This window comes from Magallana gigas, chromosome 1, assembly GCF_963853765.1.
Source record: "Magallana gigas chromosome 1, xbMagGiga1.1, whole genome shotgun sequence".
In the NCBI taxonomy this organism is placed as follows: domain Eukaryota; kingdom Metazoa; phylum Mollusca; class Bivalvia; order Ostreida; family Ostreidae; genus Magallana; species Magallana gigas.
In genome coordinates this window covers 38,302,412-38,435,293 of record NC_088853.1, presented here as the reverse complement: position 1 = coordinate 38,435,293, position 132,882 = coordinate 38,302,412, and the positions used below count along the sequence as shown (strand labels likewise).

The 132,882-nt window shown below is 32.5% G+C and overlaps 3 protein-coding genes across 3 annotated transcripts; all 3 read left to right on the top strand.

Annotated features, from left to right (window-relative positions):
* Positions 1-2,653: 2,653 nt before the first annotated feature.
* LOC105345737 (multiple epidermal growth factor-like domains protein 11) lies at positions 2,654-29,832 on the top strand. The gene is made up of 12 exons (XM_066086178.1): positions 2,654-2,690; positions 3,077-3,145; positions 3,788-4,015; positions 6,005-6,265; positions 8,637-8,771; positions 9,210-9,347; positions 9,558-9,695; positions 10,332-10,469; positions 11,611-11,748; positions 11,958-12,095; positions 25,579-25,710; positions 27,891-29,832. Exons 1-12 carry the CDS (start codon positions 2,654-2,656, stop codon positions 28,172-28,174), a joined length of 1,836 nt encoding a protein of 611 aa, XP_065942250.1. The 3' UTR covers positions 28,175-29,832.
* Positions 29,833-45,971: 16,139 nt separating this feature from the next.
* LOC136269747 (multiple epidermal growth factor-like domains protein 6) lies at positions 45,972-112,458 on the top strand. Its single transcript, XM_066066812.1, has 8 exons — positions 45,972-46,130; positions 46,604-46,831; positions 49,180-49,440; positions 108,427-108,561; positions 108,995-109,132; positions 109,341-109,478; positions 110,140-110,277; positions 110,488-112,458. The coding sequence occupies exons 1-8, from the start codon at positions 46,061-46,063 to the stop codon at positions 110,496-110,498; spliced, it is 1,119 nt and encodes a 372-aa protein (XP_065922884.1). The 5' UTR covers positions 45,972-46,060; the 3' UTR covers positions 110,499-112,458.
* On the top strand, positions 63,290-71,792 carry LOC136270150 (plancitoxin-1-like). Its single transcript, XM_066066820.1, has 7 exons — positions 63,290-63,367; positions 64,049-64,136; positions 65,429-65,590; positions 65,693-65,845; positions 65,937-66,022; positions 66,697-66,819; positions 71,299-71,792. Exons 2-7 carry the CDS (start codon positions 64,073-64,075, stop codon positions 71,455-71,457), a joined length of 747 nt encoding a protein of 248 aa, XP_065922892.1. The 5' UTR covers positions 63,290-63,367; positions 64,049-64,072; the 3' UTR covers positions 71,458-71,792.
* Positions 112,459-132,882: the final 20,424 nt, after the last annotated feature.

Here is a 132,882-nt window from a genome sequence, read left to right as displayed (position 1 = left end):
CAACTGTAGCATACAACTGTTTTTTTTGTTTTTGTTTTTTTTTGTTATTATACATGGCAGCATACCAGATCATAGCCAAATGTTCTTTCAAACAAGACAACAGGCCCTTCTGTATCTCTAATCTGTCTCTTTATTTTGCTCATCAAATTTATATTAGTTTGGATCAAATGAGTAAAACGGGCATAGCAAACTCTTTGTTCATCCCTTCCGATATGTAAAAGGATAAATACTTTCATTTTAATACGTTTTGGTTCGCACTAGCAGTATGTTTTGCAAAATAAAAGAAAACAACATTTATGGTTGGTTGTTTTGCTTCTTTTTTTTTTTAATTCCTTGTATCAAAATATCCATCGATATCAGTGTTGAAATTAGATATCATAAATTGTGCAAACGGTACTGTAACAGAATGGTACATCATAATACATGTGTTTATATCTTCTCTTGTTTTTTTTTTTTTCAATTAACGTCCCTGTATTAGCGCGATCCTGGTAGGGCTTCGTTATTTTTTTTTATTCAATCTACAATTGAAATAGGTATTTGCATTAGTTTAGGCATGATCTAATTGTACATAGAAATAATGTTTACGATACACCGAGTCTCATTTTCGTTTACTGTGTTTCTAAAATATTCTTACATATCGTGGAAATGGGTTTACGTTTCATCATATTTCTAGACTCTAGAATGTTTTTAAATAGCATTCAGTCATACGATCTTCTTGACCTGTAACGAAACAGCGGCTGATCCTTTGCACATCACACATTGAGAAATTTTTACCAGGCTTGTTCCGGACAATACCTTGCATTTGCAATAAAACAATTGCTGATACTTGCTTTCTAGCCTCAACGAAATTTTTCCTGAGAGCTTCCTTCAAGCCGATCGGTGTCATAACCAGACATCCACCCTTGTTGTGGTCTTGATAAAACATGACTGAAAAGTAGCCGGGTTGTTCTTTTGGATGCGAGCTTTCTCCTTTTCTATGGAAAACCTATGCATGAATGGCTTGATTTAAATAAAAAAGAGCCCTAAGATGTCCTTTTTAGTAACCAGAATACAGAAGACAGTGATACTAGAAGCCTGTCCAAAATGTCAATACTACTTAGCTGTCGCACAACTGTAGAGCTAGTATACCATTTTTATCATCAATAGTTTTCATAATCAAGGAATGATTTGAGATTTCTGCGATGTTTGACAACTTAAAGTAATACACTTGTCCGACAATATAGTTTTTAAAGATAAGTTAGTATCAAAAAGTTATAATTAAGAAAGGGGTCCTCTGGTTATCAAACATACTTCTTATAATAGGAAATTCATAAAATGATGACACAGTCAAACAGATCATATTACCAACTGCTTTTATCAGTTTAATCAGATTTGACCTTTAAAGAATAAAATAAACAATATTGATATCGAATTATTTATTAGAGATATTTCTAGTTTTAAAAATCATATTGCAGGTTGTAAGAGTAGAGTACTGTGGAATCAATAGATTTTTGCGGTGGCACAATTTTCGTGGAATTCGTGGCTAATTCTCATTTACAAATATACACCCCCACAGAATAATAAACTAGGGCTATTAAGTCATGATACCTTTGTATGTATGCGAAAATACACGAAATAACGTCCCCTCGAACCTGTAAAATTTAAGCAATCCAAGAAAATTGGCCCCAACGAATTTCAATGATTCCAATGTATCTGTCAGCTTTTTTTCATTCAGTACGATTAACTAGCTACTGCAAATAATACCTATATGTTTAAGTCCAGATTACTTATAAAGTAACTATCAATATTCACAGACGTTACTCTCTCTCTCTCTCTCTCTCTCTCTCTCTCTCTCTCTCTCTCTCTCTCTCTCTCTCTCTCTCTCTAAGATGTATAATTATTTTTCATTAACGTTAAATATGTTCAATATTACTTTTCTTCTAGAATTCTGCGACGACAGACTTCTTTTTTATTTTTCACTATGTAGATGCGCATTTTTTATTAAGATATCTTCCAAATATTAGCTACTTTAAGTTCAAAATAAATATATTGGATTTCTATCAAAAAAATGTTAGTTTCTGTTTAGTGTTAATAAATTTGAAAGATATATTTAAGTTAATTTATTCCTGATAATATGTTTCGGTTCCATAGATGTCGTACTAACTTTTGTTTCCTGTTATTATTTCCTGCATTATAGTGAATATGACTCGTGGTCAGTTACTATATATTGTAGTTGAATTTCAATTTCACTCTATGTTTTCGCTTATAACTATGTTATTTGTGATTTTTTACATGGGACTTTTGGCGATTTCAAAGGCTTATGGTAAGATTACATTATCATGATGTCATCTTACTTTGCTATAGTATTGAACAATAGTTTTCATTAATTTCAATATTTTTATTAACGTACAGTGTATAGCATTCTTATCAAAACGGATATGTACATATACTGTTTATCAATAATTTATAAATAGTGCCTGTTTTAGAGGGTAACAATTGAAATCAACACCCCGAGAAAACCATTGTCAACCGACGCGTATCCTCCCCAACAGGCACTGTTTATTTTATTATACTAAAATAATTTGAAAGAAAAATTTACTGTTTTTCTATAGAAATGACTTGACTTCTACAACAAACAGTACGCTCATCATTTACGCGCATGTAATAATTCGTTATGTTACCTGTAGCCAAGTGTGTTGCTAACGCAGAGGGTAATAGAGTGGATTATCAACTGCATCTAAACCGATCAGATTTCTGTATTTAACATTAAAGTATATTAATATATTTTACAACCTTAATACATGTACACGCATTTACATGTGTAACACTCAATATGGATGAATGTATACTGTGTAAACAATTTAATTGTCACATGTTATTTATATAATCGCGATGTTTATGTGTATTAAGACTTTATATTTTTTTGTAAATTCTTTTACTAAAATGCATTTTATATAATCTAAAAAAGGACCAATACATAAATGAAACAATTTTGATTTCTCTGTTTGAGAAATACTATCAGAATTTAAATGTTTTTATACAACATCCGATAGTATTATATGTGTAATATATGGGCTGGATGTGTGTTTGTTGACAGTTAACATTGCCGTTAACAAACCAGCATACCAGCAGTACCCTCTGTCACCAGGTGACGACAGTTATGACGGTAACGCTGTTGAAGGACAGTGGTCAATGTTGGCCATAAATCATGTGCTAGGAACGATGAACCTTTTATTATTTTCATAGAAAGAAAGTAGATCAAAAGTAAAAAAAAAATTACATCGAAATAAGTTTTTAAGAGATTCTATGAACGTGTATCGCTAACAAGTACTATTTTCATATTAAAGGGTGCTTTTATATAGCGTTTGAGTTTAAGTCACCGGAGACCAGCGGTGAGTTGGCCAATCTCTTCAAACATTCATATTCCCTCGCCAATCCTTTTATAATGCTAATAAGATATTATCTGTAGTTTTTGTATCCGGTAATTGTTTTCATTAATGTCCGCATTTAAGAGTAGCTGTGAAATATATTAGGATAAAAATAACATAGTTAATTATGGTTCAGTATAGTTATTTATATAGAATAATGCTTTTGATACATTCAGGTTTTTATAAAAAAAATCATTTAGAAGATAACACTTTTTATAACATGAAATGACAACAACTGTTCGGGCAAATCAATCAAAATCCCACTTTAATTGTTTTTGCTTATAAAGACTGTTCATAAGTAAATGTTAGTTTAAATGAACCAACTCAATTTTGTAAATGTAAATAATGTTGTTAATATTGGGTTGTGTCTTTGTTGACAGTTAACGTCGCCCTCAATAAACCAGCATACCAGCAGTATCCATACATACCAGGTGACGACACATTTGACGCCAGTAACGCTGTGGACGGACGTAAATCTGACCTGAGATGGAACAGGGGTCAATGTGCTACATCGTATCCATACAGACAAACCGCCACCTGGTGGGTGAACCTGACCAGCGTCCACAACATCCATCACATCACTATATACTTCAGGACGAACAACTTAGGTATAGTCTCAGTCATTATGTATCTTGAAAATGATATATTCTGTAGTGTAAAGCAGCCATCACGCATATACGTTATTTTATTTACATGATACCATTTGGCTTTTATCAGATTACTAAATCGTCATATGATTATCCCTGTAATAAACACTGGAGAAAATTAAACTGTTTCAACAGCTGCAATGAACATGAATAGTACACGTAACTAAAAACAAAAGATCAAACACACTTACAATTTTTAAATCAAAATTTTAGGTATAAATAACACTTATAATAACCACATACAAAATGTAAATATTTGTTCACGAAATTATTTATATTTTCTTAACACGACAGTATAAACCTATGAACTTTGTCCTTCTGTAGTTATAAAACTCAACCGACAAAATCATTTAATGTTTATAACAGACTTAAGTATAGTGAACTGAATGGGATGTTAGCTTTAGTAAAATACCAAAAAACTTTATGCCAAAAATCTGACCTTAAGGTTCTGAATCTTATTTGACGATTTTGTCATTCCTCCATTTAAGAAAATACATCAAAGCATGACCTAAAATAAAATAGTAAAGGTATGAACGGCATGGGATTTTCATAAATAAAGATTGTGTAATAACGAAAATGTGCAATGCTCTCAAAATTATACGACAACAATTCGCGCAAAGTTGTAACAAAGCAGACTTGTCTCCCATCTAAAACCGCAATTTATCGAATCATAGCAGGTAGACAACATAGAAATCAAATGATAATCTTTGTGTTCACCTTTTTTTCCAGATTGTATTTAAGTATACTTTAACCCCCTAAATGCAGATTAACACAAACAATCTATGCATGACTAACATGGGGACCAGCTGCACTTACTGTATATAAAGAGGTTTCTTACAATCACGATATACTTCTTGACGTGTTTTAGAGTGACACTTGAATGGTCAGTTTGAGTTTAACCCTCTGTTAATAACATATTTTTTTTCGAATACTGAGCGACAATTAGGTACAGGTTATTCTTGAAAATGATCTGTATGACACAAATATCCTGGTGTTTATTAAAACAAACCAATGATTTTAAATATAAGATATTGTGTTAAAGTAGGAGTTAGCACGATAAAGAAAGCTTCGTATGTATAGCGCCTCTAAATCAAATGAAATTTTTTCCAGTGTCAGGTGTTAACAATATTTGGAATTTTATATTAACTTGAGAACTGTTTCATGTTATATACCCACCATGGATATCAATAATATTATCTTCACTGGTGTTCTTTAAGATTTCTTTTGGGTTTCAATGGATATTTTGATAAACAGGTAGGCGTTAGGTACCTTTTCACCTATTGTTTGCCTGTTCTTTACTGTTTGAAATAAAGGTGCTTGGGTTTTAAGAGAGCACTCTGACCGCCCTTTTCGCCACGTACTTTTTCATGCAATATATGACATTGAATTAATTCCAGTTTGTTAGCACGATCGTATTGCTATGACATAAAAACGTATATAGTTTAAAACAAGGAAATTTTAAATTTGTATTTTCCCCCTGACAATTCTTTCTAACGACAATCATAAACAATGGCTGCGGAACATTGTATATTACTCTTGATATTAAATCTCTGTCCAGTACTTAAAATTCACAAAGGCATACGACTAGTGTTTTTAGAAAAATACCATTAACATGTTCAAAATACGGTATCATAATTCTGTTTATATATAGAAATGGTTTGATAATACGTAACTATTTTTTTTTCAGAGAATTCTCAGAGTTTAGCCCCCACCATTGAATTTGATATTATAATATGGTTTTGTTATTTGAAACGACACATATATGAAACTTGCATATGTATTCCATGTAAGTGTACGTTAAACAATTAGCTATTTTAATTGATAGGTGCATGGAGAATGTGCAGTATGTTGCGCCTATAGTGCATTTGATATTTAGCAATGTTTTAGTTGATATTGTAAAAAAGAATCATATAAACTTGTTTTTCACTTGATCGATAACGTCTTGTACAGATTACGAGTTTCGGACGTACACAGCACGCCGTTTTCTTGGATTCTCCGTGTATGTCTCCAATACCACGGATAGATCACAGGGAACGCTGTGTTTCAAGGACAACAACTTCACAATAAACACAATACCTCCTGTCTTCACAACAATCTGCTTTGTTCATGGACAATATGTCATCTACTACAACGAGAGACTACCAGGAGTCGTCTATCCTGACGGTTATGCTAGTCTTGTATCGAATGACCTTTGTGAAGTAGAGGTGTATGGTTAGTGTTCTTGATAATTTCAATAACCTTTGAAGAATGTTTTTTATTCATATGTGTTCACATGTTTACCTTTTATTGTCTAAACATAAAACAATAAACTAGCGCGTAGACCCCGCATATTAAATCAGTAATGTGACAATGTCACATGTGTTGTCCATTTGAAAAAAAAACAAACAAAAAAAACCAAAAAAAAAGCTATCAAATATTGTTCAATCATTTAAGGTGAATTTTTTTTTCGGACCCCCCCCCCCCCAAAAAAAAAATAAAAATAAAAAAAATGTAAAAAATGGTACAGTTATAATTAGTGCCTGTTTGCGAGATTAACAGTTGAAATTTATACCCATGGAAAACCATTATCAACCGACGCTCCAAGGGATGTCAAACTCAACTGTTACCCCCCTAAACAGGCTCTATTTATTTTATTCTACCGAAGGTTTTAATTTATAGAAAAGTTTACTGCCTTTATATAGAAATGACGTGAATTCTACTACGAATCCTTTGCGCATTATTTACATGCATGTAACAATTCGATGTGTTACAATGAACCCGTTGCCAAATGTGATACTAACGTTGAGGGTAATAGAATGGATTATCCTCTGCGTCTAAACCAATCAAATTTCGTTATTTAACATGAAAGTATAGTAATAAAATTTGTTATTTTATGTTGTTGATTTTTTAAAAATATTTCCGTAGGTGGTACATGTAGGTTTGTTTTATTTGATTTGTGTATTCTATCTCTTAAACCATTTGTTTGTTACTTAAAATAAAAACAGGCAAATCAATGGTTTGTACAGTTTAATGTATGGTGGACGATAGTGTCTATATCATATTATAAACTTCATGACTCTGAGGTTAACGTTCTTCAGTATGAGAGAAGGAGTTTTATGTTAGTCATGTAGTGGATATGCACTGAATTTTCTAGCATCAATGCATTATATGAATGTCTGTACTTTGTGCCATGATTTTCAATTACCTAAAAACCCTTTTATGTTGATAACATATTCGCTAGGCAAAAGGTTTTCGGTCCACAATAGCTTGATGAGTTTAGAGCTCATATCTGGTCTATCACACACACGTCACCAGTGTGTCTTGTTTCTTTTTTAATCTGCTCTACTACTAGCTAGCCAAGAAAATGACAACAATTCAGAGATACGCAGCACAGTTAATGCTGTCAATAAATTCCGTTCAGACAAAAAGTACGGGGAATTACGCATTATAACATCACAGTTTTTATAATCTCTTTTAATTAAAAACAACAAATGCTATAACTTACAAATTCGATCTCCGTTATGCCATACATACTTTAAAATAAGCGATATTTGTTCTTGCTGTACTACAAAATATGACGCCATATGCTTCAAAAATGACCCAATAAGTCAAATCAATGAAGGCAATCATGCAGATTTTTAGGGAATACAAATAAATGTTATAAATGAATATGTTGCTCAACCTAATTATTAGTAGAAAACTACCTAGTCATTTTCAATTTGTTAAATTATGCATGGTATAATAATGCAACCTCAGTTTTGTATACAACATCCCAAATCTTAAAGACGGGTACATAAATGAATCATTCAATTGCAAAGGCAAACAGGTCACTTATCTGATCATGAAATACTTTCACATGTGAATTTGAAATATGCTTTGTCATTTAGAAATAATCTTACAAATTAATTTTTTTTTAATGAAATTGACACTGTGGTCTTCAAAATTGTTCAACAAATTTAATATAAATAATGGTTTCTAGTAACAGATATCATTATCTAAAAAAGTTTGCAACTTTTCAAAATCTACGATATAACATCAAGTTATTTTATAACTTAGCTAGTATATCTGCTTGAAACATGCGACTGCCATATCACGTGACCACTATGAACATAAAATATCGTATTGTTGTATATTTTTTTCCTCAAATATATTGCATTTGAGCGACCATTATTAATTTTAAAAAGGAAATGTCCGTTAAACTAAAGAATACGTGTTTTCAGCACAACAATTTTCCGATATTTTAATCGGCCGCCTTAATTGTACTGCGTATACTCCTATACTTTATGTTTGTTTAAATAAAATGCATGATATATAGTAAAGGTTTATGACCATTGCGAGAGATATTCTTTAACTCATTTACTATTTCTTTAAAGTCGTTCAGCAACAGGGATGTAGGTGTTTAACTGTTTTGCAATAAATGTTGCAATATTGCAATTTATGTATGTTTTTGATTGAATTGGAAAATGTTTGATGGACTTCCGTGCATACCACTATACAAAGTCCCGTAATTAAAGTAATCTTTCATCTTTTTTTTTCATCAAGAACATAATTGAATATGCTCAAAACAAAATCAAATATGTAATAAATAACATTTCATGTACAGGATGTCCAGTAACAGGATGTTACGGGTCAAACAATACCTTCCCCTGTCCAGACGTTAACTGTCAGTACTGTCACATAGAGACGGGCACCTGCAAGGGATGTAAACCTGGTTATCAAGGTCATCACTGTGAATTAGGTAAGAAATAGGTTCAATTAAACAGCATTATTAACTACATGACAAAGCTTTAATATAAACTTTTGGAATATGTGTTTTATTCTGAGGCAATCATACAAAACATATATACATGTAAGCATGTACTATTTTATTAATTGTATGTAATGGAAGTTCATATACATATGTGTACTTATGATTAAAATAAAAACCAAAAAACATTTAAATCCTTAATTTTAGAACCAATTCGACTCCAAATAAAAAAAAAAGCTGATTAGTTCCTGTATTGACGTCAAAAGTTACACAAATGTTTAAAAAAACATTGTTAGTGTTCAATTTGGTAAAATCTTCTACAACAAATGTGGGGTGTAACGTTCAACACACTGCTTTTCAAATATTTTTCTTTATAATTATGAATATGAGACATAGCACTGTAATGGACTTGTGATAAATATATTAAAGAATGTGACAGCGGGTCGTATGGTATTGGATGTAATGAAACATGTGGACACTGTCATGATGTAAGTCAATGTTCCCATATCAATGGGACATGCTTAACTGGATGTGAAGCTGGTTTTAAAAAGGACGTATGTAAATTAGGTAAGGACAAAATACAGGTACAGGCAAAGGAGCAAAATCCTTCTATTTTTTTTTTAATCACCTAGTTATTTGATTCTTATATATAAGAAAGGCATGACAACATGTAACTGTTGCAACGATATACAGAGAAGTGCATTAATTTTAAGGTAGCATTATATATCATTCTCAAAATATAAAGTTGGAGTCATTTCATATCATTTCATTTCAAAGATTGTGACAGTGGTTCATACGGCGTTGACTGCAACGAAATTTGTGGAAACTGTCTCAGTGAAAGTCAATGTTCTAAAATCAATGGAACATGCTTCACTGGATGCAATGCTGGCTACGAGGGGGACTTGTGTAAAACAGGTGAGTAGAAAGTTATCAGGACAACTAGTTAGATATGCAGCAGGTAGTTAGGAGAGTGATGATAACTTATTGAGAATACGGAGATGTATCACATGAATTACATTTGCCATAAGTATTATAACATATTTAGTAAGCTCTTTTTAAACCAAAATAAACAGAGAAGTAAATTTTCGTTCATATCTACAGGAATGATAATATGACAACATTCAAAGTGAACTGAGAAAAAAGTAATATGAAAAAAAATTAATCACTAACACATGACTTGTAAATAATCAAGTGCCAACAGAATAATCGTTTACATAAGATCTTGAGGAATCGGTTATTTTTTATCAAATTATATTGTTTCTAAATCAAACTGAGTGGCATTGTTTAAGGGTTTTTATAATTTGTTAAATGGAAAGCTATGATTTATTTTCACTCAAAAAAAAAAGAAACATAAAACAAGAAGAAACAAGCTGATGTCAACTTAATGTAAGAATTACATGTAGACTAAAAACGCATAATAGTGACTTTTTTGTTTTCTTTGGCTAATATATGTAGATAAAACATTCAACACACTGCTTACCAAGTATTTTTTTTCGTAATAATGAATATGAGATACAGCATTGTGATCGACACGGGTTAATTATATTAAAGAATGTGACAGAGGATCGTATGGTATTAGATGCAATGAAACATGTGGACACTGTCTTGATGTAAGCCAATGTTCCCATATCAATGGGACATGCTTAACTAGATGTGAAGCTGGTTTTAAAGGGGACAAATGTAATACAGGTAAGGAAAAACTACAGGTACAGGCAGAGGAACAAAATCCTTCTATTTTGTTCTAATTACCTAGTTATTTAATTATTACATGTAATAAAGGCATGACAACATGTAACTGTTGCAATGATATACAGAGAACTGCATTAATTTTAAGGTAGTATTATATATCATTCTCAATATATTAAGTTGGAGTCATTTCATATCATTTCATTAATAAAGATTGTGTTATAACGAAAATGTTCAATGCTATAAAAGGTATACGACAACAGTTCGCGCAACATCAAAACATAGCAGACTTGTCCCTCATCTAAAACCGCAATTTATCGAATCATAGCGGGTAGACAACAAAGAAATCAAACAATAGTCTTCGAGACTTTTTTTTCAGATTGTACTTAAGTATACTTTGCCCCCCTAAATGTAGATTAACACAAACAATCTCCAACATATATTCATGAATAACATAGCGACCAGATAAAATTACTGTATGAAAAAAAAATAATTCTTATAATTACGATATACTTCTTGGCTTGTTTTAGAGTGATACTTGAATGGTCAGATTTGAGTTTTTACCCTCTGTAAAAACCATGTTTTCGGGGTGTTTTTTTTTAAATTACGAGCGACAAATAGGTCAATGTTATTCTTGAAAATGATCTCTATGGCACTAACATCATGGTGTTTATTAAAACAAACCAATGCTTTCCAATGTGAAGGCCTGTCCCGAAACACATTTAGATTATTGTAAGTAAGCAGAGTGTAGTAAAATTAATAGCATTATAGGCAAAAAGCTTGATTATGTAAATGTCAACAATACGGTGTACATGTCGATGTATCTTTTTCGTAAATGTCCGATATCATATGCAATGTCAATCCGTGCACGCACGGGTCAAAGTCTAGTTGATTATAAAGAAAGAATAGATTAGACAGGCATCCTTATCCTTCATTGCTGCAATTACATAACTGTATATTTGTTTTTAGAAATTTAATATTGATATTTATATTTTTGTATTTAATACATGATTACAGAGTACCTCTTAAAACATAAATCTCAACAAACACGTGTGGACGTTTATCGATATGATATTGTTAAAGAAGCAAAATATAACTCATTACGTTTATAAAGAAATACCAAAATTTTACGTGATCATTCTAGAATGCGACAAAGGATCGTATGGTACTGAATGTAATGAAACATGCGGAAACTGTCGTGATGTAAACCGATGTTCTCAAATCAATGGGACATGCTTAACTGGATGTGAAGCTGGTTTTAAAGGGGACGTATGTAAAACAGGTAAGGAAAAACTACAGGTACAGGCAGAGGAACAAAATCATTCTATTTTTTTTCTAATCACCTAGTTATTTAATTGTTACATGTAATAAAGGCATGACAACATATAACTGTTGCAATGATATACAGAGAAGTGCATTCATTTTAAGGTAGCATTATATATTATTCTTAAAATATTAAGTTGGAGTCTTTCATATCTTTTCATTCAAAAGATTGTGACAGTGGTTCATACGGCGTTAACTGCAATGAAATTTGTGGAAATTGTGTGAATGAAAGTCAATGTTCTAAAATCAATGGAACATGCTTCACTGGTTGCAATGCTGGCTACGAGGGGGACTTGTGTAAAACAGGTGAGTAGAAAGTTATCAGGACAACTAATTAGATATGCAGCAGGTAGATAGGAAAGTAATGATAACTTATTGAAAATACGGAGATGTATAATATGAATTCTGTTTGCCATAAGTGTTATAAAGTATCCAGTAAGGTCCTTTAAATCGAAAATAAACAGAAAACTAGAGCAGAGCTCGTGGCAAAGCGACGAGTAGGTCTTCCGTTGTTGCTGCGAGTTGAAAATATATGATTATAATGGCTAAACTTTCAGTTCTAATTGTGTTACGAAACGTGTTGTGATTGAAAGCCTGTATACAAAACGTGTTTTGTAAAAGAAGAAAACTATTCAAACAATGAGATGTTAAATGGCGAGTTAAATTTTCAAAGGATAGCAAGCATTGTGATATTCGGTATGCACTCATAATTCATGTCAGGGATTGTATTTGAAAAAAAAACAAACAAAAAAATAAAGAAAAAAAAACGAACCCGCCTACAACGTAATTTTAAGATAACTTCTGTATTTAAATCTTACTAAATTTTTTCAAGACTATATGCAAGTTTGAAATTGTTGCGTGCTGTCAAAATATAGTAAATTGTCAAAATTGATGGTATCTGAACTTTTCTATATAGAAGTATGTGTCGTCTGATATTATTTAATCATACGAGTAGACTTGAACATTCAAAATACATGTAATAATAAGCTATCAAAAATCAGCGGTTGAATTTGTGCAAAAGCATTTAAATTTTTTACCAGATGGTGCTGTTTCATAGAGAATTACAGAAATGAATATTTCTTCTCTCGACGATTCAATAATATTCAAAATCCTTATTTTTATGTCAGTAGGTTGACTAATAAAATTGAATAAAACTTTAAATTGGAATTCCAGGAAAGAATTAGACAGTCCGTGTTAGAGAAATTCGAAGAAGTTATGAAACTGGTCAGTTTCTTGGTCAAACTGCGCATAGATGTATTGAAAGATTGTAATAGGTATCGTCTGTAGCCACGGTCCGGAATCCGTATATGCAGACATACAGTGTACAGTGTTTGCACATCGATACACATTTACCTCCTCACCTACAGCCATACAAATGAGGTTGCAACCTTCATGTACACATGCATAGTATTATAGTTCTGGAAAATATGTTATCTTGTATTTTAATATATTGGGTATTCACTGTTTATTTAAACTTGCATTACAATCTCATACTACACAACTTCAATAAAAAAATGTTTTTTTTTTATCAATTTTCATACAATTAGCAATAAATGCATCCCCCAATAACACACATGTACATGTATCTCACAGTGTAACATTTAGTTTTGGAAGGCATATATGTCGCTATATTATAGTCAGAAGTCTGTAGGTCAAGTGAACTATCATGATATTTCAAAGAAATAAAAAATCTTTCGACACCTGCAGTACTTTGATTTCTACGGCGATCGAAATGTAGTCGTATTTCATAACTTGTAATCCCAAGAACAAATTTCCTTTGAATTATGATATATCATAAATTATTATGTTCATAACTATAGAACTCTAGCGTGTTGAATTTGTTATTTTATTAGCCACATTGTCAGATAACAATCACACACCTTTAATGTGAAGATGATTGACTTCGAATAATAAATCCTATTGTTTAACAATTGAACACTGTAGTGAAAGCACCCTTCCAACTGTTACTCAATTACATTTGTTTCGAGCTGTGTGCGCTGAAGCGATACGAGATCATCATCTTCGGTCGCACGTGGCGACTGAATTAACATAGACTGACCGAATAAACAAACGTGTGGGAAAGTGAAACACGTTAAGGAGAAAATGGAGGTTTTTAAAGGTAAAACCCTTGTTTACGAGATATCTATACTTACCTGCATCAATTTTTTGCATTTTCCCCGAGCTGCCTACGATCATGCCTGAACTTTTAAGACCACCCCTGTGGTATCATCTAGTGTTTACCCATAATGCACCTGCATACTTCCGTTTCAGTTTTGTGAGGGCATTCGAGAAGAAAAGCCGCGTGTTTTTCTTCGATTAAAATTTCTTAAGCCTGCGGTCTTAAAATGTCTGATTCATTTAAAATTTGAGTAAAATGTAATAGAGAAATGACCGCTTCGGATGACCACGCAGAGTGCTATAGACACAGAGTTTGCAACGAATCATTTTCAGAGGAAAAACGGACGTTGATCAGAAAGATGATCGAGCGAAAGAAAACTGAAGCGGGGAGAAAGTCAGCTACATTGCCAAATCCAGAAGTTCCCTCTGCGGGGAATAGTGGCAATCGTTCTGCTAGTAAAGTTTCCTCTGCGGGAAACGTAGCTGCATCAGAAATTCTTTCTCCGACAGAAACGAGTCAAAATGGCGGCGACTTGACGCAGGGGTCAGTCCCTCCTCAAGTAGGTAATTTTCCGCCTTTCGTGTTGGGAAATTTCGAAGCTCAATGGCAGCAATATCAAGAGAATTGCATGAAAAGGTTGATTGACGCTAGAATTAAAGAGTTGGTCCAGGATTCGAATAAACAACCGACTATTGATATAATTACGTCTGACGTTCGTTCAGACAGGGCGTGTAACAGGTTCGATAGATTTCGACCGTCAGCTGATCAACGCTCCAGAGAATCGGATGACGATGATCTAGTAAGCCACAGAGGTGAAACTGATCAAGTCTTAAGCAATTCACTTGATGATGTTATCGATGTTCACGAGGACAATCGTTCAGAGTTTGATAACTCTGTCTTGGGTTCAGTACATACGCATGACACAGACTCTAATTGTTCATGTATAGTAGACTGGAAAATTTTTGTTAAAAAAGTGTCTACAGAACTGAACATCAACTCCGTTGATGCCTCTGAAACTCAGAGCCGAGATTCAAATCATACATGTCAAATCGTTTGATTGGGACAAAATCATCTACTCCACAATAGTCTTTGCCTATGGATGGGTGCATTTTGAACACATTAACAGATGTTGATGAAGAATTCCAGCGAAAAGGTGCAATTCGGACTTATAAAGCATCAGATGATGAAAAATACAGAATCACTTCCTCCGACTTTGACAAGTACTGCACAACGCTGCGCCTTGATGACAACATTGAGGACAGCAATTTTACAACAGGGAGAAAAGGAAACAAAAATTCTTACCGTTTCCGAAACCCTATGTTGCATTACCGCAACAATGAGTTATGGAAGATAGGATCTCGACTTCTTTTTAGAGAGTTGACATATGCCTCTCTAAAAATGTCTTACGTTGATAACGTTGTATATGATGAGGACAAAACAGAGGCCCTACAAGCACTCATGCAGGTGTTCAAGTCAATGGCTGATGTTACTTCCCGCATGTTAGTGGGTGCAGTTGCAGCCCGCAGAGCCATTCAAATTGAGGATTTGGCTTTTAAAAACAAAGCAACTGAAAACAAACTCCTTGTACAGACAATTCTGAATCCTAAGCTCTTTTGTGGGAAGTATTTTGATATTCTTCACACAGCACCTGATGGATTCAAAGCAGAGAGATGGTTCAGCCCTCAGTTCTGCAAGGAAAAGAAAGAGAGATGATTCAGTGGGCACCTCGGAACCGAAAGAACAGCAGTCATCCTTTGCAAAGAAAGGAAAGTTTGCTGCAGAAAAGAACCAAAAGACTACTATAGGAATAGGACGAAATTTTAATTCGAAAGGTTCCTTCAGAGGTCAAAGTCGTGGCTCTGCACAAGATCGGTTGGGGTTTTGCCCCCCAAAGTAATTTTGACGGATCAATTAGAGACTCGACTCGAGTTGCAGAAATCAGCCAAAGTAGGCTGTCGGATTTCGTACCACAGGGAGTGGATGAAAATTACATCCGATGATTGGATTTTAAAAATAGTCCAGGAAGGAGTCAAACTTGTGTTCATAAAACATCCTCCAAATACAGGAGTAAGAATAACAAATGTACAAGATGTCGTCCAAAGACAATGTATTTTAGAAGAAATAGAAAGTTTATTAGGAAAGCATGCCATAGCGATTGTTCCCAAGACCCAGGAAGGTCAGGGGTTTTACAGCACCTTTTTGTTGTTCCAAAACGAGACGGAGGTTACCGTCCGATTCTCAATTTGAAGCCGTTAAATATATTTCTCAAAAACCAACATTTCAAGATGGAATCTCTAAGGTCAATAATACAAGCTCTGAATGTCGGAGACTGGGTGGCATCAATAGATTTAAAGGATGCATATCTACATGTTCCAATTTATCCAGAAGACAGGAAATACCTCAGGTTTTGCATAAACAACATCCATTCTCAATTCAGGTCAATGCCCTTCGGTCTAGCAACAGCCCCAAGAGTGTTTACGAAATTAATGGGGGCAATAGGTGCACATCTATGAAGTCAACAGATTTCCATTTATATGTACCTGGACGATTGGCTTCTCAAAAATACAGATCGAATGACATTAGTTCATCAACTAAGGAGAACTTTGTTTCTGCTGATGGACTTGGGCCTGGTAATAAATCAATCCAAGTCAATTCTGCAATCAACGCAACAGATAACTTATCTTCGAGCACTATTCAACCTCCAACAGGGTAAATTGTCTACCCCAGTTTGGACCGTTTTCTCAGTCTGCGTGGGGCAATTTCTACCATGGTTATGGAATCTTTTGTCCCAGCACGTACATTCCTCAGAGTCCTTGGTTTAATGGCAGCCTGTATAGATTTGGTACCTCTTGCCAGATCGAGATGCGTCCCATTCAGTTCTGCCTTCTGTCCCAGTGGCGTCCACATGTGGACGAACTTGATCATATGATTCAAATCGACAGTTTCCTCATCCCACATCTTCTCTGGTGGATAGAGAGAGGGAACGTTCTGGCAGGGACGTCTATTCTGAGTTTCAGAGCAGACCTTACCTTGTGGACGGATGCATCAACTTACGGGTGGGGAGCCCACCTAGAGGATCGCAATATGTCGGGGAAATGGACGGTGATAGAACAGTCATCACATATATATCTGTTGGAACTCAGTACAGTGGAGAATGCACTTCATCACTTCCGGGACAATGTCAAACACCGGCAAGGCTTGCTGAGGACAGACAATTCAACAGTAGTGTCTTACATCAAAGTATAAACAGAAGTCACCCCCTAAAAATGATTTTTTACAAATGATAACTTTTCGCCTATTTAAAAAAACCTGCGCGAGCACTTGACAGCGGGGCTGCTGCAGGAGGGGGGGGGGGGGGGGGGGGCGCAGCAATGAACTCGGTTCCACAATGAAACGAACGTCTATGAAGAAAAAATATAGAAATTATTAATATGTGACCGATAGAATCTAATTTAAAGTTGTTTAAAAACTCGTGTGAATATTCTTTAAAATAAGCATTGAATGCCTCAACTCAGGACATTCTTTTATCGTGCTGGCAACTACCGCAAACATGTAACATGAAACTTTGATTATATTTTGATTTGATTTTTAAACTACCTTGTACGCTATCGTATTTTAATCGATGCTTGATAAACTGTACAAGTAAAATAAATTTATCTTCTTATCCTAAACTAGTATAATAGTTAAAAACATAATAAAATATAGTTGTGTCCGTGCAAAATATGAAACATGCACGCGTAATAAGGTACTAACCGACCGCGGATCACTTGACCAGTCGCGCCGGATCTACTCGGCCATGTGCGAGGGATGATCATCATTTAAAGGTTTAATATTTGTGGGGTTTTTTTTGGTTCTTTTGTTGTTTTTGTTGTTGTTGATTTAAAACATAATTTGTTCATTTGTTAATGTAGCCGGTGTTTTATAAAGGAAAACAAGTCTGGTTGTGGGTTATCTCACTTTATTGCCTGACCCCTGGACTATATTATATATGGGATCAGCCCTACAATAATCAACATAAATATTAATATACGATATGACAAACAATAATTTCATTTGCACGCTTACATGTATTTGTTATATAAGTAAAACACACAGTCCCACAGACTCTAACATTGGTAATAAAATAATTACGTTTATGTTATTGAACTTGATAATTTAAAATGGATATCAGCAACTATATACTCAGTTACTTGCTATAATTGGCTATAAAATAGTACTCTAGAATTACATATAATATAAATGTAATAATGTGCATATCTAAGGATATCGTACCGATTTATGGAATCGAGCTGAATCTAATCTAACTATATCTGGGCAATGTAGCTGTCACATATACCTGGAACAGTGCCGTATTTCAATTAAAAAGTACATGAAATATTAGAGGATAGAATACAGCGTTACAAGTAAACTTCAACATTACGTTTTCATTATTTATAAAGTAAAATTATCAGAATACTAAATTAATATATACGTCTGGCAGACTATAAAAATATTCATTCATTCACTCATTCAAAAGAGGAAATATTAGTAGGAGATAAACACTACTTACTGTGCGTTCTGTATGAAACTATTTATATGTACGTAGTGGCTAGAATATGCTCTGCCTACGCCCTGAGTCGTTGAAAAGATTCAAAGAAAAATATGTCTAAATGTTCACACCTTTTGGAATCCTTTTTTTTTTAACCCCTTATCTTTTCTTAAATAAACAAGAGGCCCATGGGCCACATCGCTCACCTGAGGAACAATAGGTATGATAAAATCAGCTTAATGGAGTCATAATTAAACAATCTGGACAATGTACAATAATACATGTAGATCCTGTATAAATAAAATCCATTTTTCCCCCTGGATATTCTTATGTTTATAATCATTAGTCCCTTTTCTAACAGGATGATTTTATAGTCATATCACATGTTGAGTATTGCAGTCCTCAAAAAGATCCCTTACAATTGTTTATATATGGGATATTAAGCTACATCAAACTCTGAACCTTCTTGTGAGGCCAAAGAATTGTCCTGGAGCCAAAGTCTTAACAATTATAAAGAATCATCTGGCTGATTAGTTTCTGAGAAGAAGATTTTAAAAGATTTACTCTACATATTCCTATGTAAAACTTCGATCCCCGATTGTGCCCCACCTTACCCCCAGGGATCATGATTTTCACAACTTTGAATCTACACTGCCTGAGGATGCTTCCACACGAGTTTCAGCTTTCCTGGCTGATTAGTTTCTGAGAAGAAGATTTTTAAATATTTACTCTACATATTCCTATGTAAAACTTCGATCCCCGATTGTGCCCCACCTTACCCCCAGGGATCATGATTTTCACAACTTTGAATCTACACTGCCTGAGGATGCTTCCACACGAGTTTCAGCTTTCCTGGCTGATTAGTTTCTGAGAAGAAGATTTTTAAAGATTTACTCTATATATTCCAAAGTAAGACTTTAACACCCCCCCCCCAATGTGGCCTCACCCTACCCCCAGGGGTCATGATTTTCACAACTTTGAATCTACACTGCCTGAGGATACTTCCACACAAGTTTCAGCTTTCCTGGCTGATTAGTTTCTGAGAAGAAGATTTTAAAGATTTACTCTAAATATATAAATTCCTATGTAAAACTTCGACCCCCCATTGTGGCCCCACCCTACCCCTGGGGGTCATGATATTTGCAATTTTAAATCTACACTACCTGAGGTTGCTTCCACACAAGTTTCAGCTTTCCTGGCTGATTAGTTTCTGAGAAAAAGATTTTTAAAGATTTACTCAATATATTCCTATGTAAAACTTCGACCACCCCATTGTAGCCCAACCCTACCCCCGGGGGTCATGATTTTCACAACTTTGAATCTACACTACCTGAGGATGCTTCCATACATGTTTCAGCTTTCCTGGCTGATTAGTTTATGAGAAGAAGATTTTTAAAGATTTGCTCTATATATTCCTATGTAAAACTTCGACCCCCCCCCCCATTGTGGCCCCACCCTACCCTCAAGGGTCATGATTTTCACAACTTTGAATTTACACTACCTGAGGATGCTTCCACACAAGTTTCAGCTTTCCTGGCTTTCTGGTTCTTGAGAAGAAGATTTTTGAAAATTTCTCGAACATTTTTAATTAATCTAATTATCTCCCCTTTGAAAATGAGTGTGGCCCTTAATGTTCACAACTTTAAATCCCCTTTGACTAAGGATGATTTGTGCCAAGTTTGGTTGAAATTGGCCCAGTAGTTCTTGAGAAGATGTTGAGAATGTGAAAAGTTTACGGACAGACTGACAGACAGACGGACAGACGAAGGACAGACAAAATGTGATCAGAATAGCTCACTTGAGCTTTCAGCTCAGGTGAAACTTGTGTGGAAGCATCCTCAGGTAGTGTAGATTCAAAGCTGTGAAAATCATGACCCCCGGGGGTAGGTTGGGGCCACAGTGGGGGGGGGGGGGGGGTGTCGAAGTTTTACATAGGAATATATAGAGTAAATCTTTAAAAATCTTCTTCTCAGAAACTAATCAGCCAGTAAAGCTGAAACTTGAGTGGAAGCATCCTCAGGTAATGTAGGTTCAAAGTTGTGAAAATCATGACCCCTGGATGTAGAATGGGGCCACAATGGGGGGGGGGGGGGTGGGTCGAAGTTTTACATAGGAATATATAGGGTAAATCTTTAAAAATCTTCGTCTTAGAAACTAATCAGCCAGGAAAGCTGAAACTTGTGTGGAAGCATCCTCAGGTAATGTAGATTTAAAGTTTTAAAATTCATGATCCCCGGGGGTAGGGTGGGGCCACAATGGAGGGTCGAAATTTTACATAAGAATATATAGAGTAAATCTTTAAAAATCTTCTTCTCAAAAACTAATGAGCCAGGAAAGCTGAAACTTGTGTGGAAGCATCCTCAGGTATGGTAGATTCAAAGTTGTGGATTCATGACCCCCGGGGGTAGGGTGGGGCCACAATGGGGGGGTCGAAATTTGACATAGGAATATATAGAGTAAATCTTTAAAAATCTTCTTCTCAGAAACTAATCAGCCAGGAAAGCTGAAACTTGATTGGAAGCATCCTCAGGTAATGTAGATTCAAAGTTGTGAAAATCATGACCCCTGTATGTAAAATGGGGCCAAAATGGGGGGGGGTCGAAGTTTTATATAGGAATATATTGAGTAAATCTTTAAAAATCTTCTTCTCAGAAACTAATCAGCCAGGAAAGCTGAAACTTGTTTGGAAGCATCCTCAGGTAGTGTAGATTTAAAGTTGTGAAATCCATGACCCCCGGGGGTAGGGTGGGGCCACAATGGGGGGGGTCGAAGTTTTACATTGGAATATATAGAGTAAATCTTTAAAAATCTTCGCAGAAATTAATCAGCCAGGGAAGCTGAAATGTGTGTGGAAGCATCCTCAGGTAGTGTAGATTCAAAGTTGTGAAAATCATGATCCCTGGAGGTAGGGTGAGGCCACAATGGGGGGGGGGGTGTTAAAGTTTTACATAGGAATATATAGAGTAAAAACTTTAACTTTAAAAAATCTTCTCAGAAACTAATCAGCCAGATGATTCTTTATAATTGTTAAGACTTTGGCGTCATGACATTTATTTGGCCTCACAAGAAGGTTCAGAGATTGATGTAGCTTTATATCCCATATTTTAACAATTGTTCAGGATCTTTTTGAGAAGTACAATACTAAACATGTGATATGTCTATAAAATCATTCTGTTAGAAAATGGACTAATGATTATAAACATGAAATTATCCAGAGGGAAAAATCGATTTTATTTATACAGGATCTACATGTATTATTGTACATTGTCCAGATTGTTTGTATTATGACTCCATTAAGCTGATTGTTCCTCAGGTGAGCGATGTGGCCCATGGGCCTCTTGTTTTCTACAGTACATATCACGCACGTTAATCGAAACTCGAATGCCCAAGCATTCAGAACTCTCTTAAAAATGAACGAATTGGTCTGGCAATAAGTACAGTAATCTAGAATGGTACTAGGTTGAAAATAAAGATTGAAAATGAAAGATCCAATATAATCAGGCCAGAAAAAAACTAAATGATCTTGTGAATAGGAAGGGAGGGGGGTGAGTCTAAATGTGACCATAAATCCATCATGTATATCATTGTGTAAATGGTCAAGTAAAATAAAAAAAAAAATAGGCATTACGCAGCACCGTTAAGGTTGCATATGCTTAAATTACCATGGAATCAAAAACGAACTACAAATGTGATGGTCCTATTAATCAAAACTCGCATACAACTTTTTCCAAGATACTATTATCTTAAATCTAGTATTCCATGTGTTACGACGCACATGTGCATTTAGAGTCACCACGTGCCTATCACGTGACATCGATATTTATAAACATTTTACTATGTCACACATAGTTTCCAATAACGCAAGGGCACATTTGTTTGTTTTGCATTTATAATTTAAAAGTGATCTCCTTCACCCAAAATCACTGCTGATTTATTGGAAACGTCTTAATTACAACGCCATATCCAAAAATACACTCAACAATCCATCATTTACTGGGGTATTACGTCAATTTTCATCAACAAATAAGACAAATCCGGAGAATAAAACAAAGCAGCAGCATTTTACAGTTACCTCAAAACCTTCTTAATCGCTCTGTGAAATATCAAAAGTATCCATGCCGGTTATGCCGTTGCGAAAGTTCGTTGAAGACGATAAACATGCATTTTTCTGAACTTAATCCCCTTTTCAAACGCAATGCCGAACTAGATTTCGGCTAAGGGAAATAACTCTGTAGATATATTGTTGCGGGAAATTTAAATTACATTACGAGCATTTTCCAAATTGTCCCTTGGTTGTAATGCGGAGGCAAAATTGTAACTTAAGAATAAATAAATATCATACATTTATAAATTTCAAGTGAAAGCAAGGGTCAGTAATTCATCAACAGAAAAAACAAATGGAGATAACTACGACATGCATTTCCTCTTTATATTCCATGCGCGGATCCAGAGAGTGTTTCCGGGGGGGGGGGGGGTGACAGTTATTTGAGTTTGCCAGAGGATGGGGGATGGGGTCCAACGTTTAATTTTGGTAATTTTGAAATTTAATTTAAAGAAATTTAGAAATTTGAATTGTGTATGTATTCAGCGACAATTTACAAGCCATGAATTTTTTTTATTGATGTTTTACCTGCTTTGCCATTTAATTAATAACTAGTGAATAAACTATTTTTAAAAACACATTCTTCCTCAAGATTGCTGTATATTTTTTTGGAGTATTCCATGACATTGCTGCTTATTTTCAAGAAAGAACAAGCACAACATTCTTACTCCCACCCCCTTCCTAAGGAACAAATACTCAAACAACAATACATGAACAATGTAAATTCCTAGGTTTGAGTGTTGATCACAACAACAAGTACACAGATTTTCAAACATTTATTTTTCATTTTTCAAGGAATTATTGAAGAAATAACTAATAGTTAAGAAACTGTTAATAAATGAATAATGGTTAAAATGAATAATATTTGCATATTAAGATTAATTTTGACTCTTTAAGTTTTAAATATCATTGTTTATAGTTAAAAAAAAAACCAAGAGTTGCAAAATCCTTAGCTCATATTCAACATAAATACTAAGATTAGGTTTGTATATCTATAAAGTTCCCAATACACTGAAGAAAATCAAGAGTTAACTTAATAATCCAAGATGACCTAGCTCTAAATGTTTACAATATCAAAAAGAACCCCCACCCCCTCCAATAAAAAAATCTTTATTATCAAGGGATAATGCTAAGTAATCAATGTATGTGATATAGTGTATACTCTCATCTCATAGCAAGTTTAATTACATTTCAGGCAAAATGAAAACACTCAAATACATGCATGGTAGTCTCCACCCACAGAATATATATGTAAGGCACTGTATTTTTAAATCTTACAAAAAACATGTTACACGCATTTGGATAAATTCAACTTAGGGGCTGAAGCAGTAGATTGTAATAAGTCACTGGAGCATACAGCATATGGAATCAAACACCATGCCATGGGTACCCCGAACCTTTCACTACTTCTACACAACACAAGTAGTATAGGAGTCTACAAATGAAGTACATATATAAGCTACGGTGTAAATAAAATCATCAAATTACCAGTTATTTAGACTTAAACTCAAATTTTATGCAGCAATACAAGTAATAGTTGATCAGTATGCAGTCTTTGAGGCTGGCGATCAGCTTATACAGGTGTGAAAGACAAAAAATAGCACCTCATATTTTGAAACCTCAAAGCTATCACTCTTTTTGTTTCTAGGTTATTTATTCCGGCCAATTTAAACAAAAAAAGTCAAAATTTTAAAGTGCAGTGCTACTTTAAAGCTGTGAATTGGCATAGCCGTGTTAACTCCAGATAAGATTCAACGAAATGTTTTGACTGACCCCTGTCATTGAAAGCAAGGTGTGTGCGGTATTTGCATGACGTGAGTTGAATGAAGGTGATGACAATCTAGTTGTAGCTATCAACAATGTAATGCTACTTAACAAGGATAACTGTATTGCTTTGAAAAATGTTTTAATTATCTGCAAGGACAGTCAATGCGCATGACAAATAATTTCATTTAAGAATCATTTAAGAATCGTTCTGTTAAATTAAACATGTTAAAAGACCTGATCATGTTGTTAGTTAAGACAGGTCAGAAAAACAGCACAATATTAGAGATTATGATTCTCACAGCAATTAACCTATATCTTTTTTATTCTGTACTATAATTTTAAATATACTAGTAATATAACTAATTATAACATACTGTTATATTGACATTAATTCTGAATAAATATTAAGGCTCCTTAATTTCAATGTAAACAAGCTTAGCAATGACATTTTTATTTGAAGTCACATGGATCAGCAGTGAGCAGTGATACTTTAGAGCAATTTATCAGAGTAAAAATGATTTCTTTTAATTAATTGGTACACATGCAAAAATCTAAATATTGATCATATACCAGTCCATGTAAATATACCAACACAGTCTAAAACAGTTGCACAACTTATCATCTACATTGATCCAAATTTGGTGTCGCTGATAAATAATCAATGTGGTACTGGAAGGTTGTACATTCAGGTAAAATCTAATGTCTGATGGGGAAAGGCTGATAAATCGCCATCAACATTTTTTTTGTCCAAGCGGTTTTCAACAAGTAGGATTTAAATACTCTTAAAATACTCTTTAAAATAATCAATTATATGCAAATAGAGTATTGATATATTATCCTTTGTGTAACAAAATGATAGTCTAGTGCGTTGATAAGTAACATGTTTACATCTATGCCTGCCATTTTGCTAGCAGCTAAAAATAGTCGACGCGTCAGGGCTACATACAGGCGTTGGAAAGGGGCGGATCGGAACCAAACGACAATTAATGTTTTCATTGAACAAATGTAAATGATAATCATTATTGCACAATGAGGGGCTTGGTATTTGATTTAACTCTCTTCAACAGGAAATTAAATCCAAAAAGTAATAAACTACCATTAATATATGTTATTTAGGTTAAATTACATATCTAATGAATATTCATGAATTCAAAGTTTATCAAAATAAGGCCCGTCTCCAAATTCCAGCCTTAATTGTTTTGCGTAATAGAACAAATGTAATGAATATGTTGTTATTTTGACAATTATATAGGTTTTTATTCGTTTTCCCCAGGTTGCCAACCTGGATTTTTTGGACAAGACTGTTTTGAGAAATGCATCGACACATGCAATGGATGTAATAACGTCAATGGACTGTGTGACTATGGTTGTATACCAGGCTGGATAGGATATTTCTGCAATAAAGGTATTGCTCAAAATAATACATGTCATAGGGCAGATTACTGAAAGAGGTGGTACATGTACCTGTAATCACAATAGGAATCGGGAAAAAAATCGACAAATCTTTTCACTTTTGACTTTTTGTTCGGTATACAGTTTATTGTTGTAATTCAAAATACATATCTGTCATGCATTATTTTTTTTAATAAATGTCAACAGTCAATCGCATATACATGCCAAACAATTTTAATTTTGAAACAGGGAGGGATATGCAATGTTTCGTTACTCTTATCTAAATTTAATATTTAAAACTGTCAAAATATGGTTTATATATGTAAAGATAAGTTAGGAGCCTCTACCGTGTTTCCCAAGCATTGTCTTCTGTTTATGTTTACGTTATATATTCAAATTGATTTTATATACACAGAATAGTTGACAAAGAAATCCGATCATGGTTCACAAATTAATATATAAAACTACGATTTGTCAGTGGTATAAAACTTTAAGAAAGCTAGAGTATGCATATTTTTCTATATTTTGGAACCAAATTTATACAAGCCGAATTACTTGCCAAATACCTGATGAAACCTAAGCCCTATACTCTCCGCCGTGATGTTATTTAGTAAATTCTTGGTTACCCCGTTATGGAAGATAAATTCAATCAAAACTAAAGTCGTGCATTAAAGAAACAAATTGGCATTATACATTTTAAAGTTTGTCAAATCGCCATTTATCGGTATACGCTAAACGAATCCATGCTTAATATATTAATCCTTTACGTTATTATACAACAACATTCCATTGGAAGTACAGTACCAATCAGACCCAACCTAACACCAGAGTAAACCCCAACTAAACCCCGGGTTTACTTTTTGGGTTTACTTGGGGTTTACTCTGGGTTTACTTTTTTTAAAATTTGGGTCCACTCTGGGTTTACTCGGGGTTTACTTTGAAATTGCTTTTGAGGTCAACTATATGCACTGAAGTGTGAAGCAGACCTGTATTTTATCTTAGCATCCTACTGCCTGTAATTCCTACCCTTTGTATATTCCGAATACACAGTTAGCGTCTGCTTTCAGGGGTATACTTCTGAGTGGGTTTACTCTCTGTGTCCACTCTGGGTTTACTTTGGGTTTACTCTGGGTTTACTCTGGGTCCATTCTAGTAAACCCGAAGTAAACCTAGAGTAAACCCGGAGTAAACTTTCCGTTAGGTTGGGTCTGATTGGTACTGTATACACTTTTGTTACAAACCCCTATTGACTTTGATTCACCAGAGCGTATACACCACCTTACTCGCATATTTGCTTGTTTTGCTGGATTATCAAAGTTTAAAGGTGTTTTAAAATAATGTTACAATCATCACTCATCAGTTATAATTCAGTCATAGATTTAAGACATCATATCACACGTGTGGAAATATCAAAGGTATCAGCAGTTACTCTAGTGCAGGCATTTTCCAATGTTTTTCCAATTACAGATAGTATGTTTATGATAAATGAACAGACATGTACTGGTAGATTTGGAAGACAATATTTGCATAAAATACATATTAAGAATCATTAACAACTTTTGTTTTTAATTATGGATTATTTGAAACAAAAATAGTTATTTGAATTGCAGATTAATGTTAATTTATTTTAATGATTTACTTGGAAATGTTCAAAACTTCTGTAAGCGAATATGTTTTTGGTAAACTGTGGTTACATATGATAGCGTATAGTGTAATTGAGCATTTAAGGACGACATAACCAATTCCATTTGCGTAAATATATTGCGCAGCTAAGGGGTGTTTTATTACGAATAATGAAATCTCGATATTACGTACCAATCGTTTAATTTGGATAGAAAATATATTGCTAAATCTCTTTAAAAATATTGTTTTCTCTCACAAGAACGCTTTTTCCTATTATGTTTAATTGAAAAGGAGAATTGTTATTTTTGATTAATTTGTATATATCTTAGTATCTCTTACTCATATAATTTTTTAATGAAAATCACTATTGTAGAAGTGAATTGGATCCGTCGTCCTTAATTTAATTCACCATCGCATGTCAGGATAATTTCATAGCAATGCATCAACATCACATTACACATAATTACCATTGCATGCATTACATAAAATTAAACCCAAAATACTGTTAGTGCACCACCATGCATTGTACAAACAATATTACTATTAATATCTTCTGTTTTACCGTTTAAGAGTGTGACAAAGGATCATATGGTAATGAATGTAATGAAACATGCGGACACTGTCGTGATGTAAACCAATGCTCCAATGTCAATGGCTCTTGCTTGACTGGTTGTGATGATGGTTATGAAGGGGACTTATGTAAAACACGTGAGTATACAAACACCAAGGTACACAAGAAACTAGCAACTTATTATTATCAAAATAATATCTTAATAAATCATACTGAAAAAAATATGGTAAAAACATTTTTTTTATTATGCGATGCGATTACAAATGTAGTAGTAATAATATAAACATATTTACGTTTTACTTGTGGTCAACATACATTGTAGTAGCGTAAGTCAGTACTTACGTATTAATTGAACATGCTAAACTGAATGTGATAAAAGGTTATCAAGGAAAATTGTGTAACATACGTGAGTACATAGACCATCTCTAAAGTTATGCATAGATAGATAAATTATTCATATGTTTTTACACCGCATTCTTAATACATTGTCAATACTTATGTAAATTTGAAATTGTCAATTAAAAAAGAAGAAAGTACAGAAAAATCAAGGTAAGTCCAATAGAACAGAAATTTACTAGATATGTATAGTGTTTGTTTTGAGTAATATACCTTTAGTAAGGTCACTAAAACAAAATAAAATCAAACAAAGTAAATTGCAAACAATTTGTTTTATCGTATTTTGATTTAAACGACTTATACTGTGTGTGTTTTTTAAAGTCAGATTTCCACAGTTTATCAATACTACTTGTATTGCAGGGTTTAGTGATTTGACTTATTAATATTCCATTTAATCTTTTTGAATTTTCTGTATGTTAAATAACGATGGAAAAAAACTGCTATTCGATCTAATCATGGTGTCTGCGCATGGAGTGTAGTTATCAAAACGTTACGCCAACAACATTTGATTTCTCTCGATTTTAATATAGGAAAACGCCTGGTGTAATTCAAGTTGCTAATTAAAATTCAAAGTTCGATTGCTCTTATTTGTTAAACATAAAAACATGAATCGATGACAAATACAGTTTTCTTCATAATAAAAAAAACTATATATTTTTTTACTATCCGGACAACAAAAAGTGTATGTCCCCTCGACAGCAATTATTTTTATCGACGTCGCCATTTGAAATTATAGTTTTTGTTTTGGGGACACATAAACTATTTATCGTCCTCAAAGCAGGTAAGTACGTATATACATGAAATATACATAAATGTTTACAATTTCTAATCCGATCTTACTATATATCGCTGATATACGAATCAATTTAACTTACGGTATTTAATATCTTAAGATTTTTTTGTTGCAAACCGTGATGTATATTTTGTGAACAATTAAAATGCAAAAAACAGAGAAGACCGCGAATGGTGCATGTAATGCGCAATGTAACAACTAACAACATATTAGCTGATATCATTGTAATGGTGGCAGTTTTGGGAAAGGCATGGTAAGTGATTTTTTTTTTCTTAGTACATGTATGATCAGATAAAAGTGATACTTGGGAAGCAATGGTATTGTAGTTTGATGATTAAGCAGGATTATGAAGGATGCACGTATGCACGCATAAAATATAATTTTGAGCACTGTACCATCTATGACTAAAACGTAGGTTGTAAAAAGTAACAAAACGAAACTAAAGTTGATACGTTTTGTACAAATTGAACAGTTAAGAAACTTAAAAAATATAACATATCAAATGTGAGTTGTTGATGGTTAACGATGTTATTGTTTGACGTTGATATTATTTTGTTTTGACCTAAGTCTACTTGTTTTACTTCCAATAGCTTAAATGGTATATCTCAATTTATATGAATAAAACGCCCTTGTCAAACAAGACACATGGGTACTAGGTACGCGGATAATTGATTTACTATACCTAAGTTTTGGGGTTTTTTGCCATACGCACGGGGGTACTTTTAGCGGATTTCAGCGTACTATTTTACTATAGACTTCAAATTATTGTTATATCTTCTTTTTTTTCAGATGACTTTGTTGACAATATTAGGTATTTGAACGATCTTATGTAACAGTAATAACGAATGTTCACTTTTATATGAATCATTTTCTTTTTTCCAAGTTCTGTCTTTTGTCTTGAAAATAAAAATGTAAATATGTACTCAAATAGTCTTGGTGACCTGAACATGAGAAAAATATATGCACTGATATAAGATCTGATATAAGAACATAGATCGTCTGAATCGGAGAAAATATTCTTGGATCCGGATGGTGATGGCTTTTTTTTTTTTTTTTACAAAAATGAAATCTTCTCATTTTATCATTAAAGGTAATATATTTTAAACAAGAATCATAATTTTAATCTAACCTAATTATAGGAACAGTGATCATTTCTTCTTTCTTATCTGACACATTTTGCAATTTGCTTACAGAGAGACCAGGTGTCCTATAAATGTGAAGATATGAGAACGATGTTTTAAGGGATGCTAAGAAGTAATAACCACATAAAGAATACCGAGTAAGTTACCAAGAATAATAGTGTTTCGAAAAAAAGAACATTATATAGAATTTATTTAGAAAAAAGGGCAATACCAATAAAAAAATCAAATGGAACTTTTACGGCGAAAGAAAAAAAAACAACAATTGAGATTCTTATAAATGAGGTAGTATATACCTATACTTATGTTTCTTTAAATTGTATGTGTCAGTATTTGTTTGCTTTTTGATAAGTGTACGTATGCCATGCAGGTATAACAATACCGATATATCTCTACTAAGGTCTAATGCAGATGAAAAGTCCAAGGTTATATTTCCTCAACAAAGCCCAAAGAAGACTAGTTCATAAACCCACAGAGCAGAAAGAATCATACTGACGTCATTCAAAAGTACCACGGTTGTTTAGGGACATCTAAAGAAACAAATGACATTCAATCTTATTTGATATTCAGCAAATTGTAATCTAGCAGGGTCAGAAGACTTTTAACGCTACAAATAATTATGAAACTGTTTCGTATGATCATAATAGCTATATGTTGATGAATCCTCTTAAATATTTTTTTTTCTGGAGCTTTTGCCGCAAAATAAAAGAGAAATGAAGATAATAATACATTTTGTAAGCATATATATGTATTGTTTCTTTTAAATGAATGTAAAGGTTAGTATTTGTATTTTAATTAGCGTACTTACGTTTTGCAGGCATGAGTCTACCAAATTGTCATTACAAATGCCCAAATCAGGCGGAAATTTAAGACCACTCAATGACATGTTTTCGTGATACATTATATTCAAAACTTGTCTAATTTGCTCGAGTGTCGTGTGCCCCCATTCAAGCCAACCCTTCCAATAAGAAACAACCATTTGTTTTAGCTGATGTTTACTTGTTTGTTAGAGATTTAAAGATATATTGAAACTATCATAATAGAGTAGTTTTGCAAAGTTTTTTTAAATTTTATTTTTTATTTATTGTATTTTAGAAGGAACCAAATTTAAGAGAATGTAGTTATTACTTTAGAAGATGTAGTTCTATATAGCTGAAATTTACTAGTACTTTTATATATAAATATGTAATTATGTAATATTATTTCAAATCAGACTAACTGATCTACCAAAAACAAATACATTTTCTTTAAAGGTACTTGTAATTAATGGTAAATGAATAATAAAAAAACTGTTTCTATGATAAAACTGTTTTGTGATTAAACATCAATTTTGTTTTCATATTACCTGTAATTTTTGTTTCGTTTCATGATACTGTGCGTTGTGAAAATGAAGGATCACGCTTTTTTAAAAGGGGAGATTATTAGAAATTATTGAAAACATTAGGAAATATTAAAAAACCTTTTTCTCAACAACTATTTTGTGAAGAAAGCTGAAACTTGTGTGAAAGCATCCTCCACTACTGTAGATTCAAAGTTTTGAAAATCATGACCCCCAGGGTAGAATGGGCCCACAATAGGGGGCGGGGCTTAAAGTCAACAGTTTACATAAAAATATAAAGTAAATATTTAAAAAAAAAAAATTCTCAGAAAATAATAAGCAAAAAAAGCTAAAATGTATGTGCAAGTTTTCTTAGGAAGTGAAGTGTAGATTCAAAGTTATGAACATTATGACCTCCGGGATAGGATGAATGGGGGGGGGGGGGTCGAAATTTTGCAAAAAAATATACAGAGTAATTTTTTAAAAATCTTCTTCTCAGATTCTTATCAGCAAGGAAAGTTGAAACTTGTGTGGAATCATCCTCAGGTATTGCATATTCAAAGTTCTCGGGTGAAAATTTTTCAAAGAAACATATAGAGTAAATCTTCTCAAAATCTAATCAGATAAGAAAGTTGAAACTTCTGTGGAAGCATTCTTAGATTCTCAGGTTGTGTAGATTCAAAGTTGTGAAAATGATGACCCCAAAGGGTAGGATGGGACCACAATTTGGAGGGGGATCGAAATTTTACATAGAAATATATGGAGTAAATCTTTAAAAAAAATTCTCGGAAACTAATACGCTAGGAAATATGAAACATTTGTCAAAGCATCTTCATTTTGTGTAGATTCAAAATTGTGAAAATCATGACCCCCGGGAGAAGGGTGGGGCCACAATGGGGGGATCGTTTTCATAGGAATATATAGTGTACATCTTTGAAAATATTCTTCTCTGAAACTTATAAGCAAGGAAATGTGAAACTTGTGTTGAAGGATCCTCATATACTGTTCAAAGTATTGATAATCACACTGGGGGTCGATTTTTTTTACATATTAATACAGTGTATTTTGAGTAAATCTTTCAAAAAATCTTTTCTGAAACTTATAAGCCAGGTGTTTCTGTTAGATTACTTAATTTTTTTTCTCATTACCCCAGTTATTCTAGTCATATCTATACAAAATTGTATTTAGATATTGACTATCAGTGTATTTTTATGCAATTATTTGTTGTGGTTCTTTTTTTAAATTTATAAAACTCTTACTAAACGCATATATTTAAAAAATGAAACATGTCCATTATATATCGTCAGTAAATTAAAAGTTGTTTTATTATTATGAAATAGATAAAATTGCTCAAAATATCACGATACTAGTAATGGTTAGATAATAGTGGTTACCACATTAGGAGACTTTAAAAACATAACTCAAAGAGAATGATAACCATTTGGCTCTTGAAATGAGTTAAACTATTTTTTAAGTTAACAAAATAGATTTTGAATTTTAAAAAATAACAAACTTCTACAAAATATGCATTACTAGGTTGGATTCAATCAAAGTATTATTAGGTTGAATTCGATCAAAGTTGATTAACGTTTTAGATGGTTTTGTTTTGAATTGTTTTGTTTTAGTTTGTGTTTTTTTATTGTTTTTTTTTTATACGTTAAAGACTTTAAATACCGTAGATGTACAATAAACACTTTTAAAAACTTTATACCAGGTTTATAACCGTTTGTTGTATTTTGCAAATATGGTATGCTATTTTGATTAGCATCCTAAAACCGGAATAGGTAATTAGATAATACGACTGTCTACATATATTCTTAAATTAAACACTTGACAATATCCACTCAACGTTGTTAAATATGTATTGAAGTTAAACTATATGACCTGAGACAAATTATAGCGGAATATATAAACGTCAATCGTAATATGAGTTGAGCATAAAAACATGAACCATGAAAAAGAAAACAAAAACAAAAAAACTTGTAATGTTGTATTTAGTAAAGTCATGTGCTTACATATCGTTTACTATTTTGTGTGCTATGCACTTTCCTCTGAAGATTAATATGCCAAACGACCTGCTATGGCTATGTATATGTATATTCATTTAACACACCAATCACGTAAACAATTGTAGATATTGGTGTTTAATGTTTTGAAGCTACAAACCATAATTAAGGCAACACCGTTTGGAACGGAAATTGCTAAATAAACATTACCAAGGTAATGATACATTGATAAAATGTTCTAACGTGATAGCATAACGCAGTCAAAGTTCTTATTAAAGCTATGACCAAAAAAAATGTTGTTGATAATGTGGTGATCAATTAAGAAAAGGTGAATCAACAATTTCTCGCTTGGTGAAAATTTTTAATTGTTATATCTAACAACCTGCAATGCATATTGAATCGGAGGTTATACCCCTGCCGTCTTTAAATGGAGAAAGTTCATTACAAAAATCCATAAAATATCACTTATCTGAGAAGACTTGACTGTCATGACACGTTTGCCAAATGCCTCATTATATGTCAAGTTCTCGATAAATGCTTATATTTCTGCTAATATATTCGTATCTATATTCGTATTTAATTTATGTTTAACAGTGGATATCTTTCCTACTTAACCACGGAATGCAATTGTAAATAAACACAAAAGGGGTACATTACAAACATTACAAACATACATTATTGTAACGCAGACCTAAATACAGTGTGTTTTTTTTTACAACAAAAGAACACACTTTAACAAAACACAAGTTAATAGGCGACAAAGTTACCGTTAATATGTACATACAATAGGAAACAAGAAAACGTGTACGGATAAACAAGTTGTACCTCTTAATGACAAGGTATTCAAAATACATAAAAGGAACGAAGACATATGAATCTCTCTCTCTCTCTCTCTATCTCTCTCTCTCTTTTTCTCTCCACGTTATGAAAAACTTGTGTCTATATATTTAGTGATAGGATTTATATAATAAAATGAAAGGAAAATGCAAATACTCTAAAAAAAATAAAAGGACAATGTAAAAAAATGTTCATCCTTTCAGATATTAAAAACTATAATTAAATCAACTCATTTCCGTTTGTTTTAGATGTTTGTTTGCATTGTAATGAAAATAAATATTTTCCTTTTTTTTTTACTTCCTTGTGTTTGTTGACTCCTTGTACAAATCATATTCAATTCTTATTTATATCAATGTTAAACATAAATATTTTTATTGGTAAAACGGTACTGTAACAATATGGTACATGTCAATATTTTTTTCTTTAATTTTGTTTATATTTTTCTAATAAATTTCAATGTATCAGATTGTTCCTTGTACAGCTTCATATATTCTTTTTTGATTTAACAACTAAAATAATTACTTGTTTCAAATTAGTTGTCTACATTTTGTTATTAGGGTTATTACATGTAAGGCTACATATTTTTGATTTAAAAAAATATAATCAGAATAACTAGCATTATTCATTCAACAAATCAGGTCTAACTGAATATTAAACTATTTTCTAAGAATACGAAAGTAGCATAAACAGATACAATTTTATAAGAAAGCAATTTGTTTGTTAAAATAGTAACTACATGTCTTAATCGCTTCTTACGTGTAAATAAATCAAACACACTAAAATCTTAATCTTTTGGGTTTTTTTTTCAATTACGTTTTAAATTATTATCCAAACCATTTAATAATATTTGATTTCCATGACATCGTAAGCACACAAGTACGCAAATGCATGTACGATAAATTTACTTTCAGGAAAAAGCAGTGTGTAGTTAAACTTAACTAATCCAAACAAGTATGAGGTAAGAAGAGGGAATTGTGTTTTTTTTTTAAAGTTAATGCCTCCAAATATTTATATACACTCATGCACATATACAGAACAAAAAGCACACTGCTTGACGTACATAAATTTGGAACATTTAACAATGAAATAAAAATACAATAGAGGTAAACAAAAAATCATTAAACTAAACAGTTTCAAAAATTGAGTGTGTGTCTACATCTTCTATAAAAAGATATATGATGATGTATAGTTGACAAACAAAATTAAAGTCTGATCTTATACAAATTGTGCGAGGAGTGATTAGTACCCAGACAAAAGATCTACCCTATATTTTATATTTTGCACAGAAATGATTCAAATCAACATTTCTTTTCCTTCTTTTTTTAGTTATAAATAACAAAAACAGAGCAGGTAATATGCACATCTCTGATAAATATTTAAATCATTTTAGAAAAAAAAAATTCCTAATTTGAAATCTCTGGAGGACCTATTCAGATGAGTGTGTATGATTTATGCAATATTTTGCAAAAAAAAAAAAAAAAACACAAATATTTTAATGTCAACATATTAAGTAAAGTTCAATCGTATAAGTTGCTACAACTTATACCAACCGTTTCTGAAGCAAAATTTTGACCTAGAGAAAGCGTTAACATAAATAAGATTACTCCTTTTAGGTTCTTCCTTCAAAATGGGCGCTCTACGGTTCACTTGCACTGATTAAAGGACGGACGTTTACAGACGCATTATTATTCCTCGATTGTTTGATCCAATAATATTTTTAAATTAAAAAAAAAAATTCAAAATTGTATCATAGCATACAGATTATATAAAAATTATGTACAAAATAAAATCATATGTCGCAATTACACTATCATACCGTATTTAAAGCAATATGAGCTGCATTTTTCATGTTGATTTTTTTTTTACCAAAATGTTCATTTCTACTAAAATGACAAAAGTGTCATGGTTTTTGAATTTCTGTTTGCCATATTTTTGTGGAAAAGGCCGTTAAGAAGCAAAAATTGAATTATTGCCATCCTGTACAGAAATTGATTCGCTATATATTTCATAGACGAGAAATATGTCCTTTGACAAAGGTTTATGATTTTGTCAAATCTTATTTATCATAAAAGTTTAAGTTATGTGCAGACTTATCATACTAGCAGGTTTTTCAGCAAAATAAAATTCTGAAAATCTCTTATTGTTTTAACCATAAGAGTCTTGTCTTTAAGCACCATTATCTCTTGCCCAGGGGCCGTGACATCCATTATTTGGGAAGAGTAAAGCTTTCTAGTCATAGCTTTGTACTTGATTTATTGGAATAAAACACTGGATCAGAGAAGATTTTCAAAGAATTACTGCGTTCATTTAGAGCCCCACTCAAACACTAGAACCCCTCACCAGGGAGCTATAAAATTTACAGTTTTGGAAGAGGCACTCTTTCTTATCAAAACCATTTGCTTATAGATCATTCGGTCAATACTCAGGAGCAGAGGAGATGATTTCCAAATACAATAGTGTATTTTCACTTTATATTAATTAGAGTTCAACCCTGACACAAGAACCCCTGACCTACAAAATCACAAGTTTGGATGATGCAATCTTTCTCATCATTATTTCTTTACTTAGATCATTAGCTAAATACCAAAGATCAGAGGAGAAGATTTCATGATATTTTCACAATATAATCATTAGATCCCGTAATATCACCGGAACCCAAGAAGACATGAATTTCACAATTTGGTAGGAAGTTCAATGCTTCTTACAAGCATGCCAGCAGGTTGACAGCTTGGTGTCAATTAAAATTGTTATAGCCCGACTCCTCAGGCCCCAAAGGGGGTGGGGGGGGGGGCAGGTGCAATGCATTTCACAACGTTGTTCCCTTTCCTTCACTCACAGATTATATATGCTTAATTTGGTTGAAATTGGTTACGCAGTTCCAAAGCAGAAGCTGGAATGCTCAAAAGTTTACGATCGATGAAGGACGATCGACAACGTACAAAAACAAATAGCAGAAGAAATTGTGAAAAACAAATTCATTATAAGCTTTTTGCAAGTTTTGATTTAATGCGATCTTCATCTATTGATATATCTTATTAGTAAAAAGTGGAAAAACACAGACATTTTTGTTTCTTATTTCCATCATATTTCATTGAAAATGACAGTTTGAAACATGATTTTATTTTACCATTAATAAATATCTAATAACACCTTATAGTTAATACAGAAACCAGAACAACAGGGCCAAAGTTAACTAAAATGTATATCATTTTATTGCTGCACTTTTGTTGTCAACGTTATTTCCATTATGCTGGGTAGCCATATGTTGTGCATTGGATTTTTTAAAATCTTTTTTCCGGTAAAATACAAAATATAAATTCTTCTCAATACGTTTAACAAAAAATGAATATGCATAGGGATTTTTTGTCATTCTATTTTTCTTTACTTTATCACAATGTATCATGAATCAAACGTCTGGACAGCCTGTCGTTCCTATATTGCTGATTTTAAATGGCTAATTAGACCTTACCCATGCCATCGTTATGACACGACATCACAGATGGTGATACTCCACCACGAAAGGACTTTGACGTCCGTATCGACACGGTGCTATCGGACTTAAGTACAAACCATCGGACTTTCGCCTGACCATTGAACTTCGGAGTCTTACACATATACATGTAGAGAACTAAAGGATATCCAACATAAGCGCAACTATTAACATTTGACATATCGACATAATGCAATGCCCAAAACAATGTTTAAATAATATTTTTCTATTTCAGTGGGGTTTTTTTTACAACAAAAGAACAAACTTTAACAAAGACACAAGTTTATGGGCGATAAAGTTACCGTTAATATGTACATATAATAGGAAACAAAAAAACGTGTACTGATAAACAAGTTGTACCTCTTAATGACAAAATATTTAAAATACATAAAGGCACGAAGAAAAATGAAAATCTCTCTCTCTCTCTCTCTCTCTCTCTCTCTCTCTCTCTCTCTCTCTCTCCACGTTATGAAACACTTGTGTCAATATATTTAGTGATATGATTTATATGATAAAATGAAAGGAAAATGCAAATACTCTAAAAAAATAAAAGGACATTGTAAATACATTGATCATCCTTTCAGATATCAAAAAAAATAATTTAATCAACTCATTTCCGTTCGTTCTTGATGTTTGTTTGCATTGTTATGAAAATAAATATTTTCCTTTCTTTAAACTTTTTTTTACTTCCTTGTGTTTGTGTACTCCTTGTACAAATCATATTAAAGTATTATTTATATCGATGTTAAACATAAATATTTTTAATGGTAAAACGGTACTGTAACAAAATGGTACACGTTTATATTTTGGCAATAAATTTCCCTGTATTAGATTGTTCCTTGTACAGCTTCATATATTTTTTTTGATTTAACAACTAAAATAATTACTTGTTTCAAATTAGTTGTCTACATTGTAGTATGTATTATTAGGGTCTTTACATGCATTTTAATAAGGCTACATCTTTTTGATTTTTTTTTAAAATTTATAATTAGTTTGACTAACGTTATTGATACAACAAATCAGTTCTAACTGAATCATAATATTTTCTAAGAATACGAAAGGAGCATAACAAAGATACAATTTTATAAAAAGGCAATAATGATTTGTTAAATTAGTAATTGCATATCTCATTCGCTTCTTAAATCAATCCCACTAAAATCTGAATTCTTTTTTATTCAATTACGTTTTGAATTATTATCCAAACCGTTTAATATTATTTGATTTCGATGACAGCGTTAGCACAGGAGTACACAAACGCATGTACGATAAATTTACTTTCAGGAAAAATCCTTGTGTAGTTAAACTTAACTTATCCAAACCAGTATGAGGTAATAAGAATGGGTTGTTTAAAAAAAAAAACCTTAATGCCTCAATATGATATAACACACTCATGAATATATACAGAACAAAGAACACACTGCTTGACGTACATAAATTTTGAACATTTAACAATGAAAAATAATACAAAAGAAGTACAAAAAAGCATAAACATAAACAGTGTCAAAAACTAAGTGTGTGTAGACAACTTCTGTATAAAGATATATGATGATGTACAATTGATGAACAAAATAAAAGTCTGATCTTATAAAAATTGTGCAAGTAGTGAGTAGTATCCAGACAAAATATGTTTCCATATATTATATGTTGCTTAGAAATGATTCCAATCAACATTTCGTTTTCTTGTATTTTACTTATAAATAACAAAAACGGAGCAAGCACTGTGCACATCTTTAATAAATATTTAATTCATTTAAAAAAAAAACAACTTCCTAAGTTTAAATCGTTGGAGGACCTATCCAGATGAGTGTGTATCATTTATGCAATATTTTGCAAAATTAAAAAAAACAAATAACTTAATGACAACATATTAAGTAAAATTCAATCATATAAGTTGCTACAACTTATACCAAACGTTTCTGATGCAAAATCTTGACCTAGAGAAAAGGGTTAACATAAATAAGATGAATACTTTCAGGTTCTTTCTGAAATCTTCCTTCAAAATGGGCACTCTACGGTGCACTTGCGTAAATGATGGAAAGACGGAAGTGTACAGACGCATTATTATTCCTCGATTGTTTGATCGATGAACTTTCTAAATTCTAAAAAAAAAAGATATTTAAAAATTGTAGCATAGCATACAGATTGAATAAATCTTATGTACCAAAAAAAAAAATAATGTGTTGCGATTACACTATCCTACCGAGTCTTGTCATTTAGCCCCATAACCTGTGGCCCAAGGGCCATGACATCCATCATTTTGGAAGAGTAAACCTTTCTCGTCATAACTTTGTACTTGATTTATCGGAATAATACACTGGATCAGAGAAGATTTTCAAAGAATTACTACGTTCATTTAGAGCCCCACTCAAGCACTAGAGCCCCTCACGAGGGAGCTATAGAATTTACAGTTTTGGAAGAGGCACTCCTTCTTATCAAAACCATATACTTATAGATCATTTGGTCAATACTCAGGAGCAGAGGAGATGATTTCCAAATACAATAGTGTATTTTCACTTTATATTAATTAGAGTTCAATCCTAAAACAAGAACCCCTGACCTAAACAATCAAAATTTTGGAAGAGGCAACCTTCCTTATCATTGTTTTGTACTTAGATCATGATCTAAATACCAAAGATCAGAGGACAAGATTTCATGATATTTTCACTATATAATCAGTAAATCCTGTAATATCGCCGGAACCCAAGAGGACATGAATTTCACAAGTTGATGTCCAGGATAAAAGACGTTTTTAATATTGCACTTATTTTGATGGTTATAGCCCCACTCCTCGGGCCCCAAAGGGGGAGGGGGGGGGGGGTAGGGGCCATGCATTTCACAACGTTGTTCTATTTCCTTCATCCACGGATAATATATGCTAAATTTGGTTGAAATTGGTTCCGCAGTTCCAGAGTGGTAGCTGAAATGTTCAAAGGTTTACGAAAGACGTAGTACGATCGACGACGAACAAAAACAGATAGCAGAAGAAAATGTAAAAAACAAATTCATTCAAATTCATTATAAGCTTTTTGCAAAATTTGATTTAAGGCCATTTTTATATATTGATATATCTTATTAGTTAAAAGTGGAGAAGCACAAACATTTGTTTCTTATTTCCATCATATTTCATTGAAAATGACAGGTTTAAACATGATCTTATTTTACCATTATATAAATAGTGCCTGTTTGGGAGGGTAACAGTTGAAATTGACACCCCGAGAAAACCATTGTCAACCGACGCGAAGCAAACAGGCACTATTTATTTTGTTATACTGAATGTCTTTTTTAAAATTTTTAAGAAAATTTTACTGCTTTTATATAGGAATAACGTGAATTCTACAGCGAACCGTACGCACATAATTTTCGCGCATGTAACATTTTCTAGTGTTACCCGTTGGCAAGTGCGTTGCTAACGCTGAGGGTAATAGTAAATATTATTAACTGCGTCTTAACCAATCAGATTTCAGTATTTAACATGAAAGTATAACAAACATGAATATCTAATAACGCCTTGTAGTTGATACAGAAACCAGAACAACAGGGCCAAAGTTAACTGAAATGTATATCATTTTATTGCTGCACTTTTGTTGTCAACATTATTTCCATTATGCTGGATAGCCAGATATTGTGCATTGGATTTTTTGGATCTCTCTCCGGTAGAATATCGAATATAAATTCTTCTAAATACTTTATCACAGTGTATCAAATCGTACGTCAAGACAGCCTGTCACTCCAATCTTGCTGATTTTGAATTGCTTATTCGACGTTACCCATGCCATGGTTACGAGATGACATCACAGACGGTGTTACTCCGCCACCAACGGACTCTGACGTCCGTATCGACGCGATACTATCGGACTTTAGTGCATACAATCGGCCTTTGATTGACAATCGGACTTTGGAGTCTTACATGTATAGAAAACTAGAGGATATCTAGCATAAGCGCAAATATTAACATTCAACACATTAACATGATACAATGCCTAGTATTTTTAAAAATCATTTTTGCAATTTCGGGTTTGTTTTTGTTCTTTTTTTAAAGTTAATTTTTAGCTACTTTGAAGATAATTACTTTTAAGTTAAAATTCAATTATAGCTTTCGGACAACATCTCATACAGTTTAAAATGCCAAAATATTATGCAGGTTTTAGTTTATTAACAAAACGTATGAGTAAACATAATAGCTTTCATCTGAATCCGTCAGTCTATCTGTCTGACCGTATGTGTGTCCTACCTCAGTTGTCCACACTTATTTTTTTATGCGTTTGAGGAATAGTACGAAACTTGCTGAACAGTTCAAAATCTCAAACTTCAGAACTCGTTTACACTTCTTTAGCGTTTGGTTGACATATTATTGAGAACATTATTTTATATTCCAATTTGTGTAAATGTTTGGGTTTGTAATAGGGTTCGGCATTGAATAAACGAGGCCAGTAGTAGTAAGTAATAGTATCGTTCGTGCCTTGTACCATTCCCTATATTATATCTAACAAAAACGTTTTGTAAAAAAGTGTCAAGCATCGTGTTGTAAAATTAATCAGCAGGTTTTTGGGGTGTATTACATGTTTTATAATCGGGTTGGTTATCGGGTTGGTCTGTTTAACTGTTTGGGGTTTTTTTCGGGGTACAGAAAATGGTAAGAAATAAATGATGATGTGCATAACAGTGCACATATTTCAACAGCGAATACTTAAAGGACTTAGCAAAATTACAGAAAATAAAATACAGCGTATTGTTTTACTCATTTCGTATTTAATTTCTGTATCAACTATAAAGTTTGAATTTTCTCTGTTCTTTGATGAAAGCAAAACATCATGTTTAAAATAGATTGAAATAGTTGTATGCTTCGAATCTTTCACAGAATAATACAAACCGGTAGGGGAAGTGTATTGCTTCTGCAATACTCTCAGAATGCCTGTTCATATTGCTTTAAGTTGGTCTATTATATAGCAATATTTGAACTTGATATTGCTTTCATGTGTTATTATATAAATAGTGCCTGTTTGGGAGGGTTCGCGTCGGTTGACAATGGTTTTCTCGGGGTGTCAATTTCAACTGTTATCCTCCCAAACAGGCACTATTTATTTTGTTATACTGAATGTCTTAATTTTTAAGAAAATTTTACTGCTTTTATATAGGAATAACGTTAATTCTACAGCGAACCGTACGCGCATAATGTTCGCGCATGTAACATTTTTTTAATGTTACCCGTTGCTAAGTGCGTTGCTCACGCTGAGGGTAATAGAAAGAATTATGAACTGCGTCTTAACTAATCAGATTTCAGTATTTAACATGAAAGTATAACAAATAGTATTGGCTACATTTAGGAGAACACCATTGGTTCGGTGTGAGAAGTATCATTTATAAGTAAAATTACTTTGCATTTGCAGAAAGTGAAAAAAATGACTCTCTTTATCAATTCATGGGAAAAGTTATTTCGATACCTTATTTACACAATGTAAAATGACACCATTTTAGCCTTGTTAATACCATTTTTGGAGAGACTGTAGACATTCTAAATATATTTCATGAGTCAAAAATGTACAAACCGCCAAAACAATTTACCTATCTGTTTATGTTTCATAGAAAATGACATTGCAAAACATAATTATTTAGTGTGTTTGCCACCAATGTATTTCCCAGTACACCACATTAAACAAAGCTACATTAAAAGAATTATATCATAAGTTTCATAATTTTATAGGCACCTTCTATTACATGTAACTAGATATTTACCTCTATAGTTGTGGTCTAGATAAAAACGGGTATTAAAAACGTATTCATCTTATAAAGTTATGAAGCAGCTCGGAATGTTTAATTTCAAACGAGTGATTGGCATTAGAGGCGGAGATAACAAATGATTTGTTTACACAGAAAGTGGCTGTCGTCATGTGTTCTGTAGATTACTTACAAAAGCATGATATACGTATCTACTTTTGTATTAATTAGACATTAACCCTTCACATGAATAACACCGTTGATGCAATAAGCATAACAATTTATTTTTAAAAAAACCTGAAACATAATATCAGAGTGCTTTTTCTTTCACACAAATCTACATTGAATCCACAATAAAAATATAATTTGTCCAATTCATGCCGAATAAATTGTCATTGAACCAATTGCATATGCAATATTTCCTTTTTTGGGGTTTATTAATGTATCTTTGTTATGTTTAATATCTAAAAACGAATACTATGGGTCAGCAATGTGTTAATCAAAAGCAAGGTATATGTTCTTCTATTGGTGTGAACTACTTTTGCTGTTCTGTGTACATTCAACTAGCCACAAAAGTCTGTGATGGACAAAGGACACAATCAATGTTGAAATTCTTCAATCGTCTCCCGAACCTGAACTATCACAAAGTCATTTAAATGTGGGTTGCCGCCTTCAGAACTTTGCAGTTAATCCATTTCTTGATTTTCACAACTTATTGTTTATTACAATTTCAACTCCATGTGTCTAACCTTAAACTTTTTTCCCACAACCTATTGTTATATATACTTCAAAGCTGAACAATTGGTAACTATTAACATATTTTGTTCACTTTCGTATTTAAATCAGTTTTATGACTTTAATATAAGAAAAACCTATGTTGTTCTCAAATTATCGCCCGTTTTGCATAAAACAACGTCTGATATACGTTAAATCTATATTTTTACTAAAAACATATTACCTGTTTTCATCTTCGCGTACTCTTGATTTAAAACGTTTTTACAACTCGTAGAATGACGCGATATTCAGAAATTATGACTTAATACACATAAACTTAGAGGATTCCACTTATACAAGTTAAAATGCTTAGCATCTCTTTTAATTAGTCGATAACTCCTACATCCCGCAGTACATACTGTATCATCTGTAATACCCCGGTTAATTTTTCAAGTATAATGTGCATTTCAAATGGATGTAAGATTTCACTGATCTGGGATGACTTGTTCTTATGTAACAGATTAGGTATTTATGAATATATTGAATTGGATCAAACATTAGGTACATTGCCTATATATCTTACTTCCTTAACTCGTTTAATATGATAAAGAAAACCTTGATGGACGTAGACACTTTTGCAGAATTGGCACTTGCTATCTTCCCTAACAAACTGTCAGTATGGTGGTATAAGACCACCCTTATAGACAATACCACAAAACAGAACATCTTCGGGTCGATTCTGACTCCAGCTCTCAGCGTCTCTTACTAATATACGAATGAGAGAGTCTACTGGAAAAAGGTGTCGGCTTATTCGATTATTAAACATTGCTTAAATATTAAGTTCTAATTCTTTACAGAGACACATGAAGAAAAAACAATGACGCACATATATTTGTAATCTTAGTTTACTTTGAAAAAAAAATCGGAAAAGAAGGATGGGTTTTGACTATTGTATAGTTTTCGTAATGCAAAATATTATTGAAATATCAAATGCTAAATCATGTAACTGGACACGGTTCAACACAGATAGCTTGATGACATAGCAATCCTTGATATTCAGTATATAATTCTGACCTAATTAATGCTGCCCAATTAGACTTCTGTACCGTACAGGCTATACTAATCTTTACATAAGAGGATTAAAAAAAATCCAAGTAGTTTAAACTTCATTATTCCAATAATTCGTACAGACCTAAATGAGAGACATTCCAGTTAAATTTAAACAATAGCATTATTGCAACGTGCTTTCAATCCAACTTACACAACTTTATAAACACTTTAACACTGTATGACCTTGCTGTAAATCCTATAAATCACAGCTGTAACATTAAATGTGTTTATACAACTATTTAAACAAGGTCATCGATGTTTCATTATTTAGATACAAATGTTTGGTTCTAGTTAGCATTACCATACCGTCTTCAGATGATACACACCAAATTAGGTCTTATGTTAGCCCAATAGGCTTAAAGGAGCTAAACATAGTTTTATTTATGATATAATCAATGTAATTTGTTCATTGGTTCATCCTGCGACCATTTAAATCTTTTTTTTTCCATAACTTTCTAATTTCAGTCACTTTTTTGTTCTCTGTTACCACTCTCTTTATGTCCTCGCCAATCCTTTTATAATGCTAATAATATATTATCTGAAGTTTTAGTATCCGGTAATTGTTTTCATTAATTTCCGCATAAAAGAGTAACTGTGAAACATATTCAGGCATAATCATATACGTTGTAGAGTATAATTAAACTTCACTAGATGTATTTACCTATAGACATGTTAACCATGTGTTTATTGATAGCAGTGTTTCCGATTTCACAGGCTTATGGTGAGTTTACATGCGTTTAATGCACTCGTCATTTGAAATTTAATTAAAAAGCTAGTATAGGGTGTACACATGTAATTATTCTTTTTACATAAACAACATTCTAATTGAGGCGGTTATTTATCGGTATTATTCATCACTAGTATGTTATATAAGTTGCATTATTAGTTCACTAATATCCTAAATACTGTTTGTTTGGTATTTTCACAAACCATATTTACATTTTGTTACCAAAATATTTTGCTTTAGAAAATATTTTAGATAAATATATAAGGATGAAAAGTAACATCATTAATTATTGTTCGGTAGAGTTATTTATATAAAATAACAACTGTTCGGACAAATCAAATAAAATCCCACTTTAATTGTTTTTGTTTATAAAGATCGTTCATAAGTAAATGTTAGTTGAAATGAACCCCCTCAATTTTGTAAATGTAAATAATGTTGTTTATTTGGGGTTGTGTGTTTGTTGACAGTGAACGTTGCCCTCAATAAACCAGCATACCAGGAGTACCCAAACATACCAGGTGACGACAGGTATGACGCCAGTAACGCTGTTGACGGACGTAAATCTGACCTGAGTGGGAGCGGTGGTCAATGTGCTGTATCAAAGTACGGTAGACAAACCGCCACCTGGTGGGTGAACCTGACCAGCATCCACAGTATCCATCACATCACTATCTACTTATGGACGGACAACTCGGGTATAGTCACAGTCATCATGTATCTTGGAAATGATAGCCTCTGTGGTATAAACTGTCATCACGCATATACGTTTTTTATTTACATGATAATATTTGGGTTTTATCAGACTACTATATCTTCATATGATTTTCCCTCTTAGTTTGAAAAATGCAATACCGAAAAAAATGTTGTTGGTTTTAGTGTAATAGAAACTGGAGAACATTAAACTGTTCCAAGGGTTGCAATGAACATGAACAGTAACTGAAACAAATGATTAAACATACTTACAATTTTTGAATTAAAATTACAAAATAAAGATAAAATTAGGCATTGAATTCAAGAGTTTGCTTAATTCACTTTATAGATATGTTTGTTCATGTTCTAAATGAGATGATATGCCAGGAGTCTTTTGAGGTAAGGTTTGCAGTTACACGGAGATTGCTCACATATGTGCATCGTGACGTGGATTGAAATAATAATTTAGAAACACCAGATTACACATGTACTAAGATAAGGGTTTCTGAAATCTGTGGATTTTGAAAGATTTTGATAAAGGTGTTTTCGTTACATTATACATATAAAAGTCCATTTCTTTCTCTATTGTAGCATTTTATTTTTAAATAGTTCATTAGCAATTAATACTAACGAATCATGACAAAAGTAATGACATCAATTTTGAATTTTTAGGTATAAATAACACTTATAATACTCACATACAAAATTTAAATATTGTTCACGAAATTTTTTACATTTCCTTAAAACAGCAGTTTGATAACCATGCACTTTGTCTTTCTGTAGTTATAAAGTTCGTCCGACAAAAACATTTCAAGTTTAAAACAGACTTAAGTTTAGTTAACAGAATGATATGTAGCTTTGGGAAAATGCCTTAAAACTGCAAGCCGAAAACCTGACCTTAATGTTCAGAATCTCAATTGACGATTTTATTAATCCTTTATTTATAAAAATACATCAACGCATGACCTAGAGTAAATAGTAACGGTATGAACGGCATGGAGTCTTCATTAATAAATATTGCGAAATAACGAAAATGTCCATTATTATCAAAATCATACGACAACAGTTCGCGCAAAATTATAACAAAGTAGACTTGTCTCTCATCTAAAACCGCAATTTATCGAATCATAGCAGATAGAAAACATAGAAATCAAACGATAGTCTTCGTGTGAACCCTTTTTTTCCAGATTGTATTTAGGTATACTTTAACCCCTAAATGCAGATTAACACAAACAATCTCCAACATCTATTCATGACTAACATGGCGACCAGATAAAATAAATGTATGTAAAGAGATGATTCTTACAATCACGATATACTTATTGGCGTGTTTAGGGTGTCATTTGAATGGTCAGATTTCAGTTTCACGTTCTGTTAAGAACATTTATTTTCAAATTAGGTATATGTTATTTTTTCAAATGATATCTATAGCACAAATCGTCTAGGATATGTTCAAACAAACCAATGATATTGTGTTAAAGAAGGTGCTAGCACGATAAATAAACCTTTGTATGTATAGGCCTAGCTCATTTCAAGTTTTTTCAAGGTCAGATATTAAAGGGATTAGGAATATTTTACATTAACTCGAGAAATGTTTCATATATACCAACCACGGTTAGTAATAATATTATCTTCATTGGTGTACCTTAGGGTTTTTATTGGGTTTCAAGTAATATTTTGTTAAACAAGAAGGCGTTAGGTGCCTTTTCTTGTTCTTTACTGTTTGGATCATACGTACTTAGCTATTCAGATATGGTTCAGACAGCCCTTTTCGCCACACACTCTCTGATGCAATATATGACACTGACTGAATTCCAATTTTATTATAATTTTTAATAAGGAAGTTTTAATTATTTAAATATTTTTCCCCTGAACATTCTTTCTAACAGCAAGTAAATACGATAGCTGCTGAACATTTTATATTACTCTTAATATTAAATCTGTCTCCAGTTCTTTTAATTCACAATGGTACACGACTAGTGTTGTTAGAAAAATACCAGTTAAAAATGTTCAAAATACGGTATCATAATTTTGTTTATCTATAGAAATGGTCTAATAGTACGTAACTATTTTTTTTTCAGAAAATTCTCAAAGTTTAACCCCCACCATTATATTTGATATTATAATAAATGATGGTGGTGTTGTTATTTTAAACGACAAATATATTAAACTTGCGTATTTATTCCATGTAAGTGTGCGTTAAACAATTAGCTATTTTAATTCATAGGTGCATGTAGATTGTGTAATATGTCGGGCCTGTAGTGCAGTTGATATTTAGCAATGTTTTAGTTGATATTGTAAAAAAAGATTCATATAAACTTGTTTTTCACTAAATTGATAACGTTTTGTACAGATTCCACCTTTCGGGCGTACATAGCAAAGGATTTACTCGGATTCTCTGTGTATGTCTCCAATACCACGGATAGATCACAGGGAACGTTGTGTTTCAAGGACAACAACTTCACACAATACACAATACCACCTGTCTTCACAGCAAACTGTTTTGTCCATGGACAATATGTCATCTATTACAACGAGAGACTACCAGGAGTTGTCTACCCTGACGGTTATGGACGTTTTGTAGGTAGTGACCTCTGTGAAGTAGAGGTGTATGGTGAGTGTTCTTTATAATTTCAATAACCTTTGAAAAATGTTTTAATATTTTTCATATTTGGTCACATATTCACCTTTTATTGTCTAAATATAAAACAATAAACGAGTGTGTAGACCCTCAATCGTTTAAAGTGTCTACTTTTTTTGCTTTGAAGGGTTTGCCTTCTCCCTCTCCCCTTAAAATATGATAAGATGTTATGCTACGCAATTTTAATATCGATGTGAATTATTAAAACTATGCGGAAAGATAACGTTTGCTTTTTAATCCGTATAAAGATGACTAAAAGACAGGAATGAAATATTCAAAAACATTTCATTTAGCATCAAATTAACTTAATCCTCTTATTGTAAGGGTCATGGCTGTTACATTTATGTTAGGGTAAGGTTTAAGCGGCGAGATTGACTAACTGAACAGATTGCATACACCATTAACATTTGTTTTTTAGTTTATACGATTTTTTTTCATATTTCCGTAGTCGGTAGGTTGGGTTTTTTTGGTTTGTGTATTTTTTTCTATAAAAAATCCGTATTGTATTACTTAAAATAAAGAGGTAAAAAGTGTTTTGCACAGTCTAATACATGGCGGACAAGAGTGTTTATATCATGGTACAAAATTCATGACTCTGAGGTCAGAGATCTTCGGTATGAGAGACTGGTGTGTACATGTATGTTAGTCATGTAGTCGATAGGTATTGATTTTTTTTTTTCATTAAGGCATTATCAGAATGTCTTTGCTGTGTCTTGATTTCTAATTACATCACAAACCTATTTAGGTTGATGAAATTTACACTAGCAAATGGTTTTCGGTCCACAATGGCTTGGTAAGATTGAAACTCATTACTGATCTATTATTCATAAATTACAAGTGTGTCTGGGTTTTCAATCTGCTATACTACTATAGCTAGCCAAAGAAATGACAACATTGCTTAAATATACTTTTAACTAATGCTTAGTTATATTTTTTTTAGTTACATGGTTTTTTAATGTTTTATGTAAACGTATAGTTAACTGTATCCAATGCTGTCAAGTACATGGTACCGTTTTTGTTTAACAGTTGTCCAAACCGTTACGTATGCATTAACTGTACACTACTGAAATAAAATGTCTTGAGTGATAATTTCACAGGGCAAAGTTACCAAAAATCACAAATAAACCAAAACAGCTTAACCAATTGACCCCCTTCTGGTTTTCTCACAAGTCACAAACGCAACCTCAAGTTCCCTTACAAGTATCTTTACCAATCCAGAGATATACATCTATACTTATTGTTTATGTAAAAAAACGCATGATACGCAGTTAAACTTCATGACCATTGAAAGAGATATTATTTAATTTATTTAGTGTTTCTTAAAAGGTGTCCAGCAACAGGGTTTTGGGTATCTAACTGTTTCCTTATAAATGTTGCAATGTTGCGATATGTTTCTCATTGAATTGGTCTGGTCCTACCGGTATATTCTCTTGTCATGTCATATAAAGCATGATACTTAGTTAATGTTTAAGGTCATCGCAAGGAATGTATTTTATAAAAGTAAGTATTAGCATAAAGGAAGGTTTTCCAGCAACAGGAGTTAACAGGTCAAACTGTTTTGTTCTATATGTTGCAATATTGCAACATGTTCCTGGTTTAATAAAAAATTGTCCTGATGAATTTCTTGCATACCAATAATCCCAGTCATGTAGATTTACGCCTCTTGCATCTTATTTTTTTAAGAATATATTTAAAATAATTAGAAAAAAAAATCGTGAAATAAATAACTTTTAATGTACAGGATGTCCGAAAACAGGGTTTTACGGATCGAACTGCTCTATTCCCTGTCCTGATGTCAACTGTCAGTACTGTCACATAGAGACGGGCTATAGTCAGTGTTGTAAACCAGGATACCAAGGTCATCACTGCGAATTAGGTAAGAAATAGTTTCAATAGACAAAGATAACTTATACGTGTCCATGCCTCTGTATGGTCTCGTTACGTATTGGCTACCATTATAAAGCATTGGTAATTCTAATCAAATTTGAAGATATTTGATTTTTATTCTAAAACAATCATACAAAATAAGTCAAAGCGTGTCAAATTTTTTGGTTTTAATTTTTTATTGTGTATAATAAAAGATCATAAACATGCGTGTGCGTATGATTATAACAAATTTAAAAACATTGAAATCTTTAATTGTATAACCCATTTGATTCCATATAAAAAAAATTGCTTTGCTGATTAGTTCCTGCATTTACTTTAAAACGTTTCACAAATGTTTAACAAAAAAGCATTGTTAGTGTGCAGTCAGGTAAACTTTTTTTTCCAACAACAAATGTGAAATTAAGCAAATTTACGGCTATGGAGGATTTTTATTTATGTCCCAGTAAGGTCCGTTGATAAACCTAAAGAAAGTTACCGTATATAACGAACACGACTCTAACAAAATAAATTTAAGACTTCGCTTATGAAATTGGACTGCAATGTTATATTCCTGTAACGAATAGTGTACATTGAATATTAATTTAAAGACATATAGAATTTTAATATTTGTTGACTACTCTACTGTTTATTAAATGGAATGTTCGCGGCCTTACAAGATAAAATAAAACGATTCACTTTGCGTTTTGAGTTTTGTTCATAGTTCCCGACGGTAAATTACATCTAATTTTAGGGGTGTTTACAATGATGTAATAGACAATAGACTGCCAAAATTAAATAAACTGTTCGGGAAACATTTTTATTGTTTCTAATTTTGATTTGTCAGAGGTGATTTTGGTTGCGTGTTTGTCGTATGAAGCAGAGTAGTGAAGATTAAATCGAGTTCAATTCCTCGTTTGCCAATAAATATTATATCTGTAAATAATGATACGATAGTGTGAAATACTGTCATCTTACCGTTTAAGAACAATTTCACTGTGATATTTCTTACAAATTCGTTATTGAAATTTAACGAATAACGGCTATATTAAAGAATGTGTTTTGCTCTATCAGTTAATACGTTTTATTTAGCTTTTGCAACCCGTAATAACTCCCGTTATTACGTTCATTGAGGTGGAGTGCTTGCACTATGTTGTTACAAGCGAAACCCCAAAAAAGAAACATATTTGTCTTAATCGGATACAGCTGTTCTATTGTGTAAAAAATACATTTTCTTGTATTTTTACTACCATGTCCACATGGTTATTTTGGAAATAAATGTACTGAAACATGCAATGACACATGTTCCGGATGTAATAATGTGAATGACGTTTGCGACTCTGGATGCATCCCTGTCTGGAGAGGCTATCATTGCAACGAAGGTAGTATTCATAATATTTAAAGTTTGGAGCGGGATTTTTACAGGCAGGCTATATGTACAACAATATCCAAAATAACTTTACCACTGATTCATGAAGAAATACTGCTGACGAAATTCAGGTTTTGTAGTATTATGGTAGTCCCGTCATAACTAAGGCGAATTTAACAATTTTGATCGATCTATACTAAATCAAATACATATTTTAAAGCTATTATATGACTGACATAAACCAAGCTCGGTTGTATGGTTATAGTGAATTAAATAAGCTTTTTGCACTTAAATTTTCTTTAAAAAGTTGTCTACTCTTTAAAATAATTTTTGATAATAATAAAAAATATGTTTGGTAAACTAAAATTTTTTTTAGCATATTCGATAAAACGGAAAGCTTTTGCAACGTTTTACCAAGAGAAATGTGAGGAAATTGCTTGTACTGAAGAAATATATTAAACTGCATTTCTCCAAAAGACTTCAATATTACTTCAACATATGATAAATTTATTAATATTATATGTTTTTTTTAATTCACAGGCGAACCTTTATTATTTAATAAACTCAAAAATCACACAAAGCTTTCAGTGATCAAACTTGCAATCTATTAGATATGAAATATAATAGTTATGAATGGACTACCTAAATGAGAACAAGGGTTGTCTAGTAAAGCTAATGAATTCATTTTAAAGTGTTCATTTTAAGAAATTATGGTTGTTTATTGATTTGGTTTATGGAAAACTTATAAATGGTTGAAAAAAAAATAGCTAAAAAGTTAGGTTTTCGTTTGTTTTGTTTGGCTAATATATGTAGATTCAACACACTGCTTACCAAACATTTTTTTTTTTTTTTGGTAATTATGAATATGAGACACAGCACTGTGATGGACATGTGTAAATTATATTAAAGAATGTGACAGAGGATCGTATGGTATTAGATTTAATGAAACATGTGGACACTGTCGTGATGTAAGCCAATGTTCCCATATCAATGGGGCATGCTTAACTGGATGTGAAGCTGGTTTTAAAGGGGACGTATGTAAAACATGTAAGAAAAAAAACCCAGGTACAAGCAGAGGAACAAAATCCTTCTATTTTTTTTCTAATCACCTATTTATTTTTAAAATTCTTACATGTGATAAAGGCATGGCAACATGTAACTTTTGCAACGATATACACAGAAGTGCATTAATTTTAAGGTAGCATTATATATCATTCTCAAAATTATAAGTTGGAGTCATTTTATATCATTTCATTTACAAGATTGTGACAGTGGTTCATTCGGTGTTGACTGCAACGAAATTTGTGAAAACTGTCTCAGTGAAAGTCAATGTTCTCATATCAATGGAACATGCTTCACTGGATGCAATGCTGGCTACGAGGGGGACCTGTGTAAAACACGTGGGTAGAAAGTTATCAGGACAACTAGATAGATATACAGCAGGTTAATAGGAAAGTGTTGATAACTTATTAAAAAAACGGAGATGTATCTGTAATTACATGAAATACATTTGTCATAAGTATTATAAAATATCCAGTAAGCTTCTTTAAAACGAAAATAAGCAGAAAAGTAAACTCTGATACATACATATATATATATCTATCTATCTATCTATCTATCTATCTATCTATCTATCTATCTATCTATATATATATATGAATGATGATAAGACAAAATTGAAAGTGATATTGAAAAAGTTGTATAAAAAAATAACCAATGAACACGTGACTTGTAAATAATCAGAATGAGGTGCCAACAAAATAATCGTTTACATATGAACTTGAGGAATTATTTGTTCTCGATCAAGTTATAATGTTTCTAAATTAAACCAAAAGCCATTGTAAACGGATTTTTATAATTTGTTTAATTGAAACCTGTGTTTTATTTTAACTTAAAAAAGAAATATAAAGCAAAAGGAAACAAACTGATGTCAAATTTAATGTCAGAATTAGAGTTGAAACGCATAAAAATGATTTGAAATTAAACGAGAAAAAATGACGTTTACTAACGTTAATGTTTAGGTTTGTTATGGTTGTAAGACAATACTGATGCAAGTCAATGCAATTATTGTTACTGCACTAACCTGTGCTAAACAGCAATAATTGTTTGATTTTTGTTGTATCTATAACCATTTTAGAATGCAATAGAGGATTTTATTGATATGAATTCAATGAAACATGCGGGCACTGTAGAAACAAAAGCTATTGCTTCCCGATTAATGGTACTTGCTTAACTGGATGTGATGTTGGCTATGGAGGAGCCTTATGTAAAACACGTGAGTAGGCAATTTTGAGGCATATAATTCAATTATCAGAGGTGTTCTTTTGTTGCAACAGTTTCAGATCTTATTATCAGTATAAAACAATTGCAATATTAAAGCCAAAATACTATATTAATCTGTGTCTGTCGACATATATTCCATGTATGGAAATGCATATTTTAATTTCTAATTACGGTTTGAAACAAAGGTGCATACTAGACACAAGTGAGTAGAATAAAAAGTGATTACATCATAATGAATTCTTTTATTATAGAAAAAATAGTGTATGCATTATATGTCTTTCTTTAGTTTGGAAGTACAACATTTGATATCAGTCAAATTTAAAAAGAAAGCAAAGTTATAAGTTTAATTTAATATTGTTTTCTATATCTGTATATTTAGGCGTCATTTACTATAGCATTTTTTTTTTATAATTGCGTCAAAGTATTGATGACTTACATGTATCTTTTGATCGAAGTGCCAAATTATAAGGTTTGCCGACGACGCAATGACTTTTATAACATATGGTGCATTTTACTCATTGTATGTCTCCTGAAGTCCCAATGTGGCTGTAAATCAATTAACTTTCATGTTTAAACTATTAAAATGCTTTTATTATACATTTAGATAATTTTTCAAAAAGATACCAACATTTAAATAAAGAAAATCTGAATTAAACATTCAAATGAAAGTAGATTTTGAATAAACAAGGGGAAGTTCCAAGGGAAAGTTGATTTAATGTATCAGTAAAATTCTTTAATTACTTAAATCCTGAAACATAAACATATTTGATTAAAAGTTTACAATTAATCTAAGAATGCATGTAGTTGTAAAACTTTGTTAGATGTTGGTAGTATACACCTTTTACTTTTTTGCTAGACTGTCAACGACAGGATAGACTGCTGTAACAAATTTGCATAACATTTTTTCACTGATTAATTGTTCAATGTTATTTAAGCAAGTCAATGCAAGCTTTCAATATTTTATTTTTTTATCTATTTTTGTCAAGTTATCAGAGTATGGTGCCGGACTTGTTTTCCAGCACACTGTGTCTATGTTGGAAATTCTGAAAACGTAAGTCACATCTTACATAGTTTAAATTATTAACTTAAAATGTATTTTGAAATAAACAGATCCTTCTTGCATTATAATTCACCCTTTCCCCAGTGTATTAAAGGGGAGATTGTATAATTGTTCAATGTTTTTGTTTATTTGCAGATAAAACACTCTTGTCTTGACGGTGGGCGATAAACAACGTACAATTCTACATGAAGTATATTTTAACTTAATTTGCAGAGGAGGTTGTAAAACATGATGGGATTAATATCTCTAAATTTTATTCTACCACTTTAGAATTAATCAGCATATCTTGGTGTTAAGTGCAAAATACATAAATGAGCGATCCTGTTTTACTACAAATAATTATCATTTACTTATCATAAATCAAATAATATCTATAAAATTATCAATGGATTTCATGATCAAAATTTGAGATAACGGATAATTATGTAGTTCATATTTCCGGAATACCATTGGAAACGTTTTGCCTCATAGAAATGGACAATTATAGCGAGCGCAGCTCGCCGGCGCGCGAAGCGAACTCTAAGAACCAGTGTGCACGGGAAAAAGAACGAGCTATACATACAGTTCATCAAACAAATTGTTTTGTGTCTACGTCCCATAATGCTCTCTAATGTTTTCACCCGTGGTACTATGCCAAAAATGGCTGACTTTCAACTCGTAATTTACGGTGACTTAAAGTTTGAAGACACGTTTTGAGCATATGCTTTGGTGAAACTCAAAAGATTTGTTACATGCTTCCATACCTTCGTATTGAGTCGAGAAACGTAAACAAAGACGAACAAAGTCATGGATGACGTCACAGTGCACTCGCGCTATATTTCCCGCGATAAATTTAGAGGTGGATCAAACATCTGTAATGAGTGTACTGGCTATTGCAGTATAAACATATGATATTTTATATATATACTAGCAAGATCCATACTTTTAAGCTAGTTGTGCATGCATGTACAGTAGGCAGGTAAGTATATGAGTAGGGAGGAAATAAAAAATAGAACATTTTGAACTAAATAAAAAGGAATAATCTCTCTCTCTCTCTCTCTCTCTCTCTCTCTCTCTCTCTCTCTCTCTCTCTTGGTAGGGGGTTGCGCTGTATGTATCATAACCATTAAAATTAGTGCCTTTGGCATACTTATTGTAGAGCAATACTCTCTCAAAAATTCTTTAACGTTCGTTGATACCTAAATGAAACTATAAGTTGACAATGATGCAAGGTATGTGTAATTCTTGCTGCGCTCGCCAGAAAGGTAGCACCGTAAAACATACTAATCTTGTAATAAAAGGTCAATAGATTACATAACTAAGCCGGTTGGGCACATTTACCCTATTGAGCAATGATTACGCTTAATGGAAACTATTCCCGGTTTCAGTATTAAAAACATTCCCGCAAATGCGGGATTTTGAGATTTTTTTTTCCATTCACGTCTTGGTTTCAGTGAAATCCAGTATTAACAAACAAAATCTTTTCAGCAATTTCTGACGATGGCCTCTACGGATAATAATGTGGTTATTCTGTACACATATTTAGTCGTACATAGAATTATAACGTTCAATATTTTGTTCATTTTTTTATTAAAATATGGAACAGTTATTTCTTTTAATCATTGTTTGGTTTTGGATTGAAGTTTCGTCTACAAAAACATAGTTTAATTTTAATATCATTTTCTTTTCAATTTTAGTTTACGATATGTGTTAAAAGCATTGCTTGAAGAGGATTCCGTAATTGTCATGGTCCCCCCGAAATCAACATATTTAATCCAAAATAAACATCAATTTCTGCATTTATTTTTAATTTTTTCTTGCATGGTCAAGTTGTGTCAACTAATTGAGCACAAAACTCTAAAATTTTTGGGGTTTTAGGCAGTAAAAGCAAACTATCAATGGAAAATCTACGGCCAATGCAAGAATGCTCACGATTTCCACGAGTTCAAAATCGTTTAATATTCGTTTGCATCTGTGGAGAACTAAAGTTTTAGGCCAGGAAGGTCAGTTGGTTATTGTACTTTTGCACCACCTTGCATTTCTCATGCGCTTAATTTTACTTAAGTGGAATTTTTTTATTTATTTGGCATACATTGAGAAAATTCCGCATTTGCGGGAGTTTTTTATCGCTGAAACGGGGAATAGTTCCCATTTAGCGTAAAAATTCCTCAATGCAGTAATTGTGCCCAACCTGTTAAGCTATACATGATCACAATAGGATTTGTTAAATAACTGCCTCATATTTGATTTGCTTTAAGAGAGAAGCAGCTTACTATTAAAACATGAAGTTCATCCAAAACGACAAAGGTAAATAACTTCAGATAATTGAAAACATACATATATTTTTGGAGTTCATTAACTAAGTACAGTTCATTTATAGCCTCTAAAATAATGCAAAAGGAACACAACTTATTTTGTTTCATCTCGAATTTGCCTTAAAAGCTATTTCGTCATTCTTCTACAACAACATTTATCCTTTTGTTTAATAATATTGATTCTATTTGTTTCAGCTCAGAATGAGGGGTTTTTTTAACGCTTTGATTTTTTTTTTCGTTAAAAATCTTACACTATTTTTACTGTTGCTCTAAAATTGGCGATACTTGATTTCAGTGTCCATTATTTCAAACAAATTGAGGTAATCCACATACTTAACACTGGTTACCCATCCTTAATGAATTGTTTACTGTGTGTTAGCTATGTATATATTTTTGTAACATATCAATTATTAAAAGGTATAAGAACTTCAAATTTTGAAATAATATGTCAATTTCTGCTTCGATTGCTGGAAAAGGTTAACGCATGAATGCTGTTAACATTTAACGACGAACACGCTGATTGTTTTATTGTTTTATGTGTTTCATTGCTGTTATTTATGAGCGCTGCCTTTTTAACTAGGCTATCAGTCGGCATCTAGTATTATTATACTTTCATGTTAAATACTGAAATCTGATTGGTTAAGATAATCCGTTCTATTACCGTCAGCGTTAGCAACACACTTCGCAACGGGTAACATAACGAATTGTTACATGCGCGTTAATTAGGCGCGTAAGGTTCGCCGTGGAATTCACGCCATTTCTATATAAAAGCGGTAAAACAATCTCTAAAATTAAGACATTCAGTATAATAAAATAAATTATGCCTGTTTGGGAGGATAACAGGTGAAATTGTCACACCTCGAAAACCATTGTCAACCTCTGCTTCGTGTCGGTTGACAATGGTTTCCTCGGGGTGTCAATTTCAACTGTTACCCTCCCAAACAGACACTATTTATTTGAACGGATATACAGTTCAGTAAAAAAAATATGTTATGTGGAAATTGCCTTGTTCAATTTTTTTTATTCTTCTTTTCTCTAACTCAAAAAAGTTTGTGAATTCTGTGATCGTGTACAGTTAATGTTAAAAGTTAGCCTTTTTTAAAGCAACAGTAGGAAATTTTGAATGTCTACATGTAACTATGTTAAACGTTCTTAATGAATACACTTATAATTTTCCTTTCTTGTAGCTTAAGTTATATCTTATTAGTTTGAATGTATACAATGCAGAATTTCTATCAAATTTCTATCGACCAGTTTGTCTGCTTCATGTTAACGGAAAATTACACTCAAAGACACTTGTGTACACTCTAGTCACAAGTTATTTCTTCTTTCGTGACTTCCCTGACATGCTGTGATACGTGCATTCCACGGTCCTGTTTTCATTTAGTGCTGTTCCTAAAATGAAAATTTGTAACTACAAATAGAGATTTCAGGAAAACCAATTTAAGTACATTGTAAAGTATACCGTAATCAAGCTGTAAGCTAGTAATACAGAGCATAAAGATTACTATTTTTTTCTTATTTTTTTTCCTTATGTGTGCCTTTTAATTATCAGAAAGATAAAAAAAAAAGTTCTGAGTCAAAAATGTATATCTTAATTTCATACATGTGATGTATACAACCCATGTGATGAACATTTGCTTTATCAGACCGCTGGTGCTTGTTCAGATACTTCTGATCAGCATTAATTAAGACACATATTCTCGCTTCAATGCTTAAGTGACCTTGTTTTTGAAGATTTTCCTGTAAAATCCACATCACTATTTCTATTAACCTAAAATTTTATATTTGTTTCATCTAACACGTTGAAATGATTATATTTGCTCGGCAATCCAAGAGAATGTATAAACCATTTCAACTTGTTGGATAAAGGTAATGTAAATTCACACAATATAGATATTCCTTATATCTCGCTATGTTTTATTCACCTATCAAACTACGCATACCCCCATTCATCCCTCAATCTAACCCTCAATCAATTCATTTATTCATTCATTCATTAATCAGTTTATCTTTTATGTAGCGGATTGAAAGAGAATCATATATTTTGAAGATATGTTGCTATTAAGTATTTATCATTCTTGCTCAGAATTTATTTTTTAAATAATAATCAAATATAAATGCTAATTATTACAATTGTATGTGCCACCAGTGCATACAAATTGAAAACCTTATTTGCTTCATTTGCACGGGAATCAAAAGTTGCGCCTGTCGTTATACAAGTACTCTCGATATAGTTTCTTTGCCAACAATAGCAGCCCATATCATCGGGGAAGTATATTACAGTAGTTTTGTAATGATACTTTCAATAACCTTTTGCATATTGTAGTAAGGTGACACGTCTTGCAATGTTGATAGTGTTTCTTGGTTGTTTAAGATACATACAAGGATCAGCATCGTGCAAGTCTTCGGATGGAAAAGAACCTGACTGGTAAGATTGATATCCTATTAATTTTCCTTTCATTTATATAATTACGTTGCAAGAAAAAACCCCAAACAGCAACAATTACAAATAGTAAATCGTTCAAACTTCAATTGCATTATTTTTAAAGTAATGGAGAGACGCATTGCAATCTCTTTTTTTTCTGATTGTAATTTCATTTACTAATATTAGTCGTTGTTCTAGATTGTGAAACAGATGCCCTTAAACCTTAAAAGCCATACATATATATTTAATAACTTCCACTCGAAAATAAATCTGCGTGAACATATACAGTTCCGATCAGAAAGTAAACCCCAACTACACCCTGTGTTTACTTTTTTTGCTTACTGTGGGTTTACTTGAGTGGACCCAGAGTAAACCCGAAGTAAACTTAGAGTGGGCACGGACAGTAAAGTTCCGTCAGAAGTGTACCCTTGAAAAATACGCTGCGTGTGTATTCGAAATACAAAAAGGGGCAGAAATAACAAGCTGCAACATGGTTAGATAAAAGATAGGTCTGCTTCACTATGCAGTGCATACAGTTGACCCCAAAATCAATTCCCAAGAAAACACAAAGTAAACTCCGATTAAACCCAAGTAAAACCCGACGGGCCAAACTTTTCAAAAAGCAGACCCAAGTAAAAAGTAAACCCGTAGTTTAGTTGGGGTTTACTCTGCTTATAATTTGGGTCTGATCGGTACTGTATTTCCACTAAAAGAAAAAAATAAAAATACTTCATAGATCCATTATGTACATGTACATATAAGTAATTTATTTTGTGTTTTCTATAAAGGATAGTTTTCCTTTTGCGCTTATGTTTATCGTGCATAAAGTAAGTGATTGCGGAAGTCACTTAATAATGCAATAGTTACAAATTAAAAAAAATGCTTGAACGAACTATAAACAAGTCGTTAGTGGTTAAGAGTTAAGAGTGAAATGTTTTGCATTATCTATGTTTCATCCTTGAGGATCACAGCATGCATTAACCGTCAGAAAAAATGAGGTAGAATAGCAAAGGAATCTTGCTCTGTTTGCAGTCAGAAACTTTTAAGAAAGTACATTGAATATGAAAATGAAAAGTAAATAAATGAAATTGTCTTTACATTGCAAACCTTTTGATTGATACCTTCCTTAACATTAAGCAGTGTTCCTGATATGTTATGGGCTTAGCTGTCTTGATTTTTTTTTTCAACATTGACAGGGATTTTTGCCTTTTTATGAATTAATGCAAATAAATTTTGAACATCAAAGGAAGTATATAGATGAATTTAGGTACAGTCCTGCTATCGTGAAAGTTGACAAAACAATCCTATCCTTTCCTATATCATGTATCCTGCATCCTATCCTGCCAAAAAAAAAAACAAAACAAAAAAACAAACAAAAACACTCTATCCTATCCTATCCTATCCTATCCCACACCATCCATGTTTAGGAATAAGAAATAACTAAAACGAAGTTTAAGGAAATTAATATTTTATTTTTAAATCTATCGACTAATGTAAAGGTCAAAACGTCTAATTAATGTAAAAAAACGGACATCTTTAAAACGAGGGAACTTATTTACTTCTGCATAGGTGATATTCAACTGTACGCGAAGTGTACTCAATTACTTAAACAAACAGGTAAGCGATTGAGTTGTTGTTATATAAGATACTATGTATACTAAAATCTAAAAAGGATATTCAGGACTTTAAGCTATTGCTAAAACAAACATTTAAAGACATTCGTTTCCTTATGATATTATATTAAAGGAGATAACCGATAATTGTAAACACGATTCGGGAAGGCATTACTTTATGGATGAATTAAAATTAAACATTTGCTGCGATATTATTGGAATGCATTGATAAAATATAAATTCTTACACATTTGTATTTAACCTAATCCGATCTGTTCAGTTTATAATCTAGTCTTGTGATCGGACATCGAAGAAATGATATAAAACGTGATATGTATACAAAACAACGCTCGTTCCTTGTTGAGATAGATATCTACTTATATGTCAGTTGTTCATAGACTGAATATTTTGTTTTTTTAACTATTGAATTCTTTAAATATTGTAATAAAACTTTATTTACGCTGCATTGTGCATTTAAAAGTTTATATTAACTCTATACTTGCGCTGTTTCCGAATTGAAAAAAAAATGTAGCGCCCATCAAATTTCTGTACTGCATTTTAAACATAAAACATATTTATCGTTTTTTAAAGTTTTACATTGTTTTAAAAATAAAATTGATGTTTAAAATGTATATTTCATTTCTTTTTTGTTTTGCGAAACTACTACTCTAAAATTTATACTCGAATCTGATTGGCTACAGGATGCAATATAGTATAGGATAGAGTTTGGCTTTATATTTCTATCCTGCATCCTGTCTCCTATCCTATCCTTGTCAACTATAAATAACTGGTAGATGTACTTTAACATGATAATGGTTTTTTTTATTTGCAGGTTCATCATCTACAAAGTACCAAAGTTAACAAGTCCTAATAAAACAAGCGGAACCGAGTTTTTCTACATGGATACCATCGTTTTCCTTCTCACAAAAAGATATCACAAAAAGTATCGAAAACCCTTTATATGAGACGCTGAAGGCACTATACGATCAGGTTATTTAAACAATTAAACAAGCCCCTTTTTTGGTGAATATTGCTACCTTTATAACCTGCATGGATCATCATTGAAAAATATTTTTAATTGTTTATATTTACATTTTTTATTTAACAAAGTGTTAAATTGTTGTAAAAAAGTAAGTACAATTTATAAAATAATTGCTAATATACATCAGTGGATTAGTTAAAAGAAACAGGCTTATCGTTCCCTATGGAAATTTGAGTCTCACACCATCATTATTGTTTCGTGCAGTCTGTGATTTTCCTTAGTTTGCTAAAAGATTCGACCAATTAATGAACGGTGCCTTTAGATTTAGTCCTCTTAGTAACTGTTTACCTAATTAAGACAGCAAAGGCATGTACACATTTAACACGGAAAGTAGCTTAAAATGTGTATCTTAATTATTTTGTTCTAGATTGCCTTTTTGCAGGATAGTCTTTCAGAGTTATCCCACATGGATCCTATTTAATCGCTTTTTTGAATTGCCTTTTTTTAATGGAAAAATACACTTCGATTAAAAATATATAAACTAACAATTAAATATAGATCACTTGTATCGCTCATTTGCATTTTTTCAATTGCATGAGTAGGAAATTTAACTTTGATTTTTTGACTGTGGCCAATATATTATGAAATATTGATGATAAGTACCTGACGTGTATTTGTGTTATATTCAGTCTCCAGATATCGTAACTTATGCAATGTATAATGACCAACCACCACCCACAGTTAAAGCTGCAGATGGTAGACACGCCCACTCTAAAGGTTCGGAATTTAAATCATTTATGTTATTTTTCCTTTTAATATACTACATGTAGACTTTGACCCGTGCGTACACGGGTGGACACTGCATGTGTTTTTGAAATTTATTAAATTTTTCATCGACACACCGTATTGTTGACATTTACAGAACCAACCTTTAAACCTACAGTAATGTTATTATTTTCACTACACTGTGCTTAGTTAGAATTATCTAACTATGTCTCGGAACACGCCTTCACCACATTTCAAGTGCCTACCATATACCCGTAATGTAGCAAAAATTGCAGAACAGCTCCGAAACGATTTTGGAGAAAATTATGAAGCTGCATTGCAAATTACTGTCAAATTATTTATAACAAACCATTTTGAGGCTGTAAATACCTTTCATCTAAAAAAAAAAATTCCGGACGGACGCAGAGGAAAGTTATAGTTCCATCCGGTGAAAACCGGTAGGGGACTAATAACAATTTAAAAGTATTTGTATTATCGTTTCTGAGTTTATCTATGCAAATGGAATTTTGTGGAAACATAAACTAAAAAGCCTCACTTGATTTCGTGTAAATGTAATGCGCATGCGCAGGATTGTAAAATTTTAAAAAAAATCAGATGATTTCCGGAATTTTTGGAGCAATTCTTGTTGATTATTTATAAGCAAAGCTTGATTGAACCAAACATAAAACAAATTGGTAATCTTCATGTACCAATGATGCTAAAATATATAAAACAAAATATAGTACTCCTCCGATTTATCGATATAAAAGGCCAAAAAAAAGTATATTGTTTTAATAGAGTAGTATAGATATAATTACTTCAGTAACTGGATTGTTATACTTTATTATCTTTTGCAAACTGATGGGTTATCAAAGTATAATGTATCAAATGTGAAAAAAAACAGTGATAAACGTTATTCATTTAATAACTTGATGGTAATGCTCAAAAATACATGTATACATCTAGTTTCGGATGTGTAGTGGATACTTTGAAGATTTTAAATAAAGCACACGATCAGAAAAATCGTTTTTGAAAATAGATCAATTCCAATACAATTAGGACAAAATATATTTCTGGAAAACATCTACTAGTTTAATATGACATATTATTCTTCTGATCCTACCTTTATTTTTTAGAGCACCGCGTTCGCTCTGCCACTGTTTTGTATTTTTCTTTCGGACTTTCGTTTTGAACACTGTTCGTTATCACCACCTGCCACTGCTAAAAGAATTTAAAAAATTGAAAATAAATCGATATTGTTTCCGTAATTGTGTTAACAGTCTACAAGTTTTATGATTTTTCAGGTGTTTTGGCGTTTGACAATACTAAGGGATTTTGGATTGTCTCAAGTGTACCGAAGTTTCCATCTCCCGTTGCGAAAGGTTTCATGTTTTCGGATTCGCAAACAAAATTTGGACAAAGTATACTCTGTGTCACTGTTGCAAAAACAGTTGAGAATATTTTGAGTACGTTGACAAAATTTAGAATAACTTTTATTTGATGGTGGTTTTTTTTAATTAAGTTTACTTAAATACTTACATGTATTTGTATTATATTTTTTTTTGCAGAAACCGTATTCGGAACGACAAATCCTTATATTTATGACAAGAAAAACTTTAATATAAAAATCAGTAACCCAATGAATTCCGTACACATTCCAATCAAAACTTTTGGAAATGTTCAATTGGAAATACTTGCTAAGTCAGCTTCGTTTGGACAAGGTAACATCCTACATATAAACACACAGTATTTAATCCAATATTGATTCACATCACATGTATTTTATTTAGTCATGTACTTTATTCCTTGCAGATATTTATGACAAATTGATTTCTCCGAAGTTGGCAGACCATTTATTGGTTCGAACATGGAGACCTAAGCTTTTAGACACTGCTATGGTAATATTTTATACGTATACATATATTACTTTCATATACATATATAACTTTAGGAGAGTTTAAATGTTTTGGCCATTCATATAATTTCTTCATCTCCTTGAAAAGTATCTATCAAACTAACTTAACACCAGAGTAAACCCAAACGCAACCCTAGGTTTACTTTCTGAGTTTACTACGGGTTGACGTTTTTAAAATTTGGGTCCACTTGGCGTTTTATTTCAAATTGGATTTATTCGGGGTTTACTTTGGGTTTACTCGAGAATTGCTTTTGGGGTCAACTGTACGCACTGATGTGTGAAGCAGGCCAGTGTTTTATCTAACCATCTTACTGTTATTCCTGTCCCTTGTATATTCCGAATACACATGATACGTCTGCTTTCGGGGGTATACTTCTCATCGGGCTTTACTTTCTGTGTCCACTCTGAGTTTTCTTTGGGTTTACACTGGGTCCACTCTAGTAAACCGGAGTTAACCTAAAGTAGACCCAGAAAGTATACCCATGGTCTAGTTGTTGGTCACTTTCTGTTGATTTTTTAATCGAATACATTGTTGTAACATCACATTGATTATTACGCTAAAAAAATACCTTAATCTACTTTCATGGAAAACTCAACTTTATGTCAAAAGAACGAACTTTATTATCATCATCTGCCTTTGTTTCTTTTTATTTATAGGTATCAAACGTCATCAATGCTTGTTTTCCCAATAAAATTGCGTTCAGCCATGGGATAGATCACTCTAAGTGGGCGGTAACTGAAAACAAACATTTGATTTGTATCGGTGATATAAATAGACAGGTACGTTCATAAACTGTTCAAGAACTATGTATCATATGTAAATTATCATTGAATAAAACAAATATTATGGTTTGGGAACATTCCCCAGATCAACCGTGTCTATTGATCCTAAGTTTATGAACATTTGGGTTTTATGTTGATTGATGGTTTATTTGTCATTTATGAATTTATGTTGTGGGTAGTACCATAAAGTAAATGTATATTGTTCTGCAGTGTGTGTAATAACTTATTTACTTTGAATCCATCGTGTTTATCATAATTATACCCGCACTTTCTAAAGAAAGTTCGGGTATATTGTTGTTACTCTGTTCCGTCCGTCCGTCCGTCCTGTCACGTTTTACTTTCTCAAACTGCTCTTACATCTTATAAACCAGCAATCTGAACTCTTAGAGTTTGATTTGGGGTGTCATGTTGTATTGTAAAAAGGTTTCAAAAATTTTCTGGTAGTCCTGGGGGTCAAATAATTGGTAAAAAATGACGTTTTTCACAAAAAACCTTCTTCCTCGAACTCCTCCTACATTTTCAACAGTAGACAAATCATCTCTTGGAATATGTTTTAGGGTATCCTATAGATGCGCAATAAGGTTTCGGTATTTTCAATTTTGTCCTGGGGGTCAATTAACTGCTAAAAACTGACGTTTTTAAAACAAAAAAAAACCTGGTTTCAAAAACGTCATTTTCTTTTTGCAGTAGCCAAATGATCTTCTAGAATATGATTGGGGGTGTCATTTTGAAGTGTAATCATGTTCCAGAATTGACGTTTTTTGCAAAAATAGTATGGTTCCCAGAACTCCTCTTACAACTTTTGGGGTAGCTACGTCATCTCTTGGGATATAATTGGGGCTGTCCTATAGATGTGCAATAAGATTTTAAAAATCTAAATTTCATCCAGGGAGTCAAATAGTAAAAATTGACGTTTATCACTAATGAAAACCCATAGATCCCAGAACTCCTCTTATGATTTAATGGATAGACACATCATATCTTGGGATATGATAAGGACTGTTCTATAGATCAATGTAGATGTGCATTGCGGTTTTGAAAAATTAAATTTAACTCTAAGGCCCATTACCTACATATCTGTTGTTGCCCTATAAGGATCAAGAATATATATGGTTAAGGGGTGGGGATCTCAACCGTTTTCGAGATATTCGTGTACTTCCTGTTCGAGGGGGGTCATGACCACCCCCGGGGCCAATGACCAACATACCGTTTGATGCCCTTGACACAAGGAACAAGAATATATATGGTTTAAGGGTGGGGATCTCAACTGTTTTGAAGATATTAAGGAACTTGCTGTTTGAGGGGGTCAGGACCACCCACAGGGCCCATAACCTACATACCATGTGATGCCCCTTGACATCAGAAACATGAATATATATGGTTTAAGGGGTCATGATTATAACAGTTTCTGAGATATATGGTAATTTCAAATTCCTTGGGGATGGGGATGACCCCAGGGGTCAGATAAAATAAACCCCATATATTGCCAGTAACAGTCAATATATGATTGTGAAAACCCTATATTATTATCTTTTGTCCGTTTTCAAGGTTCAATGTTAGACCCCACACCTTTTTGACACCCGTTAGGGTCATGACTTACATGCCATAATGATCTGATGCGCCATGACATAAGGAGGAATCATATCTTTAGATAAAGGTGGGGAGCTCAATGGTTTTTATGATATTTGATAATTTCAGGAAGAGCACTTGGGATCATGACGTACATACCATCTGAAATGCCTTGAACAAAGAAACAATAATATAATATGTACATGATATATGATTCAATTTAAGAACCAAGATAAAGATCAATCATCTATGTTTTGTAATACCTCCTATGTATATATACATGTATTAGTTTGTGTTTTGTTCTATACTATTCATGTCCAGGACTGTAGTATGGCTTAGTCTTTTTTTAAATTACATTAAAAAATATTCAAATATATGACTTGGAACCCCCACCCCCAAACAAACTCAAATATAACCCCCCCCCCCTTTAATTGTCGAATGATCTATTAAATCAAAATATAATTTGGGTGTATTAAAACTTTTTTAAACTGGTAAAAAATGTTCTTCTTAAAAAAAATTACATTACACGTTGCATAATTAACAAATGATCTATTGAGCTATATGATCAGAGGTCATATTTCTACCTTGGGATCAATATTAACTAGTTTTCATTGACAAGTTAAAATTAATAACAATAAATGATTCAAATTTAAAATGTTTATACTCCACATTCACCCCTCCTCCCCAATCTAACCTGGTTCTTAAGATTCAGTCTTCTTGATACATTCTTACATGTGTGCAGTAGCAAATTTTAAAACATTCTTGATTGCTTTTTCTCTCCTGATGCACATTAACATTTTGAAATTGCTGAATTCATTTTTTTAAGATTTATAAACAAAATGTTATACGCATGTGTATTCGACTATTTGGGGCAATTGTAAAGTCTCCTTAACAAAGCAGTGACATCATTAGGCTAAGATTTACTTACATGGCACACTACTGTAACATATGAATAAGATAAAATACCTTTTTGGGAGTTGATTTTAATCAACTCTGCTATGCACTTACACGGGCAAAGAAAACACCTAGAGGTCATTAATGTACTTTACACCATTTGATGCATCATAATGACATTATAAGATATTTTGTATTTTCCTGTTTCGTGGGGTCAGAACAGCTAGTCCCATAAGGTCATGACCTACATTGTATTTGATGCATTATAATACATTAAGAAAGAAATACTCCTTCCTTCCTATTATAACTCATATAAAAATGATAATTAAGTATCTAGTACACTAACTTACATGTAATACACAAATTTAATAAGAAATTGTTTATACAGGGTCAAGATAGGGTCAACTCAAACGTGCAAGTCTGACAAATGAAAAAAAAACTTTTGCAACTAAAATGACAGAAACTTTACAAATGTGATAGGATAGGTAACGATGATAAGCTTATTTAAATATTAAAAGATGATGATACAGTATGCTGTCAAAGGGAGATCACATTTAGAAAGTGAAAGTAGAACTTATGCATGCTGGCATCTCAATATATTGTGCTACTGCTACTACATGTATTATGCTTACCTATATTGGTCAGCATCATAATGATAATCCAATTAAAACACAATAATGGATTCCTTTAGATGATCTTAACTAATCCTTTTTATGCCCTTTAAGGATCAATAATATATATGGTTAAGGGGTGGGAATCTCAACCGTTTTTGAGATATTCGTGCAATTTCTGTTCGAGGGGGGACTGTCATCATTAGGCTAGGAATTACCCACATGGATCAAACACTATATATGAATAAGATAAAATAGTTTATTATTTCTAGTTCTAGAATGTCAGAGTGTCTCCAAGGGGCCATAACCTATATACAATTTAACGCGCAATGACACAAAGAGCAAGAATAAATTATATGGTTTAGGGATGAGGATCTCTGAAATTAACAAAATATACAGTGTATCATCATTTCCTTTTTGTTAAAGGGAGGTGGTTAAAGACAACACCTGGGGGTAATTAATGTACTTTACATCATTTGATGCATCATAATGACATCAGAATATATTTTGTATTTTCCTGTTTCGTTGGGTCAGAATAGTCCCATAAGGTCATGACCTACATTGTATTTAATGCATTATAATACATTAAGAAAGAAATACTCCTTCCGTCCTATTATAACTCATATAGAAATGATAGAGTGTCTACTCTTACTTATATGGTAATACACAAATTATGGCCTATTCTTCAAAACCCCTTGCACTATTTTATTAGGTAAATAACAGCTTTAAGTTGGTGCAGGACACCTGCGTATTATGATGTATGCTATTGAGATAAACAATAAAGTATAAATATTTACCCCCAAATAATGTCACCTAACATTGAAGCGCAGTGTTTTAGAGCGTTTACTTGTCTGTAAGAGCATTGGGGTCCAATGTGGTTTTTTTTGGTAATTGTACTATTGATATAAATGAATTTTTATGTGGGGGGGGGGGGGGGGGGTCTGGACCCCTTACTCACACCCCTTCTCTAAATCTGCGCACACGATGATGTACATCTAGGCACACAGAAGCAAATCTAAAACCGGCAACCGCCACGGGAGGGGGCATAATTTAATTTTCAATTTTGTTTGCAATAATTACATAGACCAAATATACTGTCTATGACATGAAATGATAAGATTATTGATTAACTGAAAATTCACTGCAAACAGTTCAACCCCAAATTCCACATAAAGTGCTGCTCATGTGTATTATCATCCTTCAGTTATGAAAATTTAATTGTTAAATGTATTACCGGAGCTTGCATGTGGCCTTCATTTTTAATTAAACCGGTACAAAAAAGTTTTATTTAAGGGCAAACACTTGGTGCGGGTATTACTGTCTAATGACAGCCTCTAGTTAATTTTGCAACTATATTTTCTGATGTAATGCCAATTTGAATCAATCCCTATTTTATTGACAGGAAACTCAAGCAAAGAGAGGCGGATTGTCACTTTGTCTGACGAATGCAGGCGCGTCAAAAGAATTTCGAGAACTTTCCAATCGATGTGCAGCCAACAATAAAAATGTACCACCCAGGGGAATCTGTCCAAACCCAAAGAGGGCAAAAATTTCACCATAAAACGCTTTGACTTTTATTCATCCAACGGAATAATCAATTCTTTGTGTGAAAACTACATGTATTTCTAATTAGTTTCAATTAAACAAATGAATCTAACCACGTATTGACTTTTATAAAAATGTTGAACAGTTAACATGTCTGCTTAGTATAATGAATAATTTTTTCAGTTTATATAAAATCAACAGAAAATATACGAGGTAAATTTTCCAGAAATCTTTTACATAAAGAAATACAAGACAGATATTAAAAACAAATATTCCTTTTAAACTAACGATCGGAATGGAATATCATTGGTAAGCTCTGTTTATGTAATATAAAAGCATTACGCCACATTCAATAAACTATATATAACACTGTTTTGCTGATTTTAGAAATAGCAAGGCAAGAGGAAGCTTTACTTTTAGTAGGCGAATGATACTTCTGATGAATATTCTTACTCCTATGTGAAGAAAACATTATATACTTAACTGTTTTTTAAATGTTTGTTTTTTTTGTTAAGGCTGACTGATAAAAGTAACGATTTAGGTAATCTACGTGTAATCAAAGATTCAAATGAGGTTTTCAGTGTAAATAAAGAAGTGCAAATCGAGGGCAGTGCGTGCGCAAATATTATAATTTGCCAATTGCCACATATGGACACATCTATGATCGGCAGACCGAGGCCGATCGGAAAAACAGATTCTAAATGCCGAAATTAACACGACATATTTCGAAATTTTAAAACTGTGTTTTAGAACAAAACCCTAACAAAATTTATTATAGGAGACAGGTATTTTCTACCCACCGCGGCTGATGCCACCTTGCAATCACCTGCTGGATGCGCCGTGGAGTTTTGCACAAAGAATATCTAATATTTATATGACTGACCAACAGACTAACCCGATCCAAATCTTTTATAGGATTTATATGCATTGAATAATTACAGAGTGCTGAGCTGAAATACATATCGTTACTAGAAGCTCAGCTTAACAAAACACAACATTTTTAAACCATAAAAACAAAAGTGGTAGTAGATGGCCGCAATTTTTTTTATATTTTTTTGGGGGGGGGGGGGGGGAGAGTTGGGATACCTACAAGAGTACCAATACAACTTTGGGCGCACAGGGGACGAGTGTATGCACAAGTGCCCGATCCGAACTGTCACCACGTTCTGGACTGATGGATGAGTGACTTCAGTGTTTCCCAAGCCATCTTACGTACTTACAGACTGTTGTCCCCCCCCCACCCCGCTTGAGCGAAGTAACGGTGGAGGTGGAACCTGCCATGACAGGCTATGGACCACTAAATTAATCTATCAGGTTACTTGATCACAACATACACCAAAGTATCCCCCAGTCATCGCCACAGGACATAACCATCAAGCTACCCCCCCCCCCTACTCGCCGGCTGCAGACTTCTTCTCACTGGCGGTAAGAGCATCTCGTGCTGGAACTCTCGATTGGTGACGTCACGGGCTATAAAATGCACGTACATAGAATAAGTCCACAATCACTACATTACAAAGATTAATTAAAGACTAACATATTATGTGATGAATATTGTTATGTTCAAACAGTCATTTGGACGCACTTTACAGAGCTTAGCCAAACATGTCCCGTTTTGCATATCTAAAAACAAGTGACGAATTAGAATGTAAACCCCACCCCTTACATATGAAAAGAGGAAAGGTATGCAACTCCGGTTTACATTCTCACTTAATTTTCCCCTTCATCATTATGGGACTATGCACGATGTATTCGCTTTAGATATCCAACAAGCACGGGATGATATTATCGTAATTATTATGTACAAATGTATCTACATTACTATGCTTTAAACCTCTTGCATTCCACTTAACGATTTTTCTAAGACAAACTAGGTAACTGAGACGAAAGTCAACATATTTTAATATATAAAATCCGTGGGGTCTATTCGTGCACCAATAAAATTAAAGTGCGTTGATTTTGTCCAATTTTTTTTTTCAAATTTGGTTCGTTGCCTCATTCCTGTTTCGCTTTGCGATGTTTTGCGTAACATGTATCGGTACAGCCAACACTATTTATATTTTTTATCTCTCTTTAACTTAAAAAACATTCTAGCTACTGAAACATTTTAATAAACTTTATTCCCCTGACATGGCCGTTAGAATTTAACGGGCTTCTTTAAATAGTCTTTAATAGATGATCTATCTCAAGTTTCTTTTTCAACCCTTTCATCTTAAAATTTTTGTGCATAAAATACGTACACTCAACACAATACAAAACAGTCTGAAATTTCTTGTTTTGAAACGCCCCCTTTACAGCATCAGCTTTCAATACAAAACAAAGAAGAAGAAGAAGTCAACGGTGTTTTCGCATTGCGTAACATATGAAAAAATACAATTTTCTTTATTTTTTGAATACGGCCAGTATTCAGTTAACTAGCTAATTCTAATCTAGACACGATGCCACATGATGAAGATTAAGAGCATCTTAAGTAGGATTACTAGTGAAGGTTGAACGAAAAACATTAACACGATGCCAGAGGCTCATTATATTGGTTTATATTAAAGGGAAAACCCTGAAATATCCAACGATAGTAAGCCTTATAGAAATAAAATGAATATCATAGAAACAATTAATGCATAACAATTACACGTTGTTTGGGTTATCGCTCTTTACATTAACAATTACTTTATCCATGCACTTTCTACACGTAAAGCTCACATGAAAACACTTAGTTGCCATTTTAGTTTCGATTGCTCTCCAACTGCCATTTTGGTACATACAATGTGTTTCGGTGATAAAAGTAACGATCAGTTGATTTTCGATCGAGATATTCATATTGTTACAGTAGTGATTTCAAAATGCATTGTACATATAGTAATGTGTTTGGACAAAAATAAAAAAAAATCTACAATTGAGACTGTACTTCGCATATGGCATCCTCTTTACACCAAACAGTAGATAAGTGATAGGAAATTCGGGAAATAACTACGTTATATCGTGTTTCTCAGTTTTTACAAATTACTCCAATTTAAAGGGCTTTTTACTTGATTTACACTCTCCCACCCGCCTCCTCCTGATCGTATATGACCATCTCATGATATTTAAGTAGTCACTGATAAATATTTTCATATATTATTTTCAGCAATTATATGACTAAATGATAAAATTTTCATTAATAAACTGTATTGGGTTATTACGTAACAGAATCAAATCGTAATGTTATCACAGACAATGAGACTGACTATTGTCAAGAAAGAAGGGTGTTATTTTTAATGAACACTAACAAAAAACAAACTCACAATATGCCATGTTCATTGAATGAGGTGTATTATATTTAAAATGATTTTTGTAATAATATAAGAAAAACATCTATGGCTGAAGTTTTTAAAAAATTCAAAAATTTACAACACTACCACAACGGTGTTAACTATACTAAGGAAAATGCACTGGAAAAATATAAATACCTAAACAAATATGCTGTTAAAATCATTTTTGTCCATATTACCCTGGGTCTCACTTTAAAAAGGAAACAATTACATTATATAATGAATATAGAAAGGATTTTAAACAAATTGGCTTGGAAAACCGTTAGGGATCAAAATTCCAGGGTAATTCAACTGTGGTCAACCATTAACACTGAAAAATAGTGATTTTATCTTAAGTCTTTAGTTTGATAGATTTGAAGCAATGCTGAATAGATATTGTTTATTTTCAAAAAGAAAATCACTAACTTTATGATGATACTGATCTCGGTTCATAAAACTTTCCGATATATCAAAATATGAAAAAAAAGAAAAGAAAAAAAACATGTAAATGCGATCTATATATAATTTTATTAACAGTTTCTTCAATCATTAACTATCTGCGATTTAGAGAGTATATTTTCATTAACAGTATTTCCTGTAGTAACAAGTAACAATAGGGCAAACATATTTTTAGAGTAATGAAATTAAAAACCTCTGAAAAGTTTTAATTTTTAGGGAATATATTTCAAAAATTTGTATTTTCATGATTTTACCAAAAATACGCCAAATGTGATTGCAAACGGCCGGAATAATTATAATTTCAATTGATTATGAGCCTAAAGAGGTAAAAAATATAATTTTTCAGAGCATTCGCAATATGAATAAAATTATATGAGCTTAAATGTTCGTTGTGTTCTTCATTCTGAACATATCTTTTATCTAAAAAGGGTATTAATTAACCTATTATCTGAACAAAGGAAAATGAATAGTTAACCTACAATCAATACAGACATGACTTTGCATATCAGATAGCAAAATTAACAATGCTCATCATAAACCAGATGATAAATGATAAAAACGAGCAATTATTGAAGAATGTTTATTATTAGAGTCAAAATGCATGGGGAACCCAAATTATCGTGCAAGTTGCTTAAAAAAATATGCTAATATAATTAAAAACATACTTTTGATGACGGAATAAATCTCTTGTTTAGTATCCAAATCAATTTCATTTAAATGTAGTTGTTAAATTGTGTATACCTATATGAAGGTGATATGGGTAACCTTCTGATCTTATTGTGGAGGAAACTACATTGCCATTAAAATACTTATACTTGTTTAGAAATATCAAATTAAACAATATTTGATCAGGAAATCAAGTGGAAACAGTTCTGTAAAAGTAAAAAAAAATATAAAGACACACTGCAGCATGATTTATAGATTTGTACATGTAGATAATACTAATTATTTGGGACACGCTGTTAAAATATAGTGTTTCATACCATCTTTTTTTAGCTAGGATACATGTGAACATTTGGCCTTGTGACTTTAAAAGTCCTTTATTGATGAACAACAGTGTACAGAATGTCTCTTTTTCAAATTCAAGCAATTTTTATTTGACTATGATCCCAATTTCTTATTACTATAGTAGTTTTTAAAATCACTCTTAAATGTAAAATGCTTGTGTGCTATCGTGCATTTTAATTATATACTTCAGTCTGCGGTTGATCTTTCGCGTATTAAGGAGGTTTGGTAGTTAATTCGGGCAGACCTTCCTTAAAATTTCAAATATAATACTTCTTGCCTGAACTGTAAAAATAACAACAGTCGTTTGGGATGTAAAATTAAATATGTTCCTACATGTATTTATTAATATTGAGATTTTCTTCTCAAGGAAATTTATGCATAGCCAATAAATTGCAGCGACCATCCAACCCTCTAAAATTTTCGAAATGCTATGGGAACAATATTGCATTTTTTATTTGTAGCGAAATATCAAACAACTGAACATATTAGAGAGGTCATTCAACCGCAAGGACAATTAAAAGTTTATGTGACCTTAGCAAATCTTTATGCTAAAATTGATGTGTTTATATTAAAACTATGATATCTTGATAAATGGCATCGTTATAATATTACTTTGCAGTGCGTGTAAGAATTAACGATAATGTATCGTTAAGAAAAAAAATGACGACCTCTAATTGTATTTGAGGTTTCATAGATCTGACAAATCGACACTCTTAACAGATGTAAATGTCATATTTCGCATGTCAGAATTGTAATTATATAACCGCGGCTTTTGATGCCTAATTAATTTGAGTTTCATTACAGAAATGTCGATTAACAAGATTGCTTTTCTTAAATCGGTAACATAAAATATACATTCTTCGGAAAACAATAAAGGCATAGCATTAAAGAGTGGCCTCGAAACTTTTTTTTTTTTTTTGCATTTTATAAAATATTATTATTAGTTATTGAATATGTCAAAGCACGTCAGCGCTAATAAGAAAGTATCCATTCCATTTACAGCATTAATAAGAAATCAGTGACCTTTTTAGCAAATCAAATGCATAATATAAGTTAAAAAAGATTTTTCAAGGAAATATGTGAACCAAAACTTATATCGGAACTCTTTCATACAGATTAAATGCACCATCGTAAACATCAACTCCTTTTACATTTAATCACAATATATTAACATCCACTTACTACTCTCTTATGATTTTTTTTAAAGAATTTGGTTGTAGTTCATATAGAAATGTACCTGCACTACCTGATTCTGATTCCATTTTTTTTTAAAGTAAGACCCGTCCGTTTAATATGCATAATACAAAAAATGTATAATTGTTATATTACAGAGCAAAATCAGTAAAAACAATTTAATATAAACTTAAACAATATGAAACAATTAAGAAAGGGAATCTTTAACGTTTAATATAACGTTTGAATCCCCCTGCAGATATATCGCTTTGTCCTTTAAAGTGTGCTCATTGCATATGGCATAATTAAAACCACTCATTTATTGTTGTACTATCTAAAGGTCAGGCTTTTATCAAATTGCTCGTAGTTATATTAGAGCAATTTCCTGTTGTAAGATATATAATAAATTATACTTATATTTCCTGAGGTTTCAGTTTATTTTTTAAAGTGCTTCCTTGTTATTGTGTATTAAGCGTAAACAATCACAATCTGTGCTCGATAAGTCAAAATATTTGCAAATAAAAAAGTGAAATATTGACATAAATGTCAGAAATGGGTTTAAAAACAAACTTTTTTTTCAGCATAAATGATTGAAAGTAATTGGTAATTAAGTTCGCTTTAAAATGTCAATAGATTGAATGTATTTAAATACGTTCTAATGATAACATGTATTTATAACTTTTTCATATGAAATGATACACAATGTGTGTACACTACATAAATGGTCACAATCTGTGAGTCAAAAGCTTTGCAAATAAAAACTGAAATATTGACGTATATGTCAGGGATGGGTTTTGAAAACAATTTTTATTTTAGCATATAAAAGTTCATATAAAATTGAAAGTCATTGGTATTTGAGTTTGCTTTCCAATTTCAATACATTAAAACTCGTTTAGTGCGAACACGGATATAGCGAATTCTCGGATATAGCGAAGTTTTTCTGAGTCCCCGATAAAATGCTTAACAAATCTTTGCAAAATTTTACGGTTATAACGAATTCGGATATAACATTTTTACGGATATAGCGAACTGATTTTGAGTCCCGTAGAGGTGAATAATAACAAAATTAACACCTTTATAACGAATTTCTTTACAGTTTATAAAAGTGTGCACTACCATTTAAAAAAAATAGTTTGAAGGAACTTATTTTCATATATTTTTTTTAATTCACAGTCTGATTATTCAAGGTATCTAAGTAATGTAGTTTTAATTTATGCATCAATTAGCAACAGATACAGTCTGGTGAAAGTGAAAGAAAACATGTTTATAGTGAATTTGCTATTAATATTATTACAAATTCGTTATACGGATATAACGATTTACGGATATAACGAAGTAATTCTATTGGTCCCTGGAACTTCGCTATAACCGAGTTTTACTGTAAATTGAATGCATTTAAGTACGTTCCTAAAATATCATGTATTTATTATTTTTCATTTCATTTTAAATTACATTTTTCCCAAGTTAAACGTTTACAAATGTGTATTATAATAATGTGTCGTTTGTATACCGAATGACGAATAAAATAAAATCAAACTTTTGAAAATATTACCGCACATATGTTCATACACTGTATCAATGCCCTTTAACCATGTATTTGTTCTCAAGATTTAGAAAAAAAAAGTCTGAGGTAATTAATGTGTATTTAATTACATTTCTCAACGTAACTGAAAAGAATCAATGACATGTAAAACAAAATGGAATTCCATCCAATTAACAAAATGCACTTTGAGCGAATGGCGAACGCTTAATGAACGGTGAGCACAAGCGGAACGGAGTTAAAAGTCAAAAACTGTGAACGATGAGCGTATGGTGAGCGAATGCTTCAATTGTACGATAACCGAAAGGTAAACAAATACAAAAATGGTAAAGTAGAGCGTATCAGGGACTGAAACCATCAATTATATTTAATTTTTCATTTTTGCATAAAATGGATACATTCTATAAGAGAACGATTTTAAACGTGTTTCCGTTGTTTCCACTTTGTGCATTTCCTTCTCATGGTTTGCTTTATCACGTTATTATCAGCGACAATTATGTAAATGAGCAAATAGATGTTATTATCATATAAAATGATATAACAAAACAATTCAAACTTGTTTGTGATATAGCCTTTCTACGTTTATGTATTTCCTCTCCACTGTCTGCTTTATCAGATCAAATATAAGAGAAACGGATATAGCCAATTAATTGACTGTGTGTGAAATAATATATTATATAACAAAGGAAAAGAGTTTGTTTTTGTCAGTTTTAGATATAGATCTGTTGAGGAAATTTATTATATCAAATGGTTTCATAAAAACAAACCTTGGGAACCATAATATTGATGGGAACACGTACGTCAACATTGAAAACTAATGTTTAAAGACATGCAAAGACGAAAAATTTGATATACATATTTTTTTTTTAATTCCTTGTACCCCGAAATTCTTTAATACCAGTAATTAAGAAAACTTGTACATGTTTCTAAAGGCATAATTAAAACTATCTATAAATATAATTGCTATTAGTCTTAATGAATGTGTATTGTATTTATTATTATCAAGAACACCTGATCGTACTTGTAGGTAGTACTTATATTAAGAGCTGTGTTAACAAAAAGATTTTACAAACATTGGGGCACATGCAACTGAGCGTTTCTTTATATAAATGTATACTTGTAATCTTTGTTACATCAGTTTACATTCTATCAAAACAACATTGTTTTAAGGATGATCTCATTGTACATATAATATAACATACATGCGCTGGTCCGTTTCTTAGACTAAATGTCAAAAAGTTAAACACTTAAGACAAATATATATAAACTCAAATTCCTGTCATAATGACAAACAATCTAAATATGTTAAAATATCGTTAAAATGGGGTTAGTTTTATCAGATTTTAGACTCGGGATGATCTGTTTACCTATTTAGTCATATCTTCAAATGAGTCACATTTACATTAAGAAGTTATTATATTCAACGGTCTACATATTATTCTAAAAACACAATTATATTTTCATAATGTAATTTGATGCAGCTACTTTTGGTTATTGGGTCTTCTCTGTTATGCGTAAATATCTCTCAAATTAGTCAATGCAATTTAATTGGGGAAAAGAAGTGAAAGTAAATATTGTCTATTACGGTAAGATACAAGTAATAATTGGTGTTGGGTTACCATCAGCTTCAAAGAATTATCAGTTTTGATCAAACTAAGCTATGAATACATATAAGGTCAAATCATATAGTCTGACCCGAAATCCTGTAGGTAAACATGCAGTTACCTGCACATTAGTTTTAAGAACTGTTCTTTGTTGGTTGGTTTGTTTGTTTGGTATGTTTTTGTTTTGTTCATTTGTTGTTGTGTTTTTTTGTGTTTTTGTGTATGAGTTTTTTAAAGCGCTAAGCATAGCTCAGCGCTTTATTGTTGTTAGGCTTCTCTCCCGGTGCATCGAAAAACTGTCCCTTATGAGCAGAAATATAAATTATTGAACTCGTTGGGGAACCATTTTCGGGGGTTTACGCACATGACTGCACGGGCTATTGTGAATCTAATGTACAGAGCTTACGTACATCATTGCAATGTCTGCTACACAATGCGGGCTGATTCATTAAATTGTCCAGAATTCTCAAATGCGATTGCATAAATTGGAATTCTGGGAAGGAATTACTAGACAATCCGTGTTAGAGAAGTTAAAAGAAATTATGAAACCGGTCAGTTTTTTAAGACAAACTGCGCACCGTCCCATTGTATGCGTGTACACTGCTACACACTTGTCTCCTCACATACAGTTATAAATATATAGGTACATTTGCATATTATTACTGACAGGATTTATATTTTTGTATTTTTATAGATTGTGTACTGTACTAGTCTCTTGTAACATGAAATTTATATTCCACTGGCTGATTTTCTTAGCTTTTAAAATGCTTACCTTGTGCGGAAATATAGTGCGTAAACAGGAAAATCAAAACGACTGTATATAGAGACACGTAGTTCTTGATGTTTGCCGCTCTCCTCACAGCAGATATATAAGTTTGCACAGTAGATTTCATCTGTATGGACGTTAATTTTACGTCGTTTTCATTTGTTACTTTGACGCAATAATTTACCAGCTTAATGCAGTACATATGGATTCAGAACATCAATTATAATGGTCAATACAATACATTTATAAAGATAATGCACGTATAACAACAATATAAAAGTGCAAATATTAGACAAACAAACGTATTTACATGTAACATGTCGCACATAAGGTCCATATGTGAAAAAAAAGTAATTAGAACTATTAGATAGAAGATGCTATATTATTTATTTCTTCCTCTATAAAAATTAAAGGGATAAAGGGGTAATAGTTTCGGTATTCTTAACAATAGAATATATTTAGAAGGCCTGCAAGCAGAGAGAGAGAGAGAGAGAGAGAGAGAGAGAGAGAGAGAGAGAGAGAGAGAGAGAGAGAGAATTAGGTATCGCACTAAACTTAACAATAGAATATATTTAGAAGGTCAGAGAGAGAGAGAGAGAGAGAGAGAGAGAGAGAGAGAGAGAGAGAATTAGATATCGCACTAAACTTAACAATAGAATATATTTAGAAGGTCTGCAAGCAGAGAGAGAGAGAGAGAGAGAGAGAGAGAGAGAGAGAGAGAGAGAGAGAGAGAGAGAGAGAATTAGATATCGCACTAAACTTAACAATAGTATATATTTAGAAGGTCTGCAAGCAGACAGAGAGAGAGAGAGAAGGAGAGAGAGAGAGAGAGAGAATTAGATATCGCACTAAACTTAACAATAGAATATATTTAGAAGGTCTGCAAGCAGAGAGAGAGAGAGAGAAAGAGAGAGAGAGAGAATTAGATATCGCACTAAACTTAACAATAGAATATATTTAGAAGGCCTGCAAGCAGAGAGAGAGAGAGAGAGAGAGAGAGAGAGAGAGAGAGAGAGAGAGAGAGAGAGAGAGAGAATTAGATATCGCACTAAACTTAACAATAGAATATATTTAGAAGGTCAGAGAGAGAGAGAGAGAAGGAGAGAGAGAGAGAAAGAGAGAATTAGATATCGCACTAAACTTAACAATATAATATATTTAGAAGGTCTGCAAGCAGAGAGAGAGAGAGAGAAAGAGAGAGAGAGAATTAGATATCGCACTAAACTTAACAATAGAATATATTTAGAAGGACTGCAAGCAGAGAGAGAGAGAGAGAGAGAGAGAGAAAGAGAGAGAGAGAGAGAATTAGATATCGCACTAAACTTAACAATAGAATATATTTAGAAGGTCTGCAAGCAGACAGAGAGAGAGAGAGAGAGAGAGAGAGAGAGAGAGAGAGAGAGAGAGAGAGAATTAGATATCGCACTAAACTTAACAATAGAATATATTTAGAAGGTCTGCAAGCAGAGAGAGAGAGAGAGAAAGAGAGAGAGAAAATTAGAATCGCACTAAACTTAACAATAGAATATATTTAGAAGGTCTGCAAGCAGAGAGAGAGAGAGAGAGAGAGAGAGAGAGAGAGAGAGAGAGAGAGAGATTAATTACTTATGACAGAATTGCAACCACTTAATTATTAAATTCCGTGATGTATAAAGGTCAGGCTATGATCAAATTGCTTGCAATAACTCAATAGAACAATTTCCTGCTGTAATTTGTATGGAAACATTATAAATTATACATATATTTCCGGAGGGTTTTCTCTTTTCTGTTTTCCATGAACTTAAAGTGTTTCCTTGTTTATCGTGTATAAGAAGTAAACGATTACAATCTGTGAAGTATGTGAAATGTTTTTGAAATAAAAATAAGGAAATATTGACGTATATATCAGGGATGGGTTACATGTACTTGAAAAACAAACTAATTAAGCATAAATAATACATTTTTTGATATAATTGATACAACATGGTAATTGATTTTGCCTTTAATAACAATAAATTGAATGTATTTAAATACATTCTAAAAATATAATTTGTGAACATTTCTTAAATCAATTTTAGATTACACCTAATTTATTTTTTTTAGTTAGAGGATGAAGAAAAGGTGTCTTATAATAATGTGTCGTTTGCATACCTGTTTGAGATCGGTTTGTGTTGTTGCAATAAAAACATGTCTAAAAATGTTTCATATGTTTATACGGTATATCAAAGTACCTTAGACATTGTGTAAAGGCCTAATTATGTTCAGCTATGAACCCGTATACATAATGTGTAATACACAATGATAAAGATATTGAATAAACAATTACTTGAGAAAAGTTAACTTCCGAATAAAACTTGAACCTAATGATACTGGTTGAATTTATTGTTCATTCAAAATTACGTGTCTTGAAATATTATAGCAAAATCAAGAAATGGTGGTCAAATTGAAAGCAAACATTCAAATGTATTACCGTGTATATAAGTGTATCTCGATGCTGTTTATAAATGTTTTCATTCTTAAAATTGATAAAAAAAAAAGAAAAAAACAAAAACAAAAAACTATGAGGTAATTAATATGTATTTAATTACATGTCTCAAAGTAATTAAATGGATTTAATTGCATTACAAACATGGAGTAAGTAAGTAATTTATTAAAATATTGTTGGATTTCAAACTACATGTAATTAGTTAAAATTTAGAGTAATTGACCCCCAACCCTTGTACTAAAGCCACGAATCTTGCTAAATTTGATACAAAGATGATAATTTACTATCTTTAAATACAATTCATTTTTTTTATGGTACAATGATTGCAATTTAAATATAAACTTGTTAAATTACATTGTAGCAAATCAAACAGAAGGAGTATTGCAATACATACACGCAACTGTATCGATACATGTAGCACAGATATTATAAATATTTCTCTTTGTCACTCTGTGTCTCTCTCTCTCTCTCTCTTTTGGATCTCTCTCATATTTTTTCCTATTTCTATAAAATATATATATATCTCTCCCTCTCTCTTTGTATATCTCTCGCGCTCTCTGTCTTGCACTGATATTCTAGTATTTGAAAAAAAAAACAACTATGGGTATCTACTACTATGTGTTGACATACGACATGCAGCTGGAATTGTTCATCAGAGCAGTTTACAGATTGATAGATATTCAGCTAAGTGTCATGATGTATACGGATCGTTTATGTATACTTACATAAAAATGAATTTCACTAAATGAATCTAAATTATTATTATTTGTGTTGACTTTCTGGTGGTGGTAAAAAAACTTGTGTCATATATTTAATTTGTTCTTTTAAATTTACATATATTTTCCTAATTAATGCATTTCCTCTTACAATAAGTCATGTCGCAAGGTGACATTGTTATTATTTATCTACATGTAGGACTACATACATGTAATGTTCGCACAAAAGTGGGATTTATTATATCTATTCAAAATTGATTAGGGGCCAATGGGGTGGATACTTGGGGTGTGTGGGCACGTTTTTTAATAGTACTTTAATAATTAAAGAAAACAGGAGTAAGCAAACCTGATAAGCTCTCGCTGTGAAGGAGGGAGCAATGTTTATAACATCAAAAAACAGGAGAATTCAGGGTCAACGCATTTCACTGGAAAAGGACAAAACTGTGACTGGATCAGATTTTCAAATATAATGCCAATTTACAAATAATTAAAAATTTGGTGTGAAGAAAAGGACATCAATCAGCCAAACTCTTCCATGAAACTTACTAGGACCCGACACCTGAAGTAAGCATGAACCCTTAGGGTGAGGAGGGTGGGGGGTTTATACCTTACTTCAGTTTTATTCATAAAATGTTAATGTCATTGCATGCGCTAAAGCGTACTTAATTTTATTTTTCAATTCTATCTCATAAAACTGAAATAAGGTATAACAATGTATATTTAAAGTCTGATATGTTTTAGATTTAAATTTCCCTTTACTTTCAGAACTGAATTAGAAAACTTTGACTCGTTTTCAATTGGTTTATTATAAAATGTATTTACAGTTTGTTCGATAATTTGCTTGACCGACAATCCAAGCTTAATTGCTTTAGAAGTACTGACCCCTCTTGTAGAATGTGCTTTGAAAATGCTTGTATCAATTCCTGCATTTCCAAATACTGTTGTTAACTATTAAGCAAATGTACAAGACCTAACGGGCTTATGGGGACAAATTTATTTTCTCCATTTTTATTGGGTTGTGTGATTTTAAAATATTGCAAAAGGTGTTTTTTTTACATCAAGTCGTTCATTTTCATATTACAATGTACTTGAATATCAATTTAACAGGTTACATTTCCACTTTTCGTGTTTTAGTCAGTTGAACTATTTTAAACACAATTCCGTTTGGGGAAATTTGCATAAATTTCAGTTCTTAATGGTACAGCTCGGATGACCTACAAGCTGTTGACAATGCCGTTAGGCTGGTTACTATCAAAGTTAACAACTTTTACCCTAAATTTTTGCAAAGCCCTAAAGAAATTATATATTTAAGCACAATATCTACATCCCAAGTGTGATTGTATCTAGGCATAGGTGGCCTGGAATTAAACACTCCAGACAGTTCTCTAGTTCTCAACATTGCGCAATCACGACGATCTGACTCTATGGTGTCATACACATTGGCAATCAAACAGTTTGGTATTACATCGCATTGGAATTACTATGCAACATGTGTGTCCATTGTAGACGAGGTGTTGATTGACAAAAGGTATACATATTGGTCCCACAGCAATGCCGATATCCGATATATAACATCCGGGTAATGTCAAATGGCTACATGTACTAAAAAACGAAACAAAGGCAAAAATCGGAACAAAAAAACCCCGAAACGGATTGTACAAAATTACAAATCTATTATGATATAATTAAAGTGAAAATGAACTCATTGAAATAAAATTCCTATGATTGTATAACAGGCCTAGGCTAGTGGCGTAGACTATGCTTTCCCTCTTTCTCACGCAGTTAATATTTATTTTTAAATCTATATATTGTAAAACTATTTTAAAGGTGCCCCCAATACTTTGATAATTGTACTGAAGGTGATGAAAGTAAAATTACCTGAATCCAGATTTTTTTTCTGGAGATATATTTGTTTTCCGCGGGTGGGGTGGAAGGGGTCTGAAACAGATTTATGATAATTTCCCTTTAGTGAAATCAATACATTTGAATTTCCAGGGGAGGGTCTGGACCCTCCAACTCTAGATACGCGCATGCATCAATGCATTTGATGTTTTATGAACGTACAAGTATTGCAACCACCAACCCCCCCCCCCTTCCCCACTTCGGTGATTCGGATTTTGTGAATCAGTGATTTTTTTTTTATTAATTTGAATCCTTAATTGCCTGTCAAAAAGTTTGCCTCTTCAAAAACAAGATGACATATCTGACAAACATGAATAAAATTACAAGCAGAAAACTAATAAACCACTCACTCTATTTGATATTATGATAATCAGTTTAATTACCTTAACCGACAATGTAATCCTGTCCTGATATAAAGCTAAACATGTTACACAATGTTTTGTGATTATCCAGAATTGATTCCGTAATGATGAAATATACGAATAGCTAGATGTAATTTAATAAACTATGTGTCGCAGATGTAAAATCTTAAAGTTGATATTTTTATCGATGAATAATAACTATTTTATTGTTCATACTGGGCCCCTAAATATTTGCGATATGATGACATCTACATGTATCGGTATTTGATACGTATACTGGAGGATATGGGGATCAAATCAGAAAGGCCATGTTTCATGAAACGAGGGGATAAGCAACTGTCGACAGAAGATGCTAATGCTAGTCGTTTGGTTACAAAGGTAACTTAAGTTTTTTTTTATGTTTAAATCTGCTAAGATTAGATTATACTAGTATCAAAATTCAGCTTTGGTAGATTGTGGTTCTTAAATTCATGAGGCTATTTTTGTTAATGAATGACATATTTAATTAAAAGTGTTAAAATGTATGACCATAATTATTAAACAGTTATATTGTAATATTGTTTGTATTTTCAATTAAAGGTGCGATGGCTAGTGGAGTCGGCGAATGCCCGAATAAAGAGGTGGAAGTACCTTGACAAAGTCCTCCCAACAAACACAGTCCCTTACATTGAAGACTACATAAGGATTATCTGCGCCATTTCTTACGTCTACTATCACCAGGTATTTAAAATAACATATGCATTATGTGCGGCGCGTAACTATAATTGCCTTGTATAAATTCAGACTTGTTCAATTCACACAATAAAGTACTTGTAACGGAAAATTGGCCATGTATGCCCCCCCCCCTCCCCCTGTACACCCCCTTCCCGGGAACAATTTCTGGTTTCGCGCATATGCATAATGCTTTTTTACATGAACTTTTCCACCGTTGTAATAAAGTGACATATCAGTTAAATTATTTTGATTGTTTCTAAATAGCCCATTACGACGATGTTGCAGTGGCGGCTAAAATGTTGCACCTTAGTCGCCAGGTCAATCAGCTGAAAGAGCGAGTGGAGGCAGAGAGCTTGCACAGTAGGAAATCCTCGATGTGGAGAGATGCTTCAACCTTCGATGATTTCCCGAAAATGACCGAGGAACAGCTACGTGAGATGACGTGTGGCTCCTACCCCAGCTTAAACTCTCAAGGTGCTTCATCCAAGAGCACCTTGACGGAAACCACGACATTCCCGTTCATAAAGAAGATCCACAACTTCTAAAAGGAAGGATGCAGAACAGACATGTGTCTTCAAAAGCACATGTATTGTGGATATTTTACGACGAAGATGAGGTATGGTGTGAACTGTTTATTTGATAGTATTGTGGATATTTGATAGTAAAGTAATTAGAATCGCACAGAGTTTAAAAACCTATTGCCTGTTTGCTGTTCCCTTTGATTCAGGTTACGGCATGGTATTGTCTGTGTAAGACTGCGCCAGGGCGAGAGTGGTCGGTGTGTGTGCTCACGTTGTGTCCGTCCTGTGGTATCTCGGGTATGCCAGACACATACAGGACTCTTGGAATATTGGGGTTAGGAACTGGGGGGTCTATGTTGAAGACGTACCCAACGTTCCTGAACCATTAGACACATCTGAAAGCGAGGACAGCACCATAGAAGAATGATTATTTTAAAATTTACTTTTGCACATACTTAGTATTGGTAACGTGGTCTCACAGTTTTCTCATAATAGCTGTTCAACTATTTAAGCAACATTTCTCCCCCCAATTTATAAACAATTGTGAACATATTTGATGGAAAAAAAACAGATAATAATAATGAATAATATCTAGCCATCATATGCTTATTAACGTACTTGCATTTTTACCCATATTGTAACAATTTTATTTAAATGCGCTAGATTTATTGCTTAACTTTTATTGAGCGCACATGCATATACTAGTATATGTTTCTCTTGAAAAGATGGACATTTTAAAGTGCGATGCATTGGATATCCTTGAGATAAACGGGTATATGATCTTAATGATGTATTTATTTATTAATTATACCGCATGCAATGTATATCCATGTTGAATGGTTTGTAGTTTATTGAATTTGATGCAAAAGGGGTATTGTTATATTGATGTACCATCGATATTTATTCGTAACTCTGACATGTTGTAAGAAATGTGACGTCATTCACGTTATTGAACGTTTGTAATTTTAACATTAAACAACCGCTCTGTCCATGCGCCGTTCAGCATGGATAGGGACCAAACCAAACCAAGACTTTTGTTTTTGTGAAGTATATTGACCAGAGATTGTTTCCTGGTAATATCGTGAAATTTGGAGACTAGGCCGATTTTGGCCCCTCGTGGCTCTAGCTCTTTAGCCGATTAAATAAAAACTCCGCAAAGGAATCTGATTGGTTGCAAAGCCTAGCGATCAGTGGGAATTCAATACGTTTGCTGTGTTTAAAAAAATAGGAAAATCAATTAAAATCATATTTTGTTTCCATTTTTAGCATAAACCTCTAATTAAATTATCGTGATTTTTTACTAAGATTATGCAAAAATTCCGGTGAAAAAGAGGAAGAAAATATACAATGTTATTAGGAGTGCCAATCAGCTCCCCCTTTACTGGGAATATTTTATTCAACCTGTCCAAAGTTTAAGTTTTTCTTTCAGAAAACAAAGCACATGCGTGTTTAACAAACCAAATATGTTCATAAAAGTTATATACCCTACATTATCCAAGACTAATAAGTGGCACACAATTTTCGTGTTGAAAGTGTCTATATACGTATTTGTATTTCCCATTCGGAAAAAAAAGATACGTACAAGAAGTCAATAGGCCTTAGCGGTCACCTGAGTAGCATATAACCCATACCCAAACTTGTCGAGGAGTCTCATATATTCATTAAATTTGGTTTCATTCTGGGGTAGACAAATTTTGTATTTGTAATGACGACCACTTCCCTGCCTGAAATCTTTAAAGAAGATAAGTTTTAAACATTATATGTTTTAACACCTATATATCCATTTTGGCCCTGCCTTATAGCCAAAACCCATACTCCAGGGGACACAAAATTCAAAATTTCAGAAGAGGACCTCCTGGAAAACATAACCATGAAGTCAGTTTTACATAAAGATGTGTGATAATAGATAGTATTTTGAAACATATGCATTAACACTATATTCCAATATCACCCCTCCCCCATGTCCGGAACCCCTGAACCAGGGACCATGAATTCCATAATTTAGGTAAGGAAGTAAATGGGCTGTATTCAGTTGTTTGCCCACATGTTTGGGAGTAAAGAAGACGTTCTTTTAAGATATAATACAGTTTTACTATATGGACATATTGGCCTCACCCTAGAGCCTGAAACCCTGACACAGAGCTCATAACTTTCACAACTTTGGTGGAGGGCTTCATGGACATCATACTCATGCATTTAATTTTTAACAATACATATGAAAGTAGAGTAGAAGTTTTTCTAAAATGTTTACTTCATGCCCATATTTCCCCCACCCTAGAGCCTTAACCCCTGACCCTGAGGCCATGGATTTCACAATTTTGGACATCATATTCATGCATTAAGTTTTTAACAAATATATATGGGAATTGAGAAGAATATTTCTAAGATTTAATACATTTTTACTATATGGCCATATTAGCCCCACCCTAAAGCCTTAACCCCTGCGACAGGGAATGGTGATTGTAAACTTTTATTATTTTTATAGAATGTAAATCAAAACTGGAAAAAAAATCACATTGAAATAAGTTTTTGAGAGATTCAATGAACGCTAACATGGCTAACAAGTTTCGCAAGTACTGTTTTCATATTCAAGGGTGTATATAACGTTTGAGTTTAAGTTATTGGAGACCAGTGGTGACCTGGCCAATCTCTTCAAACATTCATGTTTCCTCGCCAATCCTTCTATAATGCTAATTACATATTATCTGTAGTTTTTGTATCCGGTATTTGTTTTCATTAATTTCCACATAAAAGAGTGACTGTGAAATATATTCCGGCATAATCATATACGTTGTAGAGTATAATTAAACTTCAGTAGATGTATTTACCTATAGACATGTTGTCCATGTTTTTATTGATGGTAGTGTTTGCGATTTCACAGGCGTATGGTGAGTTTACATGCATATAATGCTATTGTCATTTAAGATTTAATTTTAAAAGCTAGTATAGAATGTAATATTCCCTTTTACATAAACAACATTTCTAATTGCGACGATTATCTATCTGTATTGTTCATCACTAGTATGTTATGCAAGTTGCATTATTAGTTCACTTATTTCCTAAATACTGTTTGGTATTTTCAAAAACCATATTTACATTTTTTTTACCGAAATATATTGCTTTAAAAACTATTTTAGATAAATATATTAGGATAAAAAATAACATTCGGTAGAGTTATTCATATGAAATAATGTTTTTGATACATTCAGGTGTTTATAAAAAAATCATTTTTAAGATTAGACTTTTTATAACATGAAAGGACAACAACTGTTCCGACAAATCCAAAAAATCTCACTTTAATTGATTTTGTTTATGAAGATCGTTCATCAGTAAATGTTAGTTTAATGAACCCACTCAATTTTGTAAATGTAAATAATGTTGTTTATATGGGGTTGTGTGTTTGTTGACAGTTAACGTTGCCCTCAATAAACCAGCATACCAACAGGATCCAATGGGACTACCAGGTGACGACAGATATGACGCCAGTAACGCTGTGGACGGACGTAAATCTAACCTGGGTCGGTTGGGTGGTCAATGTGCTGTATCAAAGTACAAAATAACCGCCACCTGGTGGGTGAACCTGACCAGTATCCACAGTATCCATCACATCACTATTTACTTCATGACGAACAATGACGGTATAGTCACAGTCAATATGTAACTTGGAAATGATAGCCTCTGTGGTATAAACTGCCATCACGCATGATTAGAGGCTTTTTATTTAAATTTTAACAATTTGGTTTTCTCAGAATAATAAATCTTTATATGATTTGTTAGTTTCGAAGATCCAATACCGAGAAACTGTTGATTTTAATGTAATTGAAACTGGACAAAATTAAACTATTTCAATGGATGTAATGAACATGAATGTTAACGAGGCCGGGTCTATTTTGTTCTGCCCTAGATTTTTGGATGAAAATTTTTACATAAATTTCTACTGATATAATTTTTATTTTAAGATTAAAAAATAAGACATTTACCACACCGTTTGTTTACGGGGTCATCTCAAAGTTTGTTAAACTTTAACATAGGACCCTATGGGATTTTGCTTGAATTGTATCAATTTTTTTTTTAAACTTCTGCCCCAGGGATTCCTTTTCCTGCTCTACGTATTTAAGTTATTGCTAAAAGACATCAAATGGTCAAATAAAAAAAAACTTTAACCTCCTGGTTTGTTCCAGGGGTCTTATCAAAGTTGATTTTTGTATGCCAAATTTCCCAGATTTGTCAGACAATGGCTATTTTTTTATTTGACAAAGGCGGAAAAGGTGATCTATATAGTATCATTAAAACATCCAGACACATTTAAGCAAAAACAGAATCTATAACATCACATATTAAGGGTCATTAATATAAAATACATGGTTGCTGTTTTGAAATATATGAATTAAGCTATACTAAGGCGGGTTAAGAAAACGCGACATAAGGCTAGGCTTGCTGAAACCTCTTCACGTGTTCGACCCGAGCCCAGATATAGCTTATACTTCGAGACATTTATGTTTATTCCACAATATAACATTAATTTTACGCATCAAACGAGCTATTTTCATCAAACTTCGCTGAATATCTGCAGTTGAAACTACATGTATCACGCCTTTGCGTCAACCAAGCAAAAAGATGATGTCACAATACAAAAGCGTGCGTACTCGTTCTGTACTCGGCCTCGTTAAATGAAACAAAAGACCAAATCCATGATTTCTTTTTAAAATTAGAATAACAATTAAAGAGAAAGTTAGATGATTAAATCATGAGTTTGCTAAATTCACTTTAAAGAAGGTATAATAATTTGTTTTAAAATGAGATGATATGCCAGGCGTCTTTTGAGGTATGACTTGCAATAACAGGGAGATTACTCACATATTTTCAACGTAATATTAACTATCTTACATATGTATTATCTCCCCCTGAACTAAAAGCTAAAGTATGCTTTTCTGATCACTATTGTTATGTCGTCTGTCTGTCTGTCCATCCGTAAACTACTTCACATTTTCACATCTTCTCCAGAACCACAGGGCCAATAAAACTATTTTTGACACAAAACACTTTTACGCAAAGATGATTCAAATCATCCTCAGGTGGTGTTGATTCAAAGTTGTAAAATTATCATTTCTGGGTGTAGTGTTGGGCCATATTGATGGTTGCATTTTTGCATAAGAATATATAGAGAAAAGTCTTTAAAAATTGTCTTCTCAGAAACAAAACAGTTTGGAAAGCTAAAACTTATTTGAAAGCATTCTCAGGTAGTTTTAATTCAAAGTTGTAAAAATCAAAACCCCCGGAGGTTAGCTGGGTCACAATGGGGGATCGAATTTTTTACATAGGTATATCACTACTGTAATTAAAAAACCCTGAGACTATTAAAACACACTGAGGAAACCTCGAGTGGCACTGATAAAACCCTAAGAGACACCTAGGTCGGCACTGAAAGTACTGATAAACCCTGAAAGACACCGAGGTTTGAACTGAGGGTACTGAGGGAAAATACCCCTTAGAGACCCTGAGGTCGGCAATGAGGGTACTGAGAACACCCTGAGAGACCCTAAGGTCGGCACTTAATACGAATTTTTTTTAATGCAGCTGCGCCGCCTTCACGTCAAAATGCAGTGTAAAGTCGCTGTCATATTTTTATTGCCTGGTGAATATATTTGTACTATTTCCGTGTTCCACATCTCGAACATTAGTGAAACTTGATCAAAAGTTAGTCGCAAAAAATAGCAAAATGAACATTTTTAATTATATTTCTTTTATCAATAACTGCACAGGTGTTTTAGGACACGATCGACCCCCCCCCCCCCACCCTTCCGCCCCCACCCAAGGATATAGACCACCGGGACTCGATTTATTTTTTTGTTGTTAAATTATCCTTTTAAGACATATTTTTAATCTAATTTATACATTCACTGCCCAAAAATACCTAAAACAAACATTTTTTTCTTAAAAATCAGACCCTCTACATATATTATACAAGAAGGTTGCTAACTTCGTCTGCTAGCCGAGAGGCACTGCCGATGAATATTTGTTTAAATGTACTCTCAAACTTCATCTACCATTAAAAAAAGGTGATCTCATGTCCTGGCCCGATAATTCCCTTCACTGAATATCTGTATTCCATGCCCGTGTAAATACATTTATTAGGCAAATAAGACAATCTACACCGACAAGTTGCAAGTTTTGAACCGATCCATCTAGAACCAACGGAAGTTAGGGTTTATCGCATGGAAGATAACTCCGACAGATTTACGAAATTGCATGGCGAACTCGAACAATTCATTAGAAGTATGTTTATGTTCATGTTTATTCACCAATCAAGGGCAATCGGGGGGGGGGGGGGGGGGGCATATACATTATAACAATAAAACAACATGATTATAACAAATAATGGATGACATATACAATGTATAATTATGATACGTTTATGTTAAGTACTGAAATCTGATTGGTTAAGACGCAGTTTATAATCCGTTCTATTACCCTCAGCGTTAGCAACACACTTGGCAACGGGTAACATAACGAATTGTTACATGCGCGTAAATAATGTGCGTACGGTTCGCTGTAGAATTCATGTCATTCCAATAGAAAAGCAGTTAAGTTTTCTTTAAAATTGACATTCAGTATAATAAAATAAATAGTGCCTGTTTGGGAGGATAACAGTTGAAATCGACACCCGTCGAAAACCATAGTCAACCTCCGCTTCGCGTCGGTTAACAATGGTTTTCTCGGGGTGTCAATTTCAACGGTTACCCTCCCAAACAGGCACTATTTATATAATATTGTACTGTTAAGTAAGCATAGTAAACTACAATGCATGCAATGGGAGGTACATTTGATATAACACACATCAAGTTGTCATACACATATGCAAGGGTATACATTGATGAATTCTAATCAGGCCGCAAAGAACTGAAAACTTTTTTATCGTATTTGGTACTGGACAATCTAAAAGAATGCACTCATGGAAGACATAAAAGAGAAAATAAAAAATATGTTACGGGTTATCTCCCCTGCGATAAACTCTTACTTCCGTTGGTTCTAGATGGACGAAGTTAGCAACCTTCTTGTATTATATGTACAGAGGGTCTGCATTTTTTTTAAATGTTTGTTTTATGTAATTTTGGGCAATGGATGAATAAATTAAATTAGAAATATGTCATAAAAGGATAATTTCATTAAAAAAAAGAAAATTAAAGCCCCGGGGGTCTATATATCTATATACTGGGGAGGGTGAGGGGGGGGGGGGGTGGGCGATCCTGTCCTCCAGCACGTGTGATTAACTGTAAGTCTACGGACACTTAAAAAGTGGATGTTTAAGTTTTTCAATCTCCGATTTCATGCCTGCGCCGGGTATCCCGACCAATGTCAAATTGAAATAACTGTCATTATTTAAATTAGTTATTTCTTTTTATGCATGATTATTGTAGAAAAAAAATGTTGTAGTTTTAACAAAAAATGAAGCGTTTTGTTTGAAAATAAAACCTTAATATAATCAGACAATATAATAAGGCTCATACCCAAACATGATTTCTTTTTCTTACTTAATATCAGAGTTGCTAAAAAGAAAATTTAACAAAATAAAAATATAAATGATCATTATAAAAATTATTTTTAGCTTTTATAATTTTCTTTTCATCGAATAATTAAGATCGTTTTTCTACTAAAAGTGACCTCAGCGTCTCTTAGGGTTTCTTCAGTACCCTCAGTGCCGACCTCAGGGTCTCTCAGGGCTTCCTTAGTACCCTCAGTGCTTGCCTTAGGGTCTCTTAGGGCTTCCGCAGTACCCTCAGTGCAAACCTCATGGTCCCTTAGTACCTTGAGTGCAGACATCATGCCCTCTCGCGGTTTCCTCAGTATTTTCAGTGTAAACATATTGGTCCATCAGGGTTTCCTCAGTACCCTCAATGAATGTCATTCAGGGTTTCCTCAAGGTTTTTTTATACTCTCAGATTTTTTTTATTACAGTAGTGTATAAAGAATTAATATTTTAAAGATCTTCGTCTCAAAAAGCAATCAACCAGGAAAACTGAAGCTTATGTGGAAGTATCTTCAGGTAGTGTAGATTTAAAATTGTAAAAAATATTACCCTTAGAAGTAGGGTGGGACTACAATGATGGGTTGAAATTCTACATAGGAATATTAAAGAGAACAGTCTTTAAATATCTTCTTCTCAGACACAGATCAGCCAGGAAAGCTGAAAAATGAGTGGAACATCCTTAGGTAATGGATATTAAAATGTGTGAAAATCATGCCCCGGGGTTAGGAAAGGGCATAAATGGTGGGGGTCGGATTTTTATATAGATATATATATATATAAAGTATTTAGAAAACCTTCTTCTAAAAATCCAATCAGCCAGGAAAGTTGTAACTTGTGTGGAAGCATCCTCAGGTAGTGTTGATTCAAAGTTGTGAAAATCATGAGCCCTGGGGGTAGGATGGGGCCACGATGAATGGTGAATTTTTACATAGGAATATCTTGATTAAACAATTTGAAATCTAAAAAAAATCTTCTTAAAAACTAATTGCCTAAAAAAGCTGAAGCTTAAGTGGAAGCATCCCAAGGAAGTGTAGATTCAAGGTTGTGAAAATCATGACCACCAGGGGTAAGGATGGGGTGTCAGTGCGAGGGGGTGCCAATTTTTACCTAGGAATCTTTAAAAATCTTATTCTAAAAAAAACATTTACATAGAAAAGCTGTAACTTTTCTAAAAATAGCTTCAGATAGTGTATATTTAAATTAATTAAAATCATAATTTTAAGGAGAAAGGTGAGGCCACATTTGGGATCACATTGTAGAAGGAAAATATTTTAATTATTCAAAAAAATGAAATGTTATCACATATGGTTTTACTTATATGCGAGGATTCTGAAATATTGCTGATTCTTTAAAAAAATTTAGACTCTAGCCCCTGGATAATTATTGGGCCTCACAAGGGGTTCAAAGTTTTATGTAGGTTTATACATGTACCTCATATACAAACACTTCTTTAGGCTCTTTTTTTAGCCACGCAATGTTCAACATGTGATATGACTATGAAATCATCCTGTTATAAAAGGGACTTGATTGTAAACATAGGAATATATAGGGGGGATAGATTTTTGCTAATAAAGGATGTACATGTATTAAATCAATATCACATTTTCCAGATAAATTGCATTATGAATCCATTCAGCTGATTGTATCATGTCTATTGTTGCTCAGGTGAGCGATGTGGCCCATGGGCCTCTTGTGTTAGAAATGACGTGAAGATTTCAATAAAAATAATTCGTAATTGATTTTATTTGTTTTTATATAGCGGGGTTTTGTTATTTACGTTGGAAAAATAACAGGCTGCAACCATTTTAGTAATGATAACAGAAGCGAAATCTGCAACATTTGACTTGAAAAAGGGTTTTAGAAACACCGGTTTACACACATACTTAGATAAATTTTTACCTGAAACCCATGGACTTTAAAAGGTTTTAATAAAGGTGTTTTCGTTCACATTGTAGTAGACCTCAATGTTTACTATTGTTCCATTTTATTTTATTTTCAAATAGTTCATTAGCAATTAATAGAAGCGAATCGTGATAAAAATAATAACATTGTTTTCAAACATTTTCGGTTTACATTTATATAACCCTTATAGAAGTCACATAAACAAGAGGCCCATGGGCCACATCGCTCACCTGAGAAACAATAAGTATGATAAAATTAGATTAATTGAGTCATAATACAAACTATCTGGACAATGTACAATAATACATAATACATACTTTGTAATTACACTACCTGAGGATGCTTTCACACAAATTTCAACTTTCCTGGCTGATTAGTTTCTGAGAAGAAGATTTTTAAAGATTTACTATATATATTCATATGTTAAACTTCAACACCCCATTGTTGCCCCTCCCTACCCTTCGGTGGGTATGATTTTCACAACTTTGAATCAACACTACCTGAGTATGCTTCCATACAAGTGTCAGATTTCCTGGCTGATAAGTTTTTGAGGAGAAGTTTTTTTTAAGATTTACTTTATATATTACTATGTAAAACTTCGATCCCCATTGTGGCCCCACCCTACACCCGGGGGTCATAATTTTCACAACTTCGAATCTACACTACCTCATGATGCTTTCATACAAGTTTCAGTTTTCCTGGCTGATTAGTTTCTGAGAAGAAGATTTTTAAACATTTACTATATATATATTCTTATGTAAAATTTCGAACCTCCCCATTGTGGCCCCACCCTACCCTCGGTGGTCATGATTTTCACAACTTTGAATCTACACTACTTGAGGATGCTTTCACACAAGTTTCAGCTTTCCTGGCCGATTAGTTTCTGAGAAGAAGATTTTTAAACATTTACTACATATATTCCTATGTAAAACTTCGACCCCCCCATTGTGGCCCCACCCTACCCTCGGGGGTCACGATTTTCACAATTTTGTATCTTCACTACCTGAGGATTCTTCCATACAAGTGTCAGCTTTCCTGGTCTTATGGTTCATGAAGAGAAGATTTTTGAAAATTTCTCATTTTCATAAATTCCTAATTATCTCCCTTTGCAAAAGGGCATGGTCCTTTATTATCAGAACTTTGAATTCCCTTAGACTAAGAATGCTTTGTGGCAAGTTTGGTTGAAATTGGCCCAGTGGTTCTTGAGAAGATGTTGAAAATGTGAAAGGTTTACAGACAGACGGACAGACGGACCGACAGACGGACGACAGACAACATGTGATCAAAATAGCTCACTTGAGCTTTCAGCTCAGGTGAGCTAAAAAGGGTGTTGCTAAAACGCAACATGGGAAACGGAACGGAAAGCGGAACGGAACGGAAAACGGAAAATATCCTATCACGTTTATAAGTTTAAAATGGTATAGACTGGCCAGAAACGATTTACTTTATATCATATTCATATCTAATGAATGATAATCAACATGTGGCTGTCTTATTAATATTCTATAAAAATGTACATGTAGCATTACCAAAAAGATCAAATGTATAGGAACTGTTTAATATTAACCTGATTAAACGAGTAAATTAGCTATATCTTTTTTACTTATTTTTCTTGTATGGTACTGCTGGCATATCAGTGTAATATACGCAGTTAGTGAAAGCGTTTCATGTGTTATATGAGTATTTTTATATTTCAAATTTGATGTATATACTTACATCGACATTGAATTTTCGGTGTCCTATACGATCCTAAATCCTACAGACAATACAGTATCATTGAAATAAAAAAAAACCATACGACTGACGACATTCAAAATAAAAATACATTGAACATTAAAATACCCGGTACTAGTATTTTTAGCAATGCAATTTTGTTTACGTTTGCATTACTTGGCAGTTGCTCATTCCTGCAGCAATATACATATAATCCGAAAAGAGATATCTAGACATTGCCTGGTTCGGTTTTCCGATGATAAATTGGGACTGTAGTCTGCCGATTCCAAAATCCTCATGCCACACATTTGACATTTTAAAAAAAAAATGCACATACTTGTAAAAGATCATTATTTAATCAGAAAATTTCACAGGATCGAAACCAGATTTCTTACGGAGATTTATGATGGGAAATGTTGACACCTTTATCTCTATTTGGAAGTCACTCAGAAGACCTTGTACAATTTCTTTAACGTTATCATCTGGGTCTGTTGAAATGCAAAACCCTGTAGTCTTCTTAATTTTTAGCCGTGTATTGAAACCAGCTGATGAGCAAGGGAGGATCGACTTTTTTAAAGGAAGGAATAATGAAAATTGTTTATGCTTCTGAAAAAAAAACCCGCTTAAACCCTGATGTATATAACAACATCGAGTTATTTAGCAAAATGTCAATGGAGGATATTTTGGAATATATTTGCAATGCATGTACTGTTAATTTTGAGGAAATTATTATTCTTGAATAAATAATCCAAGATTGCCAATCTTTCCAAAAAAAAAATACATAAAGTGTATCGTTATTGGCATGATTAACAAATCTATCAAGCAAATAACATTAGATAAGATTTTCCTTTTTACGTGCCGTTCCGCTTTCCGTTCTGTTTTCCGTTCCGCATTTTAGCAACCTCCCATATAAAATGTACATATTTTTCGCAAAATAATTTACATTTCCTAAAAATGGCAGTTCGAAATAATGCATGTTGACCTTCTGTGTTTATAACACTCGTCCGGTGTAATGAAGAATAATGACCCCCGTAGAATAATGACCGGGGGTCATTTTTCTACGTAGAATAATGACCCCCCGGTCATTATTCTACGCAGGAAAATGACCCCCCGGTCATTATTCTACGTAGAAAAATGACCCCTTTGCCTGAAGAATAAGTGTCATTTTCATAAAAATGAGCACACTCCACATGAAGAAAAGTGACCCCTGTAGAATAATGACCCCCTTGTAGATTTAAGTTTTTCAGTATATTTTTGTATTATTTGTGAAATAGTCTTTACACTATTATTATATTAATTATATATAATTATATAAATTATAATTCATATTCGTATAAAGTTAAAGTGAAAGAAGGGGTATATCTTAGAAAATAAAAATTCTTCCGTTATAACAAGATATTGAGGTATTGCATCGGGGTATGGTTGTCATCTTAACAATTACATTAATTTACATACAAGGGCGATAGTGCGAAGGCGAAGGAGCAAAAGTGCGAAGATGCAACGACGAAGCACGAAGATGTGATGCCTAAAGTGCGAAAGTGCGAAGGCGAAGAAGCGATACTACTATCGCTCCTCCCCAACTTTGCACTCTGGCCTTCGCATCTTCGCACTTTCGCCTTCGCCTTTTTTGATTTCATTCAGCAAGTCTCGGTCGATTACATAGAACTTAATACAGGCACCGTACTCGCCAAGGTTTTCCGATTAATCCATGTTATTATTGGTACGCATGCACTAGGCCATCGCGCTTACTATGAATGTTAACTTTTAAATATTTTAATGTGTACATGTAACATATATGTTTACCAGTGCTGGCTATGCCTAATCATTATCTACTTCACACAAAATTTAATGTCCGCCATAATGTATGCATATGCACTTCCAGACTCCTGTCACTTACCAGCCGTCTGTTTACCGTGGATCAAACACAGTAACATTCTAATTTCAATATGCGACACTCCTTGCTCATGCATGGATCTAGAGGGGGAGAGGGGGTCTCATAACTGCAACGGTGTGTGCATACAAAATGTATAACGCGCGCTAGCGCGTTATGAAAATTTGTTTGCACTCATCGTTGCATCCTTAAACACGTATTTCCTTCCCGCAAATATGATTTGTTTTTAAAAAAGCTCTGTCTTATTCAACGAGTTATGCGAAATTAACGGAATGGCACTGAAACAGCCGAAATATGCTGACAAAAATAGTGCACAGCGTTTTAAATTCTAATAACACAATTTTATTTTTCTTTCTGTAATTTAATGAATTTGTTCTTGGTAAACTAAGAAATTAATCAATTGAATTCATTGAACTGTCAAAATATATTTACATCAATAAAATATTTATCAACATAAGTATAATAACAGGTCGTTATCCGGTTTGAAGTCGCGAGAAGAGTCAGTTCCTGTTCTTCGAGAAATACTGAAGGAATACTAAATGTATTCATACGCCCCATATTTGGTGATTGGGTCTTCTGTGTTGTGCGTAAATATCATTCAAATCAACCAATGCAATTTAATAGAGGGAAAGAAAGTAAATGTAAATATTATAGTATGATATTGTATTGTATGTTACTGTATCATATTTGATACATAATATTATATTGTATTATATAATACAATATAATTTGATACAACATTGTATCATATAAAATGATACAATATTAGGATAAAGTAAAACATTTTAAAATACAATCATATTATACACATTGTATCATATGATACAATAATATATATTAAAATATCATAAAATACAATTTCATGTGATATGATAATATATCATATAAACCAATATCATATTATACAATGTCGTATGATACGATATTTTATATTATTATGCCTTCTGTCAGTTTGTCACTACTGGCTCTGTACCAGTTATTGGCTATAATTTTACGTTTTCTTTTCGTGTTTCCTTATTTCTTGATATATTGGAAAAAAACTTTACATACTATAAATTGTGAATTCCTTATTTATCCATCGGTTAGATTATATCATCATTTAGAACCCAAAACATATTGTTTCTGTGCTTTATAGCAAGCCCTGAATTTGCCTAGGTTTTATAATTTACTGTACCAGTTATCGGCTTCGTGATAATAAATAGTAAAATCCTTGTACATGTTGATTTTATATTCTGCAAAGTGTTGATTGAATTATGTCCCGTGCGGGGTCAGCCTATAGGTCGTAGGGGTTATTTTACATAAATTAAACTCATAAAATTATTCTTTTATCATCATACGGTAATACATACAATCATACGCTAATCAATGCATAATTATACAGGCGTTCAACTGCGCCATGAATTTCTCGGAATTTAATGAGTTCTCTTTCTTTATAAATGTTATATGTATTGATATTATATGTCAAATCAAAGAAGGGATATAATTACGTATCACAAAGAGGTCATATTCTATTTTTAACGTATTACGTCACTTTCCCCACAGGTGAAAGTGCAAAGATGTAAATCAGCGGTAAACAATGATCATTAAAGCTCATGTTTAAAACATATTGAAGAAAGTTTTCAAGCAAACTTACTTTTCTTTATTAGAAACAGATGACTAAATTAAAAAATCTCGGATATTCGCGTGCTATAGACCCTAATCCTCAGTTTAGCCGATAACTGGTCTTAGCCGATAACTGGTACAGTACCAGTATATATTCAATACTCATCTATTTTCGCATAGTATCAAAGGATTTATATAGCGTAAGCATACTATGCCGAAATAGAGCACGGCAAATGTTTTCAAGCGCCGACAGCGGGATTCGAACTCACGACGCTAAAATCATACCAACTTGTACCCCAAAGCGTTACCGCTGCGCTAAATTAGCCGTTATTAAAATTAATGGTATTTACATATATAAAATGTAGATATGTACGATTGACATCAAGCAATTACAATTATTCATTTTTCCAAAAACACTTCATTATTGACGGTAATTTTAAAGTTAAAGTTTCTTATAAACTTTTGAACAAATTGATTGAACATTTAACAAAGAAATTCTACATGAGAATCACAAAAACGCTTTTTTAAATGAAGCTTGATAAAGAATGTACAAGAAAAAAAATTCAATGAGATTTCGTCTGCTAAACATTTCGAATTTCCTCGGTGAGGTAAAACGTCTCTCATTTCTTGAAAAGAACATAAATCTTTGTTGACTTTTCATTGTACAACAACTTGTTGATTAAATAAACAACCAAATCAATTGATTAATTTGAAGAAAAAAACAAACGCTTGCTTTTCCGGTGATTATTTTTAGGGACTTGTCAACACTCGAACGTCACAGCTACTAGCAAAGCACGTCAGTATATTCAACAGTCGGCATGATAATAACAATAGTGTTGTGTTGTGCATGTACTATGCCTAAATAGTAGTCAGGGTTTGATACATAGTGCACTCCGGCTCGTGCACTATGTATCAAACCCTGACTACTATTTAGGCATAGTACATGCACAACACAACACTATTATATAAATATTGTATCATAAAAATCAATACTATACATAACAATATCACGATACAATATCATAAAATATAAAAAAAAAATGATACAATATTTTATCGTATCATATAACATTTTACAATATAACATATGGTATTATATTGTATCCTATTAAACAATAGTGTTTCATATCATACAATACTTTTTCATAGGAATCATGTTATATCATTTAACAACAACCTCATTTTTCTATCAAGCAGGTTTGAGTGAGGTAGGAGATTTCTCTAGCATCCTTGATAATGGAGATCAGGCTCTGCATCTAAAGCAACAATTACGTTTCATTTATAATATAGTTAAATCAACTATGCAAGCTATCATTCATAAAACATGTGACCTGTTCCAAAAAGCTAAACCTTATATAAGAATCATAAACCTATGACTCTGATTCAGTATTCAAGCCTTTCAGGTGCATCAGTATCATAAGACGCACCATCCATGGAAGTCTGGTGAAGTTAGGACAAGTAGTAACTAAGATATAATCATTAGAGGGCACCTGCGACAAAAACTTTAACCAGCTCCAAAAGCCTTAACCTCCTCCATGATCCGAAACCTATAGCTCAGATTCAGCACTCAAGCCTGTCTGGTGCATCAGTGTCATAAGACACACCATCCATGCAAGTTTGGTGAAGTACGGACCAGGAGTAACTTAGATATTGCTATTAAAGGGCACCTGCAACAAAACACTTTAACCTGCTCCAAAAACCTAAACCTCCTCCAGCATCTGAAAGTTAGGAACCAGATTCAGTAGGTCCAGATGCATCATTTATGTAATTTTGGTGAAGAGAGGACAAGTAATTTAGCTTAGATACAGGAGCTGCAACTAAAACTTTAACCAGCTCCGGACGCCGACGCCGGGGTATAATATGCTCCCATTGACTTCGTCTCGGTGAGCTAAAAAGGCGAAAGCGCGAAGTTTCGAAGGCGAGAATGCGAAGTTGCAAAGGCGAAGAAGCAATAGTAGTATCACTTTTTCGCCTTCGCAACTTGGCACTTTCGTCTTCGCATCTTCGCCGTCGCATCTTCTATATTTTTCATATTGTTCATGAATTATATTTGCATTGAGGATTTCCACAATACAAACTGCTGGGTATACAAGTTCATCAATGATGAAACCAAAAGTATGAAAAGTTTACTCCACTGTTAGGCATTATAACCAAGCTGAAGGTAGTAGGCACTGACAGCAGCCATTACGCCAGCAGAGGTTAACGACCAAAAAGGAAAATCGTCAAAGTACTGAGAGTACTCGTACAGAAAATATATTCTACTTTATCCTCGGCATACTTTAGTTTAGTTAATATAAAGATGATTAATGCTTCAGTAGTTTGTATGAGCACGGTCATTATTCTACGGGGGTCATTATTCTTCATTACACCGGCAGAATTATTTTAAAGTTTATAACTAACTTTAGTATAGCGAACAAAACGGAATGTAACTTTGGTACACTACCTTAAAATTGTAAGCCGCAAACCTCACCTTAAGGTTCTGAATCGCAATTAACTAATTTATCAATCTTCCATTTATGCCAATACATCGACAGATGACCTAAGATAAACAAGTATCGGTATAAACGGAGTTTTCATAAATAAAGATTGTGTAATAACAAAAATGTTCAATGCTTTCTAAATTATTAGACAACAGTTCGCGCAAAGTTATAACAAAGCAGAATTGTATCTGATCTAAAACTGCAATTTATCGCATTTTAGCAGGTATATAACATAGAAATCAAACGATAGTCTTCGTGTTTACCTTTTTTACCAGATTGTACTTTAAGTATACCTTAATCTCCTAAATGCAGATTGACACAAACAATCTCCAACATCTATTCATGACTAAAATTGCGACCAGATTAGATCACTATATATATATATATATATATATAGAAGATTCTTTAAATCACAATATTCTTCTTGGCGCCTTTAAGAGTGACACTTGAATTGTCAAATTCGAGTTTTACGTTCTGTAATTATAAAGAACATTTATTTTCAAATTATAAGCGACAACTAGTATTATATGTTATTTTAAAGCATGATATCTGTAGCACAAATTTTCTGGGATGTGTTCAATCAAACCAATGAATTCCAATGTAAGATATTGTGTTAAGGAAGGTGATAGCACGATAAATAAACCTTTGAATGTATAGGCCTAGCTCTTTGAAATCAGTTCAAGTTTTATCAAGGTCAGATATTAAAGGGATAAGGTATAGTTTACATTAACTTGAGAAATGTTCCATCCACGGTTAATAATGATATTACCAATAATATAATCTTCACTGATGTATCGTAAGGTTTTTCTTGGGTTTCAAGTGATATTTTGTTAAACAAGAAGGCGTTAGGTGCCTTTTCATAATCTTTACTGTTTGGATTATATGTGCTTAGCTTTTAAGAGATTGTCCTGACAGCCCTTTTCGCCACACACTCTCTCATGCAATATATGACACTGACTGAATTCCAATGTGTTAGCACGATCGTGTCGCTATGACATATAAACGTATATAGTTTTAAACAAAGAAGTTCTAATTATTTAAATATATAATTTTTCTCTGATAATTATTTCTAACGACAATCATATACAATAGCTGCTGAACATTTTATATTACTCTTGATATTAAATTTTTGTCCAGTACTTTTAATTCACATTGGTATACAACTAATGTTGTTTAAAATACCAGTTAAAATCTCCAAAATACGGTATCATAATTTTGTTTATATATATAAATGGTTTAATAATACGTATCTATTTTTTTTTCTCAGAGAATTATCAGAGTTTAGCCCCCACCATTAATTTTGATATAATAATATATGATGGTGTTGTTGTTATTTTAAACGACAAATATATGAAACTTGCATATGTATTCCATGTAAGTGTGCGTTTAACAATTAGCTATTTTAGTTGAAACGTGCATGGATAATGTGTAATATGTTGCGCCTATAGTGCAGTTGATATTTAGTAATGTTTTAGTTGATATTTTAAAACAGAATTATATAAAACTTGTTTTTCACTGGATCGATAACGTTCTGTACAGATTCCTGGTTTCGGGGGTTTGAAGCAGAGGGTTTACTTGGATTCTCTGTGTATGTATCCAATACCACGGATAGATCACAGGGAACGTTGTGTTTCAAGGACGACAACTTCACACTAGACACAATACCTCTTGTCTTCACAACAAACTGTTTTGTCCATGGACAATATGTCATCTTTTACAACGAGAGACTACCAGGAGTTGTCTACCCTGACGAGTATTTTTGGTCTGTTGCCATTCTACTGTGTGAAGTAGAAGTGTATGGTAAGCGTTTGTTTTTTATTCCAATAACCTTTGAACATTGTTTCATATGTGGTAACATATCTACATTTTTTTTTTCAAAATATAGAACATTTAACTGTGTACAGACCTTGTGGATTAAATCATCAAAGTTACAGTGTTGTTGATTCAAATAAATCTATCAAATTCTATCCAGTCATTTAAAGTGTCTATTTAAACTTCTAAATGTTTGCCCCCTCCTTTAAAAAAAACAAAAAAAACCCAGTAATTTTGAGTAGCAATTTCCTTGGATTATCTGTATATGTCTCAAATACCACTGATAGATCACAGGGAACGTTGTGTTTCAAGGACAAAAATTTCACAATAAACACAATACCTTCTGTCTTTACAACAAACTGTATATTTCACTGACAATATGTCATCTACTACAACGAGAGACTACCTGGAGTTGTCTACCCTGACGGTTGTTATAGTTAAATATGGAGTAACTTCTGTGAAGAAGTGGTGTATGGTTGGTGATCTTTATAACTTAAACAACTTTTGACAAATGACGCAATAAGTCAAGTCATTGAAGCTAATCATGCAGATTTTTAGCGAATAGAAATAAATGTTGTAGATTTACAGAAAATTATAAATGAATATTTTGTTCAACATTATTATTAGTAGAATACTACCTATATAGTCATATTTTCAATTTGTTAAATTATGCATCGTATAATAATGCAACCCCAGTTCTGTATAAAATATCCTAAATCTTAAAGCAAGGTACCTCAATTCAATTGCAAAAGCACTTATCTGATCATGAAAAACTTTTACATGTGAATTTGAAATATGCTTTGTAAATTAAAAATATCTGAGATCGTTGTAAAATCTTACAAATTAATTATTTTTTAATGAAATTGACACTGTGATTTTCAAAGTTGGTGAACAAATGCATTATAAATAATGGTTTCTAGTAACAAATAGTATTGTCTAAAAAAGTTAGCAACATTTTTTTAAAATAAACGATATAACGTCAAGTTATTTTATAACTCAGCTAATACATCTGCTTGTACCATACGATTGCCATATCGCGTGACCACTATGAACATAAAATATTGTGCTGTTGTAATATCAGAAATATATTGCATTTGAGCGATCATTATTAATTTTAAAAAGGAAATGTCCGTTAAACTGAAGTACACATGTTTTCAGCACAAAAATTCGCTGATATTTTTTTTGGCCGCATTAACTGTACTGCATATACTCCTATACTTCTTTTTCGTGTAAATAAAACGAATGATATATAGTACAGGTTCATGACCATTGCGAGAGATATTGTTTAACTCATTTACTATTTCTTTAAAGTCGTCCAGCAACAGGGTTTTGGGTGTCTAACTGTTTTACATAAATGTTGCAATATTGAAATTATTGTATGTTTTTGGTTAAGTTGGAAATTGTCTTGATGAACTTTCGTGCATACCACTATACAAAGTCTCGTAAAAGAACGTCTCTTTCATCTTTTGTTTTCATCAAGAACAGAATTGATTGTGCTCAAAACAAGATCAAATATATAATAAAAAACATTTCATGTACAGGATGTCCAGTAACAGGATGTTACGGGTCAAACAATACCTTTCCCTGTCCAGACGTTAACTGTCAGTACTGTCACATAGAGACGGGCACCTGTCAGGGATGTAAACCTGGGTATCAAGGTCATCACTGTGAATTAGGTAAGAAATAGGTTCAATTAAACAGCATTATTAACTACATGACAAAGCTTTAATATAAACTTTTGGAATATGTGTTTTATTCTGAAGCAATCATACAAAACATATATACATGTAAGCATGTACTATTTTATTAATTGTATGTAATGGAAGTTCATATACATATGTGTACTTAAGATCAAATAAAACCACAAACATTTCAATCCTTTATTTTAGAACCAATTCGACTCCAAATAAAAAAAAAGCTGATTAGTTCCTGTATTGACTTCAAAATTTTCACAAATGTATAAAAAAACATTGTTAGTGTTCAATTTGGTAAAACTTCTACAACAAATGTGGGGTGTAACGTTCAACACACTGCTTTTCAAATATTTTTCTTTATAATTATGAATATGAGACACAGCACTGTAATGGACTTGTGATAAATATATTAAAGAATGTGACAGAGGGTCGTATGGTATTGGATGTAATGAAACATGTGGACACTGTCGTGATGTTAGCCAATGTTCCCATATCAATGGGACATGCTTAACTGGATGTGAAGCTGGTTTTAAAGAGGACGTATGTAAATTAGGTAAGGACAAAATACAGCTACAGGCAAAGGAGCAAAATCCTTCTATTATTTCTAATCACCTAGTTATTTGATTCTTACATGTAATAAAGGCATGACAACATGCAACTGTTGCAATGATATACAGAGAAGTGCATTAATTTTAAGGTAGCCTTATATATCATTCTCAAAATATTAAGTTGGAGTCATTTTCTATCATTTCATTTTAAAGATTGTGACAGTGGTTCATACGGCGTTGACTGCAACGAAATTTGTGGAAACTGTCTCAATGAAAGTCAATGTTCTCATATCAATGGAACATGTTTCACTGGATGCAATGCTGGCTACGAGGGGGACTTGTGTAAAACACGTGAGTAGAACGTTATCAGGACAACTGGTTAGATATACAGCAGGTAGTTAAGAGAGTGATGATAACTTATTGAAAATACGGAGATGTATAACATGAAGTACATTTGCCATAAGTATTATAACATATTTAGTAAGCTCCTTTAAAACCAAAATAAACAGAGAAATAAATTGTCGTACATATCTATAGGAATGATAATATGACAAAATTCAAAGTAAATTGAGAAAAAAAGTAATATAAAAAAATAATTAATGAACTCATGACTTGTAAATAATCAGGTGTCAACAGAATAATTGTTTACATATGAACTTGAGGAATCGGTTATTTTAGATCAAATTACATTGTTTCTAAATCAAACCGAGTGCCATTGTTAAAGGAATTTTATAATTTGTGTAATTGAAAGCTATGATTTATTTTACTCCAAAAAAGAAACATAAAACAAAAGGAAACAGGCTTTATGACAACTTAATGTAAGAATTAGACTAAAGACGCATAATAGTGACTTTTTGCAATTTTACGAGGAAAAAATGACGTTCACTAATGTTAAGGTTTAGATTTGTTATGGTTATAAGACAATATTGATGCAAGTCAATGCAATTATTGTTACTGCATTAACCTGTGCTAAACAGTTGTCTGACATTCGTTGTATCTATAATCGTTTTAGAATGCAATAGAGGATCTTATGGATATGAATGCAATGAAACATGCGGGCACTGTAGAAACAAAAGCTATTGCTTTCCTATTAATGGTACTTGCTTAACTGGATGTGATGTTGGCTATGAAGGAGCCTTATGTAAAACACGTGAGTAGGCAATTTTGAGGCATACAATTCAATTAACAGATGTGTTCTTTTGCTGCAACATTTTCAGATCTTATTATCAGTATAAAAAATTATAATATTAAAGCAAAAATACTATATATATATATATATATATATATATTTGTGTCTGTCGACATATAGTTCATGTATGGACATGCATATTTTAATTTCTAATTACGGTTTGAAACAAAGGTGCATGCTAGACACAAGTGAGTACAATAAAAAGTGATTACATCATAATAAATTCTTTGATTAAAGAAAAAATAGTGCATGCATTATATGTGTTTCTTTAGTTTGAAAGTACACAATTTGATATGAGAAAAAATTAAAAAGAAAGAAAAGTTATATGTTTAATTTACTATTTTTTTCTAAATCTGTATATAAGGGTGATCGAACTATAGCAGTATTTTTTTTATTATCGCGTCAAAGTATTCATCTTTTGATCGAAGTGCCAAATTATAAAGTTTGCTTGTATTTAAGACGTATTGGATGTTTTTGAAATCATGTTTTCCCCCGCTAGTTTGAATGTATCAAGCATAAAAATAGGTTAATTTAATATACCCCTAAAAATTGTTATGCGGCATAAAAGTATTTCAAACGACAAATCTAATAAAATGACAGCGAATTCATACGCGCGTTAGTCAACAAACCTAGCAAAAAACATGAAAACGAAGGCTTGAGAAAAAACTGAAATAACAAGGCAAGGTAAGTTTTTTATTTAAATATTGCAATTTGTAGTGTTGTTTTTGGTAAACTGTAAGAACAATTAATCAGTGAAAAAATGTAATGCAAATTTGTTACAGCAGTCTATCCTGTCGTTGCCAGTCTAGCTAAAAATTAAAAGGTGTAGACTACCAACATCTAACAAAGTTTTACAACTACAGACATTCTTAGATTAATTGTAAACTTTTAATGAGATATGTTTATGTTTCAGGATTTAAGTAATTAAAGAATCTCACTGATTAATTCTATTAACTTTAACTCAGATGTTTATTTATCTATTTTCATTTAAATATTTAATGAAGATTAACTTTTATTTAAATTTTGATATCTTTTTAAAAAACTTTTTATATTGGTAATGAAATTATTTTCAATAGTTTACACAAATAGATAATTGAATTACAGCCACAAACGGACTTTAAAAGACATGCAATGGGTATAATGCACCATATGTTATATAAGTCATTGCGTCGGCTGTAATGTTATTTAAACAAGTCAATGCAAGCTTTCAATATTATCTAATTTATGTCAAGCTATCAGAGCATAATATCAGATTTGTTTGTCGACAAAAAATGTCCATGATAAAATATTTGAAAACGTAAGTAAAAGTTAACATCTTTCACACTGTAAATAGTGTAAATTAATTACTTAAAATGTACTTTGAAATTGACAGATGCTTCTAACATTATAATTCACCTTTTCACACGTGTATTATCTAAACAAGGGGGGTTGTATAATTTCTAGTTGTTTTTTTTTATTTGCAGACAAAACATTCTTGTCTTAATGGTGGACAAAATACAACGTACAATTCAACACCAAAAAAACCTTTTAAACTCAATATTAAGTTTAATAGCAATGGAGGATGGAAAGCATGATGGAATTAATATTTCTAAATCAAACAATATTACTCTACCACTTTAGAATTACCCAGCATATCTTGATATTTAGTGTATGACACACAAAAAGAACGATGCTGCTTAATTATGAATAAGTATTCATTTACTTAAGTATTCATTTACTTAATTATCAATTAATCCCATGACTAAAATTTGACATTACTCATAAGTGTTTAGTTCATAATTCCAGAATGAGATTGAAAAAAAAGTTTGCCTGAGAGAAAATGTACAATATTAATGTAGAAAAAAAGATATTACATATTTCAGCAATACATGGCCACAAAAGGATTTGTTAAATAACTTCCTCATATTTGATTTGCTTTAAGAGAGTAAGCACTTAATATTATATCATGAAGCTCATAGAAAAAGACAAAGGTATATAACACCAGAATTGAAAACAAACATTTTTTTTATATGGATTTTCTTTCTTAACTTAGTACAATTGATTTACAGCTTCTAAAATAATGCAAATGGAACACGAATGATTTTGTGTCATCTTAAGTTTGCCGTAAAATAAATTGTTCATCCTTTTACAACAACATTAATCCTTTGTTTAATGATATTGATTCTGTTTGTTCATAATGTGGTTTGTTTTTAACGCTTTGATTATTTTTTTTGGTAAGAATATTATACCATTTTTACTGTTGCTTTAAAATTGGCTATACTTGATTTCCATGTTTACTAATTCAACGAAATTGGGGTAATCAACATACTGAACACTGGTTAATATCTTTACATCTTTAATTTATTGTTTACATTGTGTAAGTTATCTATATATTTTTGTAAGAGAACGTAAAATTAAAACAAATTATGACGATGTCTGCTTCGATTGCTGAAAAAAAGTTGATAGATTAACGATAGATTAACGCATACATCCATTCAATGCATACATCCATTCAACGCATACATCCATTCAACGCATACATCCATTCAACGCATACATCCATTCAATGCATACATCCCACGAACGTTTAACAACGAACATGCTGAATGTGTTATTGTGTTACATGTTCCATTGCTGGTATTCATAAGTGCCACCTTTTTACCAATTGGTCGACATTTAGTAAACGGATAAATAATTCAGTAAAAAAATATGTTACATGGAAATTGCCTTGATCTAAATTTTTATATGACTTTTCTCTAACTCAGCAAAGTTTGTGATTTTTGTGACTGTGTGCAGTAAATGTAAAAGATAAGCCCTTTTTAAAGCAACAGTAAACAACTTATGAATGTTTACATGTAACTATGTTAAACGTTCTTTATGAATACACTAATACTTTTCCTTTCTTGTCGCTTAAGTTATCGTTTACATGTATGAACTCGAATGTATACAATGCAGGTTTCTATCGACCAGCTTGTCTGCTTCATGTTAACGGAAACATGCACTCAAAGACACTTGTGCACACTCCAATCACCAGTTTTTTCTTCTTTCGTGACTTCCCTGACATGCCGTGATACGTGCATTCCACGTTACTGTTTTCATTTAGTGCTGTTCCTAATATGAAATTTTGTAACCACAAATAGAGATTTCATGAAAACGAAATAAAGTACATTGTGAAGTATATCGTAATCAAGCTGTAAGCTAGAAATACAGTGCGTAAATATTACTATTGGTTTTCATTTTTTTTTTGTCTTCATGGTGCCTTTTATGAGACAACGTTTAAAAAAATGAATATTTGAGTCAAAATATCAATATCTTAATTCCATACGTGTGATGTATACTACCCGTGAGATGAACATTTGTTTTAAACGGTTGTTGCTTTATTAGAAACTTCTGATCAGCACTATTTTAGACACAGCCTATTGCTTCAATGCTTCATTGACCTTGTTTTTGAAGACGTTGCTGTAAAATCCACATCACTATTTCTATTACCGCAAAATTGTATATTTGTTTTATCCAACACGTTGAAATGATTATTAAGTATAAGTATACTATAAGTATAAAAGTATATATGTACTCAAATAGGCTTGGCGAGCTGAACATAAAGAAAATATCTGCATCGATATTAGAACAAATTGAACGATTGAATAGATGCAAATATTCTTTGATTCGGATGGTGATTGCTTATGTTAAAAAATGAAACCCTCTGATTTTATTATTAACAGTAATTATTTATTAACAGGAATTAAAAACAATTATCATGATTAAATTTAACGTAGTTATATGAACAGCGATCATTTCATCTTCCTTATCTCACTAACAATTTGCAATTTACTTACAGAGAGACCAGGTGTCGTATAAATGTAAATATATGTAGACGTTGCTTAAAGGAACGCTCAGAAGCCATTACAATATACAGAAAACGAGAGGAATCTCATAGTAAGCTTCTTTAAAAACAGAAAATTATACATAATATACATGGAAAAAAAGCAATACAAATAGCAAATGATATGGAACTTTTGTGAAGAAATTGATATACATGTAAAATGTGTACTAGGGGAATAGATAAATTCATAAGTTTTTTAAGTGTACACGTGAGTATTTTTTTCTCATGTTTAATTAGTGTACGATTGGTATTATTCTAATGATATTTTTTTTTACAAAGGTCCAAACCAGATAGAAAGTCCAGAGTCGCAATTCCTCAACGAAACCCGAGGAAGACTGGTTTAAAAATACTCGGAGCAGAAAGAATCATACTGACGATACATCCAAATACTGCGTTGATCTAGGGACATTTAAGGAAACCATTAACACACGATGCATGCATTAAATATGAGATGCGATTTTTTTTCCTAAAATTCAAGAGTCTTGTTCGAGCCGTTGCATGGTTATAAAAATGTTAACTCTGCATTTCATCATAAAACGGTTTTTTATGATCCTAAGAGCTATATGTTGAAGAATCCTTCTAAATACTTAAGAATATCTGAAACCTATAACAGGAACAACGGATAAATGGTGTTCAACATTTCTTTAAAACCAAACTCTATCTATTTCACACCTGTATTCTTATAGAAAAGAAAAACATTTATTTCTTTATTGAATTAAAATGTTAGTGAGATATAAAGATATCTAGACAATGGATTCAACAGGGAATCAATTGTGAAAGCGTTTGCATATATTTTAAAAGAAAACACATTTAAGAGAATTGTTTTGATTTTCAAAACCTTAAGATGATTTACTTTAATACTTCATGACAACACCATGATATAGGTTTATTCTGTCCATGTCACATTTTACAACATTGTATTTCGTTATTGCTTATCAATGTATTTATTTAATGCAATACATTCTTGGTGAGTTTTTTTATGTTAAAAAAAACAAAAAAAACACACAATCAAACAAACTCTTACTAAATGAATGGATTATAAACCTCATCAAAAATATGTTAATTTAAATACATTCAGGCAATGTTGAGTAGATAATTAACTGGTTATTAATGTAAAGGAGATCCACAGGCTCAACAATTGAAAACTACGATAAAAAGAACAACAGTTTGTTACATGTACCACATTGGATAAATTTTACTTAAGGAAACGATAAGCTCGATGTTTTTATAATGAGTTGACATTTGTTTAGATCAGAAGCAATAAAAAAAAAGAATTTGTTTTTAAAAGAATAAATGAAACGGAAACCGTGACAATGTGTGTATGACAAGATTAAATGAAATAAAACTTGATGAACATTTAATATGTAAAGATTGCTTTTATAACTAGATCCTAAATTATAAAAAACGTGTTTTACAAGTTGTTTTTATTTTGTTTTGTTTTTTTGTTTGTCTGTCTGTTGGTTTTTGTTTGTTTTTGTTTGTATTTTTTTTGGCTTGTTTACCAATCCAATGCCTTAAACACAATATAATCACTAGTTTTACTTTGTTTATGATTTGTGCCCATTTTTGCTATGCGTCTTTTAAACAAATTGTCATTGTTTATGAAATCAGTTCCATTTTTAGCTCACCTGAGCCAAAGGCTCAAGTGAGCTTTTCTGATCACAATTTGTCCGTTGTCTGTCGTCGTTGGCGTTGTCGTTGTCGTCGTCGTCGTCGTTGTAAACTTTTCACGTTTTCATCTTCTTCTCAAGAACCACTGGGCAGATTTCAACCAAATTTGGCACAAAGCACCACTAGGTAAAGGGGATTCAAGTTTGTTCAAATGAAGGGCCACGCCCTTTTTAAAGGGGAGATAATTTGGAATTATTGAAAATTTGTTGGTATTTTTCAAAAATCTTCTTCTCAAAAACTATTAGGCCGATTAGGGGATCAAGTTTTACATAGGAATATATAGAGAAAATCTTGAAAAAATTTCTTCTCAAAAACTATTAGGCCAGAAAAGCTCAACTTTGAGTGGAGGCATCATCAGGTAGTGTAGATTCAAGTTTGTTCAAATCATGGTCCCCGGGGGTAGGGTTGGGCCACAATTGAGGGATCAAGTTTTACATAGGAATATATAGAGAAAATCTTTAAAAATTTTCTTCTCAAAACCTATTAGGCCAGAAAAACTCAAATTAAAATGGAAGCATCCTCAGGAAGTGTTGATTCAAGTTTGTTCAAATCATGGTCCCCGGGGGTAGGGTGAGACCACAATTGTGGGATCAAGTTTTACAATCCTTAAAAATATTCTGGGAAAGTTTTCGGTCCAAAACTCAGTACTTAGTGTGAAAGCACAGGTTATGAGATTAAAGGTAGATTTAAGTTTGATGAAACCATGATTCCCTAGAGAATAGTGGGGCCACGAAATGGGGAGGGGGGGGTTTATAGGAATAGAGAAAAATCTTCTTACAGGTACAACAACAAAAGGGGCTTTACTAAAAAATAAGAGGTAGATAAAAATTGGCAGATTTTCAATTTTTTTTTAGCAAGATCTACTGTACTCAGTTGTCAAGATATTGTTGATACTGTAATGCTAATTTGATCAGAATTAAGGCAATTGTTGCTCAGGTGAGCGATGTGGCCCCTAAGCCTCTTGTTTTAACATTTAGAAGCGAAAAAAAAATGATTATAAAAGAAAGGATGAAAAGGAATCTGTGACAATGTATGTATTACGGCATAACTAGATTTGATCGGATAAAAGACAGTTGATGGACATTTAATATGTAAATAGTTTTTTTAATTGAACCAGCTGGATATACTCTACATTTTAACAGTTCAAGGGTTTTTCGATATGGAATGTGTAGTGAAACACAGCTCGATAACACTTTGTTCGATTTTGAAAATGGTTATACTCTTCCAGTAAATAGATCTAATAAATGCAATAATTTTACTTGTTAATTAATTCGTGTCATTTTTTTCTCTGTGTCTTTTAAACAAATCGGACCAAACTTCAATTAAGATCCAAAGCTCAAGGACAATTCAAATAATCTTTAAATGAGGTTATATTCAAACTTCCTTAAAGCAATTGTTTATTTGGTCAATTATTGAAATTAATTGGTATTCTTCACCAAAATAGCACAACATAATATATTGTTCGAGTCAAGTACTTTTTTAAAAAACGAAGTAGATTAATTTTATGAAGAACACTTACAACCCGGTAAAAACCATACCAAGTTTAGCAAGATAATTAATTGCAGACCCTTGAACATTTTCAAGTGTCCATTTCGAGAGCCTCTCAAATCTCAATACATATATACACAATCCAAACACACAACTAACAAACACATTTGTTTCCTATTTATTCCTTTTAAAAGGAATAAAAAAACCCACATGCACTTATTATGGGTTTATATAAAATGTGTAAGGATTAATGAGTAGGGTATAATTGTTTACGGGTAAACGTCCCAGGGTTCATCTTGTATTCTGTTTTCATTTTAATATCAAACAGGTGTGGCCATTATCGCCAATAAATTCATAAAATTCCAATACAGTATTTTTCGTGTGTATTTTACTCTCTCTCGATATCTATGTAAGCCGTGTTCGTCTTAATGAGGCACTGTATATAAAACAAAGTGTTTTATTTATTGTGAAGTTTAAAAAATTATTAATCGATATTCTTGAACACTTTTGAGCAACGTGTAAATCGCCCACTTTAAGTGTTTTTTTTTTAATAAAGAAGACTTCATATTGCCTTGAATTTGAAAACATTCACAGGACGTGCATTGTATCATTTATGCATTTTACAAGTATGTGCCTCTTCAAAATTATCACAAACATTGTGTCTGAATTATCTTGAATCCTAATTAGAAGGATGTAATATATTTCGAAACAAATTGTTTTACCTATTTATATATACGGTTTGAAAAAAAATACAAGAGGTCACTTGATGCACCATATACATTGAAAAGAATAAGTGCTATCTTTAATCATAATACGTAAGAAAAAATCCTTCTTTTAATGAACAAATATTTTTTTTTATTCCTTATGCTCAAAATGGAAAACATGTACAATATATATTTAATTTAAAAAAGTTGTTATCATGACCAAAAAAAACCCATAATGAATAGTCATATTCAGAGATATAGTATAGTGACTATGATAAATTGAAGAGAATTCAATGGAGTAATATATTTACATCTACCGAGTGTGATTCCTTCTATTTCTTAGCTCTATAGAAACACCCAGACTGAATTATACACGCCCTATTTATCGATTTGTCTAAAGATACAGCGACGAAAGGAAGACCACGGACTGTACAAAATAATCATGAGGAGGTCAGACCCAAATTACCATAGGAGACAATTCGGCTTATTCTTTTATCAAACGTACTGATAATACACTAACAATAATTTAGGGCTTGGGTAGAGGATTGTCGTTTTGGATCGGTATTTTTTTTTATGATGTGGTCTCATATCTGCAACAGTGTGTGTAGACAAATTGAATAACGTGCGCTAGCAATTGCAATGCTTATATTTACTTTTTCAACATGTATTTCCTTTCTGCAAGTATGATTGAAGAAAACAATATCAGCCTTATTCAACGAGTATTCCACAATTAACGGATGAACCATTTGAATAGTCGAATTATGTAAACAAAACAAGAACACAGCGTTTTAAATTCTAAATGCACATTTATATTTTCATTCTGTAATTTGATGAAGCTACTTTGGTGATTAGGTTTTCTCTGTTATACGTAAATATTATTCAAATTAAACAATGCAATTAACTTGGGAAAAAGAAAGTTAATGTAAAAATGGTCTATTTAGGTAAGATGAAAGTAATAATTGGTGTTGGGTTACCATCATCATCAAAGAACTATCAGTTCTGATCAAACTGTAAGCTAAGAATACATAGGGCAAATCATATATTCTGACCCCAAATCCTTACTGTAGGTAAACAAGCAGTTACCTGCACATTAGTTTTAAGAACTGTTCTTTGTTGGTTGGTTTGTTTGTTTGGTATGTTTTTGTTTTGTTCATTTGTTGTTGTGGTTTTTGTGTTTTTTGTGTGTGAGTTTTTTAAAGCGCTAAGCATAGCTCTGCGCTTTACTGTCGTTAGACTTCTACTTCCGGTGCATCGAATAACTGTCCCTTATGAGCAGAAATATATATCCTTTGAACTGGTTGGGAAACCAGTTTCGAGGATTAACGCACATGACGGGATATTGTGAATCTGATGTACAAAGCTTACGTACATCATTGCAATGTCTGCTACGGAATGATTAGTCAGCCTGCGGGCTGATTCATTAAATTGTCATGAATACTCAAACGCGCTTGCATAAACTCGAATGTTGGGAAGAAATTACTAGACAGTCCGTGTTAGAGAAATTCGTAGAAGTTATGAAACTGGTCAGTATTTTTTAAGACACACTGCGCACCGTCGCATTATATACGTGTACACTGCTACACACTTATCTCCTCACATACAGTTATAAATATATAGGTACATTTGTATTCTATTATTGAAGCTATTCATATTCTTGTATTTTTATAGATTGTGTACTAGTCTCTTGTAAGATGAAATTTGTATTCCACTGGCTGAATTTCTTAGCTTTTATAATTGCTTACCTTGTGCGGAAAAATAGTGCGTAAACAGAAAAATCAAAATGACTCTGTAAATAGCGACATGTAGTTCTAGATGTTCGCCGCTCTCCTCACAGCAAAAATATAAGGAACTGATTAAACACTTCAAATTTTGCACAGTAGATTTCATCTCTGTGGACGTTAAATTTACGTCGTTTTCATTTGTTAGTTAGACGCAACAATTTACCAGCTAAATGCAGTACACATGGATTCAGAACATCAATTATAATGGTCAATACAATACATTTATAAAGACAATGTACGTATAACAACAATATAAAAGTGCAAATATTAAACCAACAAACGTATTTACATGTAACATGTCGCACATAAGGTCCATATGTGAAAAAGTGTAACAAAATCAAAGGCTTTTATATATCATAATCCAAGCAAGTGTCCATTTACATGTCAGCTTTGATTTAAAAAAACACTTTAGTGTACAGTGGGGCCTCAGATATCCGGACGCCAGATAACCGGACGCTTCAGTTTACGGACGATTTTATTTGGGAACAGATTTTTTATACGTTATTTTGTCTCATTTTTTCCGGAATTTTGTGTTCCGGATCCGGACGGTCTGCTTTTACCACAATACACCGATTTACTACTTGTCTTGTTTCATTTAAACAGACGGTGAAATTGTATGATATCTTCTACTCAGTAGAAAAGATTACCCCTGTCAATTAAGTTTCACACTTTTTTACGCGCTATACCCTCTTGAGTAGCTTGTATTAACACACTGGCTTCCCAAATCACCTTCAAAAATTGGAAAATTGCGAACAACAGTGTATCACACACATATCACACTTGGACACAAAGAATTTAGCTAGATTCGGTTATCATAATTGTCTGGTTAATATTTCATTGGGGTATCATTGGGGTTCATTGGGGGTATCATTGGGGTTCATTGGGGTAAAAGGACGCACCACGTAATGGTGTAACATATATACAGTTTTTTGTTTTTTAATTTTTTTTCATATTTTTTTTTCACTTTGTTTTTTTTCGGTTGTTTAGTTGCACTGCTTATTTATTTCATTGTAGCTTAGTACTAGATATGTGTTTTGTTATTTCTTTCTTTAAAAAAAAAAATACAATATAACTAGTGGTACCATTCACTAACTAGGCATTTGTGTTTTTTGTGTGATAATATATATATATTTTTAAAATTTTGTTTCATCACAATGGATGATGTAATTAGATATTTATCTTGTATAAATATATTTAACATTTGAGTAATAAGTTGTTCATTTTCTGACGTAATAATAAACAAATATGTAGATACATAAGATAGTAATCAAAGGATGAAAACTAACCTTTCAGTGGACTGAATGGTAACTGAATGGTACTGGAATGGTCACTGACAAGTTCGTGTTCCATTAGCCTTCAGTTACCTTTCAGTTACCATTTAGTTGACTGAAATGCAGACACATTCCAGTGACCATTGAGTCCTATTTCAGTTATCATTCAATCATATTTCAGCTACAATTCAATCATATTCCTGTTACCATTCAGTCACATTTCAGTTACCATTGAGTCACATTTCAGTTACCATTCAGTCATATTTCAGCTACAAGTCAGTCATGTTTCATTGACAAGTCAGTCATGTTTCAGTTATCATTAAGTCATGTTTCAGTTATCATTCAGTCACCATTCAGTTATATTTCAGTGGTAATTCAGACCTTTTTCAGTGGTCATTCAGTTATATTTCAGCTACCATTCAGTTACATTTCAGCTACCATTCAGTCATTGTTCAGCAGCCATTCAGTTATATTACAGTGTATATTCAGTCACATATCCTAGACCATTTAACGAATTTGCAGTTCTAAAAAGTCATATTTAAGTGACCATCAAGTTTCATTTCAGTGACATTTTAATCACTCTTCATTGTGTCTCTATTTGATAATATTTTGTTGAATATTTAATAGAAAGTGTCTCGTTTAGTTTTTGTGTAAGATAATTTTAAATATACCGATTATAAACCTCTATTATCCTCTGTCAATTAAATGCTGATTCAGTATACACACTTCCTGATATCTTTTAAGGTTGAGGGTTTCCTGATTTTTAATGAGGTTTCTCATAACTTTCATTTGTTGCCTACTTTTCTCTAACTAATAAGTAATGTTAATGCATATAATCCGGGTCCGGTCAAATTGCCATTATGCTGCCTGTATGAAATTTATGCAGTTGGCATAGTGGGCAGATAGATACATAGAGGCTCAAAACCATGTACTTCGATAATGTGTTAGTCTTTCACCGATATTCCGATGGCCTGATGAGAGAGAGAGAGAGAGAGAGAGAGAGAGAGAGAGAGATTAATTACACATGGCACAATTGTAACCACTTATTTATTGAGTTTCGTGATGTTTAAAGGTCAGGCTATGATCAACTTAAAACAATTTCCTGCTGTTAGTTGTATGGAAACATTATAAATTATACATATATTTCCGGAGGGTTTTCTCTTTTCTGTTTTCCATAAACTTAAAGTGTTTCCTTGTTTATCGTGTAATTTAGAAGTAATCAATTACAATATGTATTAGAAATAAACGAGTACAATCTGTGAAGTATGTCAAATGTTTTGAAAATAAATATAGAAATATTGACGTATATATCAGAGATGGGTTAATTGAAAAACAAACTTTAATTCAGCATAAAGACATTTTTTCTAAAAATGATTGAAACTACTTGGTAATTTATTTTGCCTTTAATAACAATATTTAAATGTATTAAAATACATTCTAAAACATGATACCTAAAAAATTTTTGAATGAATTTTAGATTACATTTCAATTTATTTTTTTCTAAGTTAAACGATGGAATAAAGTGTCTTATAATAATGTGTCGTTTTTATACCTTTTTGACATTGGTTTGTGTTGTTGCAATAAAAAAACATTTCTTATAATATCAAATATGTTTATACAGTATATCAAAGTATCTTAGACATTGCGTACAGGCCTAATTTCATTTCTTATAATATCAAATATGTTTATACAGTATATCAAAGTATCTTAGACATTGCGTACAGGCCTAATTTTGTTCAGCTGTGAACCCTTCTACAAAATCTGTAATACACAATAACAAAGATACTAAATAAAAAAATAATTTAGAAAAAAATAGTTCAGAACTAAACGTAATGATACTGATTGAATTTATTGTTCATTTAAAATTACGTTTCTTGAATTGTTAAATGGTGATCAAATTGAAATCAAACCTTCAAATGTATTACTGCGTATATGTGTATCCCGATGTTGTTTATAAATGGATTTGTTCTCAAAATGAAAAAAAAAATGAGGTAATTAATATGTACTTAATTACATTTCTCAAAGAAATTAAATGGAATTGATTGCATTACAAAAATGGAATTCCGTGCAATTGACAAAATTATCAATTATTAGGATTTGAAATTACATATAATTAGTTATATTTTAGAGTAATTGACCTTAACACTGGTATATAAGCCATGAATCTTGCTAAATTTGATACAATAATGATAGTTAACTATCTTTTAATACAAATCATAAATAATACTATCTAAGTTGTTTTAACATGGTACGAAGATTGCAATTTGAAAACAAACTTAATTGTTGAATTACATTGCAATCAAACAGAAGGGGTTCTGCATTACATACAGTCAACTGTCTTGATAACAGCTATGATAACAGTTATAACGGGTCAGATAAATAACAAAAGGATTTGTTGTTTATTTACTGAAACGAGTATATTATATCATTACCAACAAGATCATTAAAATGTACTATAAAATATCTCTCTCTCTTCTCTCTCTCTCTCTCTCTCTCTCTCTCTCTCTCTCTCTCTCTCTCTCTCTCTCTCTCTCTCTCGTACTAATATTCTACTATTTGAATAAGCAACTACCGGTATCTACTAATATGGATTGACATACAACAACTGGAATTGTTCATCAGAGCAGACTACAAATGGATACAATCCCTTCACAACCACCAGTTTCGACACAAATGTTATTGTAATCGAATCTACAACTACAACTGACACAAATACAATATGGTCAAAAAATGTAATGAAAGCAAGCAGAGAGAAAATTTCCCAAAAGTATACCGAAAACTAAAGAGAAACTTAGACATTATACCATAAAAATATGGCTCCTTTGAAAGGCTTTATAAGATGAACACCCAAAAGATAGGTAAGATCGCAGCATAGATAGAAAACTGTCGGGCATTGACATGTACTGCTTAAGTTTAGGCAGAAGTTCGCTAGTTCTCAACATTGCACAATCACGACGATCTGACTCTGTTCGGTCATACACATTGGCAATGAATCCGTTTGATATTATAACGGACTGGAATTACTATGCACACATCTGTGTTCATTGTATATGAGGTGTTGGTTGACAGAAGGAATACAAGTTCGCGTTACAATCCCGTCTTTGAAGCCCCAGCAATACCGATATTCGATACATAGCATCTGGGTAATGTCGACTGGCTACCTGTAAAGAGGGAAAGAAAATTAAACGAAATAAAACGAAACTAATTGAAACAAAACGAAAATAAACGAAACGAAACAAAACCAAGAATCGGAACGAAACAAAAAAAAACACCAACTAAACTAAAAAACTAAACTTAAATCCAGTACATGATATCAATAAAGTGAAAATAAATTCATTGAAATAAAACTTTAAACTATGACCTATAGGTACATGTCTGTATTCAGATTGCGGCTTTAAATTCTTAAGAGAGAGAAGAGAGAGAGGAGAGAGAGGAGAGAGAGAGAGAGAGAAGAGATATTTCTTTACATATGACACATTTTAAACCACTCAATTATCAGTCTCTGTGCCGTTTAAAGGTCACGCTGGTTTCCTTAGAATCACATTGCGCGCAACTGCTAACTAGAACCATATCCCATTGTTAGACGCTTGAAAACATTGTTAATTATACTCATATTTCCTGGGTTGTTTTTTTTTAATTATCCAGAAAGTGTTTCCTTGTTTATCGTTTTCCAAACAGTAACGACCATACTCTGTAAAATATAGTCATTTTTTGCAAATTAAAAAAAAGAAAAGAAATAATGACGTTTATATCAGGGATTGCTTAATTTAAAAAAATGCAATTGAGCATAATGACATTTTTTTTTAGATAATAGAAAGTAATTGGTATTTTAGTTTGCTTTTAATTAAAATTAATTGAATGTATTTAAATACATTCTAAAATTATCATGAATTCTCTATTACTTTTAAATTACTTTTCAATTTCTTTCTTTTATTCCAAGTTCACTCAGGTGACCTAAAAATGCTATAGAAAAAATGTCCTTTAGACCTGATCTTGAAGTTAATGATCTGGTTGAATTATTATTCACTAAACTAAACTAAAAAATGAAATTAATTGCATTAAAATGAAATTGTATGTAATTGACAAGATTGTCATGGATTTAAATTTATCTAATCACATTTTAGAGTGTTTATTTTTACCCCAACACAAGTATTTGAATATAAGCCATGAAGCTTGCTACATTAGATACTAGGTAGATATTAGGAAGACAACAACTAAAATCTAAACTCGTTGATATGCATTGTAGTAAAACAACCAGAAGGGGTACTGTATAACATACAGTAACACGGATAGGAGAACATTTATTTTACTTAATCTACATGTAAAATAAATTTATTCAATGTTTCTGAAAAGTATGTTCTTAGGTCATATATTTCCTTACGATTGGTTTTGTTTCGCACAATACAGGTACCCCTGTTGGAGGTGGTCTTCATCCGAGCAACTCTGATTCAGATCACACGATTTTCTAGATTGTTTCATGTACAAGTCATCCAAAACGTATGCAGGAAGAATGATTAATTTTCATAAATTCCAGATAATGACTAAAATATATAACAGTAATTTAAATCATTGCTATACATAATTGTAGTAATTTACACATTCATATCAGAGACCAATACCCTTCCCTATATCAATTTAATATTTTTAAAATTTCATCACTTCGATTGGCATTTTAAGTAAATAGACGTTAATTATAAGAACTCCCTGCATTATTCTCACCATGAACTGTTTACGTTGAATTTGAAAATTGTTCAAATCTTAATATATCAAGCTCCTGGCACTTTTCATTTTTTTAAATATTCATTCTGCAAGATATAAACAGAAAAAGGTATGTATGTTTATGTTAAGCCCTTGCACTTTGCATTTTTTCTCGTATTAAGCTTTGTTAATTTTCTTTCAGTATTATCACCGGACAAGGTATTCCCATGAGACTCAACATTTGCTCTTGCGGTAGCAAGATATGTATTTTGTATATTTATATAGTATTACATTTACTTTGTGTAAAAACATATTGGTTAAGAATATCAAGCTTATTCAAAGGATAATATTTGATGTGACGTAGTTTACATGCATCGCTAAGTCTTATTGGACGTCCTTACATGTGTAACATAGCCCAGCCTTAGTATGTTTAACTTAGCTGAAATTACAGTGATTTTACCTATTCTGTCGACTCTGCCTATTTCAATTTTTGTTTCCTATACAATTTGTTATTTTTTGTCATAGGTATTGTAAAACTCAAGCTGTCTCAAATATATTTGAGAGCGATTATTATGCCCCCCTTCGAAGAAGGGAGGGCATATTGCTTTGTTGCTGTCTGTCTGTCGGTCGGTCGGTCCACCAACTTAAACTTTTAAGAAAATACCTTATTCCTGTCAAATCCAAATCCTAACATGGAAAATGATTAGAAGCAGTTAACACAAAGATTGATTGTGACGTTTAAATATGTTCTGATCTTGAGCTTCGGTCACTATAGTATAAGAAAAAATGGTGCACCCATTACTTTCCATAAGAGAAATACTTGAGTTATTCTATATTCCTAGCGGAGGTAATAATTGAGCTTGGTCACAATACTTCTAGTGTTTGATAATCACTATTACTTTGAAATCCAGCAATCATCGATACTCTCTTCGAACATCTACAACGCAACAATTTGATTCAATATCAGTTCTGGCTACCATGCAAACCGTTGTCAGTAAAAGAATAATAGTTATTGCATAATCGGAAGAGCATATTTGATTTTAATCAAAATATTTAAAATATTCAAAAATAAAAGAACTATTTTCGTAGGATCCTCTGACAAAAAAGGCGTGACAGTTTAAAACAGCTTAAAAATAGTTGAAACCATAGAGAATTCTTAAATCTTAATCTAAAATGCCTGTCAGAAATGAAATGAAATTAAACAATATTGATAAACATTAAAAGTATGGCGTATTTTGAAGTGGAATCGAATCAGTAATATAAGTATGTTTGTTTGTCTGTCTCTCTTTATCTTTCTTTCTTTCTCTCTTTTTATCTCTCTCTCTTTTAAAATAAATGTATATTAAGATGAGAGGTCTATCTTCCAGCGCTTTAAAATCACTTAAGTTAACCGTTCAACCATTTAAATAATACATGTAAGAAAATCCAATTATAGTTAGTTTTATTCTATGTAATTCTTTCTCAAATACAGGTAGCAATGGCATATACTTTAGTGATTATCAGTTTCTATTTCTGGTCAAAAAAAATGACAAGTTATCTTTTTGTCTACACAAGACAGAGCAGAATCAAAATACCGCATATTTTAGTCATCTTGAAACTTGTGTTTCAATGCTTTTTATTTTATCTGCACTTTAGCCTCCAATTGTTGAAGAACGTAAATTGTATATTTCTGTTGTAGTAAAGAGCAAAAATTTTGACATAATCATCGCTTGTGTTCAGACGAAATTCTCAATCTCATGGTATGTAAAGTTATATCACAATGCAAAACGTCAAATATGATTACTGTGAAATATCTTGACAGGATCATGATAAGTTCTGAATCTCTTATTATTATTTTTGCTTACTTAATTTCAATCATATATGGATCTTTTAGAGATAATACAGTTTTGAGAAACTCATATCGCAAGTTGAACAAGAAGAGTATCTGTCTGCTTAATTTTCGTTCAGAATGTTTAACTGGCCACTGCAAATGATACTTATATGTTTCAGTCTAGATTACTTATAAAGCGTACTCAATAAAATTCTCAGCGCTCTCTCTCTCTCTCTCTCTCTCTCTCTCTCTCTCTCTCTCTCTCTCTCTCTCTCTCGATTGAAGTTCTGAAAGTATTTTGAGTCAACGTTGAATATGTTGAATATATTTTTCTTCTAGAATTCTTAGGCGACATATTTTTTTTTTTGCTTTGCATTATGTAGATGCACATTTTTTTTTATTTAAAATAAATATGTATTAATTAGTTTAATTTTAAAATAGGTTGATTAGATCTTCTTTTTTTTTAAATGTCAATTAATGTTCATGGTATGAGATTTGAAGAATATCTGAATTTCATCCAGATGATATGTATGGGCTCCATAGATATATTTTACTAAACATTTGTTTCCTGCTATAATTTCCTGTATTAAAGTGTCTACGGAATAGGAATCCCGGTCAGTTATTGTACATTGTAGTTGATTTTTAACTTCATTATATGCGTTTGCTTATAACAATGTTATGTGTGATTTTTTACATGAGACTTTCGGCGATTTCAAAGGCTTATGGTAAGATTACATACACATGATGTCAACTAACTTTGCAATAGTTTTGAATAAAGAACTATATATGACATGAGTTAAATTTGGACTCCATAACTCGACATTTTTTTAAGTGTTTCTGGTACAATAGATTGTTATGTTATATTTTAGAAATTTGATGTAAAATATATTTTTCACCTATTTATTTGATTTAATTACACGCACTAGCAGTAAATGACGCCAAAAGTGACGCTATTTCTATAATTCAATCAAAATCAGTCCCAATTTGACATTTTTCTTATCTTTTTTATGGATGGGGAATATACAGCGCAAACTTCAAAAAGGATTTTTGTTGTCACTTGTTAGCCTTAAGTATATACGTCTCTGTTTAAAATATTTTGTTTGTTCAAGCATACGCTCTATGTTTTCTGAAAGAGAAATTGCCTAAAATGCAAACATGGCGGGGAAAGGTTTTCATTACGATTTCATATTTCTAAATTTTGGGCATTTGAATCAAAATGAACCTTAAAAAAACCCATCACATATATCTATATATGTATGATGAAAACCACAACAAAAAATCAGTAAAATTATTTTGTTCATTTTAGAGGGCCATTTTAGGCCCATATCATATACAGTCCTTATATATAGTCCTTTCAATACTTTTATAAACCTATAGTATTCTAATCAAGACGGATATCTATCTATATTGCTTGTCTATTATATTTTTTATAACCTTATTACATGTACATACATTTACATGTAACACTCAAAATGGATTTATGTACACTGTTTAAACAATATAACTGTCAGTTTGAATTTTTAAAAAAAAATGTTGTTTATGTGTATTAAGACTTTGTATGATTTTCTGTTAACCTTTGAATGAATTGCATTTTATATAATTACAATTGGGACCAATACATAAAAAAAACAATTTATTTGAGAAATCATATCAAAATATAAATGTTATTTATACCATATCTGATAATATATGTGTGATGTATGTGTATGATGTGTGCGTTGATATGTTATTATATGTGCAATATGTCTGTTGTGTTTGTTGACAGTTAACGTTGCCCTCAATAAACCAGCATACCAACAGTACCCTCTGCCATCAGTTTACGACACATTGGACGCCAGTAACGCTGTGGACGGACGTAAATCTAGTCTGAAGATTAATTCTGGTCAATGTGCTGCATCATATGGCAGACAAACCGCCACCTGGTGGGTGAACCTGACTAGGATCCACAGTATCCATCACATCACTATTTACTTCATGACGAACAATGACGGTATAGTCACAGTCATTATGTATATGGATATGATAGTCTCTGTGGTATAAACTGGCATCACGCATAATTATACGCTTTTTATTTACATGTTAACAATTTTGTTTTATCAGAATACTAAATCTTTAATCGATTTCCCCTGTTAGTTTGGAAGATGCAATACCCAAAAAATGTTGATTTTAATGTAAATGAAACTTGACAAAATTAAACTGTTCCAATGGCTGTAATGAACATGAATGATAAATGAAGCAAAAGCCAAATACATGAATAGTTTTAAATTAAAATTACAGTTTAAGAGAATGTTAGATGATGAAACCAAGCGTTTGCTAAATTCACTTTATAGATACGATTGTTTATGTTTTAAAATAAGATGATATGCCAGGATTCTTTTGAGGTAAGATTTGCGGTTACAGGGAGATTACTCACATATTTTCATAGTGACGTAATACTATTTACCTTATACATTTATTATCTCACCTCAACTGAAAGCGCAAGTATGCTTTTCTGATCACTTTTTGTCTGTCGTATGTCTGTCTGTCCGTTTGTAAACGTTTCACATTGTCAACATCTTCTCTATAACGACTGGGCCAATACAACTATTTTTGACACAAAACACTTTAATGCGTAGATGATTCAAAGTTGTGAAAAGGACCACGCCCTTCTACAAGGGAATCTAATTTGAAATTATTGAAAATTTTCGTCAAAATTTCCAGAAATCTTATTCTCAAGTACCATTTGGCCAGCTGAAACTTATGTGATGGTGTTGATTCAAAGTTGTAAAATCATCACCTCTGGGGATAATGTTTGGCCATAATGGGGGTCGCATTTTTACTGAAGAATATATACAGAAAAGTCTTTAAAAATCGTCTTCTCAGACACAAAACAGCCAGGAAATCTATAACTTATTTGACAACATCCTATGGCAGTTAAGATTCAAAGTTGTGAAAATCAAGACCCCCGGAGGTAGGCTGGGTCACAATGGGCGATCGATTTTTTTTATATAGGTATATTACTACTGTAATGAAAAAAAACCGGGACTATTAAAAAACCCTGAAGAAACCCTGAGTGGCACTGAAAAAACCCTGAGAGCCCCTGAGGTCGGCACTGAGAGTACTGATGAAACCCTGAGGGACCCTCAGGTTTGCACTGAGGGTACTAAGGAACAAAAGCCCTGAGGAACTCTGAGGTCGGCACTGAGGGTACTGAGGAAGCCCTGAGAGATCCTTAGGTCGGCACTGAGGGTACTTAGAAAACCCCGAGAGACCCTAAGGTCGGCACTTAATACGACACGTTTTTAAGATCTTTAACTATTTAACAATTGTGGTAATTATAAATAGAGACATAACTAACAATTCATTTATTTGTTATAAATATAGATTTTACTCAAGCAGTTGCATATGATCAGACTTCATTTATACAGCATCTTTAATTAATTGTAAAGGAAAAATACAGAAACACAAAGGATAAGTATATATTTAGTCAGTCCGCGGGCTGACTAATAAGGTTCGGGTGAAGCTTTAATTTTGCTTGCGTAAAAGAAAAATCTGGGAAGAAATTAGAGAGTTTTTGTTAGAAAAACTGCAGAAGTTATGAAACTGGTCAGTTTCTAGGTCAAACTGCGCATCGATGTATTGGAAGACTGTCAAGGGAATCTTGAGTCGCACAGTCCGCGTATAAATTCCCGACTCTCTTTGTGAGATTGGAGAGGAAATATATTGGTAGTTGTTTGCGACGAGGCCATGACATTCAGAGAGCTATGTTTGAAAAGTTACACATTTTAATTATTAAGTAGGTGTGCAGTCATATATTATATGTACACCGCGTCTCGCTTATCTTCATATCATCTTTTACAGTAATAACAGGAAGAGTGCAAACTAAATGTGCAACCACATATTTTTGTTATTCTGGAAACTTCACTTTAGTCCTATAATTGAAATTCCGCTGGTTGACTTTCTTGCTTTTTAAAAAGCTAACCGTGTCTGTACTTATTACATGTACATAGTACATGTATACTGGTTTAACATGTGAAATGCGAGAGGCTCCACCTTTTACTTAATTCATTTTTAAACAAAATTAATAAGGCCGTTAAGATTTAAGGTATTCTTCTAAAACATAATAAAGGTCGGCGGTTAAATGTAATGTTTTTAAAATAAATAATCATGTTCATTTTTATTCATTTAATTAATCATTTAAGTCGAGCTAACAGAACATATTTGACTGATGGGTATTATAATGTTTAGACAGTAAAATGGTGTAAGGTTATATAAATCCATGTACATACTCTCTCTCCCTCTCTCTCTTTCTCTCTCTCCATTGGTAAGGAAAACGAAACAGAACACTACAATTAGAATTTCATTTACAAGCCCGAGCAAAATATGAAATATACCGACTTTGATCGCTGTTCAAATTTCCTAAATAATTATATAATTGTAGTCCTTGTTCAATAATCATAAACTTTACTATGATTTGATTTCCATGCAGAGGACCCGGGTGAAATCACTTTTTATTTAAACAAAAACAACCCAAACTCATTTGTTTTACGGTGCAATTCACCGCCGTTTACAGCTGTCACTCTGTCGCGTGTATAGTCTGAGCCTTGGTTGTTAGTTCCGAGGTTTTTCGTGATCCCAGACAAACAAAAGAATGGATTTTGTACTTGTACACAAAGGACACAGTACATCGTCTATCATACACAGTATTTTTTTTTTATCATGGACTTCGAATCAGAAACAAGACAATCAATTATCAATAAATATTGAAATGCTCGATTTTTAAACACTGGCAATAATACCGCATGCTACATTTAGTAATAGATTGCTGTGAAAGTCTCCTGCAGTCATTTTGTACATATTTTTGAAGTGTTGACAACAGTGAGTGTGTAAAAAGTACTTGATATTTAGTCCCTTTCCGTAATTCTAATTAAACAATCAGTGAAAAAATATGATAAATTGAAGCTCTTTATCCTTTATCATCGTATGGTTTTTTAAGCAATTGCGAGGCATTAAAATGTCTTCTTATGAAATTTCAACCAATTTGATGTATATTTGCTGTGCCGCCTTCACGTCAAAATTCAATGTAAAGTCGTTGTCAGATTTCTATTGCCTGGTAAATATACCATATGTACCATATCCGTATTTCAACCCGAACATCAGTGAAACTTGATTAAAAGTTAGTCGCAAAAAATAGCAGAATGAACATATTTAATTTGATTTCTTTTATCATTAACTGCACAGGTGCTTGAGGACAGGATCGACTTCCCCCTTTCCCTTCCACCCCCTCCCCAGTATAAAGACC

Coding starts and splice junctions, on each gene's coding strand:
- LOC105345737 (XM_066086178.1), top strand. CDS start 2,654: ATGTTACCTGTAGCCAAGTGTGTTGCTAACGCAGAGG. Junction 6,266..8,636: donor TTGTGAAGTAGAGGTGTATG/GTTAGTGTTCTT, acceptor TTTCATGTACAG/GATGTCCAGTAACAGGATGT. Junction 25,711..27,890: donor AGGATATTTCTGCAATAAAG/GTATTGCTCAAA, acceptor TTACCGTTTAAG/AGTGTGACAAAGGATCATAT.
- LOC136270150 (XM_066066820.1), top strand. CDS start 64,073: ATGTATAATGACCAACCACCACCCACAGTTAAAGCTGCAGATGGTAGA. Junction 65,846..65,936: donor GTCAGCTTCGTTTGGACAAG/GTAACATCCTAC, acceptor TATTCCTTGCAG/ATATTTATGACAAATTGATT. Junction 66,023..66,696: donor AGCTTTTAGACACTGCTATG/GTAATATTTTAT, acceptor TTTTATTTATAG/GTATCAAACGTCATCAATGC.
- LOC136269747 (XM_066066812.1), top strand. CDS start 46,061: ATGTATTTACCTATAGACATGTTAACCATGTGTTTATTGATAGCAGTG. Junction 49,441..108,426: donor CTGTGAAGTAGAGGTGTATG/GTGAGTGTTCTT, acceptor TTTCATGTACAG/GATGTCCAGTAACAGGATGT. Junction 109,133..109,340: donor AGAGGACGTATGTAAATTAG/GTAAGGACAAAA, acceptor TTCATTTTAAAG/ATTGTGACAGTGGTTCATAC.